At 42.6% G+C, this 144,179-nt stretch overlaps 1 protein-coding gene, 1 non-coding gene and 1 pseudogene across 4 annotated transcripts; 2 read left to right on the top strand and 1 right to left on the bottom strand.

Annotated features, from left to right (window-relative positions):
* Window positions 1-6,102: 6,102 nt before the first annotated feature.
* On the bottom strand, window positions 6,103-7,040 carry LOC142439856 (ADP/ATP translocase 2-like; annotated as a pseudogene).
* Window positions 7,041-38,138: 31,098 nt separating this feature from the next.
* LPGAT1 (lysophosphatidylglycerol acyltransferase 1) lies at window positions 38,139-130,029 on the top strand. 3 transcript variants are annotated; one of them, XM_075530093.1, is made up of 9 exons: window positions 38,139-38,305; window positions 38,528-38,677; window positions 39,459-39,720; window positions 91,221-91,339; window positions 96,297-96,392; window positions 99,734-100,007; window positions 103,384-103,510; window positions 122,137-122,246; window positions 125,956-130,029. In XM_075530093.1, the coding sequence occupies exons 2-9, from the start codon at window positions 38,576-38,578 to the stop codon at window positions 126,105-126,107; spliced, it is 1,242 nt and encodes a 413-aa protein (XP_075386208.1). In that variant the 5' UTR covers window positions 38,139-38,305; window positions 38,528-38,575; the 3' UTR covers window positions 126,108-130,029. The 3 variants fall into 3 exon arrangements, with proteins under 3 accessions (XP_075386208.1, XP_075386202.1, XP_075386211.1); XM_075530087.1 differs by having other exon boundaries at window positions 39,456-39,720; XM_075530096.1 differs by lacking the exon at window positions 38,528-38,677 and having other exon boundaries at window positions 39,456-39,720.
* Window positions 130,030-139,449: 9,420 nt separating this feature from the next.
* On the top strand, window positions 139,450-139,584 carry LOC142438364 (U8 small nucleolar RNA). Its single transcript, XR_012782749.1, has one exon. It is a non-coding gene; the product is annotated as a U8 small nucleolar RNA (small nucleolar RNA).
* Window positions 139,585-144,179: the final 4,595 nt, after the last annotated feature.

Here is a 144,179-nt window from a genome sequence, read left to right as displayed (position 1 = left end):
TCAAACATGAGAGCCATTGTGAGGCTGGTGCAGGACCGGGCTGCACTGTGTTCTGCTGTTCGCAGGGTCACTGTGAGTTGGAATGGACTTGACAGCACCTAACAGCAACAACAAAGTAAAGGAGTGATTATCGAATTTTCTCATGTTCCCAAATATTAAGAACCATATTTTTGTGTGTGCTGAATAAAAAAAATACAAATGTAATACAGAAGAGGTTAGGTTAAAGAAAAAAACATTGTCTTGAATTTGAATGGACTTATCAGTTGGAACTCATGAAGCATTGATGCCTAGAAAGAACGATCCATCCAGGATCGATGAGCACTTGGATCAGAGTCTGGAAACACCGTTTCCTAGTCAAAAACACCAGGTGTTTGGGAGAAAGGCTGATTTCAAGACTAAGTTGTGCAAATATATAATCATACTACTTACTGCATTTATTTCCATTTCCTTTTTTAAATATTGCTTAATGTTATTCATATAACATATAGAAACACACAATAACCTGTGTGGAAGGAAGAGGATAATGAGTGGGACAGAGGGGGAAATCACAGGGATTCATTTTTCTTTTCCAGATTTCCTAAAGAACCTATTGTGGAGGGGGAGCAGGGAGAGAGGGGGGAAAAGAGGACCTGATGCAAAGGGCTTAAGTGGAGAGCAAATGCTTTGAAAATGATGAGGGCAAAGAATGTACAGATGTGCTTTACACAATTGATGTATGTATGGATTCTGATGAGTTGTTTGAGTCCCTAATAAAATAAAAATAAATGGAGAAAAAAAAGAATCTATTGTGAAACTTCTGGTGTCCTCAAGAGACTCGGGATAAAAGCTCTGAGTTCACTGGTTATTTTGCAAGGTAATGTTTACATTTGACCTTAAACTGCACTTTCAATTTTGAAAGCCCTTAATTCTGGCATTCAGAAATGTATCAGTTTCATTTATTTACCCCTTCTGACTGCTGCAGCTTTATAGATGATAACATAGACAGCACTCTGAAGCACAAAATATACCAAAAGAGTATAGTTAGAATTAACCAGAGCAAGGGGTTAAGTCCTGGTTCTGTCACTTGCTATTTGTTGGATGCTAAACACCTCATTTAATTCCATTTCCTTGTTTGTGAAATGTTTGTAACAAAAACTCTCCTGCCTGAACTCTGGGTGGTAGTCCTAGTAACTGGTATGATTGGAGAAACTCCAATAGAGTTACAGTGGCGGAGACCCACATGGGCAACCCTACCGTATCCTTTAGGGTCGCTGTGAGCCAAGGCAGTGAGTGTGACTTTTGGAAATGGTATAAAGCTGACATCCAATTATTGCTACTTTCTTTCAGATTTAAACCACATTCTTTCTTACTCTCGGAGAATATATATATAATAATATATATATATAATCAGTTTATTGGGTGCTCATACGACTCTTATCGCAATCCATATATACATCCATTGTATCAAGCACATTTCTACATTTGTTGTCCTCATCATTCTCAAAACATTTGTTTTCTACTTGAGCCCTTGGTATCAACTCCTCATTTTTCCCTCCCTGCTCCCCCCTCCCTTATGAACCCTTGATAATTTATAAATTATTATTATTTTGTCATATCTTACACTGTCCCATGGCTCCCTCCACTCATTTTCTGTTTTTGGTTCCCCCAGGGAGGATGTAGATCCTTGTAACCGGTTCCCCCTTTCTACCCCACCCTCTCTTCACTCTCCCTCACACCACTGGTCCTGAAGGGATCATCTGTCCTGGATTTCCTGTGCTTCCAGTTCGTATGTGTACCAGTGCACATGCTCTGGTCTAGCCAGATTTGTACGGTAAAAATGAGATCATGATAATGGGGAGAGGGGAGCATTTAGGAACTAAGGAATGTTGTATGTTTCATCATTCACATACTGCATCCTGACTGGCTTGTCTTGCACAAAACCCTTCTGTAAGGGGATGTCCATTTGCCCACAGATGGGCTTTGGGTCTCCTCTCTCACCTCACCCTCATTCACAATGATTTGATTTTTGTTCTTTGATGCCTGATCCCTGATCCCCTCGACACCTCGTGATCACACAGGCTGGTGTGCTTCTTCCATGTGGGCTTTGTTGCTTCTGAGCAAGATGGCCGCTTGTTTACGTTCAAGTCTTTAAGACCCTAGACACTATATCTTTTGATAGCCGGGCCCCATCAGATTTCTTCACATTTGCTTATGCACCCGTTTTGTCTTCAGCGATTGTGTCGGGAAAGTGAGCATCATGGAATGCCAGTTTAATAGAACAAAGTATTCTTGCATTGAGGGAGTTTGAGTGGAGGCCCAATGTCCATCTGCTACCTTTATACTAAACCTATGAATATAAATCTATTTCCCCATTCTCATATAAATATATCTACATATGTACATGCCTTTATTTAGACCTCTATAAATGCCCTTTTGCCTCCTAGTTCTTTCCTCTATATCCTTTTACTTTCCTCTTATCCCACTATCATGTTCAACCTTCATTTGGGTTTCAGTAATTCCTCTCAGTTACATTGTCCTTGATCAAGCCCTACCAGGCCTGCTATACCCTCCTCACCACCGATTTGGATCCTTGTCCCTGGGTATGTTAACACCACTTCCTCTCCCCTACCTCCCCCCGCTCCCATGTCCCACCGGAACCATCGGTCCCGTTGTTTTCTCCTCCAGATTGTTCATCCAGCCTATCTTATTTAGACAGACCTGGGGAGAAAATAACATGCACAAAAACAAGACAGAGCAAAACAAAGCAAAAAAAAAGAAAACAACAACAACAACAAAAAAAAAACCCAAATAACAATGACCAAAAAAAGCAACAACAAAAAAAGAAAAGCCTGTAGTTAGTTCAAGAACTATTTGCTGGCCTTTTGGAGTGTTTTCCTCTTGAGTCTGATGGGGTGCCATGCCGTGGTCCCAAAGTCTATTTTTGGTATTCTCTGGGGACTTCATTGCTCTGCTCCCCTTGTTGTCCTGTTGCATGCTCTGCTCCCCTTGTTACATTGCTCTGCTCCTCTTCTGTTCTGTTGCATTGCTCTGCTCCCCTTGTTGTTCTGTTGCATTGCTCTGCTCCCCTTGTTGTTCTGTTGCATGCTCTGCTCCTCTTCTGTTCTGTTGCATTGCTCTGCTCCCCTTGTTCTGTTGCATTGCTCTGCTCCCCTTGTTGTTCTGTTGCATGCTCTTAGTGTTTTGCCTTGGTGTGGTAGGGTCAGCTCAGGTGCAATTCCCACACTGTTTCTCCAGTGTTGTTCCCTATAGGGATATGGGTCAGTGAGGAATGTTGTGTCTCACAGTGGGGCCGGCCATATGGTCTTCTCTATGGATTGGCTGCTCTGAGCTGGAATATCGTCCTCAAGGATTGGTGGGCCAGGATGTGCTCCACTCTCTCTTCCTCCCCCTCATTTTTTCTCATGTGCTCTGATCAGACATGTCCCTCTCCCTGAGCTGCAGCTTCATTGCTGTCCGCTGAAATAAATTCTTCTGGGGAGAGGGGCAGGTTTCCAAGTAGTTAGAATTGAGGCCAGCTCCTCAGATCTCTCCACTGGTTCCCTACTCCATTCCGGTATGTTGCATTCACAACTTGGAGCACCGGGTTGAAGTCTGGTCTGTCTTTCCCTGTGGAGATATAAATAATAACACCCCCCCCCCTGCCCCAGACAAGTTAGTGCCCTGCTTCCCCACTGGAGAAATATTTTGGAGTGAATGCATGATTGTCACGGGAATTATATAGTAAACATGAAGTCAGTATACTGAGACCCAAAAATGAGAGCTAATAAAGTAAGACATCCACTAAAGTTTAAATAAGTGTAATTTAGAAGTAACATGAAAAGAAGTGACTACTTTTAAGCACACCACTGAAGAAAAAGCTAACACATCAATTTAAAATGTATAATGCAACCAATTAATGAAATTAACTCTGCTCATCTCAAACTGCAACCCAAACCATGAATGTGTCCAGTTATATCATATGTTATATAACACAGATTATTCTTATTAACCACAAAAGAGCTATCTAAAATTATGATGAATAAAATGAATGATTAAACACATAAAAATGGGCATGTGTTGTGGTTTTGACTGTAACAATAGTGACGGTTAATATGTGACCATCCTCCGAAATCCCTAAGGCAATAAATGAATAAGCCCATTGACAAACCAACAACCAGAATAATAAAATAATAAAAGACATGTTTTCTTATGTTGTTTTAATACTTTAGGTTCTGAGTTAGAACAGAAAGTGGCTAGTCAAGTATTTCTCCAAGTGTGGCTCATGTCATCAGTAAGAGGCAAGTGGACAACACCTGTCTTTGGATGGGATTCCCAGAAAAGGCCACATCAGTTAGATAGGATTCTAGCTGTAAACGCACAGCCCAAATGTACTCACAAGGAACCATCAGCCAAACCCATGAAGAGGGATGTTCTGTAAAAGAATTGGGTTGTATTCTTTACCCCCTCCCTGGGGTACGGACAACAGAAAAGTGAGTGAAGGGAGATGTCGGACAGTGTAAGATATGACAAAATAATAATTTATAAATTATCAAAGGCTCATGAAGGAGGGGGCAGCAGGGGGAGGGAGGGGGAAAAGGAGGAGCCGATGCCAGGGGCTTAAGTGGAGAGCAAATGTTTTGAGAATGATGAGGGCAATGAATGAACAACTGTCCTTTACACAATTGATGTATGGATGGATTGTGATAAGAGTTGTATGAGCCCCTAATAAAATGATTAAAATAAAATGTCATGTCATGGGAAATAAAGACAGGCTAAGTAAAGACAGTTCTAGATTAAAGGAGACTAAAGAGATATCACACTAAATATTCTATGTGTAATCTTGGACAGGGTAATGAAGGAGGGGGAAATGCTACAAAAAGGTGTTTAAGACAATGATAAATTTGGAATATTGATTGAATCTTAGAAAAAAAGTGTGATATCAGTGTTGTTTCCCGAATTTGGTAACCAAATAATGGTTATTTTAAGAGAAAATCCTTATATCCCTCATGGTGTCATGAGCTACTAAGATCAGGGCTTTGAACCCACTTCAGGAGAACATTGAGGCTACTTGCTTCTGTAAAGATGGAAAAGTCGAGGAAACCTGAAGGGGCAGTTCACTCTGTCCTGTGGGGTTGCCAGGAGTCAAAACTTACTCAATGGCAATGAGTTTGGTTTTGGGTTTTAGAAGAGAAATACACACTAAAATCGTGAGGAGTAAAGAGGAATGATGTATATAACTCACTCCTAAAGGGCTGGGAAGGGCGCAGAATGACAGGGAAAGCAAATGTGATAAAATATTGATGAATCTTGGTAAGAGTTGATGAGAGTTCTTTATAAAATTTTTTCTCCTTCTCTGTAATATTTAAAATTAGTTCATAATTAAAGGCAAATTTTCAAAAGTGCCCGCGGACCTCAATCAGAACATTGAAGTACTTGCTCAAGTCAAAGATTCATGACCAGAAATTCATGGATGTAAGGCTAGGAATTCTCATTTGAAAATCTTTGAAGATGATTCTTAGCAAGTCTTATTCTAAAGTTTGAAAATCCCTGGGGTGAAGTTCAATTGAAATTTATTTATAGACTCAGTGTCTTTGGCCATTGTTGCTGTTAGGCATCATGGAGTTGACTCCGACTCAGAGTGGAGCACTGCCCAGTCCAGCACCATCTCATGATCATTGCTATGTTTGAACCATTGGTACACCCACTGGGTCAGTCCGTCTCATTGAGGGCCTTCCTCTCTTTTGCTGACCCTCTACTCCACCAAACATGATGTCCTTCTCCAGAGCCTGCTCCCTCCTGATTACCCTGTCCATAGGACGTAAGACAAGTCTCGCCATCTTCTCTTCTCTTTTTTTTTTCTCCCTGTGTTTCAGATACTTTTTATTTCTTCAAATTTGTTTATTTATTAGGAGTGACTGAAATAAAAAATAGAATTGAGTCCCATCATCATCATCGTGGAAATGGCTTTAAGAGAAAGCTGGTCAGATGAATATTATTGCTTCCCATTTTCAACCAGTAGGCAGTTGCCATTAACCTAGACAGCCAACCGTCTGCCAAGAATGCTTGAGATATGTTATATAATACAACCTGCCCATTCACGGGGGAAACCCACCAGGAAATAACTTATGTGTACTTCTTGATTTCATCGTATAAGACCAGCACAAAGGTACCACCCATGCCTCTGAGCACATTGGACCAGGCGCCCTTGAAGAACGCTTTGCTCCCTTCATCCCAAGTGATCTTCCTCCAGCAGTCCAGCGTGCCGGTGTCCATGATTTCAGTCCTTTGCGCCCCGACTGCATCCTCATTCGGCTACAAACGGTGTCAAATGGGTAGGAAGTCAACCCAGCTACGGCTGTGACGGACTGTGCAAATCATCCAGCTGACGAAGATGTGGGTGTTCTTGGGATCCGGAAGCATTCCCTTTGCGGTGTCATAGATGCCGAAGTAGGCAGCCCGGTAGATGATAATTCCCTGCACAGACACGTTGAAGCCCTGGTACAGGCCCCTAATCCCATCAGACTTGGTGATTTTAACCAAGCAGTCACCGAGGCCTTTGCTAGACGGGTACGGGCAAAATCAAGAGGGTACACAAAGCACAAAGATGTGGTCCCCGCGGCACCGCCCGATGCCAGGTTCCCTGCTAAGTAGCGCCAGAACTGGGTCCTCTTGTCCACACCACCCAGGAAGATCTGCTCGTTTTTATCTTTGAAGGCAAAGTTGAGAGCCTGGGTGGGGAAGTATCGGATGACATTGGCCAGGTTACCACGCCAGAAAGACAGGACTCCCTGCTCCTTGGGGATACGAACCACACAATCGATGATGCCCTTGTACTGCTTATCTGCGGTGATTTGCTTGCTGGCGTGCTGCACCTGCAGCAGCAGCTTGACCCGTTCGATGGGCGCTACCGCCGTCTTGGAGATGGCCGCGACCACTCCACCTGCCAAGAAGTCCTTGGCGAAGGACACAGCGGCATCTGTTATGTTGGAAGAGAAAGAGGCGACAGGCGACCGCTTAGATGGAACCGGAACCGTCTCTGACTCCGGGGCTCTGGGCGCCATCTCCTCTTTTAAGGAGCTTCTGGCTGTAATTCTAAAACATGTGTTCACTCTTCTGTCGGTCTGTGGACTACTCAATGTTCTGGGGTTTGTTTTGTTTTTTGCCAAAGGCTCTCCGAACCGACTCATGGGGACACACATAATGTATTACTGCAGCCCTAGTCTTTTGTGTCCATCTTTTCGCCTTTTCTTATTGGTGTGCGGGATTTTACATTTGCCTTTCTGTGCATGCTTTCCCAGTCTGGATTTCTGGGGGAGGGTCGGACGCTGTTGCCTGCAGGGTGGGAGGATTTCAATTTCCAAAGCCTTTTTGAGTCTCAGTGGTCTGCTCTGTGTCCTGGCCAGCTAGATAGCTGGATGTGGCCGGTAAACCCTATTGGCTTCTGCAGGACTCTGGCTCTGGTGACTGGCCCCACACTGACTTTCGGCTAGACCGCAAGCTGTGGCTGCCATTTTCCCAACCACATGACTGTCCGTTCCCTGGCAGCATGGCGCCACTGGGTGTCCGCCATTTTGGCTGTGGGGCAACGGAGCACGTGACCCTGGCCAAGATGGTGCCCACCCTTCCAGGCATGCGGAGGGGCCAGGCCTAGGTAGCTGGTTGCTTAGGCGCCGGAGCTAGCCCTGCCTAGTCCCAGGAGCCAAATGTTTCCCTTTTCCCCTCCATTGCCTTTAGCTTTCTCCTGGTTTTTCAAACAAGCTGCATCAGTGTTCTCTCAGTGTGGTTTGTTCCTTGCTACCAACTGGTTTTCTGTTGCCCAGGCCTAGGCCAAAGGCGTTGGGAAGCCTAGCTGAGTAACTGTCAACTTTTGCCTTTCAGTGATGCTGTTTCCGGAACTTTTTGGGACAGTTCTTAATACAGCTCTGCCGCCACAATGTTCCAGCCAGAAATTCCAATTTCCCTAAAGATTCCCCCAGCTGCCAGATAGACGTCCCTTCACTTCAGAGATTTGAGAGTCTGCTTCTGCCAGCAGGTATCTTTGAAGGCCATGGGGCCATACCAAGCAGTGACCCTCCTAGCTTGTGGTCTAGAAAATGATAGGATAATGGTAGGATAAGGTGACCAGACATCCTGCTTTTGGCGGGACAGTCCCAATTTTTGGAAATAATGCACAACAATCTAGGGAACAGGGGGAGAACGGGAAGGGAATATATGGCTTACAGCTGCCATGTGGTTATTTCGCCAGGATATGAGTTTTATATTATTTTGTTAATTTTATAATGTTAAATATTAATAATAACAAATAATTGTTGAGAACTGATTATAGAGAACCGCTTATGAAAGTTCGCATTGTTGACCAGTTGTTAGAATTCGACCACCATTGTTTGGACTTAATGAACAATGGCATTTTTTTGGCATTGGTAATGACGAAAACATTTTGTAACTGTCTCTCAGACAATACACATTGTACTGCCTGCTAGTGCTAGTTAAATAAGTGATGTCAACAAATCAGCTATTCAGATAAATTAGGTAATTTATTTATTTCATAAATACATAAATTTTCTTGAATTTAGCAAACAGTACTCATTTATTTATGTTTTAGAGTGGCAGCAAAAAGTCTAGTGCCGGCCTTGAAAGTGACACTTATGACTTACGTTATGGCAAATTCGGAGAAAAATAATACAAGTTAGTATTGTTATTATTTAGAAATAAATATAGGATTAAAATTAAAATAATTTTTATAATATAGTTAATTTAATTTATAAACTAACAATAAAATATGTTCATGTAATTATGTACCTACTTGCTGTGTTTTTAAGCAACATGTATATAATTTATAATATAATTAAAAAAAATTTTTTAGATTTTTAACATAATGAGTAAGAAAAGAGGATGCAAATTCAAAGATGATATAAGAAGTGAATTTCCTTTTATTAAAAAAAACAAAAGTGGTTACATGGTAAAATATGAGAAATGTAATGGCAAATTTTCTATTTTGCATGGCGGGAAGAATAATATTTCAAAGCACTTGGAGACACCGAAACATAAAATATATTTAAATATTACTTCATCTTCCTCCAAAATACAGGAATTTTTTTGGAAAACAACTTATAGAGATGAAAAAGGAAATTAGCATTAGCAGAAGGATTTATGTCTTTTCAAATTATTAATCATTATTATTATTCCTTCAGATCTATGGACCGTACATCACAAGTTGTCAAGAAGTTATTCAACAAGAAATTTGCCTGTGCTAGAACAAAATCCGAGGCAATTGTGTGTAATGTGCTTTCCCCATATGCATTTTCAGAATTAAACAAAAATCTAGAAAAAAGTAATTTTATATCCATATATTCTGATCCATCTAATCATAAGGATATAAAGTTATTTCCAACCATTATTAGTATTTTTTATTTGGAAACTGGAATAAAAATTAGAATTTTAGATTTTGTTTCTGTGCCCGGCGAAACTTCTGAAGTAATTTTCAGTTCCATTATTATTTTGGAAAAGAACAATTTAAAACATTAAATGATTGCATATTGTGCAGACAACACGAACACAAATTTTGGAGGAAAAGCAAGAAGTGTTACAAATAATATTTTTTATAAATTAAACAAAAACCTTAATCAAAACATTATTGGTGTTGGTTGTGCAGTTCACATAATACATAACGCCATTCAAACAGCTGCTGATTTGTTGCCCATAGATGTGGAAAATATTGTTATTAAAATATATTCTTATTTCTATATATACACTGTGCATGTTGAAATGCTTAAAGAATTTTGTGAAACGGTGGAAGTCAAATATCACAAAATACTTGGATACAGTAAAACGCGCTGGCTAGCTCTTTTGGCAGCTGTTCAAAGAATTTTGAAAATATGTGATCCTTTTTATTACAGGATAAATGTCCTAGAATTTTAGATGAGTTTTTTGGAAAAAGAATCTTCAAAAATGTGGCTAGAGTTTGTACACAATCAAGCAGCTCTTTTTCAAAATGCTATAAAACGTATTGAAGGTGACAAAATTTTGATAATCAAAGTATCAAATGAAGTTAATAATTTAAAATTTCAGTGTCAAGAGCAGCTAGAAAATAATTTTCTTCCATTAACTATCCGTAATAGTATAAGCCAGCCAGAAGAACAAGGTGCAATAAATCGTGCAGATATCATGAATCACGTTAAAAAGTTCAATAGTAACTGCATAGATTATTTAGAAGAGTGGATGGTACATTACAATGATATTGAACATTTTCATTGGGTTACATTAAAACAAGAACTTAATTGGAATGATGTGCAAAAATCATTTGATCATATTACTCAAAATTTCCCATATAGTAATATTTCCAAAAATGATCTTTTTTTAACTTTTTATTAGGGGCTCATACAACTCTTATCACAACCATACATATACATACATCAATTGTATAAAGCACATCTGTACATTCTTTGTCCTAATCATTTTCAAAGCATTTGCTCTCCACTTAAGCCCTTTGCATCAGGTCCTCTTTTTTTCCCCTCCCTCCCAACTCCCCCCTCCCTCATGAGCTCTTGATAATTTATAGATTATTATTTTGTCATATCTTGTCCTATCCGGTGTCTCCCTTCACCCCCTTCTCTGTTGTCCATCCCCCAGGGAGGAGGTCACATGTGGATCCTTGTAATCGGTTCCCCCTTTCCAACCCACTCACCCTCTTCTCTCCCAGTATCACTACTCACACCCCTGGTCCTGAAGGTATCATCCACCCTGGATTCCCTGTGTCTCCAGCTCCTATATGCACCAGTGTACAACCTCTGCTCTATCCAGTCCTGCAAGGTAGAATTCGGATCATGGAAGTTGTGGGGAGGAAGCATCTAGGATCTGGGGGAAAGCTGTATTCTTCATCGGTATTACATCGCACCCTGACTGACTCATCTCCTCCCCTAGACCCCTCTGCAAGGGGATCTCCAGTGGCCAACAAATGGGCTTTGGGTCTCCACTCTGCACTTCCCCCTTCATTCACTATGGTATTTTTTTTTTTTGGATGATGCCTTATACCTGATCCAAAAATGATATTTTTAATGAGGTATAATTATTAAAAAATATATTGATAAGGAAAAGGTTAAATCTTGGGCATCAGCAAAAATCACAATAGAGAACAAATGGTTAGAAATATTTCATCATTTTGAAACAAACCATGTTCCATACAATAATGCACTAAAAATTGTGGAATATGTGCTGTCCTTACCAGGAACTAATGCTGCGATTGAAAGCGTTTTTTCTACGGTAAATAAAGTGTGGACATCAGAAAAATCACAATGAAGTATAGAGACTTTGAAAGCCATTTTATGTGTGAAATATAATTTAACAAATTCTTGTGAAAAAATTCATGACCTTTTGAACAACGACAGCAATCTACTAAAAAAAATTTAGTCCTGCAACTGTGCTGCGGACTGTGGCTTGTGTTCCATTTACTGTAGGACCTGAAGCTGCTCCTACTCTCTATAAACTCACTGGGATCACAAACGAGGCTTCGGCGTGAATTCTTTCTCACGCAGAGCCCAGGACCGAGGTACTTCTCTCCCCGAGAGATCTAACAGAGCCAAGCAAAAGCAAATCCTTGACAACTTCAACATTTTCTGTTTATTCAGATATTGTGTTTGGGTCCAATTGTGAGGATTTTTTTGTTTTCTTTGTGTTGAGGTATAATCTGTACCAAAAACTGTAGTCTTTGAACTTGATCAGTAAGTGCTTCCAGTTGTCTTCTCTTTCACAAGGTTGTGTCATTTGCATATCACAGGTTGTGAATGAGTCTACCTCCAATACCAATGCCACATTCTTCTTCCTTCTCATCTCTGAGGATACATTGGAAAGCACTGCTACAAAATCATAGAGACCTTTATTAAACACAAATATCAAAATGTGAAGCTACAGTCTCTTGCTTACCTGCCATCAAAGTCTCGACACTTCTGAAGGTACTGTTTCTATATCTTTAACGCTTCCTCAAGAAGCCCGGACTATCAAAATGGCAGTGTGGGCATCCCCAGGGACTCAGCTGATGTTCCCTTAAATGTTCTTTGAGTTTGGGGAACAAGAAGAAGGCAGAAGGCACAAGATCTGGGCTACAGGATACTTGGGGTAAGGTGACCCAAGAAAATCCTTACAGAGCAGTGCTTGCTACCATGAAAGGAAGAGCAGAGGCATTGTCATAATGGGGAGGAAAAACAATTCCTCAGGGCAACTTCCTGGCTTTTTCTCACCAATGCAGTTGTGAATTTTCTTAAAGCTTCTTCTTGATAAGCTCTCATAATTACCCTTGTCCTGGTCCACAATATCCCTTAGGAATCCTGAAATGTGCCACTATAACCTTCTGTGCTGGCCTCTATACCTTGAATTGAACTTGCCCAACATATCCTTTCACAAGACTTTTTAAGGCTTGAAGTTAAACATACATCCATCTAGCAGATAAGCAACAAGCCCACATGGAAGAAGCATACCAGCCTGTGCGATCATGAGGGGTTGGTGGGATCAGGTAACATGCATCAGAAGACTCAAAACAAACAAACAAAATATTGTTGAGAACAAGGGGGGTTGGAGCAAAGACCCAAACCCTTCTGTAGACAATGGGATATCCCTTCACAGAAGGTTCACAAGGAAGGGATGAGTCAACCAGGGCACAATATAGCACCAAAGAAACCCAGAATATTCCTCTGGTTCCTTGAGGCTTCCTCACCCCGCCCCCCACTATCATGACCCTATCCTGCCTTTTAGTTTTGGCTACACTGGAGCATGTACACTGGTACAGATAAGAGCTCATGACACACGGAATCCAGGTCAGATAAACCCCTCAGGAACAGAAATGGGAGTAGCGATTCCAGGATGGTAGAGGGAAGGTGGGGAGAAGAGGAGAAGGAGGAGGAACAGATCACAATGATCAACATATAGCTCCCCCACTACCCCTATATAACAGAAACCATAGGGGAAGGGAGACAGCAGTCGGTGTAAGATATGAAAATAATTATAATTTATCAAGGGTCACAAGGGTGGAAGGGAGATAAAAAAGAGGAGCTAATACCAGGGGCTCAAATAGAAAGTAAATGTTTGGGAAATAATGAAGGCAACATGAACAAATATGCTTGATATAATTGATGTACGGATGGTTATAACAGCTGTAAGAGCCCCCAATAAAATGATCCTTTAAAGTAAAAAGAAGACCGTTCTAACGGTACCCTTCGCAGACCCAGACAGGTGTACTCTGAGGGGAATAAAGTCATCCTGATCGCAAAGCCGTGTTTCAGCATGTTTCGTTTGAAATCACCAGTGCAGGTATGAGCTGGCATCTGAGGAGCAAGGCTTTTGGACGTCTTATTCCAGTTCCACAGATGATGTTCTCAGCACTCATTTTGAATCCATCTGACTAAAGGAAACAACCTGATGTGTCGCTTCCTTTATTTTAAACTTTAACAGTAGCATATTCCCATGCGAACAACTGCTTCTTAATCTATGCACAGGTTTCATATGAGCACAATGAAGTGCTGTGGGATTCCCATTGTTTGTCATGTTACTCATATTTTGTTATGATGCATGCAAACAAGTGTCTTTGCAGAGTCAATAAAGCACAGGCATATGGATTTCTGGTATCCTCTGTTTTAGGCTTTGATCCACTTGAAGTCAGGAGGGATATTCCTCATTCCATGGTCTCTTCTGAATCTGGCTTGAATTTCTCATGATTGCTGACCGTGACCGTGCACTCCTGGAGCCGTTTGTCAATCACCTTCAGTATAGTTGTACTTGTATGTGATAGTAATGATAGTGTTTGATAGTTTCCACATTCTGTTTGATCACCTGTCTTTGTTATGGGAGGAGACATGGCTCTCTTCCAGTAGTCTGGCTGGCCAAGTAATTGCCTTCCGAAGTTCTTGGCATAGATGAATGAGTTGTTCTAGAGCAGTGGTTCTCAACCTTCCTAATGCTTTAATACACTTCCTCATGTGTGGTGACATCTCAACCACAAAATTATTTTCATTGCTACTTCATCACTGTAATTTTGCTACTGTTATGGATCGTAATGTGCATATCTGATATGCAGGATGTGCTAGGTGACCCCTGTGAACGGGTCGTTTGACCCCCCAAAGGGGTCCTGACCCACAGGTTGAGAACTGCTGTTCTAGAGTGATCCTCATTTGTTGAAACATCTCAGTTGGTATTCTGTCAATTCCTGGAGCCTTGTTTTTTGCCAATGCTTTTGGTGTAGTGTGGACTTCTTCCTTCAGTTAAATGTTTCTTTTCATTTTTCTAAAAGTTTTATTAGGTTTTAGGGGAAAGTTTACATAGCAAATCAGTGTTCCAATCAAGAGTTCACACGCACATTGTTCCATAACGTTGGCTGCAACGCCCTTCACAGGGCAACCCTCTCCCTACTTCCTACCGGCTTCCCTGTTTCTGTCATCTGGTTTCTTCGTCCTTCCCTGGTTTTAAACAAATGTGCGCCTTCTTCTATTGTTCACCCTCAAGACCCGTCCTCCAGGAGTGATTTCAGTCTCAAGTTAAACATTTGTCCCAAAGCCCTGGCCGCGTGGGTTCTTTTGGTTTCTTTCAAACAAGTCAGGTATATATTTTTCTTCTTCCTACTTGAAATATGTTTTACATTTTCTACCCATTCTAACTGGGAGCTTTCTTGTGACTTGGGGCAGAGTGATAGCCAGGCATCGTCCCAGGTTAGAAGAGGCTGGGGACACATGGGAACCATCAATTCGTAGTCATATGCTGAATGATATGGCTCCTGAAATGGCTTGATGTTGATCCATTCTTTTTGGCACAGCGACTGTGTATCCCTTCCACCTTTTCCTGATGCCTCCTGTGTCATTCCAAATGTTGCTCATCCAAGCCATGCCCACTGCCATCACGTCAATTCTGACTCATAATGACCCTAGGGGGCACAGCAGGACTGCTGCTTAGGATTTCCACGGCTGTAAATATTTACAAGCATAGGTAGCGTCATCTTTCTCCAAAGGAGCAGCTGGTGGATTTGATCCACTGACCTTACCATTAGCAGTCCAACACTTACCCAACAGTAATTTGAAGCTTGTTTTTTTTTTCCTTCTTCTTCTTCTTCTTCAGTTCTTTCCACTTGAGAAATGTTTCCTTGTGTCTGAGATTTTTATCATTCCTCTTTCCTCTGGATGTGGGTACTCAGAGACACATGCAAACCAGGAGCCCACTGGTGTAAGGGACTGCACGAGCATCCGTTTGTTGACCTGACCAACAAGATGGTGCTGGCCCACCACGCCCAACTGCTCTCAGCAGGAATGGAATAGAACGGGAGGAAAGTGTGGGACGATTCAAAAGCACAAAGGAGACCAGCTTTATGGTCAGAGAGAGATTGATGGAACCTACAAAGGATATGGCCCTTGGTGACTTGTCAGGTTTCCAAATGAACTTACTTCAGTGGCTCAGTTTTCAAACAAACTATAGACAGGTCTACAAGAGGAAGAACAGTGCTATTGAAGTATATACATCTTAAAATAGTGAAGCATTTGAGATCAAAGGTGTAGCATTTACCCAAGGACAAAGTTCACAAGAGCTAGGGAAGAAAGAGGAATGGAAGCAGGAAACCCAGGGAGGAAGTGGCATTGCATCGAGGGGTCACAATGAAAGAGAGGAAACAAAATGAGTATGAACGGTGAATGTAAAACTGATCATCTGCTCTGTAAACCTATATCTAATTCACAAGGAAAAGGGTTTGTTTCTTTTAAAGAATATAATCAATGTCATAAATTATCCATGTAGAAATGGTTTTGAAAAACTCAGTTACAGTACTTTCATGGGCTAATGCATTTTCTCAGTTTAATCAATTGAATGCCTTGAATACTACTACTCTCATACTCTTATGTGAACAACATTCAAATGATAGGTTTTCTGTGAACTGTACAACCCCCTGAAGCATTAGTTTCCTACGTTTGTTATATGCAAAAGAGATACAGTAGCTAAAGTCTACCATGTGCTTCTCATGTGGCCAGGACTGTATATATTTTATGCAATTCTGACAATAATTTCTATCATTATACTCCTTATACATGAAACATAGGAGCAGAGAGAGGTTAAATAAATTGCTAGGGTCACATAGTTATTAAAGACAGAGCCAGAACTTGAACTCAAGGTCAGGCTAATTCTAGGGCTACACTCTGGCTTTTATGCCGTTGAGCCTTGCTGAGAAGCCACATGTCAAGATGGTAGGCGCTGGATGTCATAAAACGTACACATTGTTTATCTTTCATAGTCAGCTCTTGATTGTATACTAAGGAAGAACACAGTGGTGCCGATAATGCAATGAGCATTAGGATAAGGCACGGAATTCTCCTGCTATTTCTCCATACTGGTGTGATGCCCTTCACCCTGTGACTGAGATGAAACCAAGGAGGTGGCTTGGCTACGAAGAGGTAGGCATTGCCCAAGAATACAGCTGGTCCTGCCACTTCTGGCACAGGGCCCTGGCACACCTGTAAGGCCCGCTCCTCTGCAGAGAAGAAGAGTCTTCAGAAGGGTTATGAGAAAGAGCCACAGCTAGTGCTCGAATGAAACTTGGCAGTGCACAGAGAGCGTGTTTGGCCTTAGCTCACTGCACTCAACGACCACCCTGTGAAGAGAGTACGGCAGGACTCAGCATCAACTGAAGCCTCACTGCTGCTATGGGTTGAACTGGATTGGCATTTCCAATGCCGGAGGCTGAGCTCTTTCCACTAGATTATGCTGCCGCCCTGAGTATAAGGGAGTCCTGGAATCACAGTCCCACGGTTTATGTCCACTAACACAGGCAAGCCTCGAGGAGAAAACGCAAGGGTGGTTTTTAGCTGTAGCCATGTGACATGCAACGTGTACGCAGTCAGCACAGGCATTCTTCGGTACTGCACTTTGGGATAATGCATTTTCCCACAAATGGACGGTACGTGGCAACCTTATGTTGAGTGAGTCTATTTCTTCCAACCGCCTGTGGTCAGGCAGAGTCGGTGTCATTTTTGCATTGTGTAATTCTCACAATATTTCAGATGTATTCATAATGATATTTCACACTTAATTGCATAAACATAACTTTTACAGGCACTTGGAAACAAAAAAATGTATGTGACTTATTTTATTGCTATATTCACTTTAGTGTGGTGGCTGGGAACCAAGCCCACAATATCTCCCAAGTCTGTCTGTAATAAATTTTATTATTGGAGGGGGGAGGGGGGAGGGAGGGGAAAAATGAGGAGCTGATGCCAGGGGCTTCCGTGGAGAGCAAATGTTTTGAGAATGATGAGGGTAACAAATGTACAAATGTGCTTTATACAATTGATGTATGTATGGATTGTGATATGAGTTGTATGAACCCCCAATAAAATGATTAAAATTTTATTATTAAGAGATCAATTTTTTCTAATAACTTTTAAAAGGGGAAACTTTCAATTAGAAGCACACCACTCTCTTGAAGGGAAGAGTCCCTGGGTAGGCAAACCATTAAGAGCTCAACGGCCAGCTCCAAAGTCAATGCTTCGAATCCACCCAGAGTTGCTTGAAGACCTGATTACACAAGGTCGCAGCCCTGCAAGCCCTCCTGAGTGTTCTACTCTGCACACACAGGGTCACCATGAGTTGGACTTGACTCCACAAGCCACAATTGTCAGGGGACCAAAGCAGCACCCCTCCACAGTGCAGTGGTCAGCCTCCTTCAAAACCTTTAGGTCAGTGTGGTGTGGTGACATGACACACATGTTTGGAAATGCACAGCTGTGCTAGGACGTGGTAGCATCGTGGGTTATTTGCTGGGCTGCTAACCGCAAGGCCAGCAGTTCCCCACACTGCCACCTGCTCCTTGGGGGATGATGGGGCTTTCTACTTTTGTGAACAGTTACAGCCTTGAGAAAACCCACAGGGGCAATTCTTCCTGCCCTATAGGGTCCCTCTGAGTCGGCATTGACTCGATGGCAGGGAGTTTGGTTTTGAATGGCAGCATGACACGGTGAATGTAATTAATGTTGTTGAATCGTACATGCCAAAGCAGCTAGAATGGCAAACTTTATATATATATACATATAGATATGTATATATATATATCCACAATACAATTTAAAATTAACCTCTGGGTCACAGAAGAAATGATTATGAAGATTAAAAAGCCCTTAAGGACTCCACTAATAGTGTTAGAACTCATAATGGAGTTTGGCAAGCCAGCAAGATACCGCATTTACATCGGAAGCATCAGTTACATTATATGTTTACAATGAACAACCTGAAAATGAAATTAAGAGCCCAATACTAGCTACCCCATACAAAAATGTAGGTGCTCATGCCAAATCTTAGAAGATAGGTATAAATCATCAGAATATTAGCTATGGCATAAAAAGCACAAACAGCAAAAAAATTACAAAATTGAACGTGACCAAATGAATCATTTTTATGCTTCAAAGACTATTATTAAGAAACTAAAAAGACAACACACAGAATGGGAGAAAATATTCGTAAATCCTGTATCAGATAAGGTACATGGAATATGTAAAGGACTCTTATAAACCAACAAGAAAAAGACAACTCAATTTAAAAATGAGAAAAGGATCCACACAGACATGCCTCTAAAAAGGATGACCAAAGGTCCACTCAACCCATGAAAACCTAGTTGACATCTTCAGTCATCAGGGAAATGCAAATCGAAACCACAATGAGATATCACTTTACACCCACCAAGTTGTCTATAATAAAAAGAGATATCTCCCCACAGAAAACAAACTCACTGTCACTGAGTCAATGACAGGGGAAACTTACCCCCGTGAGTTTCACAGACTGTAGCTCCTTACAGGAGTTGGTGGACAATAGTAAAAGTTGGCAAGATGATGGGAAGATGGGAACTGAAAACCAACCTTGCCGTGGCTGAGTCAATTCTGACTCCTAGGCACCGTATCTGAGAGAGTCAAACTGCCCGGGAGGGTTCCCAAGGCTGTAATCTTTATGGAAACAAACTGTCCAGCTGAGTGCTTAACCACTGCACCACCAAGGCTGCAACCAAAACCCAGACTTACCGCCATGAGTCAATTCTGATTCATAAGCAAGGATGCAAAATGATGCAGCAGAAAAAGACCCTGACGGGTTTTCAGAAGGTAAAACAGTCACCACGTGGCCCAGCAATTCCACTCCTTCTGAAACTTGTGTACACACGAAGCCTTGCACAGGAATGCTTATTGCAGTGTTTATTCATAATAGCTAAAATATGACAATAACTCAAACATTCATCACCCGATGAAAAATTAAATGCGCTATGTCGACTCAGTATTATTAGATAATAAAAAGAAATTAAGTATCGATGCGTGCTGCCACTCGTATAAATCTTTTAAAATGTGCCAGGCGAAAAAGTCAATGACAAAAGACTCATTGTGGTATGACTCCACTTTGAGGAAAGGTTAAAATGGGTAAATCTAGATCAAAAGAAAGCCGGTGAGCGGTTTTCTGTGGTTGCAGGGATTCGCTCACTGATAACGGGTATGGAGTGTCTTCCTCTGGTCTCTTTTTCCCTTCAAGTTTTGCTTACTTGGTTTTAATTGTATATTTTTCTTTTTTCAGTTTGGGTATGGAGTTTCTTGGTGTGACAGACATGCTCTAACATTGGTTTTGGTGATCGTTAAAAGAGGGCACCCCCAAACCAGAAAGGAGCTCTGCTGGGCAGAGCATTCCGAGTAGGCATTGTTCCCGCTCAGAAAGAAGCAGCTCACTCGGAGTTGGGGCTCCCAGTGCATTGCCTGGGATGAGTCTCTTCGGGCACAGTGAGTTTTTTCGTAAAAGCAGTTTTACTCAAAGCTCATTTTTTGTACTGGCCAATTTAAGAGAACAGCATGTGGTGTGAAATTTTGTTTCTGGCTCAATGGGAAAAAAGCATTAGAAACTGCTGGGATATTGAACACAGCCTACAAGGATAGCCGTATGGGAAAAAACTCAAGTGTACAAGTGATTTTCTCATTTCCCAAAAGGTGAAATGTTGATGGATGACAAACCTTGTTCTGGACATCTGTCAACTTCCCGAATGGACAAAAATGTCCACTCAGTGCATTTGGATTTGTTCCACCAGGTTAGACTGTTAATCAAGCTTTCTATTTAGAGGTTTTGCAAAATTGTGTAATGGTGTACAACAAAAAAGGCCTGATTTATGGCAGATAGGGGATTGGTTTCCCCCCTCAACAAAGCACCTACTAATATAGCCATCTCAGTGTGGCAGTTTGGGGCAAAAAACAGCATGTCTCTCTTGCCCCACACACCTAACTCACTTGAACTCACTCCGTGCAGCTTCTTTTTGCTTTCTTGAATGAAGAGGGACATGAAAGGGCAGTGATTTGATGACTTAGAAGAGGTGAAGAAAAAAATTAGGGAGGTGCTGTCAGCCATCCAAACAGATGATTTTGAAAACTGTTTCCAAAAATGGAATCGCAGATTTGACAGATGTATTAAGTGTAATGGAGAATACTTTGAAGGTGCTAAGGTTGTTTTGTTTAAAAAAAAATCAAATACATAGCTTTGAGGAAAAATATCTGGGGTTTTTTTTGGGGGGCGTGGGTTACCCCCTCGTACACAATTCTATAGTAAATATACTAAAAAAACCATTGACTATTTTAAACACGTGAACTATATGGTATATAAATTATATCTAAATGAAGTTGCTATTAATGAGCCCCGGTGGCAGTGATTCAGTGCTTGGAGAGAAAGTTGAGGCAGTCAACTTCCTCAGAGATTCATAGTCTTGGAACTCCTGTGGAGCTCTTTTACTGTGCTCAGTGGTGTGTGACTCAGAATGACTCCACAGCAATGGGCTTGGTTTGGTTAAACTAGTATTTTTTTTAAAAAGCCTGTGACTATGTGTCCTTTCCGCTCAGAAATCACAATTGTGCAATAGGTGCTTTTCACTACTTAGAAATGTCGTGGCTTTTGCACAGTAATCAAAACAAAGAAATTCCTGGTAACCTTTTTGCTTATTGTATCTTATCCATTGCTGTTGAGCTGACTCATCGTGATGGGGGCAAAGTTCAGGGTAATCCTGAGAGGGGGTTGCTGATTGATGGACGTTGCATAATCCTCCAAATCTGCTTTCTTGGAGCCCAGAGAGGATGGGACCGCCTCTCCTCTTTTATCACTGAATCAATTTGCATCAAGGATGGAGGCAGGCAGAGCAGGCAAAGCACAGAGAGGACCATAGGGCGGGCCCCACCACAAGACAAGATGTTCCCTCACTGACCCATAGCTCTACGGGGGCAGCACTGGAGACACTGTGAGGAAAGTCTGCCCCACGCACAGTGGGGTGAAACACGAAGGGAGTGCAGCAGGGCAGCAAGGGGAGCAAAGTAACAAAGTCCTGAGGAATCCTGAAAATGGACTTCTGACACGGGGGATAGGGCCTGACACCTTACCAGACCGAATTGGAAAGCACTCATAAGGTCAGCAGACAGACCCAGAACACCTTTTGTTCCTCTTTCCTCTCTATGTTTATCTATATAAAATAGGCAGCACAAACAATCTCTCAGAGAAAACAATGGGATGGGGGGGCAGGGTGGCATCGAAGAGGAGAGAGCATGGAGGGTGAGTGGGGAGCCAACAGACTCAGGGATAAGGGAATAGAGATCTAAAATTGATGGCAAGGAGAGAGTATAATGCCTGGTGGGATTTGCTCAAGTGCAATGTATCCAAGAGGAATTACTGATAATGGAGTGGCGGGTGAGCATGCCAGTGGGACAGGAGGAAGGTGAAAGGAAGTAAGTGGAAAGAAGTAGGAAGCAAAAGCTATTTATAGAGGTATAGCTATAGGCATGTATATATTTAAATATATTAATTTATAATGAAAGAGATAGAGGCCAATGAACATGTATTTATATGTTAAAGTATTAAGATAGCAGATGAACTCTGGGCCTCTACTCAAGGCCTCCCTAAACACAAGAACACTTTTTTCCTAATAACCTGGCATTCTTCGATACTCACCATCTCAATCACTGAAGACAAAATAGGTGCATAAGCAAATGTGGTGAAGAAAGTGGATGGTGCCAAGCAATCAAAAGATGTAGCGTCTGGGGTCCTAAAGGCTTGAAGTTAAAAAAGCAGCCATCTAGCAGGGAAGCAACAAAGGCCACATGGAAGAAGCACACTAAGCCATGTGATCACGAGGTGTTGACAGGATCAGGTATCAGAAGATCCCAAACAAACAACCACTTCGATGCAAATGAGGTCAGTTGGAGTGGAGACCCAAAGCCCATCTGTAGACAATTGGACATCCCCCTACAGAAGGGTTACAAGGAAATGACAATTCAACCAGGGTGCAGTACAGCACCAACAAAACACACATTATTCCTCTAGTTCCTGAATGCTTCCTCTCCACCACTACCATGACCCAGTTCTACCTAACAAATCCTGCAAGACTGGAGGACACACATTGGTACAGATAAGAGCTCTCGACACATGGAATTCAGGACAGATTCAGAACTGTCCCTAACAGAAATATAGGTGAAGGGAGACAATGGACAGTGTAAGACACAAACTAACAATAATAATATATAATTGATTAAGGATTCATAAGGGTGGGGAAGAGAGGGGAAAAAAAGAGGAGCTGATACCAAGGGCTCAAGTAAAAAGAAAATGTTTTGGGAATGTTGATGGCAACATATATACAAGTGTGCTTAATACAATTGAAAATGGATTGTTATAAGATTTGTGAGAGCCCTCCAGTAAAATAATTTTTTTTAAAAAGGATGGAGGCAGGGCTTATGGCTACATTTAAAAGATAAGAAAAATGCACCATACACACATTTGACTCCCAAGTCAGCCAACTCTTAAGATTCTTCAGAATCATTTGATTAATATTGCTTTAAGTGTTTTTCTAAAATAATTAACTTATTTTCATTCACAAATCACTACATGCTATTGCATAAAATAAAACTTGATAATACAAATAATAATAATGCTTGTTGTTTCTCAAAACAAACATTTGTGTGCTTTATGGATGCTAAAAAAAGGACAAAGAAGTTCATATAGATTTAGTGGAGACTTTAGATTAACTACAAATGGAGAGGAACAAAGTAAGATGTATTAAGTGTAAATTTTGAGTCCGTAAGATCATGATTAATAAACAAAACAAAACATATTTGCTCATGACCCTGACTTCTTATTTGTAAAGCCATGGATTGAATTTATGAAGGAAAAAAAGGGCCACAATGAAAAGATTAGATATACCGGGCTTCTTAAAGCGTTTCTACTCGACACCCTTCCCCCCAAGAAATTTGCAACACATGAAAGTGTTGCCGGAAGCACCTACGATTTATCATGTGTTTTATTTTGAATTCTTATTGGTTGTTGCATGTTCAGAAACCTTTTTCTATTGCCAAATTTTTCCTGACCCCCACATTCAGTTATGCAGCCTCATATGGGGTCACGACCGACAGGCTAAGCAGGTTTGATATACATATTGTTTAGGTGTCCCTGGGGAGCACCAACAGTGGCATTCCAGACTCCTTACTGACCCACAGGTGGGCAACTGGAACCCACCCTGAGGCAGCTCAGAGGAAAGGCCTGGCAATCTGCTTCTGAAAGGTCACAGCCATGCAAACCCCATGGAGGGCAGACTCATCGCCAATGGTAGGGTATCTCGAAAACAATGGGAAAACGATCATGGAAACACAATGGCAATCATAAGTAAACGGTGTTCTTATCGATCTTGCGCATGTGAGTTTAGAACAACTGACAGAATCAAATGATTATGCGGCAATACCGTGAGAGATGCAGCTCTAACATTAATAAGCTCTAGACCCGTCGTAGCTCATGGATGCTGTGGGAACACGTCCAAGTAGGAGGAAACAGTTTCAGAGCACATCCAGGTGAAAGCTCTGGGTGGGGATGCCAGCCAGCCCATTTGGGGTTCAGTCCAGTTACTAGGCTGTAAAGGAGGTGGTTTTCCACTGGAACACACTGCTGTGGGGTTGTTTGAATGACCCTTGCCTAAAGGCAGTGAGTTAAAGAGCCCATACCAGATGGTTTATACTTTGGTGAAGGTTGGGTCAACCGAAATGCTTCAGGGCTCAAAAGAATATACTTAGGTGTGTCAGATGTGTGACTTGAAGCAGAGATCTCACTTTTATTCTTTAGTTAATCCATGAAGTCTTGGAATTAGCATTTCTAGTCTCTCATCGTGTCCTGCCAATTTGACCTCCCAAATTTCTCTCAAGGAGCCTGGTGGCACAGTAGATTGATCATTTGGGCTGCTAACCCCAAAGTCAGCAGTTCAAACCCACCAGTTGCTCCTCAGGAGAAAGATGAGACTATTTGCTCCCCAAAGGCTTTTGTCTTAGAAATTCTGACATAGTTCTACTCTGTCCTATGGGGTTGTTTTGATTAAGATCCGACACACACTAACCATGAGTTTGAGCTTTTGAAGTTCCTCTCAAATCCAACCTCTTCAATTCCACTGCCCTTATTCAAATCCATGCTGCCATCTTCTCTGGATATTACTATACAGTCCTATAATCGAACTGGTTTTTATCAATGTCATGCCCCTACAGTTAGTGTTTTCACTAATGCAACGAGTAATCTTTAGAAAAATCATATCACATCATCTAACTACTAAGGGGAGACCACACTTCTTGGTTTTCTGGGCACTGTCCCAGTTTTGGAGTCTGTGAGTAGCACAAACAGTTAAGCACTCGGCTACTCACATTAGCAACTGGAGTCTATACAGAGGTACTTCGAAGAAAGGCCTGGCACGCACTTCTGAAAAATCAGTCATTGAAAATCCTAGGGAGCACATTCTACTCTGATCTACAGGATCTCCATGAGTCAGAAATGACTTAATGGCAACTGGCTTTTTGGTGGTCTCTGTTTTATCCCTGGCAGCCCATATCTCTCACTCACAGGAAATCAGATGGTTGGTTACTCTGCTCCTGCTCAGACTTACCAGATGTTTCCAATCAACCTTGGAATAAAATCCCTTGCCTAGATGGCAGTGAGCATACTGGTGCACAAGGCTCCGCACGGCCTCTTGCCTACTTCTCCAGCTCTTACCATGTTAGGCTCCCCTTGGCCTCACCGCACCAGATGCACTATCTAAATTATGAGACGTCATCATGCTTCTTTCCACCACAGGGCCTTCCTTTTCCATGTCCCTGTTTGGAATGTACTTTCCGCTTCCCTTCTCTTAGTTAATGCAGCATCATTCTCCATATCTCAGCTTAATCCTACTTCACGAAAGCTAGGTCTGATACACACAATGAAAACATTCTGTTCCTTTCTATAAGAACAGCATGGAGGCTGTGTCTGACCTCCTCTGACTTCACAGGAGGGGCAGGAAGCAAATGCAACATTGGCCCAAGGCAGATTCTCAGGCAAAGATCAGACATGCCTTCACTTGCAACTTATTTACCCTAGTCTGACACCAACCAACCTTCCTACAGCGCTCTATACCTCTCTGCTGGGTTTGACAAGCTATCGCAATGGCCACACAAAATTCACAAACAGTACAGTCAGGAGGTTTCTTAGGGAAGTTAACAGATTGTAATTCAAGATAAGAAATACTCAGGACACAGCAGTTCTCCAGGTAGGAAGGAGGTCATACCCCTAGTCATGCCTCTCTCCTGTCCTTGACGCCTCAGTCACATGGCCTCTTGGCCTCGGCCTAGTTTGGGCAATGTTACAAAACTCCTATAGCACTGCCGATAAATCTCCAAAGAACACGCTACTCTGCACAATGTGCTCAGCTGTAGCTCTGCAAGTAGGCAACCCAGATTAAGCAATGGGAGGCAACACACTTTGGCAACGAGCTTCCTGCTTGCAGGCACTTGGCTTTACTTGCTTCAGGAAGCCTAGCTCTTTGCTCTTGGTGCTGCTGCTTGTGCCATGGCTGCTTTTTCACCACGTTTCTCCCCTCCCTCCCTGTCTCTGGTATTATAGCTCTGTCTCCTGAAGAGGCTCAGCACACAGACATCTTGGAGTCCAGAGGATGCGCTTCACTGCTGGCTCTTCTTTCTTGATGGCTGTGAGAACCCCTTTTCCAATCTCTGAGATGGATCATTTCAAGCCCAGTAGGATGGCAAAACTGGTCAGTCCTCATGTAAGAGTTTCATATACCCTATTTGCATAACCCCACCCAACATCCGGTGGGAGTTATGAGGACTATAGCTTGAAGAGCTCTATCAGTACATTTTCCTTTATAGTACTTACCCAAGTTGCTATTATATAGTTACTAATTAGTACTTCATTGTCTGAGCCCCATACCAGGCTGCCACCACTATAGATATGTGTTTTTACGACTGTATGTTTAACTCCTGTAATATGTCAAGGTTCAATAAATATCTAATTCAGTTCCACTGAAACCATTGACCATGTTTGAAATGTTTGAAGTCATTCCCTGTTTCTAGTCTATGTGTGTTTCAAACTTTGCTGGTCTCTACTGCCATGCTAGTCTAGACGTGAAGGCCTTCTGAATTTCCAGTCACTACCATGCTATTGCATCTAATTAAGAGGGTACATTTTTGGGTGGTGTACTATGCACCTGCACTATGCTAGACATCTTGTATATACCTATTTGTCACTTATTGACAAGGATCAGGTTGTTATTAACAAAATGAACATCATCTCCCAAATGGACCGTAACCATAAGCAAAGAGGCAAGATTGACAACATATCACAACATGGAGGATAATCAGGTCATAAAATTAAGAACAACCACACAATACTGAGAATCATGGATTAGTCAAGTTGGCACATATTTTAGGGAATACAATTCAATCTGCAACAGTGTGCTGCACATACCTTCATATAGATGATAAGGCTCATAGGGGGCACGGTCATGGTTACCTCCCAGACAAAATCACCTTATAAGATTGGATTACTGGGATTGAAGTCTAAGACCATAGTCTGTCAATTGGTACAACATAATGTATAAAACTATGTTCAGTATCGTAGGGTGGTAGCTTGCATCTGGCATCTTAAAAGCTTCTTTGCGGCTACCTGAGATACAACTATTGGTCCCTACTCATCTGGAGCAAAAGAGAAAGAAACCAAACACTCAAAGAGGAATCTAATCTACACAGCTAATTGCCTACAAGAGCCACTATGCTCCAGCCTCAACTACCTAGAGACCAGACTAGATGGTGCCCAGCTACCACTGTGAACCATTCTGACTAGGAACACAATAGATGTCCCAGATAGATTGGGAGGAAATTGTAGAACAAATCTCTAATCATTAAAAAAAACACACACAAAAAAACACAGGCCTGATTTACTGGAGTAGCAGAAAGGTGGGGAAACCTTGACACAGTCAACCTTTAGGTATCCTTTAAACTTTGAACTGAACCTCCTGGAGCTCACCTTTCCTTCATGAAATAAAGATGATCACTCATGGACCCCGTATTCCTTACAAAACACCCACTGTATGAAGCCAAGTGGTCAACAGTTACCCTAAAGCATAGATGAAAATGCCCATGGGGTGTGAGTGGGGAGCAGAGAAACCAGATTAATGGAGGCAGGCGGGACAACTAGGATGGAAATACGGAGAATGTTTTCACAATTAGAAAAATGTAACCCATGTTACTGAACAATGTGTGTAGAAGTTGTTAAATGGTAACCTAATTTTCTGGGTAAACTTTCAACAAAGCTCAATAAAATATTTATCAAGACAAAACAATAACTTCAATATATAGGATAGCCTTATTTATTTACTCTTATTTACTTATTCAGACCAGTGGTTTGTTCAGGGTGTTTGTCAATGCAAGTTGGTTTACACATGAGACTTCTATCATCTCTCTCCTATGCAACTATAGACCTCCAACAAATTTTATTGAGTACACGTTACTAGTCCTCATGGGAGGGGGCTTGCTCCAGGATACACAGTTCTAGCTCTCATTTTGCTTCCATTTTGAAAAGATGTGAGGTTGTCTGGTGCACCACAGGTCACTACTTCTCAGACTTCCAAGAGCACACACATCACCTGGAGGTCTTGTTAAAATGACATCCCTAATTCAGGAGGTGCGGGATGGGGCCTGAGAGTCTGCATTTCTAATAAATCCCAGAAGACATGGATGTTAGCAGAGCTCGCTGAAAAGAACCAGGTGATAGAAAGCCTCTGATTATTGATGCCAGATCATCTGAAGATCTTTTCTAAAGCTAAAGATCCCTGGGTCCCATTGAGTCAAGAATCTCTAAGGTGTGGCCCAAGAATCTGCATTTTACTTAGCTCTCAAAGGGATTTGTATACATTCTAACATCTGATACCAGGCCACTCTTATGATTAGGTCCATTTAAGAAACATTAAAATAGAGTAGGTAGGTTATAGAACGATGTCATTCAATTCAGTATGACATGGAGTTATTGAAACCTCATATAAGAACTTAAGCTTCAACGAGAATGATTCTAAAGTTTAAAAAAATCCATCTACAAAGCGTCAGTATCACTCTTTTGCCCGTGGTTCATTTAAACCAAGAGATTATCTCCAGGTGAGTATAGAATAAGATAGCAAGGGATGAGGTATTCTTCTCGACAATTTCTATTTATCATTTAGGTTATATTTCAGGAGGGTGTTTTTAAGTTTTCATTTCCCCCTAGAAATCTCTATATTATTCTTCTTAGTGAGAGGTTGAGATGGTTACGTAATCTGTCTATTTGTTTAGAGGTGGAGCCTAGCCTATCAAGCAGGTCATAGCCAGTGCAGCCTCTGTGTGGTCATGCCCTTCTCCTGATGATTCCAGGAACTCGTTTTCCTCCCTGGTGGCGGGACACACATTCTCTGCTTGCCTTTCTGTTGACAAGCCACATGGAACTACACTGATGGAGCCAGAGCCCTGGAGCTAGAGGAGCCACATGGAGACCCCTGCCAGTGCTAAGATGCTTCCACCACCACTGGATCCACTAGACTTCCCACCCACTGACCTGTGATCTTCCTGCATTTGGTGTCATCGTATGTGTTGCATGAGTCTGAAGAAGAATTTATGGACTAGTATCAGACATATGGGATAATATTAAACTTATGAACTTGATCTGGACTGGGCTAGGATGTTTTTTTCCATATAAAATTGCTCTTGTATATAAAGCTCTTTCTTATACATGTATATGAGTCTCCCTGGAATTGATCCTCTTGTTAACCTGGACTAACACAAAGGGGTGAAGAGACAAGCCCTGTCAGCCTTGGGTCACAGAGAAAGGGGCTCTTCCTATGGGGGCTGCTGGTGGCAGTGCTTGCAAGGGGAAGCTGGTCCAGGACCCACCAGCCCAAACCAGGATTTCTGTGTGGGTGGTCAGTAGCTGATTCTGAATCATTTATACTTTCTGTCCAGTTTATACCTGGATAGCAAAGTTTAAGAAAAACAAGGGATTTAAATGTATGCTTCCTAAAATGTTTCTTGAAGGCATTTCAAGAGGAAAACTATTTGTAAAGAAATTCCCTTTCCTAATCCTTCATCTTACTTCTTCTTGTAGTTCCTGCCTATTATCTCAGGGAGTGGCTGTTAGCATATCGAAAGGTGTGTGTGTGTGTGTGTGTGTGTGTGTGTAAGCTCTGTCCCTTGCAAAGCTCTCCAGAGGTGCCACAGAAACGTGGGTGAAGGGAGACAGAGTGTAAAATATGAAAATAAAAATCACTTATAAATTATCAAGTATTCACAAAGGTTTAAACTAGAGGGTGGAGGAGGGAGGAAGAAAAAGAGAAGCTGATACCAAGGGTTCAAGTAGAAAGAAAATTTTTTTGAAATGATGATGGGAACATATGTACAAATGTGCTTGATATAATTGATGTATGGGTTGTTATAAGAGCTATGAGTTCTCAATACAATGATTTATTAAAAGTTGAAAATATGTATATTCTAAAAGAAAAAAAATTAGCAGCTTCAGTCAACAGGTGGAGTCCCCACCAAATGGCAAATTATCTCTGAACACACAGTTGGAGGAGAAGCAGAGTAAAGAGTTCGGCTGCAACCACGTCTGATTCAAGTGGAGGAGAACACAGAAAAAGCGAGCTGCACGCAGACAGCTTGGAGAAGAGAGGGAAATTTAATCCAGGTAAGGACAGGTAATATGCTTCAGAGGAAACACTAACCACCACTATCAGCCCTGAATGGCTTGTTGACTAACCTCTGATGTATCAGATCATCAGAGAGTAGGTACAGCAGAGGAGGGCCAGAGGAGCTGGACCTCTGTAACCTGGCTAAGAGATTGCTTGGGACCCAGCAATTAGAGACCATATAGGGTCAGCCGCCAGGGCTGAGGAGTGTCCAGTGGACTTTCAGCAATCAAACTTGGAAAGTCCGGGGAAGACTGGGACAGTTGCTCACCTTAAGACCGTGCCACCTTCATTCTAATGGGGTTTCAGGAGTAGGGATTGACTTGAACGGCAATTCACAACTATGATGAACAAACAAGCCACACAACATGTCTGCTCTTCATTTCCCCCCATTCATAACTGGAATGAACCATTCATCCCTTTTCTAGGGTGGGATGAGGGATTCCTCTCTGGCCAGCTATCAGTAGAGTCTACCATCCCGACACCAGAACAAAGATGTTGGAGTGGTTTCTGTGGAGTCTGTGGGAAACCCAGAAGCACAGGATGTATGTGAGATGAAAGGGGGCTCATTGTCAGAGTGTTAAAGAAAGCTTGACTTAGGAGATTTCAACTTGAAAACCCCGGGAGCACAATTCTACTCTGCAATACACGAGACTGCCCTGAAGGACGCTTGGTGGCTCCTGGTTTCAGGTTTGGTTCCTGGAGACAACGGTAAGGGCAGCCTGAAAGCAGCCAGTCAAGGTACGATGCTTCCTGTAAGAAATTAAAACAAAACCAACAATAACAGCAGCAACAAAAACACACCAAACTCACTGCTACTGTGTTGATTCCTACTCAAAGTGACCCTAGAAATCAGGAAGAAATTAGTGCTGGAAAATTTTGTGGACAGAGTCTAGGGACACTGCCATACTGGAATTCAGATAACTGTGAGGCAAGTAGCTTAGGCCAGAAACTAAGAGAAACCAAGGTCTTGCTAAGATGCATGCTGGCGGTACTGTTGGATACACAGTGGATGACAAGGTTGATGGTTCAAACTCAGCAGCTGAATGAAACAATTTGATTAATACATTATGTTTCAATTCCATTTTTCCATGAGCCTTTTGAAGCCCTCTTGTCATTTCGTACTGCTGAACTTCAGTTCGTTAGGCAGTTCACTGTGGACTATCCTCTTTTAATGGCTTCATATGCATGTGAAAGACAATGAATATGGAAGACCCCAGGAGAATGGGTGCTTCTGAATTACGGTGTGGCTGAAGAATGTTGGAAGTACCATGGACTGTCAGAATGAACCAGTCTGCTTTAGACAAGGTACAAGTAGAATGCTGCCGAGCAGTGAGCCTGGTGAAACTTGGTCCAGTCTACTTTAGATGCTACCAGGAAAGACCTATCGCTAGAAAAAGACATCATACTTAAAAAAAAAAAAAAGACATCATACTCCATAAACTAGAGGGTCAGCGAAAACAAGAGGTGCTCAGCAAAATGGATGGACACAGTAGCTGCAGTAATGGGCTCAAACGTGGGAGCGATGGTGAGGATGGCAGAGGACTGGGTAGGGTTTTGTCTTCGCTGGGAGTTGGAACGGAATGGACATCACCTAAACAACAACCACATACATGGCCACCAACACGCAGGAGATGTGCAAAACGTGAGAGAATAACGCCAAAATTGTGTGGTTTTTCTATCATTGCAGTAATTATTCGGAGAAGGGACTCTGAGACATCTGGTTGCTAAAGGATCATCAGAAAGAAGGTTGGCATTCCAGTGGCGGGGTGGGCAGTGGGGGAGACTGCCAAGGTGATGGTACGGGATGTGTGCCCTTAGAAGCAGAGGAGGATAGACAGGAAGTAACAGAGACTGAGGCTGAGTAAGATGCTCCCCACCTTTCATTCCATAATGCTCATTGAAAATGGTCATGATAGACTGGGGTGAATGGGGGCACTCAACCTGCTGCCCAGCAGCAGTAGGCCCTGCCACCTGAGTGAGTCAAGGTATAAGGGTGTGTATGGCCCATTGACTGGTCACCTGTGAAATATCAAGTGAGGAATCAGGCTCAGCAGTTCCTGAAATTAACCAGCAATAACATGCCATTCTTTAAGTGCTAATGTGAGGCAAAGGCTTGAGAATTTAAATTTGAACTTGTCTTATTCATAGGTGTATGATATGACTGCATATGTTTTGTGCCCAGAAGAACACGACACCTGAAACCATATCAATCGACATGCAGTAAAGTTTTTGGGGTGGTTAGAATTTCCTTCATAAAATGGTACTACCTTAGGAAAAAGAAGAGTTTTGAGCCCCAGGCACCTTAACATGGTGTCACTTACCACACAAGGTCAGGAAGAAAGTTCTGGCTTAAGGTGTTGTCTGTTGGGGTTCGTAGGGCTCTTGGAAAACCAGAGATCATTATAACCTTGGGAATGGGGGGAGGAAATAAGTGGAACAGAAGAGAAACACAGAAAATGGCAGAATTGCTTACTTCATAATATTATTTATGCCAACCCTATTAATAAAGAGTTTTTGAAATTATGTTTGTCTGCTGAAGATAACGGGTGCATAAGCAAATATGGTGAAAGCTGATGGTGTCCAGCTATCAAAAGATATAGCGTCTGGGGTCTTAAAGGCTTGAAGATAAACAAGTGGCCATCTAGCTCAGAAGCAACAAAGCCCGCATGGAAGAAGCACACCAGCCTGCATGATCACAAGGTGCCGAAAGGATCAGTTATGGATCAAAGAACAAAAAATCTTATCATCGTGTGCTCATCTCCCTGATACGATCACTGAAGACAAATGGGTGCATAAGAAAATGTGGCGAAGAAAGCTGATGGTGCCCAGCTATCAAAAGATAAAGGCTTGAGGGTAAACAAGTGGCCATCTTGCTCAGAAGCAACAAAGCCCACATGGGAGAAGCACACGAGCCTGTGCGATCACAAGGTGTCGAAGGGATCAGGTATCAGGCATCATCAGAACAAAAAATCATGTCATTGTGAATGAGGGGGAGTACAGTGAATGAGGGGGAGTACAGAGTGAAGACCCAAAGCCCACCTGTAGGCAATTGGACATCCCCTCACAGAAGGGTCGTGGGAAGGAGATGAGCCAGTCAGGGTTCAGGGTAGCAATGATGAAACATACTTTTCTCTAGTTCCTAAATGCTTCCTCCACACCATCATGATCCCAATTCTACCTTACAAATCTGGCTAGACCAGAGGATGTACACTGGTACAGATAGGAATTAGAAACACAGGGAATCCAGGGCGGATGATCCCTTCAGGACCAGTGGTGGGAGTGGTGATACCAGGAGGGTGGACAGAGGATGGAGTGGAAAGGGGGACTGACTATAAGGATCTACATATAAAAGGATCTACATATAACCTCCTCCCTGGGAGACAGACAACAGAAAAATGGGTAAAGGGAGACATTGGGGAATTCAAGATATGACAAAACAATAATTTATAAATTATCAAGAGTTCAAGAAGGAGGGGGGGCGCCAGGAGGGGGGTGGAAATGAGGAGCTGGCATGCACAAATGTGCTTTACACAACTGATGTATGTATGGATTGTGATGAGTTGGTTGTGCCCATAACAAAATGATTAAAAAAAAAAAGATCCAGCTAGTCTTTGATGATTCAGCCCGTTTCAATTTTAATGTTATAAATCCTAGTACATTGTATATAAATGATGAGCTATGAATATAGATGAAAGAATCCATAAATATATTTACATATATATTTAAAATAAAAATCATTGCTATCAAGTTGATTCCAACTTATAAACACATACACACACACACGATCTTTATATTTTAATCCTGTTCTCCCATGAACTTTCTTTTTTTGTTTGAAGCCAGAGCTGACAAGAGTCCGAATGCATGTCTCTTTGGGGGTACTAACTTCTAGGCTGTGACTGTTTCCTAGTGATGTGGGGCCCTGTGCCAAGTCATTGCTCATTGACAAAACTGCTGAGAGGGTTTCCCCCTGGAGAGGAAGTAGTTCATGGGAGCGCTCTTGTTCTGCACAGGTAGGTGAGATGTTTTTATAATTGCCACTAGGTAAGAGAGAAGACCCAGGGGGGTTCTCCTACCCCAGGGAGCCCCTCCCTGGTTATAACTTAATTTGTTATGTGCCCTTCGACCAGATGGGTGGAATTAAGCCTTCTAAGGTATTTGTGGTTAGATTAGATTGTTTCTAAATATCTGGAGACTTAAGGAAATGTGAGAAATCATTTTTCTCTTTCAAAGCATCATCCTCTCAAAGCTTTTGAAACTAAGCCCACAGGCCTTTGGCTACACCAGGGAGTTCTGATTGTTTTCCTTTCTCCTCTACTGTGATGTCTGTGAACGCTCTGAAATTCTTTTTGGTTTTTTTTGAAGAACATTTTATTGGGGGGGCTCTTATAACAATCTATACATCAATTATATCAAGCATATTTGTTCATATGCTGAAATTCTTGATGTAATTTTTGGGTTTCTATATACATGGTCTGGAGTAGGAAGGTATCAAAGACCATTCCAGGTTCCTGGGAATTCTGCTCCCCTTGAAGAACTGGCCATGCCAGCCTTCCTGTTACAGTTACTAAAGTATTTGTATATCTGTGAAGATAAGCTACAGAAAACACTCAGGTGGTTGCCAAAGTGAAATGAAAGTGCTAGAAAAGTGTTCATACAGGCAAAGGAGAGTGTTATGTATAAGGTAAAGGGATGTTAAAATGTGTATCTAAGGTAAATTCTGAAGATACCAGAAATAAATATAAGCATTATCTGAAAATTTTCCAGGAAGAAATCTGTTCAAACACAGTTTTGGGGTTTAAAAAAAAACGATTGTGTTTGCTGAATTGTCTGGGAAATGAACGTGCTGCTGTGGTTAAGAAAGCTAAGATAATAACAATCCTTCTCCGCACTGGCCGTCAGAGCAGGGCACGTCTGCTCCTGGACACAGTCATCCCATTGGCTGAGCTTTAAGAAAATCTACTGGGTTCAGAGCCAGTCAAGAGGAGAGCCGAAACGACCAAGGAGATTTAAAAACAGAAGAATGAAAACAGTCATGATCAAATGAGTGAATATCATGCAGGGTCTTGAAAGGTGAAAGGGATGTTCAGATCTAGGATACCTCTAGATCAGGGGTTCTTTTAAAAATTTGATAATCATTTTATTGGGGGGCCCTTACAGATCTTATACCAGTCCATAATTCAATTGTATTAAGCACACTTGTACATGTTGCCATCAATATTTCCAAAACATTTTTCTACTTGAACCCTTGGTTTCAGCTCCTCTTCTCCCAAAGCCTTGTGAATCCTTGATCAATTATATATTATTATTTCGTGTCTCGCACTGTCCTTTGTCTCCCTTCAACCACATTTGTTATTCGTCCCCCTGTGATGGGTTCTCCCTTTCTCTCCCTTCCCCCCTAACCACATTATATTCCCATTCCCACTACTGTTCCTATGGGTTTTATCTGTCCTGAATTCCATGTGTCAAGAGCTCTTACATAGTTCAGAGGTTCTTAAAGCAAGTGTGATCTACTCCCTGTATAAAAATCTCATGATACTTGTTTTAAAAGGAGGTACGTAGCCAGGTGCTCCTCAACCTAGAGTACTAAAATCTTCTGGATTGAAGCGCAACAATCTGTCATTTTGGTAGACATCTCAAAGGATGTTTTGTACACTAATATTTGAGATATTAAGACTTCTGAACCTTCTGGGTCTGGCTGGCTGGCACCAATTATATCAAACATTGGTGTGTCTTGGGCTGGCAGATGTTCTGTGGCTCTGGAGCCAGATGTACATATGAAGATAGGCTGTCTCTACGTGTCAACTAGCATTTACCCAGTATGGGGGGAGCACTGAATGCTTCCTAGGATAGAGCCCTTGAGGGAGTTTACGCTTCCTTCTCAGAGTACCTCCCCATATCTTAATAAGGACAGACTTCTAATACTCTATAGCACATATGCATATTATTTATTTCTCTCATACAATTTATTGAAAGATCTGCTGGCCTAGGAACCTAAATTCTCTGAGGGAGTATAGTATATCTGCATTGGCATATGTATTTGCATATACAACTTTACCATATGAGAGGGCTTCAAAGAGTTTGTAGAAAAATGGAATAAAATTTTCCAAAAACTTTTAAAAATCATTTTACTGGGGGCTCTTACAGCTCTTATCACAATCCATACATATATCCATTGTGTCAAACACATTTGTACATTGTTGCCATCGTCATTTTCAATACATTTTCTTTCTAGTGGGGCCCTTGGTATCAACTCATTTCCCCCACTTTCCTACCCCCTCCTACCCTCAATAATTTATAACTGATTTTTTTTCATGTCTTACACTGACTGTCTCCTTTCATCCATTTTTCTGTTGCGTCCCCCTGGCAGGGGGTTATATGTTGATCACTGTGATGGCTCCCCCACCTTCCCCTTCCCCTCCTGGTATCGATACTCTTCACTATTGGTCCTGAGGGGTTTATCTGTCCTGGATTTCCTGTGTTGTGAGCTCTTATCTGTATCAGTGCACATGCTCTGGTCTAGCCGGATTTGTAAGGTAGAACTGAGGTCATGATAGTGAGGGGGAGGAGGAAGCATTAAAGAACTAGAGGAAAGTTGTATGTTTCTTCAGTGCTATGCTGCACTCTGACTGGCTCATCTCTTCCTCGTTCCACAAACTTGGTGAAGCCTCCCTCAACAAAAATTAAACATCTATAGAAAGCGCTCTGATTAAAAAGTGCCTTTTTGTGCCCTGCACACTTGAAATATATGATCACTGAGATATACAAATAGCAAATATTAAAATGACCTAAAAGCAAGTAGACAGGAATCTAACAAATACTTCCAGCCAGACTCTGAGCTTCTATTTATTACTGTACTGCCAGAGGAAATGGGAATAGAAACTGGTTTTTTTTTTTCACATGGAATGAGATGAGTTTTTTTACCTGTAGCCCTGTGGACCAAAGAGGAAATAAGAGTTTAAAAAGAAGGTGTTGAGGGCCCAAAGCGAACACGAAACCACAAACCCCACTGCTATCCAGGCCGTTCGAACTCCTTGGGACTCTGAGTGACCCTGTAAAACCAAGGACGTCCTTTTGGGGCTCTGAGGCTGTAAATCTTAACAGGAGCAGCAAGTCCCACTTTTTCCTTAGCCGGGGGCTGATGGGTTCTGGCTGACCTTGCGGTTAGGAGCTTAACACTTAGCCCACTAGGCCACCAGGGCGCTCTAAAAGCAAACAGTGATGAATTTCTCAAGGTAGGCACAGCAGAGGGCATGCTAAACCTAGGCAGGTCACTAGAAGCATTAGGAGAATGGCATCCTCCCAGGCCTCCAATGTGCAAATGTGAATAAGAGGAAAACACAACGTTCGTACCTTAGCGTTTCCCCTGAGATTTGGACAGGCCATTTGGGCGTGTTCAGGTGTGCAGAGTCAGTGGACAGCACTGCTTTCCTCCGAGATCCCACCTCTGAAACAAGTACAGATCCCAGGATCGAGGCCTACTGCCGCTGGTTTGCGTTTTTTGCTCTTAGTGCAAAAAAAGGTTAGTCAAGATGGAAAAGGCACTTATTTCAGTCTTTGTATCTGGGAAGAGGCTTTTCATGCCCACTGGATATGCCCCCCACCCCAACACACCAAGCACCTGCCCCTACCCGCAGCTGCCCATGGGTGGGTGTGGTTAGGGAAATGCATGGGGAATTGAAGTCTGAACATTCCAGGTGTCTCCCTGGCACATGAATCCTGGGCTTACAATAAATTGATTTTGAGCACGAGCCCTTACGTCTCTGGGGAGGCTTCAAAGAAGAGCCCGCAGGATGACCCGGTTTCATTAGCGAAAACTCCAAACCAAACCAGATGCAGCCTTCCGGGGAGACGGCCTGCAGGCTGAGCCCACGGCTCCGTTCGTCGCCCGAACAATGAAGAGCAACCGTTTGGGCGGAAAGCGCTCTCGGCGTGGCCCCCAGCGCGGCCCGCACCCCCAGACCCAGACCTCTCCGGCGGCCCTCTCGGAGCGTAGGGCTTAGGGCGCCTCCGTCGACGCGCCCGGCAGCCCCGCGGCCTTGACCCCGCGGCCTCGCAGCGTCGCGGGCGGGCGGCGGCGGCGGCCGCGCCCTCGTTAGAGGGCGCTCTGGGGGCGGCTCCGTCGCAGTCGCAGCGCCCGCCGCTTCCTTCCCGCCGCCGCCCGCCAACCCCGGCGACCGCGGCCGGGCCCCGGGGACCTCGCCTGGGCGCCGCCGGGGACGGAGCGCGGGCCGGGCCCTGCTGCCGCCTCCTCCCGCCGGCCATGTGTCCTTCCGGCCGCCCGGGCTCCCGCAGCCCGCGCCGGGGCCCCAGGTAACGCCCGGCCCGGCGGTGCAGGCCCGGGGCGCCGGCGCGGCCCGCGCTCGCGGGCAGGGAGCGGTGCCGTCGCGCGGCGGCGGCGGCGGCGGCCTGAGGGGCGAGGGCGCGGGAGGCCGGGTGGAGGCGGAGGCGGGGGCGTGGGGCGTCCGCCCGCCTCCGCGGGGCCCGCCCCGGTGACAGGTCCGGCCTCTGAAGCCTCGCCGTTTCTGTCCGCAGGCAGCCGCGAGCGGACTAGGGCGCCCGCACGCCGCTCGCGCCGCGTCCATGACCGCGACCCCTCGGCCGGGGACCCCCGCCGCCGCCCCCCGCCGCTGGCCCCCGGCCCCTCTCGCCCCGGCGCCGCGCCGCCGCCCGCCGTCCGCCGAGGTGAGCCGGGCGCGCGGGCCGCCACGACCCCCTCCGCCTCGGCGCGAACCGCTGCGGCGCCCCCGGCGCTCCCGCCGCGCGCCCCCGCCCTCCCCGCCGGCCACCCGGGCCTGGCCTTCGCCCCGGGCCGGCGCGCCGCTCCCCTCCCCTCCCCTCCCCCTGCGCCCGTCCTTCCTCTTTCCCCCGCTCACGTCCGGTGCCCGCGCGTGCAGGCCCCTCTCCCCCCGCCTCGGGAAGAAGACAAAAACCCCGGCCGCCAGCCTGCCGTTCCGGCGAGCCCTCTGCTCGCAGCCCGGGCCCGCGGGAGGGAATGAATCAGTGTGCAGGCGCCGGGGCGGAGGAGCCCGCCCCAGCCCACCCCGGCCCCGCGCCAGTCCGGGCTCCCCGGTCCTCCCGGTGAAGCGCCCCCGGGGGCCTGCCGCCGCCGGGGCCGCTCGCCTCCGCGAAGCCCACCCCGAAGACGGCAGGGAGGCGCGGAGCGGGGCCGGGCCCCGAGGAGGTGGTGGGAATTGTATGCTCATCTGCTAAATATATTATGACATACCCGGTGCCTCGGTGCCCCGCTCCCGTGACCTTGTGCGGCTCCTCCTGCCCGGCGCTCAGTCCCCCCCCCCCCGCCCCCCGCGGGGAGTCTCCCTGGAGATCCCGGGCAGTACTCCGCCGAAGCGCAGACCCTCTGTTCTTTCCTTTATCTCTGTGCCCGGGGCAGGGTGGGGGGGCGCGACTTAGAGGGGGTGAGGCTGCTTTCCATTGTCAGTGAATGTCCCTTTCGCCCCAGAAGGACCAGACGGACTCCGATGTGAGCATGGCTGTGACTTTGGAAGACGCGCCGTGGTTGGGCTGGATCCTGGTGAAAGCTTTGATGAGATTTGCCTTCATGGTCGCCAACAACGTGTTTGCCCTTCCATCCTACGTCTTCTACGTGATTCTACTTCAGCCTCTTCGCGTGCTGGACAGTAAGCTGTTCTGGTATATTGAAGGAATCATGTATAAGTGGCTTATAGGAATCGTGGCTTCTTGGGGATGGTATGCTGGCTATACAGGTAAGCATCCTGGGAGCACTTCTGCTTGATGCCTGGGTCAAAATGTACAATGTTATGCTAAAGCAGGAGCCATGATTAAATGCATTTGCACCTTGCATTGCAGAAGCATGATGCTCTTTTGTTATTGGGGAGGTGGGGAAAGAACAGGAAATGATTCGACTGAGTTATGCTCCCCAGCTCCCCTTCATTAGGAGGCATGATGGGTTCTGAGAGGAATTCCGTGAATATCTTAGTCAAGTCCATTAATAATGTATTTTGAACGTGATTGACATTTGTTTATCGAAACCGTCCTGCAAAAGCGAACCTAGAGAAACTGGTATTAAATACCTAGAACTTGAGGACTTAGCAAAACGAAGAGGAATATGTTTAGCCTATAAATATGAGAAATTGAAAACAAACTGAGCCATAGTTGGGCTAAGATCTTTTAATAAGTGTTTTCACTTAATCTGTGGTGTGACATTGACACTATGCATCAAACCCAGACTGCCGCCTTTTCTGTTATGTTGGTTTCTTCGCTGAAATGTTATCCTCAATCTGTCTTAGGATATGAAATATGAAAAACTAAGTATCAGTTTTATGCTCATATCTTTGGAGGGCACTTAAGTGTATTTCTGCTCTTTTAAGTTGGCTTTTGGTAAATACGAGTCGTAGTGTTTGGATGGGGAGTTTTGTACAAGTCATGGAGAAGTGTTTATTTTCGGTCTTTTAAACATATGTGCTTCTCGAACTTGTACCTTTGCTGTTAAAACTCTATATTTTGCATTAGATTTACTTGACTTTCTCCCTCGGGCCACTGAGAATTAGAATAATAGGGAAAAAAATTGAGGTTTCTATCACTTCTCACTTTAATACGGTGAAATTTTGTCACACAATTGTCTAACTGGTGGGTTCTTCAGAGAGCATGCCGCAGTTACTGCGGTTAGCAGGACCGGTGAAGTTCATGGCTTAGAAGAGGAGGCAGGCAGGCATTCACTCTCTGAATTGAATAGCAGGGCAGCTCCCCATTCAGAATACTCCTTTACTCCCTACCCAGGCCAGTATCTGCACATTTTACACGCACACACGCCTGCCTGGTAGCACACAGCTTCCACGGAGGCTGCCAGACGGCTGCTATGAATGTCAGGTGCTCTTGGTTGCTCCAGAGGAAGCCTGTTAACCTTCCCCGCCGCCTGCCTTTCCTCATTCTACTCGAGCTGAAGCCCCTGAGAGGATACATGCATTTCTTCCTTGTGTGTCTTGTCAGAATCCCAGTGCTGGTCAGATGCATTAGGGGAGCGTCTATTCCTTTTTTCAGGCTGTGGTGGTAGTGACAGCGGAGGAGGAAACGAAGTGCGGGTCTCAGACTGAATTCTTACCTGAACCGCACAGCTGTCTTAGAATTGCTCTGCTTGATATTTGCCTTTAAAAAAATATATTAAAAAATATATATATTTCTTCAGATTCACTGAATGTGCCCTGTAGCCCTAGCGGCTATAGGTTTTGTACAGTATATTTAAGTTGGCTTGTTTTAAACCAGCTCATAGAATTTATATGGATAGCTCTAGAAATGCATGCTACTTTAACGCAATGAAGTTACCAAAATGTTTCTGCGGATGTGCGTGGTGCAGCCTCATCTAAGTGCTAGCATGAGGGGAAGGTGAAGAATAGGAATTTGGCATTGACCTTGATTGACATCCTAAGGAATTCAACGGTTGGTGCGCCTTGAGGCTCAAGTGGTTGCAGTATATTCCAAAGCATATTTGTTTTCAGGATGTCTCTTCCTTCTTGACTACAGGGTTGTGCAGTTTCTTCTGCCACCTGCTTGAAAGTGAGCTTGGCATGGTCTGCATATCTGAGTCTTTCTGAAGCATCTGCTCTTCTTCAGGCTACTGCATTTTGACAGTTGGATCTTCTTGTCTCGTTTAAGTATCGCTGAATCCTCACTTATTGAATACCTAACTATCTTAACATTTTGCATTCATGACAGTAGTTAAAAAAAGTACTTTCCAGCTATTTCACACATTAATGACACATATCTGGCAGGAGCGATTATCACAATCCCTGATGGGGTCTGTTACCAGCAGACCCTGTGTACGTGCAGAAAGCTTATGTTGCATAGGATTTTGACGCTGGGGTGGGTACGGGCTCGTTTGGCTGAGCAAGCTGGGAACCAGGAGAGGGTCTCTAGAGACAGGATGTTCCCCAGTAGGTACTGGCTGATTCTAGGGGGTTGGGGCAGCAGCAGCCACTGTCTTGTCCTGGCCAAGGAGGAAGTGAGACCCAATGATATGGCCCCAGCTCCTAATCCTGAAGGGTCTTAGGGTTGCTAGCTCTGAGGTGGGGTACTCAGCTGACTGTTACCTGCAGCAGCCCCTAATGCTTCCCTGAAGCCCTTTCCTGGGCAGGCACAGGTGTGGGTGGGACAAACTACTTGAGTGGGAGTGGGGTCAGTGGGTGAGTGGCCAGTGGAAACTGCAGTTTAAGGTTGAGGCCAGAGATCAGGGCAGACCATGTCCTCAGAAAAAACTCTTGATTATCATTTCTCGTGGGGACATAGGGACTGAATGAAGGGGACAGGCTGGCTATTAAGAGCTGGGGGATTCTTGTTCAAGGTGGTGGCGGTGGCCAGGACCCAGCAGGCAAAGTCCACCATCTGCCCCACAGAACCCCGGCTCTCCTGACTATGGACAGGGAGCCCTCACCCCTGAAAAAGCCACCCAAGGGCATTTGGGGGTCATTGAGGTGATTAGCTGAACCATCCTTTGGTAGCATTGAAGGGAGGGCAAGAGAGGTTGGGATCTGGGAAAAGGGGCAGGGTAGCACTTGGGCCACCCTACCTCTGGAAGACTGGGTAAGCCTAGCCTGCTGACAGTGGTGAGGACCCGGCTCTCCTGAGGGGAAGGCAGTGTGGCAGGTGGAGGTGAGGGGTTGAGGGCATGGGTTATCTTCCGTTTCACACAAGGCCGGTTTTCACATAGCGACCTTGTCTTTGGAATCTAACCATGATAAGTGAGAAGTGGGTGTAGAATTTTAGTGTATATGCTTTAAATGATTTTCTCCTAGAGCAGTGGTTCTCAGTCTTCCTAACGCCGCGACTCTTTCATACAGTTCCTCATGTTGTGGTGACCCCCCAACCATAAAATTATTTTCATTGCTACTTCATCACTGTAATTTTGCTACTGTTATGAATTGGGTGACCCCTGTGAAAGCGTCGTTCGACCCCAAAAGGGGCCTTGATCCACAGGTTGAAAACCGCTGTCCTTCCTAGAGGGATGCTTAATTCTAGTGTGTCTGGGCATGGTCTGGGCATCCTCGAACACAGTCTAAGAGATCAAATACTGGAATGCATTTTATTGGAAGCCACAGCTGTTTGGAAAGAAGCTGGTCAGTGAATAGAAATATCCATAAAGAATCCAAGAGTTATATTAGCCTTGTATTGATTTCATGTCTTATCTCTGCCTTTTGTGTCAGGAGGAGGATGGGCCAGTTTTGTTTGGTTCTTCCCATTCTTCTCTAGGCCTAAGTTTCACAGGTGGAAATGTGAACATTGCCAAAGGAATTCTGCTCAGTGGACTTGGAATGTTTATGTTTTAAAGTAGGAATTGCCAAACTTTTGTTGAAAATGCACTTCTGACCAACCCTTATTAGCCTTAGATATTAAGTAGTCAGCTGCATATGAAATATTAGTGTTGAATGTCAGTTTTTCAAATTGTGACTTTGAGTCTAAGACAAGTCAGCTGCTCCACTTTGCTGCTGAGGATTAACCTACACCGCCTCATGTAGTAGCCCCTCGCTATTTCAATTTCAATCGATTAAGATTAAATAGAAATAAAAATTCAATTTATTATTTGCCTAAGCCACATATTAAGTGCTCTGTGACTAGTGTCTATTGGATTAGCTCAGATGTAGAACATTACCAGCCCAGCAGAAAGTTCTGTTGGACCAAACTCCCTGCCATCGAGTCGATGCGGGCCCATAGTGACCTATAGGCCAGGGTAGAACTGCCCCTCTGCGTTTTCCGAGACTAACTCTTTAAGGGAGTAGGAAGCCCTATCTTTATTGCACAGAGCCCACCCATATTAAGAATAGATTTCTCCCTTATGGGGAAAATGTAGTGTATTTTATATAAAGAACATCTTCTTCTAGTTCCTGAAAGAACTCTGAGGGCATTGGGGTTTGCTCGTCTCCCTCCCTGGTTATGAAGTAGGGATGATTGTTGCCCTCACACTGCGGGAAGTGCTGTACAGACACCTCAGGTGGAGGAAAAGCTTTGTACTTCCTTTGCCCGATATTTCAAAGGGAAACTGAAAGACAGCTCAAGTAATGATCCATTGCTATGTGTTTCATTTACATCTTGAGATAAATCCCTTTCTCCTATGAAATGAAGAACTGCAAATTTCAGAGATTTTTGTTAAAAAATAAAATGGGTTTCTTTAAATTTTTTTTCTTTTAAATTATTTTATTGGGGGCTCATACAACTCTTATCACAGTCCGTCCATCCATCCATCCATCCATCCATCCATCCATCCATCCATCCATCCATCCATCCATCCATTGTGTCAAGCACATTTGTACATTTGTTGCCATCATCATCCTTAAGACATTTGCTTTCTACTTGAGCCCTTGGTATCAGCAACTCATTTTTCCTCTCCCTCTCCACCCCCTCCCTCATGAACACTTTATAATTTATAAATTATTATTATTTTGTCATGTCTTATACTGTCTAACATCTCCCTTTACTCACTTTTCTGTTGTCCGTCCCCCAGGGAGGGGATTATATGTAGATCCTTGTAATTGGTTCCCCCTTTCTACCCCATTTTCCCTCCACCTTCACGGTATCCCACTCTCACCACTGGTCCTGAGGGGTTCATCTGTCCTGGATTCCCTGTGTTTCCAGTTCCTTTCTGTACCAGTGTACATCCTCTGGTCTAGCCAGATTTGTAAGGTAGAATTGGGATCATGATAGTGGGGTGGGGGTGGGGGAAGCATTTAAGGACTAGAGGAAAGTTGTATGTTTCATCGTTGCTACACTGCACCCTGACTGGCTCGTCTCCTCCCCACGACCTTTCAGTAAGGGGATGTCCAGTTGCCTACATATGAGCTTTGGGTCCCCACTCTGCACTCTCCCTTATTCACAGTGATATGATTTTTTTGTTCTTTGATGCCTGATACCTCATCCCTTCAACACCTCGTGATCACACAGACTGGTGTGCTTCTTCCATGTGGGCTTTGTTGCTTCTCAGCTAGTGGCTGCTTGTTTACCTTCAAGCCTTTAAGACTCCAGATGCTATATCTTTTGATAGCCAGGCACCATCAGCTTTCTTCGCCACATTTGCTTATGCACCCATTTGTATTCAGTGATCGTTTTGGGAAGGTGAGCATCATGGAATGCCAGTTTAATAGAACAAAATATTCTTGTATTGAGGGAGTACTTGAGTGGAGGCCCAAAGTCCATCTGCTTACCTTAATACTAAATCTATACATATATGCACATAGATCTATGTCCCTACTGTTATATATAGATTTACATATGTACATGCCTGTATTTAGGCCTCTATAAATGCCCTTTGCCTCCTACTTCTTTCCTCTATTTCCTTTTACTTTCCTCTTGCCCCACTATCATGTTCAGCCTTTCATTTGGATTACAGTAATTCCTCTCAGTTGCATTGCCCTTTATCATGCCCTACCAGGCCTCTTATATCATCCTTGCCACTGATTTTGGATCACTTGTTGTTCCCTTGTCCCTGGGTTTGTTAACACCACTTCCTTTCCCCCCACCTCCCCTTCATCCATGTTTCCCCAGAACTGTTGGTCCCATTGTTTTCTCCTCCCACCTGTCTTATCTAGATAGACATGCAGAGATAATATACACAAAAACAAGACAGCAAAACAAAGCAACAAAGTAAAACAACAACAAAAAACAAGGACAAAAAAAGAAAATCCTGTAAATAGTTCAAGGTCTGTTTGTTAATTTTTAGGAGTGTTTTCCAGTGGAGTCTGGTGGGGTGCCACACTCTGTCCCCACAGTCTATTTTTGGTATGATCTGTTCCCCTTGCTGCCCTGTTGCACGCCCTTAGTGTTTTGCCTTGGTGTGGTGGGGTCAGATCGGGTGCAGTTCCCACACTGTCACCAGTGTTGTCCCCTGTAGGACTATGGGTCATTGAGGGATGTTGTGTCTCATAATGGGGCCGGCCATGTGGTCCTCTGTGCATTGGCTGCTCTGAACGGGATTATCGTCCTTAAGGCCTGGTGGGCCAGATGTGCTCCATTCTCTTCCTCCCCCTTCATTTGCTCCCGTGTGCTTTTCATTCACATCTTTTAGTCATTATTTTCTTCCATCTAAATACAGTTAATTAAAATCTCAGTACACACAGTAGCTTAAAAATACCCATTGTCAGTGGAAGCTCCAGATGATTGATCTATTTAGAACCAGGGTCTTGTGGACCGTAGTCTGCTTGGAAGGAGGCTGGGTATGAAGGGACTTGGCACCCGCTCTTTTGCTTAGCAAACCCTATAGGACAGGCTAGAACTGTATGTTTGGGTTTAGTTTCCGAGACTGTAACTGTTTATGGGAGTAGAAATCTGGTCTGTGTCCCTGGAAGCAGCTGGTGGGGGTTTCAAACTGCTCAGCTGACCGTTAGCAGCCCAGCCATCTGTTTGAAGTGCTTCATTCATTTCATCTTTAACAACAATCTTATCCGTTGTTGTTGGTGGTGGTGTTGTTAACTTTTGGGTCATTGCCTGTTTGGAAACCTTTTCACGGCCATTGATTGTTATGTTTGGTCCTGTTGTTGCAGCCATCCTTTACAGCTCTTCTTCTTTCCCCATGACCTTCTACTTTATCAGCGTGATGTCCTTTTGCAGGGACTGAGCCCATCTGATAACATGTTAAAAGAAAGTGAGGCAAAGTCTTTCCAAGCTCACTTCCAAGGAGCATTCTGGCTGTACTTCTTCCAAGACAGGTTTATTCGTGCATCTGGCAGTTCATGGTACATTCATTATTCTTGTACAACATCATGATTGAAATACACTGATTCTTCAATCTCCTGTATTCATTGTACATGTTTCACGTGCATATAAGGTGATAGAAAAGACCATAACTTGGATCGGGTGCACAGTAATCCTCAAAGTGACCTCTTTGCTTTTTAACACTTTAAAGAAGTCTTGTGCAGCAGAGTTGCCCAAGGCAATCTGCTGTTCCATATAGATATCTCTATCTATCTATCTATCTATCTATCTATCTATCTATCTATCTATCTATCTATATCTCGCGGCTTCCATACCTGGGGAGAAAGGAGAAAATGGGGCTTTCTGCTCTTGTAAAGAGTTACAGCCTGGAAAACCCACAGGGGCAGTTCTGTAGGCAGTCCCTGTGCTGTGGGGTCACTCTGCGTCGGCATGGACTCGATGGCAAGGAGGCTTCCATAACTGTATCCCCACTTCCCTTGTGTTGATTGATGTTGAAACTGAAGCACTGAGATTTGACAGTTTGTTTCCCTTAACCCTTACCCGAAGTGATGTTGCCACAAGTTTATTTTTGCATATAAAGAGCCAATTTTTGTTACCCATTTGCCCTTCTGTTCCTGGCCATGACAGTGCTCTCTGAAGCTCCAACTCTTTAACCCCTGAAAGCAATTCTGGAGTGCTGGATTTCCACAGGAATCTGGGGGATGGGGCTGGGGGTGGGGAGACCATGTTGCTTCTGTTGAAATACTTGTAGTATGCTGTATTTCTGATAAAATCTCACTCCGTAAGTCTGCTCTTATTAGAGGAAAACTCAGCAAGTAGGATTTTGGTTTTTGAGTGCTCGACAGTAGATTCTTCTCCGAGTGAGGAATTACTGTTAGGTGGACAACTGCTATTGCCATAAACCTGTGGGAGATTTCAGTACAATGCTCTGATCTATTTATGTGGAAAGCATACCACTCACTAAAGGTAAACTTTACTAAGTTCTTTACACTCAGTAGCCTAGCAGTACTGCAAACTGGATGTCTGATTGTATTTGGAAAAGATTGTGTGACTTAGTTTTAAATAGTTACTTTTAAGTATATAAGATGTTTTTGTGTATGCATGCATATGTACATGTTTTATTATGAAAGCACAGGCAAATTTTATAGTTCTTGTAATAGGTACTCTGGAGCAAGGTGACACTTTCTCATCCTGGAAAGATTTATGGTCTTGAGCTCTACTCTGTCCTACAAGGTAGCTATGAGTCCACTTAGACTTGATGGCAGTGAGTTTAGGCTCCTTGGTAGTAGTTATGGTATTAGGCTCTGGGTAAAAATAATTGTTACCTTCTTTTTAATGACATTTGTCTGATTTGTTTGGTGGTGGCACAGTGGTTAAGTGCTCGAGTGGTAACTGAAGGGCCTGTACTTCAAGCCCACCAACCCCTCCATAAGGAGTAAACTGTGGCCGTGGGAGCCCCCTGGGGGCAGTTCCACTCTGCCCTACAGGGTTGCTGTGAGTCTGACATAACAGAACAGCAGTGGGCAGCAGGTTGGGCTTATCTACCCATCTATTTAGTTAAACAAATATTTAATTACTCTGATTTGAGTATGTATTCAGTATATAGCATGGAGTTCAGTTTTGCTTTATGAGTCCATTTAAAAATGTTCTGATAAAGTTGAATTAACTCATATTTGCTGATATATCAAAAAAGCTTGTGGAAAATTAAATTATCTTTTAATTCTATTTTTCCACTAACTTTCACTTAACTGTCATATTGTATCTTATGTTTTCTGTGTGCTTTTAATTGTTATTGTTGTTTTTCTATTTACCAGATTTTAATTTTGTTATATTAATAGTCTTAGTTCTCTATTGACAGATAGCTATTAGTTCCATTTTATGAACAATGCTCACATCTCTTTGAATCCCCTACCTTTCTCTTCTCTTTTTTCCATCATCCAGTTTTGGTCAATAATATATATTCACAGTAGTGTTTATACAAACACATCCACTACTTGGTTTCTGAGCTTTTTGGCTGTCTAGTTGACTTCTAGCTGCTACATCCAGGTAATCAGTAAGCTTATTACGCCTCCCACTTTCTTCCAATTTTTGTTACTTGCATTCATATGATATCATGTCTTGCAATACATTATGTTCTGGTTTATCACCCTTACCTCCATCTGTTTGAGTCTTAATGCTTCAGTTAAATATGTAAATATGCAGTGATCTCCCAAATAACTTCTGTGGAAGTTTCCCCAAGTCAATCTTTGGCTGCATGAAGCTCATCGTCTAGTAGTTTCTCAAGAAGAGCTATAAGAACAGTATGTGAATGTTCCCTTTACAACATCTTCAGAACTTCTTTTTGTTGCCTTGTACTTGAAAGACAGCTTAGCAGGTCATAAAGTCCTTAGCTCATATTTTCTCACCTGGAGCATGTTATCTGTCGGGATTGTGCCAATGTCTTCTTGCTTTAATGTTGCTGTGGAGTTTCAGCTTTCAAAATCGTTTTTTCTACTGTTACTATTTCTTTTTTGCCTTTCTGTTCATAGGATTCTTTATCTGACATATATTAAATTTATTGGAATATGTCACTATTGACTTATTTTTCCCTGGCATATTGTGTGCCCTTTTGATATGTAGATTCAAATATTCTTTCATTTTAGTAAAGTTTTCTTTAATTGTGTCTTTTTATTTTGTTTCATTGTTTTGGTTTTCTTTATTGAGGATTCTATTTGCATGTGTGTTGGATCTAATTTTCTACGTCTTTCATGTATACTACTTTGCCTTTACTTTTGTTCTCCACCATAGTTACTTTTTATTTACCTAAACTGTTTTATTGTGAATTGGGGAAAAGGTTACTAAGCAGATCATCAGGGTTTTTTTTTTAATTAAAAAAATCATTTTATTGAGGGCTCATACAACTCTTTTTTTACATTTTATCAGGGGCTCATACAACTCTTATCACAATCCATACATATACACACATCAATTGTATAAAGCACATCCATCCGTACATTCTTTGCCCTAATCATTTTCAAAGCATTTGCTCTCCACTTAAAACCCTTTGCATCTGGTCCTCTTTTTTTTCCCCCCTCCCTCCCGGCTCCCCCAATCATCAGTTTTATATCCAACGATCCATACACTTTGTTTCATCTCCTTCCTTGCCCTCCCTTCAATGTGCCATCACTTACCCCACTTCTTCCTTGTACCTGCTGTCTGCACTCCTATGCCTTTCATAACCCTTCTGAATGTTGTCCTTGAATAAATGCTGCCCTATTGATCTTGTGTATACCCCATGAGTGTTATTGTTCATCCTGTATGCCTGGCTCCTGTTGGACTGAAAATTGAGCCATCACGGTGAGTTCATTTTCTAATCTGAAAGATCAGACTAAGAGCCATAGTCTGTCTCTGACCAAAAAGCCTAGTCTTCTGTATGATTTTGAGTTTTGTTCTACATTTTTCTCTTAAACTGCCAAGGGTCTCCTAATGTGATCCCTTTAAAAAACGTTGGTAATTGTAGCCAGGTACCATCTATGTTTTTCTGTTCCCAAGGTCAAAAGACTGATGTTTGCATGATCCTTTGGTCCATTGGACCAACAGTTTCCATGTGTCTTGATTTTCATCACTCTGCCTTTTGCCCCCAGGCAGGAAGAGAGCAATACCTAGTATAAGTCGACTCGAATATCCGCCTAGGCACCTAATTTTACCACAAAAATTGCATTAAAAATGTGCTGAAAAAACTCGGCTTATACTTAAGTAAATATGGGTAGTTACATCTTCGATAACTGCTCACAAACTTTTAAGACCCAGTCCCTACTTGTGTTAGTCAGGGTTGACAGAGAGAAACAAATCCAGAGATACTCGTATATGTAGAAAAAAGAGCTTTATATTAAAGTGTTACTGTATATCAAGAAAACATTCCAGCCCAGTGCAGATCAAGTCTTTAAGTCTGATATTAGCTCATAAGTCCGATACTAATCCATAAATCGCTCTTCAGACTCATGCAGCCACATGCAATAATGCATAATACAGGAAGATCACAGGTGGGTGGGTAAAAAGTCTTGTGGATCCAATGGTGGTGGGAGTACCACAGGGTTGGTGCAGGTCTCCATTGCATGCTTTGCTCAGGTCTCAGTGTGGCTCCACGTGGCTTGTCAACAGGAAAGTGAAGCAGAGAGAGAACACAGGATCTCTACCCTCTCCTAGATGCTGGTTCCGCTTCCCTAGTTGTTCCCCTGTCCATGACACCATTTGCTATTCTGTGATGCTCACATTCACCCCACCACCCACCTACATGATCGCTGAAGACAAAATGGGTGCATAAGCAGATGGGGTGAAGACAGAGGATGGTGCCCGGCTATTAAAAGATCTAGTGTCTGGGGTCTTAAAGGCTTGAAGTTGAACAAGCGGCCATCCAACAGTGAAGCAACAAGCCCACATGAAAGAAGCACACCAACTGATGCAATCATGAGGTGTCATTGAGACCGGGCAACGGGCATCAGAAGTTTCACAACAAACAGTAAACAAACAAAAATGCATTGTTGAGAATGGAGGGGGTTGGAGCGGACACCCAAAGCCCATCTATAGACAATGGAGCATCCCCCCACAGAGGGGTTGCGGGAAGGGAATGAGTCAATCATGGTGCAGTAGAGCACTAATGGGCCATGCAACATACCTTTGATCCCTGGAGGCCTTACCCCCTGCTATCAAGACCTCAGTGCTGCTTCCCAATCTAGACTAGATGGGAACATGTACATAGGTATAGGCAAGAGATAAAACACATGGAACCCAGGAACAGGAATGGGAATAGAGATATCAAAAGGGTAGGGGGAAGCGGAGAGAAGTGGGGAAGGAGGGGGCCACCGATTGCAATGAATGGCACATAACCACAAACCTCCATCCAGGGGGAAGAACAGCAGAAACCAGAGAGAAGGGAGACAGCGGTCGGTGTGAGATTCGAAAATAACTAACAATCTACAATTTATGAAGGGGCCACGAGGGTTTGGCAGATGTAGGTGGAGGAGAGGAGGAAGGGAAAAAAGAGGAGCTGATTCCAAGGACTCAATGGAAAGTAAATGTCTAGAAAAGAATGATAGAATATATATACACGAATATGTCGGACACAATTGATGTATGGTTTGTAACAAGAGTTGTAAGAGCCCCCAATAAAATGATTTAAAAAAAACAAAACAAGATTGAAGGTAAATGAAGATAATTTTATGGAACAAATCATAACCGGAGATGAATCTTGAATTAACCAGTATGATCCAAAGAACAAAGACCAATCACGTGACTGGCAAGGGGATACTTTGGTCCAGGTAAAATTCGCAGCAGAGAAGTTAGCTCATATAGTTATGAACTGTTTTTTGCGATTCCTAAGGGATAATCTTGATAGATAGATTTTCTTGAAGGCATAGGGCGATCATGAGAACTTATTATGAACAAAAAGGTTTAAGAAAATGGAAAACTGGCTTCTCCCATTGCCCTTCCTTAGGTCCCAGCACACTGGGCAGTGAACAGAGAGGCAGTGGCCAGGCAACCCAGCTCCATGAAGGCTCTCAGCCTGCTGCAGTCCCACACAAGGTAGGTCAACTTAGGGAAAGGGGCAGTGCAGAAGAAGGAGCCCGAGAGAAGATGGGCAATGTTGTCAGCTAACTCTGCTCCTGCAAAGGTGGATAGAAGCCCAAAGAACTGCAGGAAAGGATAAATCTTCAGACGAAAGAGTGCAAACAAAAAGGAAAAGAGGAGCAAAGGGAAGACAGGCTGAAGTGGCCAGCTAAAAAACTAAAGAGGATTTTCTTGCCAAAAATGGAGAAATGAAGAATGAGACGAATCCCACCTTTGATGAAGCAGAAGAGGAATGGTTTGTGCACCATTTCAGATCAGGGGGCCCTTTATCGCCCCTCTGTACAATCTAGAAGAATAGCTTTAGCAACTATTTTGTAAATCCAAGTTTGTGTGAATTCTAGAAACATTTTTAAAAGAAAGTAGAAGTCCCACTTCATCTCAGTTCTTAAGTCTAAATGCTTTTTTTAATAGGTGAAATAATTTGCGTGTTTTTATTTATTTATTTTTATGACAACCAGTAGTTGGATGTTGACTTGTGGGAGGCTGTGACCATCCTGGGTGTTGGGGCAGTTTTTTCTGTACCATAAGGCAAAACAATTTAGAGTCAGTCATGCGTGTGTATGACCTGACGTTTGTAGAAGACTTGTAGTTTAGTTTCCATAGAACTTTCCCGCATGGTGCTCTCCCTGTCAGAATGTGAGCATTCTCTAGCCTCTTTGGCTAGGATAGCCCAATTCACCTATAATTTTGCTGTATGCTGTGAAAAGTTGGAAAATTGGAGTCTAGCAAGTATGATATTAAATTGTGAATTAGTGGGGCTTAGGAGGTAGCTCGGAGTCCTGGTGATGGTGTGGGTGACATGCTGGGCTGCAAACCACAAAGGCACAGTCGGCAACCACCATCCAGCCGCTCCTCAGGAGAGAGCCGGTGCTTTCACCTCCCTGGAAGAGTTGCAGTCTTGGAACTCACGGGACCAGTTCTAACTGTCCTTTAGGGTCACTCTGAGTGGACTTGATGGCAGCAAGTGTGGTTTTGGTTTGTGGTGTAACTGCTTACTAGTAGTTGAAGTTACTGGTACTTATGTCCTCATATGGAAAAGTTGCTTCCAAATTTAAAGCAGGAAAGCCTGGAATTTAGATAAGAATTGGAACAACCTGGCTTTTAGATGTTTTTAATTTGTACATTAAGAATTGTGTACATCCCTCTATCCATAATAGAGGGACGAGAAGAAAGCAGTTACCAAGCAGGAATGCATTGGAGAGATGACTATAGGAGAGCAAAACAATAAACTTGACTTGAACAGTTAAAGCCTTGTCAGTTGATCTTCCCTTTTGATGCACGCTAGGCCTGATCTGATTTTCAACATTTTCTGTGTTTTTGTTTTCTCAATATTGGGGTTTATCTCAGATGTGTTTTGGCATTGGGGCAATCCTCTTGAATTTTGGGTAGTATGTTTTTCTGGTTTTCGGTACATGAAACCTAGGAGAGATGAACCGGTAGAGACAGCAAGTAGAATAAGGTATCCTTGAGTACACGAAGGAAGAGAATGTTTTGAAACTGATGTGGTAGCAAAAAATACTGCTTGATGTGACTGAACTGTGGAATGAGGTGAAGTCTGTATTAGCTCCCAATGAAATGATTAAAAAAAATAATTGTATACAAATTGTTCATAATGGCTCTGTACTGATCCTCAAAACAATAAATAAAATACTAATTATGAAATAAAAAGTAAAATCAAAAACTGCATTGATGCGAGACCACCACCAGGAACACTGTGCCGAGCATTTTTTTCCTCTACCAGTGCACCTGCGCCTTCTCCCAGGGTAGCGAGGGCTGTCCACTAAGAGGCTTACTGAGAAACCTTACCCCACTCACCTTACAGCTCTACTCTTACCCCATCAGGTGACTTTTTGTTCCCGAACTCAAAGAACACTTAAAAAGAACACATCCCTTGAGGTTGCCCAAATTGTCATTGTGACATGACAGAAATAGACGATTGCAGAATTCTTCAGGGGAAGATCAGCAAGAGGGAAACAACATCTTGACCTAGAAGTGTGCTGACCTAGATACAGGATATGTCGAAAAACAATAGCTTCACACTATTTTTGTTGTTATTGTTTCATAAAAGACGCCTTTGCTTCTGTAGCACTACTTTAATTCTTCTATGTCTGTCAACTCTGTGCCAATTTCCTTTTTATTCCTTATAATTGAAGGGATTCCACTTTTCATTTTCCCGTAGTCACCTGTAAGACTTGCAGGTGGAGTCAGGGTCACTACGTAGACGTCTGCCCTAGAGATTTTTTTTTTATGTATGTCACCAAAATGTCTTTCTCAGGTTTGTCACAGGTGTTCTGAGAGGCCCTTTGTGGCCAATTCTGGAATTTCCTGGTCCCTCTATTGTGGTTTCAGTCCGACTCCTTAAGGAAGTATATCTCTGTTGTTGCTTCCTGGGCTCTGGTGGTGCTGTGAGTTAAGTGTCGGGCTGCTAACCTCAAGGTCAGTGGTTCAGGCCCACCAACTGTTCTACTAGAGAAAGAGGAGGCTGTCTGCTTCTGTGACCACTTACAGTCTTGGGAACCCTCCGTAGGGTTGCTGTGACTCAGAATTGGCTCGGTGGCAGTAGGCTTGATTGGGTTTGGTTCTGAGACCTGCCATTGCTGGGCCTGTCGTCATCTACCACAACTTCCGACTCTCTCTGCTCCTTACCACCAACAGACTCGTTTGATTTCGGTTGTTCTCCTATGTTTTGGAGTTCTGAGATAATTCTTTTTCTCACAGGTTTGCTAGAAAGATGTTTTGTGTTCAGTAGTAACAACAAAATGTTTTAAAACTTTTTTTTTTGTTTTGTGTTTTTTCCCTCCCATTCCCTTGGTTGCTTTTTGTTTTCCAGAGTAGTCATCTTTGTAATTCTGCCATGTTCATACTAGAAAATACAACACTCAGTCAACAAGAGGTTTATTAATCTCCATTGAAATTCAGAAGGCCTGTCTCCATTCTTCTGTACCCCAGGTGGAAACCAATGGCATCATCGTACTAACTTTTTGGGGGTCCAAAAGGAAGATGTCGCCTCCAAACAATGTTTGTATTTTTTTCACCTGGTTCCCAGACCATCTCGGTTCTTGAATTATCAGACCAAACCAAAGTCATTGCTCCCCAGTCAATTCGGACTCACAGTGAGCCTGTAGGTAGAACTGCCCCTGTGGGTTTCTGAGGCTGTACCCTTTATGGAGCAGAAAGCCCTGTCTTTGGCCAGAGGAGTGACTGGTGGTTCAGCTGCAGTCCTTGTCGTGAGCAGCACTGTGGTGCCAGGGCTCTTGTCTGGAATTATGGTGAACAGTGAAGACATGCACTCCACTCCCACTTAGCCACGGTCAGAAACGCCACCAAAAGGAGTGGAAGATGTGAGATGCCAATAAAGGAGTATGTCTGAGATGGGACGGTGTTGCTGCGTCTGGTCAGTTGACCTGAACACTTAAGGATCAGGACCCCCAAACATTGATAAACACTGTCCCAAACTGGATTTCTGTGATTCTTATTCTGCAGCTAAAATCGGGGCTTACTGATTATTTAGCCTTTGTTTTATTATTAGTATTATTTTTTTAGCCTATGTTTCAAGAGTTTCTCTCCAGAATTTGCAAAGTGCATTGGCTATATTCAGGAGCTGATTAATTTTAGCTGGCCTCCATCCTACTGTATTTACTTTTACAAAAAGTTAGTTGCCAATATTTCAAAATCCATGAGATTTCACAAAACACGGGGAGAAAAGCAACAAGATTTCCAATTTCTTGAGAAACTGCAGATCCGGGCTTAGACTTGTATGTTCTGGTACACCAGAGAGCATGCCTCCTTTGTCTTTGGGCCTGCTTTACCCTTTTGTATTACCTGCCTATACACCATAGCCTTCTGAATGATGTTCATTAAAAAACAAAATTCGAATTGAAATTACTAGTCCTTCAAATGTATTCTATTTGTACCCAGTAATAGCCCAGTGCTTTGGAGTCAATTCTGCCTTATAGCAACCTTGTAGGACGGAGTAGAACTGTCCCCAGTTTCTAAGGTTGCCACATTTTCCTTCCATGATCTCTGGCTTGTTCAAACAGAGAACCTTTTGGTTAACAGCCAATTGCTCAACCACTGCACCATCAGGAAGATACTCCTTTACATGCTTTAAAGGCAAACCTACTGCCACTTAGTCAATTCTGCCTCATAGCAACCTTGCAGGACCGAGTAACCCTGCCCTGCGGGTTATAAAGCTGAAATCTTTACGGAAGCAGAAGGCACATATTCCTATTTGTAAGTAACTGGCTAGTGGGCTTCAACAGCAGACTTTTCACTTAGCAGCTTAGTTCTTAGTTTTTATAAACTAATGAACTCTACCTTTAAGACCTGAAAGGTAGCTAGAGACCTCAGCTGCTGATTACATGACGCAGAGGTGTGTGATAGAGACTGAAAATGGAAGTGCCGCTATTAAGCACTGTGGTCAGAGTTGTTTGGGTTTCTTGGGCCTTTTACTAACCTGGTGAAATGTTTCTTGCTGCGTATGTACTTATGAGTGCATCAGTAGGAATCAGATATTCTACTAACATAGTACAACAGAGAGATTCTAAATGGTTAGTAAACTATAATATAAAAATATAGAATATTTCTCTTTGCTATTTCATATTTTTAGACTACGAAAGACAAAGTAAGGCTAATTGATTGCTGCTGTATCTTACTTTAAATTATCATATGGATCATTAAAAATAAAGTCTTATAAAAAACACATATATATTTTAGTCATGAGGCTACACTTTTACCATTAAAGTATATCTGATTAATTTTACTAGCAAAACATCATTTCCAAGCCTTTAAGTTCATTAAGCCATAAAAAAATTAGGAATCATGTCTATGTTAGTCATATTTTATATGTGGTATTAATTAAATATTTATACTATTTGATGCTGGAAGGTAAAATATCTGGTGAATTGAAATACACGAAGGTGTTTTTGAACAATCAAAAGACTAAAGTATGTTCATTGTAGCTTTGGAATTAAGTTCATATATATTTTAAATTGAAGTATAATTCACATACCATAATAAGATGCACCATATTAACATGTACAAGGATGTAGAACTATCACCACTATCAAATTCCAGAACATTCCATCCTACAAAAAGAAAGAAGGGATCACTGAGAGTCACCCTCCCCTGAGTCCTTGGCAACCAATTATGTATGTTCTGTCTCTAAAGATCTCTGTTTTGTACATTTCCTATCAGTGGAACCACTCAAGATGTGACGTTGTGTCAGACCTCTTTGACCCAGCACAGTGTTTGCAAGTTTCATTCATGCTGTACGTAGCAGCACGTCATTCTTTTTCATGGCTGCCCATTGTCTGGCTAGACCATTTCACTTACCCCTTCATTAGCTGAGAGGTATTTGGATTTCCGCTTTGGGGATTTTAGGAATGATGTGGCTCTGAACAGGCACATACATATTTTTGTGTGGAGAGATTTTAATTGCTCCTTGGTATACAACTAGGAGTGGAATTTCTGGATCATCTGTGTTTAACATTTTGAGGAACTGCCAAATTCCTTTCCATAGAAGCTGCACCGTTTTTACATTCCTACCAGCAATACATTAAAGGGTTTCAGTTTCTCCATATTCCCACCAAGATCTGTTATTCCTCCCCACCCCACCCTTTAAAACGCATTCACCAGCAGCGGTGGGTTAAGTAAAATATTAACTAATTAAAATTTATGCTTCTGAATTCTGAAATGCTTACAAACATTTTATCTTTAAATGTCTCGTAGTTAATTCAGTCACTGTTCTAATAGTAAATGTTTGCGTGTCTGTTTTGTGTCAGACATTGTGTTGGTGGCTGGGTGTGCAGTGGCAAGCACAATGAGGTGGGCCTTATTCGCAGGAGGCTTACATTGTTAGTCTGAGAGTCAAGACATGGAACAAGTCACATAGCCATGTGATTACAATGGTGAAAATTGTTCTCAGGAACAAGTGTAAGGGTTATTGTTGTTGGCAACCGTTGAGTCACTGCTGAGTCCTGGCGACCTTATTTAAAGCAGAATGAGACATTGCCAGGGCCTGTGCAATCTCCATGCTCTTAGATATGTTTGAGTTCATTGTTGAGGGTATTGTGCCAGTCCACTATCACTGAGGATTTTCCTCCTTTCGGGTTGCCATCTGTTTTAACAAGTGTAAGCCTCTCCCTAACAATGGTTCTTTCCTGATGACATGTCTAAAGTAAGCAAGTTGAAGTGTCTCGATCTTGTCTTCTAGGGAGCCGTGTTAGTCTGGGTATTTTAAAGAAACAAGTCCACAGAAATTCATGTATAAGAGAGTTTTAAATAAAGGGTAAGTGCACATCAAGGAAACATCCCAACCCAGTGCTGCCCAAGCCCACACGTCCAACATTAACCTATATGTCTGACACCAATCCACAGTGTCCTCCTCCCTCCCACAAAACAGACACTATGATGCTGACTGCAGGAGGAAAGCCGAGTCAGTGAGCATATAAGCATCTCAGTGCTGGCAGGTGTCTCCACACGGCTGCTCCAGCACCCAGGGCTGCATCGGGGTAGGTCCATGTGGCTTCTCCTCAGGAATGTTTTGCAGGAAGTGAGCCTTGCCAGCTGGAGCAGGAACTAACTGGCTAAGGCAGCTGCACCCTGGTCCAACCATCACAAAGCAAGAGACCCGAGAACTCGAAAGGCGAGGCTCACTGAGCCATTTATCCCTCCGCCCTTCAATTAACCCCACAGGTGTTTATTGGCCAGGTTGACACAATAAACTAACTCAGGAGCATTCTGATTGTGCTTCTCTAAGTATGTAACAGAAGCCTTAATCTGGAGACCAGAAATATCCTGGAAGAATGGCCTTCTTGAGAAAGGAATATTGAGCCTGAACTGAGGAGTAAATGGGATTGGCCAAGTGAAGTCAGGGGAGGAGCAACATACACAAGGCAGAAAACAGTTTGAGGGTCAAAGAGAAGGCCGGATTGGCTACATCATGGAGTGAATAAGAGGCAAAGGCCCAATCCTTTGAGATCTTATAGTGTACATTACAGATAAATTGATCCTAAGAAGAAACAGCATATTAATTTTTGAAGTAAAGGAATGATGCGATCAGATTCACATTTGTAATGTTACACTCTGGACTGTTTTGTGGAACTAGATTAGAAAAAAGGTAAGAGAGTGTGGCGAGGCAGACCCTCGGAGAGTCTCAACCATATTGAGTTGAAGATGACGGTTGATTGTTGGGGGTGATGGCAGTGGAGATAGACTCGATAGACTGTACAGGTTGGAGAGTTACTCAGGAGGTAAATTGTCTGGATTCACTGAGGGCTTGCAGTAGAGGGGAAGCTGAGAGGACTGCCTGTGACTTTTCTATGTGAGCAGCTGGGTGAATGGGGGAAGCCAGTGAACAGGAGCACCACTGAGAGGAAAGATAAAACTGTAGAGCATGTGAAAAATCCAAGTGGAGCTGTGAAATTGATGTATGGTTAGAGACACAGTCATTCCCTCAGAAGGAAGCCTGAACTTGGAAGAGCTGAACTTGGAAATTATCAAAGCTCTTTAAAGCCATGGAGGGTGACTGTGGTCACCTGGGGAGACAGAGTGAGAAGACAGGTTGGTCCAGCCTCAATCCCTGAGGGAAGGGCAACTTTTTTAGGTTGGGGCAAGGAAGATGGAGGAGACTCATCAGGAGTAGCTGGAGAAGGCGAAGGAAAGCCTGCCCACAGGAAGAGGGTGGTGTGACAGTCAGTAGTGATGCTTCAAGGCGGGGACCTGCTGAATGCTACTGCGTGTTGGAGCACTGTTGAGAGCCCAGTTCTCTTTTCTACCTGTTGGGTGGGAAAGGAAATGAGATTGGAATGGATTTGGGTTTCTTCTTCTTCATATAGTTTTTTAAATTATCTGCTCAGCACACAGATTGAATAAGTACAGTGGAGGATGCAGTCCTGATGCATACCTTTCCTGATTGCAAACCACGCAGTCAGCATTCCCTTGTTCTGTTGGAATGATTGCCTCTTGGCTCAGTTCCACATGGGCGTGATTAAGTGTCTGGAATTCCTATTCTTTGCAATGTGTCCCATTTTGCTATGATTCCCATGATCAAATGCGTTTGCATTGTCAATGAGTATAGGTTAACATCTTTCTTGTCGTTTTTGCTTTCATCTAAGATCCATCTGACGTCAGCAATGATAACCCTTGTTCTATGTTTTCTTCTGAATCCATGCAGGTGATACTTAATTGCCTTGTACTACTATCTCCTCTGATCCTTTAACTCTAAAATAGAACCAATACCTGTTGTGTATCCCGTATAGGGCACTCTAGTGGTGTAGTGGTTACTTGTTGGGCTGTAATCTGTATGGTTGGCAGTTCGAAACCACCCGCAGCTCCCTGGGAAAAAGACTGGGCTTTCTTCTCCTGTAAACCATTATGGTCTCAGAAACCCACAGGGGGTTGCTATGAGTTAGTAGAGACTATATGGCAGTGAGTTTGATTTTTGGTTGGAATTCTGTATAGGACTGTTGTAGAAATTGAGAGACTTCACAATAAAAAGGTTACTAATATATAGTACAATTAATTATTTTCTCATTTGATTATGTTCTTCAGGCTTTCTGTTGTTTCCCCAGATTTGAAAGTTCGGGGATGTGGCCAAACCTCAAACCATAGGCTTCATTATCACTTCATTATTACTAATGAAGACCTCCCAGGCAATCGGCTATATGAGTGCTCACTCTGCTCTCAGCTTGCAGGCTCTCCCACCATTGTCGAACTCTGGGAGCAGCACAGTTTTGAGATGGAATTATTGTCCCTCACAACAATTTAAAGATTATTTGAGAGTCATAAATATATTTTTACAGACCAAGGAAATCACCACGACCTGAATAATAGCCTTTAAAATTTTTATAAATGAACCTGTGTACTTTAATTTTCATTTTCAGTTTTACTTCCCAGCCACATGTACGTGCTGAAAAAGCTGCATGTGGCTCCAGCCGCAGTGGGCTAGAGCAGCTCCATGTCCGATTTCAGATTGCCATGGGCTTGCTGGGTGCCCTGGGGCATGCTGGACAGACTCCCCTTCTCCCCTGCTCTCAGCCCCTCGTTCATAGCTAAAGCTAGCAGCCCTTCTCCTTTATCAGCTTCACCAAGCCTCGCTTTCTCATTCACCTTTGCTCTTACCTTTCAGGATATAAAGATATTAATGACCATCATCTTAAAACCAAGCCAGAAAACAAACTTAACAACCTATTGCCCCTCATCCCCACAGTCCTTCATCCCTCTCCTCTCCCACATGGTGCCAGTTGCTTTTATCTGCTGGCTTTCTGGTGATTTTAAAACGTCCAGAATTCTGATGCTCTCACTGCCTGACCACACAGGCCAGGGGTGTCACAAACGGTTTGCACTCAAATGCTAAGGGTCAGTGATTTGAACCTACTCCAAGGCACCTCGGAAGGAACACACCTGGTGATCTGCTTCCATAATGAAAACCTTGTGGAGGTTCAGCTGAGCCCGAGTCAGCGTGTTTCCCTGTGGAGTCATTGACGCCTTTCCTTCCCTCTTCCTGTTACAAAGTAGAAATGCCCCTCTTGGTTGTTCAGGAATCTTGCTCCACTGTTGGTCTCCTCTTTCTTTCTTTCCTTTGTTCTTTCTTTTTTTTAATCATTTTATTGGGGGATCATACAGCTCTTATCACAATCCATACATCCATCCATTGTGTCACGCACACTTGTACATATGTTGCCATCATCATTCTGAAAACATTTTCTTTCTACTTGAGCCCTTGATATCAGGTCATTCCCCCTCCTTCCCCCACCTTCTCTCCCTCACGAACCCTTGATGATTTATGTATATATTTTTGTATCATATGCTGACTGATGTTTCCCTTCACCCACTTTTCTGTTGTCCTGTCCCCCTGAGAGGGGGTTACATGTAGATCATTGTGATCAGTTTCCCCTTTCTTCCCCCACCTTCCCCGTATCCATCCTTCTGGTATTGCTACTCTTGTTATTGGTCCTGAGGGGGTTATCTGTCCTGGATTCCCTGTGTTTCCAGCTCTTATTTGTACCAGTGTACATCCTCTGGTCTAGCCAGATCTGTAAGGTATAATTGGGATCATGATAGTGGGTGGCAGGAAGCATTAAAGAACTAGAGGAAAGTTGTGTGTTATATCGGTGCTATGCTGCACTGCCTGACTGACTCGCCTCCTCCCTGAGACCCTTCTGTAAGGGGATGTCCAGTTGCCTACAGATGGGCTTTTGGTCCCCACTCCACACTCCCCCTTATTCACAATGATGTGATTTTTTGTTTTGATGATGCTTGATACCTGATCCCATCAACACCTCGTGATCACGCAGGCTGGTGTGCTTTCACCATTTGGGTTTTGTTGCTTGTGAGCTAGATGGCTGCTTGTTTATCTTAACGCCTTTAAGACCTCAGATGCTATATCTTTTGATAGCCGGGCACCATCAACTTTCTTCACCACATTTGCTTATGTACCCATTTTTCTTCAGTGATTGTGTTGGGAATGTGAGCATCACAGAATGCTGGATTATTAGAACAAAGTATTCTTATGTTTGAGGGAGTACTTGAGTAGAGACCCAATGTCCACCTGCTACCTTAATACTAAACCTATAAATATATGGACATAGATCTATATCCCTACTGTTATATATAAGTAATTTACCTATATGCATGCCTGTATTTAGACCTCTATAAATGTCCATTCCTCCTAGTCCTTTCCTCAATTTCCTTTCTTTCCTCTTGTCCCACTATCATGTTCGATCTTCATTTGGGTTTCAATAATTCCTCTTGACTACATTGCCCTTGATCAAGCTCCACCAGGCATCCTATGGCCTCCTTGCCATCGATTTTAGATCTCTTACTCCCTTGTCCCTGGGTTGGTTGACACCTCCCTTTCCCCTGCCCCCCTCTACTGTGTCTCCCCTGGAACCGTTGGTCCCGTTGTTTTCTCCCCTGGATTGTTTATCCTGCTTGTGTGGATCTCCTCTTTCTTAAACTTCAGTAAAAACACTTAATGATTGGAGGATATGGTGACCTGGACGTGGACTCCATGACATCAGAAGAGACGGGAGTTACGTGCAACTGTCCTCTTCAATGGGGCATGGTCATCTTTATGAAGTGCTCCCAGGAACTGTCACAGGAAGTCCACTTCTCTGTCTTTTGCTACTTACCTATCCCCTGGGCTACATTCTAGGGTCTGATGTTCAAAAGTATCTGCTCCCCTAAGAGTACTTCAGATGAAACCCATTTCTGTCCTTCACGTGTCTCGCCCCTTGTGTCTTTGTTCTCTCTTCCTGGCATCTTTCCCTTCTTTTCCTAGAGCTGAGGGACACATTTTCATGTGTACTGTATCATTCTCCAGGTTGCCTTTATTCCCAGTAAGTGAGCTAGTCTTCTTGAGGCCAGGGGTTATAGCACAGCAGTGGAAAAAGTCAGTGTCAGGTTTGTGGGAAAAGAAATGAGTTCTTAAGAAACGAAGACCCTGATAGTTCAGCCCGATGCTAACGAGCTAGACACGAGAGCTGAACATGTCACCAGGCTGCCGACACCCTGCCAGAGTCATGCCCACTCCAGAGCTCACGTCGGCCGTTGGGATCAGTAGGCAAAGCTGGTGCCCTATTTAAAACCTTCCCTGTGTTTCTGATTTTCCTTTCTCTCTCACCCACTCGCATCCCTCAGCTTCTCCCTTTTCTTTCTGCGAAGCTGACATAGTTGAATTGCTTAAGTGCTTCAGGATGAAATTCCAGTGGGCCCTTCCCTGGGTCTCTGAAGTCGCTGACAGCAGATGAATGGATGAATAAATCAGAAACGCTCGAGGGTGGGGGTGGGGGGACAGCGAGCAGAAGGTGATGTAAATTAATTATACTTACCATCTGCATGTTTTTCTTTGCAACTAATTCAATTAGACAAGGAGCAAGCGTAGAGTTCTGGTTCTCATGTCTGATTTAAAATATCTGAATTGAGAGCTTTGTATTCAGATATCTTTCATGCCTTTTCTAGTTCTAAATGTTTAAAAAATTAGAAACCCCTACCGTGTGTACTAGTCTTCATTTGAAAGCTGTTTTCAGTAGCAAGGCAGAAAAGCACTCACATTACATGCTGGCAGTTTGGTGTAATCTTTCCCCTTTAGAAGAAGCTAAAATTTCCCTTCTTCCTGGTACTCATGTTAGGAACGCTAGGTCGATACTTGGGAATACTAGATATTAGGGAATTTCATTATTGAATTAAATTTTCCTCGATGGAACCATTAGGGATCTTTGATTGAAGTCCTGATCTCTGGGTTTAGTTTAGTGTTCTGTGGTTGACAACCGTACAGGTGAAGGTGGGAAGTTGTTGCAAGGTTTCGAGAAGAAGAGCCTCTGTGGGGCAGTTCAGGATTTTGCAGACTTTTCTTGGGACACACTACAGAGGAAACTTAAGCTATCAAGTGTTAGCCACTCAGCTCGCAGTGGTTAACAAATTCAATTCGATTGAAGCTGGCTTGAGGCCCAGGTTGTTAGAGTCAATGTGAGAAAAGGAGCATTTAAAAATCGAGTCTGAAGCATTCGGCCCCACTTAGTAATACTTTCCATTCTTATATACCATTGGAGGAAAAATTACTCAAATCATATAAGTAATAAAGGTAGAATATTTTATTAGAATATATAGATATGAAAATTTAGTGAAAACAGAACAATATAAGGGGTGGGGGACAGAAGCAAATTGCCTTTAGTTGTTTTCCCATGCTTCCATAACCTCATTTGGGACCTGTCCTTCAAGACCTTTATATGTGTTTGATATTTTAAAGCCAATTTATGTTTTTCTGTTCGAAAATATTGAGGCAGATTAGGAAAGAGGCTGGATTCACTCACCCTGCTTTTTCAAGTTCAGATGACTTTGAGGAACTTCCCCAAGCCGGCACGTGTGGGCTCAACATAGCCCGCACCCGGTTAACATGTTAACATGTGCTGTATTATGAGAGCCTGCGTCATTTTCAGTTTTCACTTGGCCCTGCATGCTTCCAGCATCATGTGTTTTAGTTCCACACCTTTGCTCTGCAGCACTCACCCCATTTGACCAGCTCAATTGGGCCAGGCCAGACACCAAGCCTCATGTTGGACCCAAGAACAAGCACTTCGGCACCCAGACTCCAACCTGAGGAGCTAGTGCCCTGGTGTATGGCACTATCCCATAATAAGTGATGACAGCCTATCCTGAAGCCTTTACCTCAGACCCCAGTTTTGAATAACTGTTGTGTGCGCAACCAGTTACCATCCCCCACCTATGTGAACCCAGTTCCTGGAATTTCCCCCTCTGTTCATGAATGAACATAATGTCCTTCCCACCTAAAAGCACTTAAAAGCCTCCTTTTCCCTTGTCTGGTGAGACCGTGGACTCAGTTGTCTTAGGGTGCCCTTCACAGCTCCCCTTGCAAGATACTTTTCTCTCTAATCTTTCTGCTTTTGAGGTCAGCGTGGCCCCCTCCTTTCCTTTAACTGGGCAAGGGGAAGAATGCAAACCTGTTAGGCACTCTTACAATCCAAGACTTACTTTTTCACTTTTAAAAGATTAGCAGAGAATAAAATTGGCCTCTTTTGAGGGTATCTATTTCTTTGAATTTTAACATATATATAGATTTGTGTAAGCACCACCACAATCAAGGTAAAAAGAGTCCCATGCCTCAAAACATTTCCTTGTACTGTTTCTTGATATTTGGATAATCTTTCTCAGCCCTTGGCACTGTCATTCTGTCCTTGATATGGCATATAATATCATGTTAAATTATATGTTTACATCATATATGAGGATATCAATTAAATGGAGTCTTTCAGTAGATAATTTTTTTACTGTGGTAAAATACGAGGGTACCCACCAAAAACCAGAAAAAACTCCACTGGGTGGAACTTTTGTAGTATGCATTTTTCCCCACTAGGCAAGCATTGAGCAACTTGCTCTGAGTAGTGCACCCAGTGATGTTGCCTGGGAAGGTTCTCTCTGGTCACAGTTAATTTTTTCGTAAAAACAGTTTCACTCGACCTACATTTGTGTGTGTGTGTGTGTGTGTGTGTGTGTGTGTGTGTGTGTGTGTGTGATGGCTTGAGAACAGCATGTGGCTGTGAAATTTTGTTTCCTGCTCAGGAAAAATGCCACAGAAACTGTTGTGATGTTGAACACAGCATACAAGAACAGTGCTATGGGGAAAACATGTACAAGTGGTTTTCTCATTTCCAAAAAGGTGAAATGTCGATTGATGACAAACCCCATTCTGGACAATTGTCAACTTTCCAAACAGACAAAAGTGTGGACTTGTAGTGCAGTTGGAGTTTGTTCCACCATGTCAGACTTTCTATTAATCAAGCTTTCTATTTAGAGGTTCTGAAAAGCTATTGTAACAGTGTGTGACAAAAAAGGCCTGAATTGTGGCGGATGGTTTTGCCACCACGGCAATGGTTTTGCCACCACGGCAAAACTGGTTTTGCCACCACGGCAATGCGCCTGCTCACGCAGCCATCTCAGTGCACCAGTTTTTGGCAAAAACCAGTATGCATCTCTTGCCCTGTGCACCTTACTCACCTGACCTCACTCCGTGCAACTTCTTTTTGTTTCTGTGAATGAAGAGGGACATGAAAGGACAGAGATTTGACCACATAGAAGAGGTAAAGGAAAAAATGAGGGAGGTGTTATTAGCCAGACAAACAGATGAGTTTGAAAAAAATGTTTCCAAGAATGGAATCACAGAATTGACAAATGTATGAAATGTTATATACTTTGAAGGCGAGAAGTTTGGTTGTTTTGTAAAAAAAAGTAAATGCATAGTTTTTTGGGGGGAACTCCATTTTGGGGGGTACCGCCTTGTATATGTAACATCAAATGTTCCATTACCCTTTGTTGCATATACAGCTCAATGACATTAACAGTATGGCTCAGTCATCTTTTTTATCACCCCAAACTGAACTTCAGTACCCACCAAGCAACAGCTCTTCATTCCTGCCCTGCTCCCAGCCCTTGGTAACCAATCATCTACATTAGTCTCATACCCTTGCTTATTCTAGATATTTGATATCAGTGGGCTCATATGACCTTTTGCAGTTGACTTAGTTTACTCAGCAATAATGTTTTCAAATTCATCCATGTTGTAGCATGTATTAGAACTCCTTTATGACTGAATAATATTTCATGTACGACTAGGCCATATTTTATTTGTCCATTGTAGATACTGTGGATACTTGAGTTGCTTTTAGCTTCTGGAATTAATGTCACCATCAACATTGAACCATTGTTTGAGGTTTTATGGTGTATACCTCTGAGTAGAATTGCTTACTTATATGGTACTTCTGTTTAACATTTTGCAGAACCTCCAAAACTATCTTTCATAGAAACTGTACTGTTTTATATCATCGCCAGTAAAGGAGAAGAATGCCAGTGTCTCCACATTCTCCTGTTTTCTGTGTTTGTTTGTTTATAATAGTCACTCTAGTGAGCGTGAAGTAGTCTTTCACGTGTGGCTTGAATTTGGATTCCAAAACCAAACTCACTTCCTGTGTTAGGGTTGACTAGAGAAATAAATTAATAGACACTCCTATGTGTATAAAAAAGAACTTTATATAAAAGAGCAATTTTATATTGAGGAATCATCCCACCCAGTCCAGATCAAATTCATAAGTCTGATATTAGCCCATATGTCCAATACTAATCCATAAATTCCTCTTTAGACTCACGCAGCACATTACAATGATGCCGAATACAGGAAGATCACAGGCCAGTGGGTAGAAGGGCTTGTGGATCCAGTGGAGGTGGAAGCATCTTAATGCTGGCACAGGTCTCCATGTTTCCCCTACAGTTCTCTGAGTGTCTCAACAACAGGAAAGGGAAGGGAGAGAGAGTGTGTCCCACCTCTGGGGAGGAAGACAGAGTTCCCAGAATCCTCAGGAGAAGGTCATGCCCACATAGAGGCATTATTGACTATAACCTGATTGATAGGCTAGACTCTACCCCTTCGCTCAAGTTGACAGGAGATTATGTAACCGACACACTGCCAACAAGTTGATTGCGATCATGACCAACCCTATAGGTCAGGGTAGAACTGCCCCTGTGGGTTTCCAAGACTGTAACTCTTTATAGGAGTGGAACACCTCGGTGCTTTTGAGCTACTGATCTTGAAGTTAGCAGCCCAGTGCGGCTCCCCAAGATGAGAGCCTGAATCCCGAGGCATAGCTGCCTCACCTGTGTCCCATCTGTGGCCTAGTGCTGCAACAGTGTGTGTTCGGAGTCTTTGAAACCACTGGGGAGGTGGGGGGGGGGGGAGGAATAAACACAGGGAGAGTTGCTTTCCCTCAAAAAACAAAAGGAAAACATTATGGTATCAATGATGTATATGGCTGAATGTTATTCGAACAAAGCTCATGGATGGGTGCTTCAAAAACTTGGTAGAAAAAATGCCATTGCCATTTAATGTCATTTCTGAACACCCTTTTCCCAGCACCCTTGCTGATAGGTCATGTCATCTACAAATAGAGTTGGTTTTATAAATCATTTTACTGGGGGCTCATACAACTCAACACAATCCATACATCCATCCATTGTGTCCAGCACATTTGTACATTTGTTGGCATCATCATTCTCAAAACATTTGCTTTCTACTTGAACCCTGGGTATCAACTCCTCATTTTTTACCTTCCCTCCCTCATGAACCCTTGACAGTTTATAAGTTTTTATTATTTTTCATGTCTTACACTGACTGATGTCTCCCTTCACCCACTTTTCTGCTGTCCGTCAGTCACCCTGGGAGGGCTTCTATGTAGATCATTGTGATCTGTTCCCCTTTTCTCCCCCAACCTTCCCCTTACCCTCCTGGTATCGCTACTCATTATTGGCCATGAGAGGTTTATCTCTACAAATAGATTTTTTTCTTTCTGATTTGCATACCTTTTGTTCCTTTTTTTTTTTTTTTTTACAAATTGCTCCGATTAGAATGTCCAGTACACTAGAGTGACACTGATAGAAGCAAGCATCTGTCACTTTTGAGCCATGGTGTTGCTTTGGGGTTATCATAAAGGATCTTTATCATGTTAAGGTTTATCCCTCCTATTCCTGATATGCTGGGTGTTTTTATCATCAAAAGGTGTTTGACCTTTTTTTCAAATGCCTTTTTTTGGCTGCATCAATTGGGAAGATCATGTGATCCCCCCCTCCTTCACGCAATTAATTTGAGCTGATCTATTGAACCAATCACCCTTGCTATTTAGGGAGAAATCCCACCTATTAATGGCATACAATTGTATTAATATGGTGTTAGATTCAGTTTGCTAGTATTTTTGCATCCACATTAATAAGAGATTCTGGTATATTGGTTCTCTAGTATTCCTGTGGGTTTTTTCCCCTTTTTTATGCTATCTATTGATCTTTTCAGAGAAACAACTTTTGATTTGATCAATTCTCTATTATTTTTCTATTCTCTATTTTATCTCCATTGCAATATTTATTATTTTCACTCTTCTAGTAGTTTTAGGTATAGTTTTTCTTTTTTCTAATCCCTTGAGTGTAAAATTAGGCTGTGGGTTGTGATCTTTTAAAAAATATATAGGCATTTATTTCTGTAAATTTACCTTTGACCCCTTCCTTCTCTGCAACCTAACATTTCATGTAGTACTTTTCTTTTAATTATCACGAAGTATCTTCCAATATCTATTGTGGTTTATTCTTTGAGCCATAGTGTGTTTAATAATGTGCTGTGATGTCCATGTATTTGTGAATTTTCCAGTTTTATTAAATTGACTTTTAGTTTTGGTTCCATTTTTATCAGAAAAGATGCTTGGTTTGATTCCAGTTTTTAAAAAAATGTTATGACTTGTTTTGTGACCTAACATATTGTCTAGTCCTTGAGAATGAACTATTTACCTTGGAGAATAGTGTGTCTTCTGTTCTTCTGTAATGTGGTATTTCTATGAGTGTTAGCTCTAGATTCTTTATTGTGTGAAGTTCTCTAATTCCTTATGATTTTTTGAAATCATTTTATTAAGGGCTCATACAACTCTTACCAAAATCCATACATAGATCAATTGTGTGAAGCACATTTGTCCATTCATTACCCTCATCATTCTCAAAACATTTGCTCTCCACTTAAGCCCCTGGCATCAGCTCCTGATTTTCCCCCCTCCCTCATGAACCCTTTATAATTTATAAATTATTATTTTGTCATAGCTTATACTATCCGACATCTCCCTTTATCCACTTTTCTGTTGTCCATCCCCCAGGGAGGAGGTCACATGTAGATCCTTGTAAATGGTTCCCCCTTTCTACTCCACTCTCCCTCCACTCTCCCGGTATCACCACTCAGCACTGGTCCTGAAGGGATCATCCATCCTGGATTCCCTGTGTGTCCAGTTCCTATCTGTACCAGTGTACATCCTCTGGTCTAGCTAGATTTGTAAGATAGAATTGGAATCATGATAGTGGGGAAGGAGGAAGCATTTAGAAACTAGAGGAAAGTTGTACTTTTCATCATTGCTATAGTGCACCCTGACTGGCTCATTTCCTCCCCGTGACCCTTCTGAAAGGGGATGTCCAGTTGCCTACAGATGGGCTTCTGGTCTACACTCCACACTCCCCCTTATTCACAATGATATAACTTTTTGTTCTGATGATGCCTGATACCTGATCCCTTCGGCACCTCGTGATCACACAGGTTGGTGAGCTTCTTCCATGTGGGCTTTGTTGCTTCTTAGCTAGATGGCCGCTTGTTTAACTTCAAGCCTGTAAGACCCCAGATGCTGTATCTTTTTATAACCGGGCACCATCAGCTTTCTTCACCACATTTGCTTATGCACCTACTTTGTCTTCATCTATTTTGTCAGGAAGGTAAGCATCATGGAATGCCAGTGTAATAGAACAAAGTGTTCTTGCAAAGTGTTCATACTTGAGTAGAGGCCCAAATGTCCATCTGCTACCTTAATACTAAACCTATAAATATATGTATATAGATCTATTTCCCCATCATTATGTATAAATATATTTACATATGAACATGTCTGTATTTAGACCTGTATAAATGCTCATTGCTTCCTAGCTCTTTCCTCTTATTTCCTTTTATTTTCCTCTTGTCCCAGTATCATGTTCAATCTTGATTTGGGTTTTAATAATTCCTCTCGATTACATTGCACTTGATAAAACTCCATCAGGCATCCTATGCCCTCCTTGCCATTGATTTTTGATCACTTGTTGTTCCCTTGGTCCTGAGTTTGTTAACATCTGCTTACTTTCCCCTGCCTTCCTCTCTTCCATGACCCTCACCTCCCCCCAACCTTGGTCCCATTGTTTTCTCTTCCAGATTGTTTATCCCACCTATCTTATCTAGATAACAGGGAGAGATAATATGCACAAAAATAAGAGAGCAAAACAAAGCAAAAAAGGAAAGAAAAGAACAAAAAGAAAAGCCTATAAATTAAAGCCTGTTTGTTGACCTTTAAGAGTATTTTCCAAGTGAGTCTGATGGGGTGCCGCGCCCTGGCCCCAAAGTCTATTTTTGGTAATCCCTGTGGACTTTGTTGCTCTACACTTCATGTTCTGTTGCACACCCTTAGTGGTTCACTGTGGTGTGGTGGGGTCAATCCTGAACTGTGTCTCCAGTGTTGCCCCATAGCACTATGTTCAGTGAGGGTCATCCTGTCCTTATTGATCTTCTATCTAGATGTTTTGGAGGAGGGGGTGGAAGTCTGTGTGGGCGGGGGATGCAGGATGTGAATTAACACAGAGCAGAGGGGAGAGAGGAGCGCAGCCACAGACGCATCCTTACCAGTTCAACTGTCTGTGTAAGTGAATCACGGGTGCTTCTGCGTATTGGAGCAGTCCATGTCATAGGAGGACTCTGATTGGTTAGATGTGAGTAAACAAACATTCAAAGCCCTGCAGTATCAGCGGGACTTTGAATGAACAGTGGAGAAAAATGGTAATCACCATGAGATAACAGGCTCTTGTCCTGTTATCAGCACTTTTTTTGTGCTGAAAAACTCAGCTTATACATGAGTACATACGGTGTGTGTGTGTGTGTGTGTGTGTGTGTGTGTGTGTATACACATATATAATATCTGCCCCTCATCAAAGCTATGTACTTAAATTTTTTAAATAAAACAATCTTATTACCTTCAAAGTCCTCTGAATTACACTTAATACATTTGTCAAATTTCTGATTCCATTCTTGGAACATTTTTCAAACTCCTCTGTATGACTGACAGCACCTTCCTCATTTTTTTCTTCACCTCTGTTATGTCCTTTCATGTCCTTCTTTGTTTGTGGAAACAAGAAGGGGTTCAGGCAAAACTGCTCTTATGAACAAATTCACCATGACCAGGGAGAACCTTCCCAGGCAACACACCACTGGGTGCACTAACTCAGAATGAGTTCCTCTATGCTACCCTGGCAGGAAAAATGCGTACTACAAAAGCTCCATCCAGTGGAGAGTTTTTTCCATTTGTTGGGGGGTCCCCCGTCATATATACTAGTTTTGCATTAATACCAACACTTGGGATTACAGTATTTTTTTATTTTATTTATTCTAATCCATGGGTAGTTGTAGCTCATCCTGGCTTTAATTAACATCTCCCTAATGATCCGTTGCTTCCTAAGAGGTAGTTCTGCTCTGCCCTGTTGTGGCCCTTTGACAGAATTGGCTCAGTAGCAGTGGACTTTGGGAATAGCCTAGGAAAGAGTTGTTGGTGTTTGGGGTTAGAGTAATAGTAATAGTAACCCAGGACAAACTGATGGCCATAGCATATGTTTTGGCGATAGAATCTACAGACACAGAGGGGGGTTATATAGAAAACATTAAGAAAAGGAAGAAATAGAAAATGGTTCTAAGACTTAGTTTTGGATTGAGTGGGCTACTGTTACTTCAGTGATATGGAGAAGACTTGGAAAAAGAGCTTGTTCTTTGTTGAGTGTATTAAATATGAGATGCCAGCATCTGGGGCCAAAAGACAATGTTGACTTACTTCTTGTGTCCCTATCACCTCTTTTATACCAGGCACCTGAAAGAAAATTTTGTCCTCAGATATAATCTGGTTTATTTATGGCAGGGTAGTGGAAGAGCCAGTCAGCTAAAAGGTTAAAGATATAAGGAAGTTTTTTTACCCTGTGATGATTACAAGGAACAAGTACGTGAATGATTTGTGTCAGCCACTGTGCTGAGTACTTATGTATTGCTTCATATAATTTTCACAAGGAACCAAAGGGAAGTGGTGTTGTTATTATTGTTGGTAAATACCATTGAGTCATTTCCACCTCTTAGTGATTCCACATACCACAGAACAAAACACTGCCCAGGGCACCCTCACAATCGTTGATCTGTTTGCTTATTACAGCAGCCACTGGATCAACCCCTCTTGTTGAGGGTCTCCCTCTTTTTCACTACCCCTCTACTTTCTCAGCACGATGTCTTTTTCAGGAACTGGCCCCTCCTAATAAGATGTCCAAAGTACGTGAGATGAAGTCTCGCCATCCTCACTTCTAAGAAATAGGCACCACTCCGCTCTCCACTTTAGAAATTGAAGTACAGAGATGTTAACTAATCTTTCCAAACTCACGGCTGATAGGTGGTGGATTCATGATTTCAAAATCAGGTCTTAACTAGGAGAGGGAGGCTGGACGTGATTGACAGCAAATCATATTTTCTCACTAAAGAGAATAACATTTGACCGAGAGCCAAGGGGACATAATACCTGTCCTCTTTTTACCTTATAGGAACCCCTGTGGTGTGATTAAGCATTGGGCTGCAATTTGTAAGTTTGGCAGTTCTAAACTACCAGCCTTTCTGAGGGAGAAAGGTGAGGCTTTCAACTCCCACAAAGAGTTATACAGTACCGGAGAGCCACAGGGACAGTCGTTATGAGTTGCTATCAAGTCGATGGCAGTGAGGGTTTTTTTTTTTTTTTTTTTTTAATTTTATGGCTGAGTAGACAGTGAGGCCCCACTGATGGGACGTGAAGGGTGGCAGACTTCTGCCTTGCTCAGCAGTCAGTGTGCTAAGTAGATTTCATTAGGAAGAGATTTTTCCCTGTGGAGACCAGGGAAAAGGATTGCCCAGCTCCACTCCTAATTGAATCACAGGAAGCCAGGACACCTGGAACAGGCTGGGGAAAGAGATGAGTAGGTTTTCCCAAGTTTTCTGAAAAGAATATATATTACTTTTGAAACTAAGGTAGGAAGGAGTTCTGTCATGGTACAGCTTAGCCTGAAACACTGAAGAGCACAGATCACTGATCCTTCAAGTAGTAGCCATTCAGTGGGTGTGTCACTGAGCCCACCTGCATTTTCTCTGCTCACTGATTGTGGAACTGGACCTTGGAAACACTTCCCTTTGACAGCTGTCTCACTGGAAGGACGCTGCAAGGCCATAGCAGCAGGCGAGGCCGCCAGCTTAAATTGGCCTGCTTTCTCTGCCTGCGTGTCTGCAAGCTGCTCAGCCTGTGGGATGCTTCGTGGTGCTCACCGTGGTGATCCCAAAAGACAGCCGTGGCCTGTTCTTGCCCACAAGGTCCTCCATCCCATGGCTTCTACAAACAGACCATCCTTACCTGTGTCCACACACTCTCGCAATTTTTCCCTCCCAGGCTGGTTCCTGTGACAGCCCTGCCCCCTCGCTAATTCCAATGAAGTCTGAATGGTAGCCTTAGGGGTTGGGACTCTGGGTTTGCACTCTTCTTCGTGCGCTGCGCCGTATGTGTTATTTTTGTTTCTTTCACATCACTCTCCTCCCTTTTTAGTAGTTAACCAGTAAACAGTTTCTTTAAAAATTCTCTCTGTGTTCAAAATGGTGTGGTTTCTGCCTCCTGATTGGACCCCGACTGATAGAATAGAAAACATCAGTAGCATGAAGTAGGCACTACGGTGAATTAGATTTTAGCTTACAGAGGAATCCGTGACAGGGACACATATAGGTATGTGTTGCTTAGTGTCCACAGTTATGTCCTGTGCAGTAAGTTGTTATGTGATGTGGATGTTGTTCACATCCCTGTTTCCACGGAGCCTGGGTTTCCCAGATGCACAGGTCCAGGGGCTGTGCACATGGCCCAAGTAGATCTTGCTGCAGACACCAGGTGAACACTTGGCTGGCTCCTGTCAGCTGTCACCACCTTCTCTGCTAAGTCAGCTCCAAGGGAGGCTAACTCACCCTTGAGAACCTGCCTGGGATGGACATATACAGCAAGGGGACCTAGAGGCTTGATCCAGGAGGGGGTAACAGGGAACAGAACTTTTCACTGTGCCTGTGGGATCTCACTGGGAACAACGCAGGGATTGTCCCTGCTGAGTCATGGGAGCCCAGGGAGATAGGGTTGGGCGTTTGTATGTACCGTTAAGCTTCCATTACTGCAGACTAGGCAGCTTCTGAGCAGAATGCAGCAGCCAGGCAGATGTGGGACTTCTTCCTCATTCTGGCATACTACATTCAGACACTAGGGTGCCCTGACCCACGTATTATGTATGTGGTTGAATGTTGTCCAAATGGACGTTGAGCAACTCATCCCTGTAACCATGAAAGTACTATAACCACACTAGCACACATGGGATGCTGTATTATTCTTCTAGCTGTATTGTTTCTCTAGGTGACATCATTCAGGCCTGATGGCTTAGTGGGTACATATATTGGGTTGCTAACTTCAATGTCAGCCAGCAGTTGGCAACTACCAACTGCTCCTTGGGAGAAATATAAAGCTTTCTATTCCTGCAAACATTTAATATTCTCGGAAACCCACAGGAGCCGTTTGCCCTGTTCTCTAAGTTCTCTGTAGGTCAGAATGACTTGATGGCAGTGAGTGTTTTTTGATGGTGCAGTGGGTTTAGTGTTGGGCTGCTTACCAAAAGGTCAGAGGGTCAAACCCATTTGCCACTCCTTGGGAGAAAGACGAGGTGGTTTGTAGCTTTGGAAGCCAGATGGAGCAGTCTACTCAGTCCTACAAGGTCCCTAGGAGTTGGAATTCACTCAGTGCCAGTGGTTTTGTTTTTTATACGCCATTAACTAAATTTATATTTTCAGCCCTAGTCTCTTCAGAAATTCAGACTCACACAAGGGGGCTTCAAAATTTTTGTGGTTGAGTTTTTTTTAATCTTTTAAATTCATTTTCCCATGAAAATTTTGAAGTCTCTTCATATATGTACCAGCTTTCTTGAATGGCCACTTGGATATCTCATGAGTACCTGAGAGTTAGTATACTTTCCTTTTTCACCTTTGCGAAGGGCACCATCATTCACCTAATCAGCTCAACTAGGCCACCGTCTATTCATCCTCTCTGAACGCCATAGATGCCAGCTTCAAACCACATCTCCTGCCCAGCTGCGTCTCTCCCTCTTTACTACTGCTCTGTCTGCCAGCACTCTCACCTGGACATTACAGTGACCTCTGAACTAGACTGCTTGCTTCCATTTTCAACACTGAGACAGTGCTGTTTTTTCATTAGATCTTTATTGCTTTTTAAAGACTTGAGAATATTTCATCTTTTCTGAACACACATCCCCGCCCCCTTTGATTGTGAGCCCTGGTGGGATAATGGCGTACATCCCAGCTCAGCTGCTAATCATTAATTGATGCCTTTCACACATTCTCACAGCACAACGCTCAACATTTGTGTCTTTCTCCTTGTGTGTGGCATGGAGACACTGTAGGATTTATGGAGACTCAGAGGGAGAAAGATGAGGCTGTCTGCTCCTGTACAGATTTGAAAGTGCTGGAGACCCTGTGTGAGGTACTGTGGGTCAGAACCCACTCCATGGCAGTGGGTTTGGTATTTTTGGTTTGGGAACTAAGAAAATCATGTGAGTTATTTTTATTATTTATTACTAATTCTGGAGCCCTCGTGGTGTAGTAAGTTAAGTATCAGTCTGTTAACTGCCGGGTTACAGGTGTTTGCCGTTTTAAGGAAAAAGATAGGGCTGTCTCAAGATGGGGTGTTCTGCTCCTGTAAAGAGTTACAGTCTTGGAAATTCATAGGGGCAGTTCTAGTCTGCATTAGAGGCTCCTAAAGGCAGTGTGGGATTTTTTTTTGGGGGGGGGTTGTCTACTCCTGTAAAGATTCATAGTCTCAGGAAGCCTGAGAAGCAGTTCTGCTCTGCTCTCTGTAGGGTCACTTGAGTAGGAATCCACTCAGCAGCAGTGGGCTGGCTATTACTGATTCCTGGCACAAGTACACATTCCATATGCTACCTACACATTCCATGATGCAGTTCTTAGCTACCATGGCATTCATTCCTCACAGTTGTTTTCCTGGTGAGTTGTTAAGATAATTATATAGCTATTTAATAATAGATGTGACTGTCATTATTTTAATTAAGCAACCCCTCCAAAAGCTACCGCTTGAGCCTAAGTTATGGAAGCCTTAAACTTTTGTACTGTTAAATCCCATCTCCTCCCTCCACCACCACCACCCTTACCCCCTGGGTAAGAAGCCCATGATGCCCTTAGCATGTTCATGCTTGCTTTACAAAATTAAAGAAAACTTCCTGTCTAGTAGAGCTCATTTAGGAATATACATCAGATTCACACGACTTTTTCCACATGTCCGGCTCCAAATTCCAGAAATTTGAATTGAGTGGGTGAAGGGAGGGTAGGAGATGACACCAAGTCTCTCTTTTCTCATGGCCTTCCTTCCCTTCGTCGCGGACTCCCTCCCTTTTCCTCTAGTTAATCACCCTTTGCTCACTGCTGTCTGCCCTAGTCTCTCGTCCATTAATCAGCGCCTTAGCCACTTTCTCACGGCACCCTTAATTACGGTCCTAACTCCCTTTCTATCTCACCCCATTTCCTCTGCTAACCCCTAACCTTGGGTGAGTCCATGCTAGTCTGCCTCTAACCTGAGCTTCTGAATGCCACAGTTCTGTGTGAGGTTCTCTCGGGTCTTATTTTAGATCCCTACTCTTTGCTATTCATATTAGAAGAATTGGTGCATTTAAATTATGGTGTTGGCCTTCAGGTTAGACTGGAGCATGTACACTGGTACAGGTAAGAACTCACGCCACATGGAATGCAGGTCAGATAAACCCCTCAGGAGCAGAAATGGCAGTAGCGATACCAAGAGGGGAGGGGAAAGTGGGGGGAGGAGGGAGGAAAGGAAGAACTGATGGCAGTAATGGACGCTCACACCGTTAGGGGGAGAACGACAGAAACGGGGAAGGGAGACAGCAGTCCATGTAAGATATGAAAATAATAATTTATCAAGGGGTCACGAGGGTGGGAGGGGTAGTGAGGGAAGAAAGAGGAGCTGATACCAAGGGCTCAAATAGAGAGTAAATGTTTAGAAAATAATAACGATGGCAGTATATATACAAATGTGCTTGCTATAATTGATGTATGAGAGCCCCCAGTAAAATGATCTTCAAAAGAAAAAGAAACACGCTCATAAAAAGAAGTCGATACTAATAACTTAGGTGTCGGCAAAGAATCTTGACAGTACCATGGATGCCAGGAGAACAAACAGATCTGTCTTGGAAGAAGCCAGACTACTCCGTAGACGAGAGGATAGTGAGACTTCACCAAACAAACTGTGGACATGGAATCAGGAGAGACCAGTCCCTGAAAAGGGCATCGTGGTTGGCAGAGTAGTGGGTCAGTGAGAAAAATGAAGATCCTTGACGACATGGGTTGGCACAGTAGCTGCAACAATAGCCTCCGACCTAACAGTGATGTTGAGGCTGGTGCAGGCCTGGGTAGTGTTTCCTTCTGTTAGACCTAGTGTCCAGCCTAACCATAACCATAACACCTTTCCTACTGGAGTGGCTAAGCAACCAATTGCCAACCCAAAGGCTGGTGGTTCAGATCCTCGGGCTGTTTGGCTGGAGAAGGATGTGGCAGTCTGCTTTCATAAAAACGCCGTCCTCGAAACCTCGTGGAGCAGTTCTACCCTGTTCTGTAGTGTCACTACTAGTTACCCTTGACTGGACAGCAACAGATACATCAGATTAGAGACAAGCTGGCCTTCTGGGGCACGGTAAACATGTGGCTTTTTCAGTTAATAGTGAGGCTAAAAGTGAAGTCATTGTTGTAATGTCAGTGGTACAATCAGTTATATCTCTTTCATTTTCACAACATGTTTTACTACTATTAATGGCATTACGAATGTTTGATAAGTGAGAAAACTGAGGCACTGAATGTCAAAACACTCTATGATATCCACTTGCACACTTACATTGTTTTTAACTCTGCAAGGCAAGCTGTTCTACTCTGTTAGTGTAACGGCTTCAGGAGCCCTGTGGAGTGGTTAGGTGCTTGGCTGCTAACTTGTCCTTGATTGAATTGTGTTCCCTCAAAATATATGTGTGCTTGGCTGGGCCGTGGCTCTTAGTGGTTTATCAGTTACGTTGTTGGTGTTGTTGGATGCCAGGGAGTCGTTTCTGACCCATAGTGCCTGCCACCTCTGGGGTCCTGTGCCATCCTCGCAGTTACTCTTGCTCAGTCCTTCTCAAGGGTATCCAAATGGAAAAAGCCCCACTAGGTGTGCATTAAGCAACTCATTCTGAGTCAGTGCACCCAGCGGCATTGCCTGGGAACGTTCTCTCTGGTCACTCTGGATTTTTTTGTAAATGCAGCTTCATTCGAACCTCGTTTTTGGTGATGGCCAATTTAAGAGAACAGCCTGTGGCTGTGAAATTTTGTTTTCTGCTCAGGAAAAATGCCACAGAAACTGTTGTGATGTTGAACACAGCTTATAAGGACAGCACTATGGGACAAACTCAAGTGTACGAGTGGGTTTTTTCATTTCAAAAAGATGAAATGTCGATTGATGACAAACCTTGTTCTGGACATCCATCAACTTCCCGAAGGGATGGAAATGTCAACTCAAAGTGCATTTGGAGATCGCTCTACCAGGTCAGACTGCTCATCAAGTTTTCTATTTAAAAGTTCTGAAAAGATATCGTAACAGTGTGTGATAAAAAAGGCCTGATTTGTGGCAGATGAAGGACTGGTTTTGTTACCTAGACAATACACCTGCTCTTGCAGCCATCTCAGAGCACCAGTTTTTGCCTCAAAACAGCACACCTCTCTTGCCCCACACACCTTACCACCTGACCTCCCACTGTGTGACTTCTTTTTGTTTCTGTGAATGAAGAGGGCCATGAAAGGACAGAGTCAACAAAGAAGAGGTGAAGGACAAAATGAGGGAGGTGCTGTCAGCCATCCAAACAGATGAGTTTGAAAAATGTTTCCAAGAATGGAATTTCAGATTTGACAAATGTATGAAGTGTAATGGAGAGTACTTCGGAGGTGATAAGGCTGTTTTGTAAAAAACATTTTTTGAATAGCTAGCTTGAGGTGAGGATTCTGGCTTTGGGGGGGTACCCCCTCGTATTATGTTCCACACAAGTGAAATACGTTGGCACAGTCAGTGTAGCACAGTAAACATCTTTGAGGTATTCACTGCTTTCGGCCGTGATCTATCTGACAGCACATCTGAAGGTAGCTGGAACATCTGGCAGCTCCCTGTCAATGTACTGCTGCAATTGATATTGAATGAACTTCAGCAAAATTTTACCTGCATGTGATATCAGTGATATTGTTGTGTGATTTGTGTATCATGTTGGGTCAGATTTCTTTGGAATGGGTATAAATATGGATCTCTTCCAGTTAATTGGCAAAGTAACTATCTTCTAAATTTCTTGACATACATCAAGAGACAGGCTTCATCAGCCTATTGAAACATTACCGTGGGTAGTCCATCAATTCAGGAAGCCCTGTTTTTGGCTAAAGCTTACAGTGTACCTTGGACTTCTTCAGTATGATTGGTTCTTGTTTATATACTGCCACTTGAATTGGTAGAATGTTGATGGATTATTTGGGGTACAGTAAATCGGTGTATTCTTCCCATCTTCTTTTGATTAATTACGCAATGGCACAATTTGGAAGTTAATTAATGACATCACCTCTCATGAGGTGATCTAAAATAATCAGCCAGTTGTAAGGAAATTACTTACTTACAACGCCCTTAGCTCACAACGCTGATCTGATTTTAGGGTGGGCCCTTCACGGTGGCCTCATTTTCTGTTACTGCTGTTAGGTGAGAAAGAGGGGTCTCAGTGCCACAAATAAAGAGCCAGAAGTAAAATGCATCTTTAAACCCAGAGGCCCTGTGCTGAAAACCTTCCAGACCCAGGGAAAGATTGATGCCAAGCCACATAGAGATCCCCAAGGGACATCAGGCTAAGGAACTTGCCCTCAGATCTGACACAGTGGGAAAGCCTTCTCCCTGAATTCAGGGAGCTGACACCCGGAATTCAGATTTCTAGCCACTTACACTGAGAGAATAAAGTTCTGTTTATTCAAATACTTACGGCATTTCTGTTACAGCAGCACTAGATAGTGAAGTCAGAAACTAAATGGTTGGTGGTTAAAAACTGCTAGCTGTTTATTCCACTGGAGAAGAGTCCCGGACATTTTATAAAACACTCCCTTGTCCTGGGCCATCCTCACAATGATTCTTATATCTGAGCCCATTGTTGGAGCCAGTAGGTCAATCCATCTTGTTGAAGGTCTTCAGTTCTTCACTTTACCGCTCTTTTACCAAGCATGATGTCTTTCTCCAGAGTCTGGTCTCTTCTGACTTATCCAAAGTAGATGAGATGAACAAAGTCTCGCCATCCTTGCATCTAAGGAGCGTTCTTGCTGTACTTCTTCCAAGACAGACCTGTTTGTTCTTTTGGCAGTCCATGGTACTTTAAATATTCTTCACCAGCACCATTATTAAAATGAACTGATTCTTGGGGGAGGGTAGAAAAATGTTCTTGATACCAGGGACTCAAGTAGAAAGAAAATGTTTCGAAAATGATGATGGCAACATATATACAAATGTGCTTGACACAATGGATGATGTATAGATTGTTATAAGAGCTGTAAGAGTCCCCAATAAAATGATTTTTAAAATCATAATAAAAATAATTTGAATGTCAAAAATATTACTGCCTAGAGAATCCTATAGGCCAATTCTACTCTGTCATTTTAAAAAATATGTTTTTGTTAAATATGTCCGTGTTTGCTTAGTGATCATCTTTTAGGATCTTTATGAATTGGAGTCAGCTTAACAGCACACAGTCACAGCAATAGCAGTGACTTTCGCATCACTCTGTTTAAGGAACTTTTATAACAGGTTGTTTTTGTTTTTATCTTATTTTTAAGATAAGAATTGTCCTAATAAATATCAATCCATAAGTATATTTATAGATATGTTTAAGTATGGTGCATTTTTGTTAAATATGTTCGTATTTGCTTAGTGATTATCTTTTGGCTTTGATTTATAGTCATAATTTTAAGAATCCATTTTCAACTAGGAATTTTTCTTCTAGTTTTTCTTCAGTTGTCCTTCATTCCCTTTGGGGCTAGTGTACCTGACCCAATTCTTTTTTGAGACTTCATTTCACAGAACAGTGTGTTAAAATAGTTGTGTTTTTCTAATTAAGTGCAATGTAGGAACTGGCAGATAGCCATAGGTCATCTTCTTTAATGTGCTAATAATCCTATTCTTTGGTTAATGTATTGGTTCAATTATTTTACTTCCTGGTCCTGGAGTACCTGAATGTGATAAAAAAAAAAAAAACATAGGCACTTCACATAGAAAATAAAATAGCTTTCTCTAGAAATATTTTTCATCTTGATTTTTCAGTTCTTTAGATTGCTACTAGTGATCTGTAACATGTTCTGAAAAACTCGTACACATTGAAAATTTATTATTGAATAAATTTAGATGATTACAAAAATCTAATATAGCTTTATTGCTCTCAGGATAACTGCATAATAGGTTTATCCAGGTACCTTTACTTCCTGATTTAATGTGTCATATAAATTGTGCTAGAGTGATATTTAGTTAGAAAATAAAATTTTGAAATGAAAAGAAAAGAAAATTTTGACCAAGTTCTGATTGAGAGATAATACATGTTCAGGATTACTTCTCAATGGTTTGTACCTTGAATATTTAGAAATGGGCATTTGGAACTTAATGCCCTTCTATGTATAAGGAGACTTCAAAAAGCTTGTGCAAAAAAGTGATATTTAAAGATAAAAATGAAAATATATAAACTTTATTTCTCAGCATACTTGCCATGAGGGTCAGAGTGCTTTCGTGAACAGTGATAGCAACCATTTTGTCTATTCTTAAAGAAGTAAGGGTTCTGGAATGTAACCAGGTGAATGCAATTATGTTATATTTCGTTTTTTATTTTCTTAACTAAAGAAAAATGGATGCCTTTTGAAGATTTTTTTAATATTTGTAAGCATAAATCAGAAGGAACCAAATCAGGACTGTAAGGCGGAGGATTTTAGATCGAAGCTCTCGCACAATCAACCTTATTTGGTGAGAAAAGTGAACAGGAAAGTCACCAGAGTGCAGAAGGACTCTGGCGAAGCATTCTCAGATGTTTTCCTGCAAAAGTTTTGAGCATGTTTCTCAAAACACTCCAACTAAGCAGATGCGGCCGTCCTTTTGCTGTCCAGGCCCCCGGCTACTCCAGAATACTGTTGCCGAGACCCTCACTCTAGCCTGCCTTTGCGCGGACTGCTCCGCCGCCACTGCTTGGTATCCATTACTTGGTGCTCTGTCTCCAGGGTCAGACTGGTAAAGCCAAGTTTCTTCTGTTAAAATTCTTTTTTAAACTTTTCATTGAAAGCTTTGGTTATGTCTGCACCTGTCCTGGGTGCACCAGCTTTGGCCCCCATTGAGCAGGAAGTTTGCTTCACTTTCATTTAGAATTGTGTAAGCTGAAGCCTTGCAGTGCGGGCTGTTGCTTCTGCTGTTAACTGCAGGTCCCCTTCCATTAGGGCACAGACAAGATTGTTTCTTCCGTAAATGGATGTGTATGATCTGCCACTGTGGACTTCAGCTTCAGCACCATCCTGTTCCATCAGAGAACAAGTTAGCCATTTGTAAACTGCTGCTTTCTTTGGAGCATTGTTCCCATAAGCTTTTGTAAAGCATTAGTAATTTCACCATTCTTCCACCCGAGCTTCACCATGAATTTGATGTTTGTTCCTGGAGCTCTGGTGGCATAGTCAGTTACAAGTTGGGCTGCTAATTGCAAGGTTAGTAGTTTGAACCCATCAGGCACATGTTGGGGAAAGGTGAGGTTTTTCTGCTCCTATAAAGATTTGCAGCTCAGAAAACCCCAAAAGGCAGTGCTACTCCATTCTCTAGAGCTGCTAAGAGTCAGAACCAACTCACTGGACAGTGAGTGAGTGATACTACTCTGCTACGGGCTCTCTTCATACTAAAGTCTCATTCTTCTTAGTGCTACTAACGAGATCATGTTTAGACATGATATAATCAGTTAGAATGAGTTTATTTTGTTGCAGAAATTGAAATCTATGCATAGTATTTTCATAATACACATTTTCCATGAATTCTTAAAGACCCTTCTTATAGTAAAAGGTACAATACTTAAAGTAAAATGTCCTGGGTGTTTGTAAAACACAGTGCTTTTGTGCTTTTCCTATGTGACAAGAAGTAGAATAAAATAGGAGGATAGACTAGAAAGGGGAGAAAAAAAATAAAGTTGAAGGTGTAGGAATTCAATTTATATTTTGATCATTTAAACCAATCTCACTATATTTATTTACCTTATAGAAAAACAGATGTGCTTTCATTTGCAATTATGTTCGTCTATATGCTTTCCCAATGCATAGGTCTACTAGTGTTCTCAATTCATGTCATCGAGGGTGGCATGAAAGGAATATTTGGTTTTGAGACATCTTTATTGGGTGGAGACAAAAGATTTTCCACATTAACTCTTATTAGCCCAGTATTTGTAGAAACACGATAGACATTCTGGAGAGAATCTTAACTGCAATCAATTTCTGACCTATTTTAAGATGCCAAATACCTGACACTGATCTACTGAGTGAAGAATAATTTGGTAAATGAATGGTGTGTGTGGGGGTGTGTCTGTGTGATTCTATTGAATGGTTGCCAACAGGAAGGAATATGATATGAGGGGGGTTTATTTAGTAAATAAACCATTGCATAGATAGAGCTTTATTTAGCTAGCCTGCAAGGTTTTAGTTGTCTTCATCTTTGCTGTTAAAACATTGTTGCATTGACTAGCATAATGATTGCATCATTTGGTGCATAAATGAATACAAGGTGGTACCAACAAAAACCTGGACGTGTGCCGCGCGGAGCGGAGCTTTCTTAGTATGCGTTCCCCCTCCCCCCCACCCCCTCTGCTAGGCGAACTCAAGAAACTTGTTCTCAGTTAGTGCACCTAGTGGCGTTGCCTGGGAATGTTCTTTCTGGTCATTGAATTTTTTTTTTCATAAAAGCAGTTTCGTTAGAACCTCTTTTTGTGTGTGTGTGTGATGGTTGATTTAAGAGAACAGCATATTGCTGTGAAATTTTGTTTCCTGCTTGGGAAAACTGCCACAGAAACTGTTGAGATGTTGGACACAGCTTACAAGGACAGCACTATGGGAAAAACTCAAGTGTACAAGTGGTCTTCTCATTTCCAAAAAGGTGAAATGTCGATTGATGACAAACCTCATTTCTAGACATCTGCCAACTTCCCGAACAGACAAAAATGTTAACTCATAGTGCATTTGAAGTTTGTCCCACCAGGTCAGACTGTTAATCAAGTTTGTTATTTAGAGGTTCTGAAAAGATAGCATTAACAGTGTGTGACAAGAAAGGCCTGATTTGTGGCAGATGGCTATGCCACCACAACAATGCACCTGCTCACACAGTCATCTCAGTGTCCCAGTTTGGGGCAAAAAAACAAAACAGGGAGGTACTGTCAGTCATCCAAACGGATGAGTTTGAAAAAAGTTCTAAGAATGGAATCGCAGATTTGACAAAGTATTAATTAAGTATAATTGTAATGGAAAGTACTTTGAAAGTGATAAGGTTGGTCTGTAAGAAAAAGTACATACTAGCTTTGGGGTGGGGAGGAATTCTGGTTTTGAGGGGTACCCCCTTGTCTGTCTATAAGATGAATTCCTACAAGTAGAATGGGTGGGTTAAAGTGTCGCACATTCCTTTATTTCTGACATCTGTTTCCAAATTGACTTTCAAACACATTGTTCCGATTTCTATTCCCTGCAGCAATGGGTGATACCTTGGGTGTATGGATGTGTTTCAGTAGAGTTATTTGTCAGCCCAACAAAGTTGGGAACATGAGCAAAAGGCAAGACCACTCTGAAGGCAAGTTGCTGTTTTCTTCCAAGAGGCGCACTCTCAGCGCTCTGCCTCTGTCCTGGCTGCCTCATGCTGCCACAATAAACCGCACAGATGCTCCAAGTTTGAATTCAGGGGCCAGTCTCTAGGCTTTCTCTCTTTGTCATCTCTGGTGGAAGGTCCTTGTCTCGTGGTTCCTTGGGAACCTCCTTGTAATTTGGCATTCATCTCCCCCATCTCTGCGCGTTTAATCTCATCCTTTTATAGCTCCAAACCGCTTGACTCAAAGCACACCCTCCACTGATACTGTCTCATTAACCTAACAAAGAAACTTCATTCCTGAATAGGATATTAAACACGGTATAAAGTTTACATCACATATTTAAGGGGACATTATTCAATCTGTAGCAACTTCCAAGCAAACAATCTCCTGGCATCACATTAGAGTTTCCTGTTGCGTGTTGCATTCATTTAAAGTAATAAAGTGCTTTCCCCCATTTGTTGTCAACTATTGGAGTTTAGTATTTGTACACGCATGATAGACTGATTTGAATACTTCTCTGTGAAAATGGGTACCACAGCTTAAAACATGCCTAAATCAGCTGAACATTTCTTAATTCCGACACTGAAGATCCTTAAAATGCCTTGCTTATATGGGTTTTGGTAACAAGAAAAATTGGTAAAAGCCTTTTCTAAAATGAAGTGTTAGGAGGAGCCCCACTATGTTGGGTGACTCTAGGGAATGAGAAGGGAAAGGGGGCAGTAGGTGGACTCCAAGGTCATCCAGAACTGCTCCACACAAGTGGCTGAACTTTTTTGTTTAGCAGTAAGTAGCTGAGGATGGGGGAATACAGAGCATTGTTTTAGGCTACAAAAGATACCTCATCCCAAATATCATTTAAGAAGAACATGTATTAAGTCTTAAAAGAGACAAACACAACCCAGAGATACAGACATATCATCTGGAGGAGGGGGAACACCAACACGAGATGGAAATGGTGTCCAAGGGTCCACAATTGAGAATTGAGATAAATAGAGCAGAGGTGGGCTGGGGTGAAGAAACTGCCACAAAGTCATGATTGGTAGTAGATTACAGGTGCAGGAGCCAGACCATGACTGGGATACATGCATTGTTAGATAGAAGGACTTCCAAGATTGGGTCAAGGCCTTCCTACCAAGGCAGTCAGGGCATACCTGATGGGGCATGAACTCATGGCAATGGGACCCCTGTGCCATACCCAGTATGGTGACCTCCCTCAAGGACAGAGACTGCCCCTCCCTGGGCTGGCCAGAGGGGTGGAGGCAATCTACCTTCCAAAGCATTCTGCCTGAGGGCAAGATTATCTCCAGCCTTGGTTAAAGACTAGAAAGCATTATGTGGAGGCATAATTTTATATGGAGGGCTTTGCAAATGGATTTTGAGCTTGTATTGCCATGATTACCCTTTTGAAAACTGGGTGCTCAGAATTTAAGCTCTAAAGTAACCCTGATTTATGTATAATCTGCCTTTGATTTATAATTAAATTCAGATATCTGAGGGTAGAATCTTGATGTTTGAGGACTTATGCTTAGTTTTGTCTGTGAAGTAAAATTTTTCCATAAGAACGAGGGAAATACATGGAGTTATCAGTGATTTCCTTAGAGTGCTCATACATGTTTTGGTGCAGTGACTTCATTTGTGTCCGTTTCAGGATTTTTAAATTTTTTTTTTACTGTTACTGTTTTCTTTCTTTTTTTTTTTAAACAATTTATTGGGGCTGATACAATTCTCCTCACAGTTCATACATATACATACATCAGTTGTATAAAGCACATCTGTACAGTCTTTGCCCTAATCATTTTTTTCTCCTCTTTTCTTTTTTTACATTTTAATAGGGACTCATACAACTCTTACCACCATCCATACATATACATACATCAATTGTATAAAGCACATCCATACATTCCCTGCCCCAATCATTCTCAAGGCATTTGCTCTCCACTTAAGCCCCTTGCATCAGGTCCTCTTTTTTTTTTCCCCTCCCTCCCCGTTTCAGGTTTTATTGACTATCTTGATTAGTTTTCCAGCATAAAAAAATGGAGCATGCTTACATAATTTGGCAACGTTTGAATACTTTATTATAAAGTAGAATTTTAGTGATTGTATTAATAGTTGGAAGAGCCTATTGCTAACCACAAGGTCAGTCGTTCAAATCCACTAGGTGCTTCTCAGGAGGAAGACTTGTCTTTCTACTCCCATAAAGAGTGGCAGTCTCAGAAACTCATAGAGGCCATTCTACCCTGTCTTATAGGGTCGCTGTGAGTCAGAATGGACCCAGCAGTAGTGAGTCTGGTGTTTGGTTTATTAAGTAGTTGGGTTTGTTCTTCTAATTTTATTTTCCATGTATAAACTTAACATAATTCTTCTCCCTTTATCTGAAAGATCTTAATATAAACTGTTTTATGATTTTCATTGTTCATTTTATAATATATCTTTCTGGATTAGCATAGAATTAAAAGACAATCTATTTGAAAGATAACAGAAATTTTCCAGACTTTTTGAAGCCACTTCATATATTTTCTTTAAAAAAATCATTTTATTAGGGGTTCATACAACTCTTATCACAATCCATACATACATCAATTGTGTAAAGCACATTTGTACATTCGTTACCCTCATCACTCAAAACATTTGCTCTCCACTTAAGCCCCTGGCATCAGCTACTCCTTTTCCCTCCCTCCCTCCCTGCTCCCCCTCCCTCACGAACCCTTGATAATTTATAAATTGTTATTTTGTCATATCTTACACTGTCTGACGTCTCCCTTCACCCACTTTTCTGTTGTCCATCCTCTAAGGAGGAGGTTATATGTAGATCCTTGTAATGGGTTCCCCCTCTCTACCCAACCTTCTCTCCACCCTCCCAGTATCACCACTCTAAGCACTGGTCCTGAAGGGATCATCTGCCCTGGATTCCCTGTGTTTCCAGTTCCTATCTGTACCAGTGTGCATCCTCTGGTCTAGCCAGATTTGCAAGGTAGAATTAGGATCATGATAGTGGGGTGGGGGAGAAGCATTTAGGAACTAGAGGAAAGTTGTATTTTTCATCGTCGCTACGTCTGACTGGCTCATCTCCTCCCCCTCGACTCTTCCTTAAGGGAAGGGATGTCCAGTTGCCTACAGATGGGCTCTGGGTCTCTACTCCGCACTCCCCTCATTCACAATGATATGATTTTTTTGTTCTTTGATGCCTGACACCTCATCCCTTCGACACCTCGTGATTGCACAGGCTGGTGTGTTCCTTCCATGTGGGCTTTGTTGCTTCTTAGCTAGATGGCTGCTTGTTTCCCGTCAAGCCTTTAAGACTTCAGACTCTGTATCTTTTGATAGCCAGGCACCATCAGCTTTCTTCACCATGTTTGCTTATGCACCCACTTGATCTTCAGTGATCGTGTCAGGAAGGTGAGCTTCATGGAATGCCAATTTAATAGAACAAAGTATTCTTGCATTGAGGGAGTAATTGAGTGGAGGCCCAATGTCCATCTGCTACCTTAATACTAAATCTATACATATATGCACATAGATCTATTTTCCCATCCTCATATATAAATATCTTTACATACGTACATGCCTTTATCTAGACCTCTATAAATGCCCTATGCCTCCCTGCTGTTTCCTCTATATCCTTTTACTTTCCTCTTGTCCCACTATCATGCTCAGCCTTCATTTGGCTTACAGTAGTTCCTCTCAGTTACATTACCCTTGATCATGCCCTACCAGGCCTCCTATACCCTCCCCACCACCGATTTGGACCACTTGTTGTTCCCTTGTCCCTGGGTATGTTAGCACCACTTCCTTTCCTCGCACCTCCCCCTCTCCCATGTCTCCCTGGAACTGTCAGTCCCATTGTTTTCTCTTCCAGATTGCTCATCCAGCCTATCTTATTTAGACAGACCTGCGGAGATAATAACATGCACGAAAACAGAGAAAAACCAAGCAACAACAACAAAAAGCCAATGACAAAAAAAAAGAAAGAAAGAAAAGCTTGTAGTTAGTTCATAGACTGTTGGCCTTTAGGAGTGTTTTCCAGTGGAGTCTGATGGGGTGCCAAGCCCTGGCCCCAAAGTCTACTTTTGGTATTCCCTGGGGACTTCATTGCTCTGTTCTCCTTGCTGTTCTGTTGCACACCCTTTGTGTTTTGCCTTGGTGTGATGGGATCAGATCAGGCAAAATTCCCACACTGGGTCTCCATTGTTGTCCCCTGTAGGGCTATGGATCAGTGAGGGATGTCGTGTCTCATAGCGGAGCCGGCCATATGGTCTTCTCTGTGGACTGGTTGCTCTGAGCTGAAGTCTTATTGTCAAGGCTTGGTGGGCAAGGATGTGCTCCACTCTCTCTTCCTCCCCCTTCATTTGTTCCTGTGTGCTCTGATCAGACATTTCTCTCTCCTGGAGCTGCAGCTTCAGTGCTGTCCTCTGAAATACATTCTTCTCGGGGGACTTGATATATTTTCTATCCATCTTTTTGATAGATTTATACTACTATATTTTACCATCCTTTTCTTAACTGGAGACCATTTAAATGATAGTAAACTTCCTTTATACATGTACCGTTGCTTATTGGACTCAAATTTCTGTAGGAATCATCATACCTCAATTTCTAGGTCAAAAGTATGATGCTTTACATTTTAATGAATATTTGGAGGCTAGATAAATGATCTTTTAATATTCAGATATCTATAGGAAATAAACATAGATTCAGTCTCTCCAAAGTCTAAATTAGATGATGTATCATCACTAATCTGTATGCCATCTCCCCCCTCCCCCTAAAGTTAGGTTTCTAGTAATAGAAGAATCTTTAAAACGACAACTTGGAACCTTTTCTGTTCTTACAGTGATGGAATGGGGGGAAGACATTAAAGCGATTTCAAAGGATGAGGCAGTAATGCTGGTGAATCATCAAGCAACAGGAGATGTGTGCACTCTGATGATGTGTTTACAAGACAAAGGCCTGGTAAGCCACCCTGGGGCCACAGGTGCAGCAGAGAGGGGAGGAATGGTACCTACTTGGTTCCTTTGCCTTTTTGTCCCCTCTTTAAAAAGTGGTCACATCAAATATCTTAGTATTCTTTGGATCATATGCTTAAGTTTTAATATGTATCACTTTCTGAGAAATTTAGACCTTAAAGAAAAATAACTCAGTTGAAAGCCAAGTCAATGTAATTCAGATTGGGGCTGTCTTGAAGTACACTGGGAGATCTCCAGTTTCAGACAGAACACACAATAAGTGCTGCTTAGTTAGTGAATGACGTGATCTTGGGAGTCTCCAGCCAGAAGGAAAGAAGGTAACCATGTTTTCAGATTTTATTTTGTAAAGTAAATGAAAAGGGGAGACTTGAGGCTCAAGCTAGCCAGTGTTTTTCAGATTGAACTGTTGATTTGACATTGCTTATATTGATAACTTAAATAAATGTATAAAGTGAGTGGATTTGAAATGAATTTCAGTCTTTGGCATTATTATCTTACGAAAGTTACACAGGTTATCTTCATAGACAGCAAAACAATAGGAATAGTATGAAATGAATGGAATTAGTATTAGTAAAGACACACCAATAGCGCTTTACTAAGTGCTTAATCATGGTCCATGAATGTAAGAAGTATGAGGCACCAGCATTTTCTAAGGAGCAGATCATGCTTTTGGCAAAGTGAGAGAGATTCATGGTAGAGTGAGCTTAACATGGCTTGATCCCCACAGAAAGCCTTGTGAATAGGATCTTGTTAGAGTGGAGCTGCAAGGACTTCTTCCTCAATGAACCAATCCTTGCAAAATCACAAGAGGTAGGACTAAGCCTATGCATTGTGTTTAGGCCTTAGAAACCTCAGGAAAGGTCAGATGGGGCCACTTGGCTTATTGAGGGGAAGTCCTAGTGGCAAGTGGGTTAACTTGGATTGCAGAGCTTGGCAGTTAGAACCCAGCAAGCTCTCCGCACGGAAAGGTGAGGCAGTCTGCTTTCCCAGTGGTCCACAACCTTGGAAACCCGATGGAGCGGCTCTGTTTCGGCCTGGGGGTCAGTAGGAGTTGGGATTGACTCAGCAGCTTTGTGATTGAACAGTCTTTTTTTCTTATCTCAACAGCAGGCATGATTTTGCTGGAACATAGAATAAACTCATTCCTTTTTTATGCTCAGAATCTTGATTGTAAGGATTGTCACTATGTAGATATAGTTGCATTTAAATGAGTATTTTTCTAATATAATGTTTAAAAAATTTTAAAAACCAGTTTGTTTCTCTTGTTCAGGAGGAACCCCAGTTAGCCAACACTTTTATTATTGACAGAATTTCATTGATATTGATTATTCTGGAGCTTACACAATGGTTATCAGTAAAAGTATTCCTCACTGTAGCCTTAACTTCATTTGGGAATAGATGTTAGCTGTACTACCTAGAATGTTAGGTTATTTGAAATGTACTAATCACATGGACAAAAGAAAGACTGGTCTGTTTGTTTGCTTTTCTAAAATGATTTGAGCTACTAGATTCATTTTTCTGTCCAGAAAAAAAATGTTTTTATTTTCAGATTGATGTGGCTTTATTTATTTATTTATTTATTTATTTTTGAGGTTTCAGCAATCTATCTTTATTCCAAAAGCAATTGGGACACCATACAATTTTTTAAAATACATTAATTTTTTTTACTCTTGAAGCTTTTTTGTGCGTTATAGAAAACTGAAGCAAAGCGCTAAAAGCAAAGAACACAAAAGGCATCCAGAATAATTTTGATGATTTGATAGTTACAGTTTGTCATGTCTTTCTATAGCCAATGCATGTGTATAAATAAATGTAAAGCACACAATTGTAAATGGCTGAGGTCATCATACAGCATGGATTCGTGTTTTGTTTCGTTTTTTTCACATAGCATGAATATTTACCAATTCAGAGTCCAAAAGTTATGAATATTTTGACAAGCAAGAATACAATATGCAGACTCAATCAGAAAAATCAACAAGAAAAATCCTTTAGAGGGGAGAAAAAAATTCATTAAAGACAAAAATGATAACGCCTGTAAATAAGGATGCGAGCAGTTACAATTTAAATACTATATTCTCTTAATGCTTAATTTTAAATGAAACATAAAGCAAGAAGACACTAGGTGTAATGCTGATCAGAGGATTATGAGAGTGAAAACTGTTAAAATACTACCAAGGTGTTTCATAGTATAGCCAAGACACACACACACACACACACCAAAGGTTATCATCAAAGTGAAGTTACGGACACACTTGCATGCGCTCTTCCCCTTGCATGTCCTGCTGCCCGTCTGCCACCAACATAACCAATCTTGATGTTTCCTGCTCAAAGGTGGATTAGTAATTCCATGTCCAAGATGCTTTTCTAAATTACAACAAAAAGATATGTACTCACTACTGTTAGTTTTTATCATACTCTGTCACCTCAAGACATCTAAAAAGCTCAGATGCTGTAAAATAATGTAAGAATTTTTTAGAAGGCTCTGATGTTTCTGAATGATGTAGAAGAATTTACTGCCTTCTATCATAAAGACGTAACAGAGAAATACAGTAGCCGTGCATTGTAATCTCTTATCCCCACCCCCCATTAAGGACGGGACAATATTAAGTGATAGTTAGAAGTTGTTGTTTTTAGGTGTGGTCTCATCGGTTCCAACTCTTAACAACCAGATGTGCGACAGACCAATCCACCACGAGTCCTATGCTGTCCTCGCAGTTGTTCTGTTTGAGCCCGTTGTTGCAGTGTCAATTCATCCTAGTGAGGGTCTTCCTCTTTTTCACTACCCCTCGACTTACCAAACACGATGTGCCTCTCCAGGGACTGCTTCTCCAAAGTACATGAGAAGTCACCATCCTGTGTGTAAGGAGCATTCAGCTTGTACTTCGAGAGCAGATGTGTTTGTTCTCTTGTCAGACCCTGGTACTTTTCGGTGTTCTCCACCAGCACCGTAATTCACATATGTCCTGTCTTTGGTTTTCCTTATTCAATGTCCAACTTCTACACGTTTGTTTGTTTATAATATACTACGTAATGCTGGATTTGAGGCCAGTTAAAAAGTTTGAAAAATAATAATAGTTAAGTGGTACTGTGATGTGATGTAACACAGCTTATGAATTCTGGCTGGCGTTTGGTGGAGCCCTCTGCCATTGCATGGAGTGTCCTGGCCATTGCTGGGTGTGTGACAGCCGCAGCTGCGATCCACATACCCAGTGAAGAACCTTGGCCTTACTCACCACAGTTTCAGAAGCACATAGTGGAGACTCTAGATGTCCAAAGGTCTGGATAATGAATGATTGCATGGACCAGCAATTATCTTTTAGAAACACCTTCTGGAAATATGCCAAAATATTTTTTGAAATATTTGGCTACATTCTGAGAGACAGGCGGCCTATCAGAGACAAAGTTGATTACTATTTGCTGATACCCATTCTTTGAAGACTATGAAATAAATTATTGACATGCTGGATCCTTTTATGGCAAGTTGAGTAAATCAAGGAATATTGCATGTTTTTATGCAATTCATGATACATTTTTGGCAACCGAAGGTGAAATTAAGAATTTTTTCCCTGTCAGAACTTCATTAGACGTTTAATAAACATGTGGTATCATTACTACACATTCCTTTAAGATAAATTGGAGAGGGACATTTGTACAAATAAGTTTCCGACATGAGAATTACCCACAAGATAGTTTTGCTCTGACAGCCTTGTTTTAGATGATTCTTCTAATTAAGGAGGTCAGTCCTCCATCAATGTATCGCAATGTATCTTAAAGTTAAACATCAGCCAAGTGATTTGCGTGTCGGCACTTGGAGCAGAGTCCACTCAGTGGCAGCTGAAATGTGTGAAGATCTGCGGTGTGGTGGTATAGGTTGACATCCACTTGCTTTTTGTACTTTTTGCAAATTCCCTTAAGTTCAAATCTCAGTTTATTTCAACAAAGTGATCACAAAGCAAAACGATTGAAAAATGAAAGGGTGGGGGTTATTTCCTCCTGTGTAGACGGACTGGTAAATCAGTTCTTCACCAAGTACTTATTGCTTATACAAAGGAGATTTGAAAAGTTCATAGAAAAATGCTGCTACCTTACTTCTGTTTTCCCGTGCGTTTTTTGGTATAAGTTCCGTTCTAATTCTTAGAGGTGATGCTTGTATTCATTGTTGCTATGGGAGCTCTAGTAGAGCTCTATTGCATTCTCGATTGAAGTTATAACTTTCTCTTTACTTGAGGCTCAGAACAAGGAATGCTATTTCCTCAGCAGGGAAGAACAATTAACCAATCCATTAATTAGACCCCAATTTACATTTACTTTTCATTCTGAAGTTTGCTAGAAATAACATTGCCTGCTCTTATTATGGGTATTAACACTGGGAATGGATTAGTATATTTGCATTTAAGAATTGAGACTCTAAATAGTTTATGCTGGCAAAGGGTATGACCTTGAATAAACAAACCAATATGCTGAATAATGTAATAGGATTTATAGACAATTTATGGATTGAACAGTTGAATATTTATTTTAGATATTATCCTAGGCATTGAGGTTAAATATTACATTGTAAAGAAAAAGTTTTAGTAGTTATTAAAGTAAACATATGGCCCTCATTTGATCATTTTAAACTATTTAATTGTATTTTTCCAAAATCGTTTTAGAAATTATGTAAGAATTACCCGATAGTTTGTTCTAATTTTTCAGGTAGATTTCCTCTAATAAATGTATTCATAGAAATTTGAGGGGGCTTCAAAAGTTCATGGGAAAAAAATCTGTTACCTTTTTAATTCTATTTTTCATAAACTTTTGGATGAACCTTTGTAATATTAGGTTTAATATTTAGATTAATATTATGTTTGGGTGATTATATTTATAACATAGAACCCTGGCTAAACTGTAGTCAGGTTTCTTCCAACCAACATTTAATTATTTCTTTCTCTTAACTATTTTAGGTGGTTGCTCAAATGATGTGGTTGATGGATCATATTTTTAAGTATACAAACTTTGGAATTGTTTCTTTAATTCATGGAGACTTCTTTATAAGACAGGTAAGTAATTAACTTTGGGGGGGGTCGTGGTAATAGCCTTATCAAACACCGTTGATTCTAACAAGACCAAATATAATAGGAAGAGCCAGTTCTAGTGTCTCGTGTTCCTTTGGCCCTTGGCTCCCCTAAAGCATTTACTTCTGTCTGAATTTGAGTACGCATAGATCACAGAAGACTTACAAATACCCTCTGGCCCTACCTAAAGAATACAGTTGCAAGCACTTAACTGGTGGCTTAGTAGTTACTCTGGGGGCTGTTAACTGCAAGGCCATCAGTTCTAAACCATCAGCCGCTCTGCAGGAGAAACAGGGGCTTTCTACTCTGTAAAGAGTTATAGCCTTGGATATGCACAGGGGCAGTTCAGCCTGTCTTATACAGTCCTTATGAGCCAACACCAAGCCTGTGGCAGTGAGTTGTCACATATCCTAGTTAACCCAATTCTTAGTTTATTTTCCAAATGATTATTATAGGTGATGCTCTCCACTCTTGGGCCTCTGTGAAGAGTAAATTAAGTAATATATCCCTAAAGAACTTAGAACTATCTCCTGCCTCCGTCATCATTTGTGTCTTGATTATCGCCAACATCATCATCTGTATTATCACTATTAATTGTACTTGTTAGTCATTTTTATATGATTCAGAAGGCATCTAAATGAGCAAGCTTCCCTTGAGATTCTATATGCCAGTGGAGAGAATATTATATTAAGTATGATACTCATGACTTTTCAATGTATGATAGTGCCACATTTATTTGGTGTTTATATATTTAGCTACTTCAATTTATTACTTGTACTTTGTCTGGCATATAATAAGTACTTAAGGAGTAACTGGTGAATAAAATTAAGCCTCTTGTAATAACTATATATTCAGAAAAAGTTCTGAACTCTGTGGACATGCTTCCATAAAGTACACATACATCACATTTACATGTAGAACATAGTAATTTTTTCACCTGTCCTATAGCTATGTTGTTTCCTTTGGAAATCATCTTGGTTGTGCCCAGAGACGTCTTCTGACAGATGAATGGCAGTGGTAGTAGAAGGTAGCACTGGAACCTCAGGAAGACGTGCCAGTGGGAATTGGCCACAAGGTCAAACCAAAATAGGCAGTAGTCAAACCTACTCTTCCAGCAGCCTGGTCTCCGATCTCAGAGCAGCACTGCTGAGGAAGACCACAGACCAGCCCCTGGAAAGCCCACAAAGATTCAGCTTAGGAAAGCCTCTGAGGCAGTTCCACTCTGCCCTAGACGCTCCAAATTACACAGTAACGGCAGTTGTCCAGGGTAACCCAACCAAACCCACTGCCATTGACCTGTTTCTGACTCATGTCTGGTTTCCGAGTCTGTGGGTTGTCAATGGGAAAACTAACTTAACCCTGAACATCACTGGAGTCAGAAAATATTGACTTTATACCGTACTGCAGTGAAACCTGTGAGCATCAGAACTCAATGGGGCGGACTTGTTTTTCCAGGTCTGCAAAGGTTTCTGCCTTTGACAGAGTGCAGGCTTACTACTTCTTCATTGCTCTCTGTAAGTGAAAAATATGTGCGTTTTCCTTTTCTGACAGGTTTCTGCCTTACACAGGCTCCAGCTTCCGCAGGTATCACTGTGTAGCAATTGACCCTAATGGTGATCGTTAGGCAACAAAGAGAGGCTAAGTTTTACTAACTTATCAGTGTGCTTCGAGGGGGTAAAGGAGCCCTGGCTTGCTGTGGGGGAATGATAAGGCTGGCTGCGCCCATAGAGACTGCATTTCAGAACCTTGTGAAGCAGTTTGGCTCTGCCCCGTGGGATTATCATGAGTCTCAACCAACTCACCAGCCATACAGTTTTTGTTTGAGGAAGGTACATGTAAAAAATTATGTATCCCAAAACAGTTGTTAATTACGGTGTACATTTTTGTATGCTGAAGGACTACATTTGAAAATATCTGAGAGAGTTATAAATTCATTTCTAAAGAGTAGCATTTCCCCCCTGATAGCTTAATAATAAAAATCTATACTAATAGAAGGAAGTGGAGGAAAAAAGATCTCTGGGGACATTTTTTGCTCTTGCGAGACCATTTTGACATATTTCTAAGAAGAGTAAAAATATTTTACAAATTGTCTTGGCAACATAATAGCGAATTTAATCAGAATTGGTTCTGTATAGTAAACCAGTTAAGAAAATGCCTAACTTGTTTTATATTTGGCATATATGTGATCTAAAGACTGAAAGCATGCTAATTATTTGGAAGAGCTTCTGCAATTGTGTTGGCTGGAAAAAGATTAACAAATTGATCGTCCTGAAAGGAAGAACATGTGAAAATATAGTTGTGAGTTCTTCCTACAAATTTTTCTGGATCATCTTAACAGTTTCCAAGTGACATTCTCTCTTCTGTGCCTCACAAAGGAGATCTTAGTCCATCACTGTATTGTGTTATCACTACCTCATTGTTCGTCCTGAATGTGGCCAGTTTATGCCAATATGTCCTAATCACATCGCTGTGGGGGTGCAGTGGTTATGTATTGGGCTGCAATCCACATGGTCTCCTCAGGGGAAAGATGGGACTCTCTACGCCTGTAGATAGTTAGTCTCTGAAGCTCACAAGGGCCATTCTGTCCTATCCTTCAGGGTCTCTGGCAATGAGTTCGGTTTTGGTTTTTTGGGACTACTGGAATAGTCTCCTAACTTTAAATAAGGTTTTGAGATTTTGTTGTCAAAACTCTTACCATGACTTCAAACTTGCAATCATGCAGAAGGCTCTTCTCTGCCTCCCTTTCCAATTCCGTCTCCTATCACTGTCTTCCTCACTGTAGGGTTCAGCTACACTGTCCTCAGACTGTGCTGACCTGATGCTCACCTTAGCTGGCAGGCTTGTGCTCTCACAAGCAGGGACACTTCCCCTCGGTCTTCACAGGCCTGTTCCCTGACATAATTGGCTAGCTCCTCAGACGTCTCCACCACAGACCATCCCCTGACCCTTCTTGGCCCCCTCTAGCCTCTTACCCTTTTCTTCCCAATGTTTTTGGTACTCCTGATTCACTGCCTTTGTCCTACAGTAGAAGCTCTGAAGAGAGCTCTTATTGTTTCCCATATGCGGATAGTCAGTCAACAGTTACTGGGTTGATGAATGCATGAACTTTCAGCAGCAATCAGAGCAATTTGTTTTTCCTTCAGAAAAAAGAGAGGCTTATGTAAATGCTAATAACATCTCTATTTTGACTATTGTGTTCAAAAAAGGAATCAGGTGAGAAAAAATATTCTGCAATTAGTTTTTAATTGAGAAGCTGTTTATTGTATCTCGTTCTGGCATTTTAACTTGACATATCTATGCTTATTATATGTGTGTGTGCCTTCTAGGGGAAATCTCACCGTGAGCACCAGCTGCAGCTTCTCCAGAAGCACCTAGAAACCAGCTACAGGAGCAGAGATCGGAAGTGGATCGTCTTGTTTCCAGAAGGGGGCTTCCTCAGGAAGAGGAGAGAGACGAGTCAGGCATTCGCCAAGAAAAATAACTTGCCATATCTTACACACGTCACCCTGCCCAGGATTGGGGCCACGAAAATTATTTTGAGTACACTTGTAGCACGGCAGGAAAATGGAATCCCAGCAGGAGGGGACGCTAAGCAACCAGGTATGCTGGGCTTTAGCATCATTTTGTTCCCTCGTGGAACTGAAAAGCCTTCCTGGAGTTTTCAAGATGGCATGTTGGTGACTTTTTAAATTTATAGTTTTTTTGTAAAGTAGAAATATACTCAAGGAAAATATCTTTATGAATAATATTTGTATTTGCTAAAATAATCTATGCTTACAGTAAGTAATTGGCAGAATGCAGAAGTATATAAAGTGAAGCATGCCTTTCCCTTCACCTGCCTCCTCATATACTTCTGACCATTCTCATCGCTGCAGGAAACATACCTGTAAATCTGTCTGTGTATGTGTGGAACTATTTCTGTAATATAAATCCCCAAATAGAATTGCTACATTAAAAGACAGAGGCATGGACATGGCTGATACACTTTTTAGGGTAGACATAATCATGATGTTCTTTTTCACTTAGTTTCTAATTTTTAAGGAATGTTTTTGTTTGTGTTAATATAGTGAATCAATGCAGTGCAGTTTGGTTCAGTGTATTAAATACCTTAAGATTGATAAATGTCTCATTATTCCACTATTAGCAATACTTATCAAGGAAAGTAACCTAAAAAACAAAATAAAAAGTGTATGACAGCGTTATTTATAGCAAAAAAAATTAGAAATCACCTGAATGGCCAGTGAAGAGAATAAATATTGAAAATCAGTAGAGTACAGCCATTAAAATGATGGCTATGGAGAGCTTTTCTTGGCTCGGAACATTGCTTGTGGTATGCTGTGGGTGAGTGTCAGGCCAGGGCTGTGGTTGAGCTCTGGGTTGCTCACCACACAAGCAGTCGTTTAAACCCAGCAGCTGCTCTGTGTGGGAAAGATGCTGCAGGCTGCGTCTCTGAAGATCACAGCCTTGAAACTTTGGGGGAATGCTGCTCTTTCCAATGAGGCAAAACGGACTAAAGACAAGAGGTTGTAAGGATGTCAGTGAGGTGGGGAGAAAGCAGTATGCGCGCAAACATATCAGCAACAGGCAATGAGTGAACGGCAAGCTTGGTCACTGTGCTTGCTTCTTGGGGGTAATTTATCTTTATTGCTTACACTTTTCTGAATTTTCTCAGTGTTAAAAAACAAAGTGTACAGCTTTTATGACCAGGAAAAAAATAAAGCACATTCAAGAAAGCAAGAATCTGTGAAACATAACCTTGGATGTTGTAGAGGAAATATTATATGAACAGTTTGAGGCAGTTTTAAACAAGTTTCTATAAGACACCACTATGCTATCATTTAGTGGTCATTGGTAAATTAAACCTCGGAAAGAAAGTCTCTCACCCTGTTTCCTTAGTAATATTTAGCTATTTTGTCTAATAGCCTTTAGGGGAGAAAATGAAAATGTTCCACCCTCAGAAATATGTGTTTTTAAAGGGCAGGAAGGATGGGCCATAGAAAGAAAGCCTTTGAGATTTCACTATGATTCTCTCTCTCTGCCTTTTTTCACCTTCCAAGGAGCTGCTTGGCAGTCAGCTCTCTTAATCTTTCATCATCTATTAAAAAGCCAAATTGAAAGAGTCTTTTAATAGAAAATGAAAGTTCAGAATAGCTTCGCAATGTCAGTCAAGCCAAAGCTGGAAGGCAGAGGTCTTCCGGATGGAATCTGTTGGTGTCATGAAGTGCTGTGTTTTACATAGTGCACCCAGCCAGTGCCTGGTGGAGTCCTAACTCGCAGACATAGGGGCAATGGTCACACCCACTTACTGTACACCAATAAAGGCACATGGTGGTTCCCCTCTGGGGAAATGTCTTTGTGTAATCAAAGCAAAGCCATTTGTTGCTCAACAGCGTATTCTAGCAGCCTAGGAAAGCCCTAAGAAATGGTAGAGAAACAGGAATTTAGTTTACCTCTCTGACTGCCTGCTCCTCCACAGTTTGGTATGTGTTTGCATTTCGTTTTCTCTAGTGCTTATGTTCACTTTGTCGTGTTTCATTCCATGTGTTAGACACATGCTGAAGTTAAGCTGCGTCTGTCTAAAGGGATTAGTTGTTGTGTATTAGGTTACATAACAATTTGAACTGAACTCCAGAGATTTTTCCCTCGTCTTTTAATAAAAAAGTTCCAACACTAAACTAGAAAAATCCAACATAAAAAATTAATGCTCAATAAATTTGGAAATTAAGATTAATAAAAGTTGATTTTCAAACATACATAAAACTTGTAAATATTGTGCCGTGATCAGCTATATTTTACAATTAAGTGTTTTCTTTTACCACATTTGCTTATCACATCTTTCTCCATTTTTTACCCATTGTCTAGTACCTGTTGGATATATTGGGGGTGGGGGAGGGGACTGTTTGTTTTGATACACCTTAAAATAAGTTAGAGCCTTCAGTATATTTTATCCCAAGTATTTCAGCATGCTTACCTGGCTATTTTTAAAAATGTGTTTCTTTCTATAAACTGTTCCTTTAACAATATTTTTATTGTTACTGTGTTTTTTAACTTCTTTTATATATTTTTTCCCTTTTAGGATGTTGTTATAAAATTTTCAAACCTACAAGTCAATTTTTCATTATTTGGCATACTAAAGTAATATGCCATTGATTTCTAATGCATACTTGGGCATATTGCTTAAAAGTGAGTTTTCTTTAAACCTATCTCTCAGATACATTACACAAAGAATCAATGATTACAATTTAAAGTCTGCCTGTCAGCATTCTCTGAGTATTCCCCTCTCAGATTTTGCTCCACATTTTGCTCCATGTGGGGAAGTAAAAACAGTATTCAAACGATTAAAGTAAATAGAACTTCCTGGTGGTTCCCTCTCCCCAACAGTACTTACCTGTTGTGCAGGGAGATTAAATTCTTTATTTGCTTATAACTCTTATGAAAATTGGGGGAGTGTTTGTTTTATTATAAACAAGAACAACCACTAACAATTTTATATATAAATAAAATTACTCCTTTTGTTGCCTTATTCTAGAATTTTTTTATTTCCCAATATTATAAATCTTGGTCTTTGTATTAATAAGTTATAATTAGTGAGTAGACTTATTTTGTTTTGAAGGCTGTTTCCCATTTTAGCTTCTGAGTTTTTCATAAGTCGGTTTTTTATGAGAGATAAAATACAAATTCAATTTTAATAGTGCATAATTGTGTTGTGATTGTAGTGACTCCTTGAATAATGCCTGTCCAGTAAATCAAAGAGCTGTTATCAGCTAGAGTTACCCATTCGATCATCAAGTAGGAAATGCGTAATTTCATCATGTATGTATCATATGGATCAGCAACACCAAAGTTCATCCTTTTTTTTTACAGCAGAAAGAATATTAATATGTTTTGCACTGCTCAAGTAACCTATGCCATGGTATTTACTACAAATGATATAAAAATCAACCCAGTTTGAAGTCACTTTTTTCTTTGTTCTTAGACAGCAAACCCAAAGGCCTCCAGTGGGTGATAGATGCTACTATTGCTTATCCCAAAGCGGAACCCTTAGATATTCAAACCTGGATCCTTGGCTACAGGAAACCAACAGTCACACATGTACATTACAGGTAGGAAATTATGCAAGTCCTCAGTACGTAACTTAAATATAGGCCTACCACAGGAAGATATGCATGTTTTGACATTTAATTTTTACTTAGTGGAAATAATTGGTTCAGAAGTAACTCTGATGTTGAACTTTTTAATATGAAATTTCATATCAAGTTGTTCTTTTTACTGAGTGTTAAAGGCCCCTGAAAATGACAAACAAGATGGTGCTTGGCTATCAGAAGGAGCATATCTTAAAGGCATGTTTTCAAACAAGCCGCTATCTAAGTGAGGCATCCACTAAGTCTACTGGAAGAAACATATCAGCCTGTCTAGTCCAAGAATTGTAAATAATGTAATCCAAATCTAAAGGAAACAAGCCAAAAAATCCAACAACAATGACTAGACAAAGTAATAGAAAAATCTTAATAAAAAAGAAAGCAGAAAATATTGAAAGCTGAAACAACTTTAAAAAGAGCCAAAAGGGAGATGCAATGATAGAGTATTACATTGCAACTTTCATAGATCTGCAATAATCAAATTTACAGCGCACCCTGTCTGATAGCAAGGTTGTTCACATCCCTCCACTACTGGAGGGGATTCACCAGAGGCTTAATCCATGTGCGGACACTACAAATGGATTTGGAGCTTCCGCTGTCATCCAGAGCAGCAGTTCTCAACCTGTGGGTCGTGACCCCTTTGGGAGTTGAATGACCCTTTCCACAGGGGTCGCCTAATACATTCTGCGTATCAGATATGTACATTATGATTCATAACAGTAACAAAATTACAGTGATGAAGTAGCAATGAAAATAATTTTATGGTTGGGGATCACCACAATATGAGGAACTATCTTAAAGGGTAGCGGCATTAGGAAAGTTGAGAACCACTGATCCAGAGCCTTCTGCAAACCAGGTGGGGAGCATTTAAGCTCTAATACCACTCCCTCCTTTGGATTTGGATTTATTATATACAATCCTTGGATCACACAGACTGGTATACTTCTTCCTTGTGAATTTAGTTGATGCCTCACTTAGATGGCTGCTTGTTTGAAGACAAGCCTTAGAGACCCCAGGTACTATTCCTTCTAATAGCCAAACAACATCTTGTTTTTTCACTACACTTTGCTATAGCACCGATATCTTCATTGACCTCTTCATGAGGGTGAGTATTAAGTAGGATCATGTCATAAAAACTAAAGGTTCTTAGATTGGGGCTAGAATTAAGTGCAAAATCATAGAGTCAGAAAGAATTCCATTATGTTCAACATTTAAAAGACCCCACTTAAAATGTTTCACAATTTTAATTTCTCTATTTTGAAAGAAGTAATAGTAGAAGGTTATGTTGTTATGAAGGTTATATTATTATCAGTAGTTAGTTAGTAGAACATTAGGTGATGATGTTGTTGTTAGGTGTGATGAACTTTTTTCTGCTCATAATGACCCTATATATAGTAGAATAAAACACTGCTCTCTCCTGAGTCATCCTTGAAGACTGCTATGTTTGATCCCATTGCTGTAACCACTGTGTCAGTACATCTCCTTCAGGGTCTTCCTCCATTGTTACTGACTCTACCAAGCATGATGTCCTTCTCCAGGGACCAATCCCTCCTGATAATATGTTCAAAGTATGTGAGACAAAATCTCAACCCTCCTCACTTCTAAGGACATAATGTAACTGATGAATGCAGAGCTCTGAGCCCAGGAAGGCAATTTCCCTAAGGAGGAACTGTCCTTCATGCTGTGTGTCTAATAGACAGTGTCTAACTGCCCCTCATATCAAATGCTTAAGCAGCACTTGCTCTTTATTTAAATAGGAAAAGGGTGTCTAGATTACCAGAAAGTGCAGCAGGATGTTCTAGACAAGATTCTAGATTTCTGCACCAACTCTTAGGAAACAGCACACAAATGCAGTTGTGCATTTTATGAGTGCCAAAATGAACTAACTTTTCTTCTGGGAACAGTATTTTTCTACACTCTTAATTCACATCTTACTCCTTAGGGTAGGTTGAGTTTTGAGATTGATAGAAGAGATGTAGCCCACATACACACATTAGTATATGTTGTGAAATATTTTCCTAAAATACCACATAAATGAAAGCAAATTTCTAAGACTGGATCCTATCTTACACATGCATGATGTTGCTGCTTTCAAAAGCTGAACTTTTCAGGCAGACACTTTGGAACTTAATCCTTAGAAATCTTGTGGCAAATGGTGAGAAGTGCCCAGGCCACATTTCTAGTGAAACTTGGTACATACATATCCGCCCGCCGCCCCCAGGCTGCTGTTCCTGGCTTCTGTGAATGAATTGTAAGCACCAAGTAACTTGCTGGTGAAGAACAACAAAGCACCTTGCCGATATGAAGTGCTACCATTGAGAGAGATGATTGTTGTTGGGAGGTGCCATTGACTCATTTTCAACTTAGAGTGACTCCTTGTAACAGACTAAGACTGCCTCATGGGGTTGTCTAGACTGTAATATTGGAGATTGCTAAATCTTTCTCCAATAGATCCACCGCGTGGGTTTGAACTGACAACCTGTCTATTAGTAGGTAAGTACTCACCAGTGATGCTGTCAGGGTTCCTTTCAAGATCTGTAATCAAGACAGAAAGTAGGTGTGGATTTTCAACCAGTCCAGTGTGGGTCTAAGCCAATTATTACTCTAAGAGAAAGATGTTCTTTCTTATTGCATCCTTCCCAGTATTATATCTTGTTTGTCAGAAACATTTTTGTTAGTATGCATGTCAGTACATGATTGATTTTTACAAAAAGTAAAGCTTGATTTAAAGTGGCAGCTATGAAGAAAGCACTTATGGGGAAGAACTTCCTCTTCTTCAGCAGTCAAACTGGAAGATGTCATATCCCTGTTAAATGAGTGATGGGCACAGTGCACCGCTGTTGAAAGTAGTTAATTGGAAAATTAAACATGATCAGATGTTAATTACAGGGATAGAATGTTAAAAGTAACCCTTGTCCTTAATATAAATGTCTGCATCACTACAAATTAGGTAGGACATGTACAAGCAGAAGTAGCTTGTTGTGTTTTCATTTTGATAAATCTCCAAAAAAAGCCGTAGTGCAATGGCGATGACAGCAATGGCAGTGACATAGACAGACTGCCAAAAGCAGGCATTGTACCTATGTCTGATCTGCCTGCCATTTTGGTTCCTTTAGAGAAACCCTTCCTTTGGGGACATTTAGCAAGTATTTATTTTCAATTTGAAGGAGAAATTAATTCAGAAAATGAACATTTGATTAATATTTTTGTAGCGCATATATTCATTTGCAGGAGAGGGAAAAATGTCAACGTTTACTTCATGTTATATTTATAAATAAAAAGAAATAAAACATTTCTAGTGAGATTGAAATTGCTGTTTCCCTTCCCAGTTCCATACTCTTTTTCTACTACCTACAAAGCATGGCCATCATAAATTTGTGTATCCCCCTATTCCTGTTTTTATGCTTGTACTACACATGCACCCGAATAATATCAATTTGGATGCCTTACATTTGTCCATAACCGCTGTGTGATCATAAGGATCCTCATGGTTCCATGAGTAGCATGTTGAGCCGTAAGCCACAGGTCAGGAGAGAGATGAGGCCGTCTGCTCCTGTAGAGTCATGGTGAGCAGAGTGCTCTATCCTGCGGTCTCAATGAGTTAGAATCAGCTCAGTTTGGTTTGGCAATATTATTTTACAATATATATTTCCCCACACTATTAATTCCTGTGAATCTTTTTTATTTTTACGTTTATGGTTTTATTTCATTCATTCTAACTATTGATGCTTTTTAACTTTTGTATTCCATCATATTGACTGTATGATATCATTTATCAATTTTTCTGTTGTTGGGTACTTATTTTCTTGGGCGTTTTGCTAACATAAAAATATTGTACTTAAGCATTCAGTAAGAGTTTAAATTTAAGACCCCAGACACTATCTCTTTTGATAGCCAGGCACCATCAGCTTTCCTTACCAAATTTGCTTATGAACCCATTTGTCTTCAGCGATCCTATCATGGAGGTGTGCAGTCAATGATATGATTTTTTTGTTCTTTGATGCCTGATAACTGATTCCTTCGGGACCACTTGTCACACAGGCTGGTGTGTTCTTCCATGTGGACTTTGTTGCTTCTGAGCTAGATAGCCGCTTGTTTATCTTCAAGCCTTTAAGACCCCAATCACTATCTCTTTTGATAGCCGGGCACCATCAGCTTTCTTCACCACATTTACTTGTTCACCCACTTTGGCTCCAGCAGTTGTGTTGGGAGAGTGAGCATCATAGAGTTCCAATTTAATAAAAGAAAGTATTCATGCATTGAGGGAGTGTTTGAGTAGAGGCCCAAGGTCCTTCCACCACTGTAATACTTAACCTATAAATGACAAATGGGTGCATAAGCAAATTTGGTGAAGAAAGCTGATGGTGCCCGGCTATCAAAAGAGATAGTGTCTGGGGTCTTAAAGGCTTGAAGGTGAACAAGCGGCCATCTAGCGCAGAAGCAACAAAGCCCACATGGAAGAAGCACACCGGCCAGTGCGATCACGAGGTGCCAAAGGGACCAGGTATAAGGCATCATGCAAAAAAAAAAAAAGATATATGTGTGTATGTGTATATATATGTGTGTGTGTGTGTATGTGTGTATATATATATGTATATATATATATATACACACACACACACACCATATTGAATGAAGGGTGGGGGAAGTGCAGAGTGGAGACCCAAGGCCCAAGTGTCGGCCAATGGAGATCCCCTCATTGAGGGGTTTAGGAGAGGAGATGGGTTAATTAGGGTGCGAGGTAGTACCGATGAAGAACACAGCTTTCCCCCAGATCCTGGATGCTTCCTCCCCCCAACTACCATGATCTGAATTCTATCTTGCAGGGCTGGATAGGGCAGAGGTTGCACAATGGTACATATGAGGACTGAAGGCACAGGGAATCCAGGGTGGATGATACCTTCAGGACCAAGGGTGTGAGGGATGATGCTGGGAGAGTGGAGGGTGAGTGGGTTGGAAAGGGGGAACTGATTACAAGGATCCACATGTGACCTCCTCCCTGGGAGAGGGACGGCAGAGAAGTGGGGGAAGGGAGACTCTGGATCGAGCAAGATATGACAAAATAACGATGTATAAATTACCAAGGGCACATGAGGGAGGGGGGAGCGGGGAGGGAGGGGGGAAAAAAAAGAGGACCTGATGCAAAGGGCTTAAGTGGAGAGCAAATGCCTTGAGAATGATTGGGGCAGGGAATGTATGGATGTGCTTTATACAATTGATGTATGTATATGTATGGATGGTGATAAGAGATGTATGAGTCCCTAATAAAATGTAAAAAAAAGAAAAGAGGAGAAAAAAAAGAAAATGATTAGGGCAAAAAAAAAAGAGTTTAAAATAAGGTATTATGTGCTCAGAATTGCCAGATCATAGGGTATTTGCATTCTTCCCTTTACTAGGTATTATTGAAATAGTCACTCAGGGTAGTTGTATCAGATTATAATCCTATTATGAATTTATAAGAGATCACCTTTTTCTGTACCTTTATCAGATACATCTTTGGTTTTGGATTCAAAATGGCAAGTTGTTTGAAATGGGATGGCATAATTTAGGGTCCAGATTTTATATTTATTTTGAAAAAGTATGAGACTCCGGTAACCTAGTTTTTGAATACACTAATATGAAGTATAAAGGGTGATTATAGCATCTTTATCCAAAAATTCAGGCAATCACTGTCAAAAGTCTTAGTGATATGTTCACTTCTGTCTGCCTTCCCTGTCTTGATGTTAAGTGCTGCCTGAGGGCAGATGCTTTGCCGTGTTTGCAGTTACATGTCACGAATAATACCTGGCCCGTAGAACTCCATGCTTACTGAATATCTGAGTGCTGAGGTCCGTGCTGTCTCACCGTGTTCAACACAAGAGCCACCAGCCACGTGTGGAGCTTAAAATGGAGCACTTACATTGTGGCTAATCAAATTTGGGATGTTTTGTCAGTGAATAATATATACTGAATTTCAAAGGCAAATATAAAAGAACATAAAATACCTAATTAATCCTTCTTTTAATTGATGGCATCTTGAAATTTTATGTTTGAGATTGAATGTGCATAAACGTTTAAGCCTATTTAATATTTCATAGTGTGAATATTGTAGATATTACACTTGTTTTTAAAAATATATGTAAGTATGAAAAATATTTGCGTCCGGGGGGGACGTTTTCTTTCAGAGCAGTTAGTAGCTACAACTAGGCACGATCTAGTTCTTCTGTTCTCAGGGTCATGGAGACTGATATTCATGTGGTCTGTTAGCCCATTCAACTAATTGTTACCATAATCTACTATTATCTTCACTCTGCTTTCCTCCAGACAGAGAGATCAATAGTTGTACCATAGATTGCAGTCGCTACCTCCCAAAGTACATTTGTAGAACATTGTCTACAACATTCTGTTTGCCAGTTGACTTTGCCATAGCCTGTAACTGTAGTCCTGAGCCTCCAGGCCTTAAGGTGCTTGGGTATGGCTAAGCAGTTTTGTAACTTTGTTCCTTTATCCTCCAGCTTTTTTTTTACTTTCTTGGTGCCAGTCGACATGCCAAGCATGTACTATCTGTTTCCGCCCCAAAGACTCTCCCTTGAATACTGCATGGTTATTCCTTCATGTCTTTGCTCAAATGTCACCTTTTCATGCTACCTTCAAAGTTCCTCTCTTATCCAATATATATGATGGTTAGTGTGAAATTTCCTATATCTTTTTTGCATTTGATCATTTTAAAGGTTCTAGTTGAAGCCTATACCCTAGAGATAAAATATTGTCATTTATTCAAAATCAGATTCATGGCTATTGAGTCCATTCCAACTCCTGTCGACCCTATAGGACAAGGTAAAACTGCCCCTGGGGGTTCCAAGACTGGAATTCTTCACACGTGTAGAAAGCCTTATCGTTCTCCCATGGTGTGGCTGGTGGTTTCGAACTGCAGACCTTGCAGTTAGCAGCCCATTGCTTAACCACTGATTAGACTCCTCTGACACTTATTAGAACCAGAAGTATACAGTTGGACAGTGCAAAATATGACAAAATAATAATTTATAAATTATCAAGGGTTATGAGGGAGGGGGGAGTGGGAAGGGAAGAGAAAAAGTGAGGAGCTGATGCTGGGCTTAAGTGGAGAACAAATGTTTTGAGAGTGATGAGGCCAATGAATGTACACATGTGCTTTACACAATTGATATATGTATGGATTGTGTTGAGTTGTATGAGCCCCCAATAAAATGATTTTTAAAAAAAGAACCAGAAGTATATTCTGGGGGCCACATAAGAAGCCAGAAATCATTTGTATTTCATAAACTTAGATCCACATTTCCTTATATCTCTGAAATCAGGTTGCATATAAAAGTAAATATAAGAAAACATTGGTCATAATTTAATTGGTTATGTGCTTAAGGACTAATGATATATGCTTAGGGGTTTACCACCTTCAGCTCCAGCCCCAAAATTACTAATGTGGACATGAGAGTTCGTAAGATTGCCTCTGAGGATTCTGAAGCTACAATGGCTTGTTTGTTTGTTTTCTAAGCAGAAAGAGTCAATGTATCCTATCCCGTGTTTTTCTTATGCTAGCCCTTATCTTTATCATTATTTATAATTATTGCTCATTTTACCACACTGCTGCTGTCTAGTAACTCTCTTTTCCCTGCCTTCTCGATTTAGCATCTTTCTTTTTTTTTTTAAACATTTTATTAGGGGCTCATACAACTCTTATCACAATCCATACATATACACACATCAATTGTATAAAGCACATCTGTACATTCTTTTCCCTAATCATTTTCTTTTTTTACATTTTATTAGGGGCTCATACAACTCTTATTCTTTATTTTTTTTATTGCTTACGTCTATTGCTTTCCCTGGAACGGGCTGGACTTGTTAGCCTTCAGTCACAATTCAAAGCTGCCAGTTGGAAAACAGAAAACTGCACATTAAGTTTCATCTGCAGGGTTTTAGTTCTGCTTGACTGTCTTTTATTAATGTTCAGCACGTACAGGCTCTTTTGTTCCTCCATACCAGAAGGACTTCTCCCCCCCATTCCTTTTTAAAAAATAATAAAATTTCTTATATGATGCTGGAAGCATCAAATTAAAGGTCTCAACTGAGGTTTGATGATATTGTGGCTTGAATTTTATCTTTCATTAATAAAGGTTTAAAAGGGGTAAATCATTTTCAAGTTAAAATCCTCATCTTCCAGTCAGAATACATGCCTAATTTTATAAAACATTATGCATGAAGAAAATTTATTGCTAACATAGTATAAAAAGACAAGATCATAACATAAATGTAACTATTGTGATATTTTCAGTCTATGCATTGAATTTAATATGGAGAACTTTATAATCTGATGAGTCACTGGAGTGTTGCCTTTGGAGATGTGTGTGTGTGTGTGTGTGTGTGTGTGTGTGTGTGTGTGTGTGTGTTTTAAAGCTTTTCCAGTAGTTTCACGAGACGCTCTCCCTGCTGAGCCAGTAGGTCTGAGCATCTTGCCTCAGGACCATGCTCCAAGCAAAGATGCTGGTAACTGAATGCTGGGAGATAGTCAACTCTGCTAAATTTGACTATCTGTTTCATGAACCATTTGTGGTTAACAAGGAGGTTCTAGATGCTGCACTTATTCTTAGCACACCAACCCTGGGAGTGTCCTGAATTGTGCCCACAATGCTGATGGCTATCCCCAGCACTCACTTCACCTGGAAAATTACTTTCAATATAATTCAACAAAACTTTGGACTTCCTCTAAGGAGCAGGCACCGATCTACACACTGGGTTTTCAAAGATGCATTTGGCACAGTCCAGTAGGAGAAACAGATGGAAAATGAAATACAAGCTTATATGTGCACAAACATACAGAACAAAGGACAGAGTTGACGTTAAGAAGGAGTTATTTCCCCACCACACCGAGGCAAAACACTAAGCGCATGCAACGGAACAGCAAGGGGAGCAGAGCAAGGATATCCCAAGGGTGTGTCAAAAATAGACTTTGGGGCCAGGGCGTGACACCCCATCAGACTGACTGGAAAACACTCCTAAAAGTCAACAAACAGACCTTGAACTATTTACAGGCTTTTCTTTTTGTTGTTGTTTTATTTTCTTTTGTCGATTTGTCTTGCTGTCTTGATTTTTTTTCCATGTGTGTGTGTGTGTGTGTGTGTGTGTGTGCATATTATTATCTATGCGGGTCTATCTAGATAAGATAGGCTGGATAAACAATCTGGAGGAGAAAACAACGGGACCAATGGCTCCAGGGGGACATAGGAGAGGAGGAAGTAGGGGAAAGAAAGTGGTGTTAACCAACCCAGGGACAAGGGGGCAACAAGTAATCCAAAATAAGTGGCAAGGAGGGTGTAAGAGGCCTAGTAGGGATTGATCAAGGGCAATGTAACCGAGAGGAATTACTGAAACCCAAATGAAGGCTGAGCATGATAGTGGGATGAGAGGAAAGTAAAAAGAAATAGATTACAGAACTAGGACGCAAAGGGCATTTATAGAGGTCTAAATACAGGCATGTACATATGTAAATATATGACGATGGGGAAATAAATCTATATGCATATATTTATAGGTTTAGTATTAAGGTAGCAGATAGACAATTGGGCCTCCACTCAAGTACTCCCTCAATGCAAGAACATTTTGTTCTATTAAACTGGCATTCCATGATGCTCACTTTCCCGACATAATCACTGAAGACAAATGGGTGCATGGGTACATAAGCAAACATGGTGAAGAAAGCTGATGGTGCCCAGCTATTAAAAGATATAGCAGGACTCATGAGGACCTGATGCCAGGGGCTTAAGTAGAGAGCAAATTTTTTGAGAATGATGAGGCCAATGAATGTACAGATGTGCTGTATACAATTGATGTATGTATGGATTGTGATAAGAGTTGTATGAGCCCCTAATAAAATGATTTTTAAAAAGAGACTATTACCCATTCTATACTGTGCTTCAAGACAAAATTTCATTTATTTGTCATTAGAAATATTGTTTTTGTGATGAATAAAAAAATGACATAGCATCTGGGGTCTTAAAGGCTTGAAGGTAAACAAGCGGCCATCAAGCTCAGAAGCAACAAAGCCCACACAGAAGTACATCAGCCTATGTGATCACGAGGTGCCGAAGAGATCAGGTATCAGTCATCAAAGTACAAAAAATGATATTGTGAATGAGGGGAAGTGCAGATTGGGGACATCCCCTTTCATAAGGGTCGCAGGGAGGAGATGAGCCAGTCAGAGTGCAGTATAGCAACGATGAAACATACAACTTTCCTCTAGTTCCCAAATGCTTCCTCCTCCCTTCCCCTACTATCATGATCCCAATTCTACTTTACAAATCTGGCTAGACCAGAGGATGTACACTGGTACAGATAGGAACTGGAAACACAGGGAATCCAGGAGAGATGATCCCTTCAGGACCAGTGCTTAGAGTGGTGATACTGGGAGGGTGGAGAGAAGGTTGGGTAGAGAGGGGGAACTGATTACAAGGATCATCTATATATAACCTCCTCCCTAGTAGATGGACAACAGAAAAGTAGGTGAAGGGAGATGTCAGACAGTGTAAGATATGACAAAATAATGATAACTTATAAATTATTGAGGGTTCATGAGGGGGGCGCGAGGAGGGAGGAGAAAAATGAGGAGCTGATACCAAGGGTTCAAGTTGAAAGCAAATGTTTTGAGAATGATGGCAATGAATGTACAGATGTGCTTGACACAATGAATAGATGTATGAATTGTGGTAAGAGTTGTACAAGACCCCAATGAAATGATTTTTTAAAGTTGTTTGTGAAAGCAATGGGTGGCAGGGTTTGTATCTGGGGAGCAGGCGTTCCCAGGCAGAAAGAACAGGGCAGCTGTACTTTTCTTGGTGTGCTGTGTAGTGGTCTACATGCATGTTGCTTCAGAAACTCTCAACAAGTTCTTTAAACAACTCGGGCAATATTCTGGTTTCGGTGATTCCTGTACTTTCTTTTTCCTTTGCTAGACTGTTAGCTTTTCAAAAGCAGGAATTGCTGCATTATTTCCATCTCCAGCGCTTAGCTCCTTACATGTAGTTAGCATAATTAGATGGAAGGTTTGGCCCTGAGCTTTGTTGGCTCGTGTTTTGGCATGGTGGCATAAAAATTCAAATGTTTTAACTTGTATGTATGGGACCTCTGGCCACTCACCATTATTTTACATTCTTTTGTGAAAATGCCATTTTATCTTAATCTGCAGTGCTCTACAGATTGGTTGGTTCTTTGGGTTTGGTCGAATACTCTGTATTTCAGAACAAATTTTAATCTATTTATTTATTTAAATCTCACAGGAATTTCTCTTTTTGATTCCCAGAGGACTGGTATTCAATGTATTTGACACTTTGCCATATTAGGGGATTAGTTGCTTTAATATCTTAAGCCCATGGTGACCAAACAATCAAAGTAATAGAAATGATTGCACTTGGGAGAGCACTTGGTCCGCCATCTGGCTGTTTCTGTTGGCAAGAGAATGTCCATTCTAGTCGCGCAAGGTCAGTCCTCTGTCAAAACCAAGTCTCATTCCCATTAAAGAGACAGACACTTCACCAACCTCATATCATTCTTTTAAGAATTCCATTAGTAAACCCAAACTTCCTGTTTTTAACTCAGCATTATCTTTTTAAAGTTCATTGTCCCCCACCCCCAGCCTTATAACCATGTTTTAAATACTATATCAAAATTATCTTTAGCTCTCTGGGTCTTGATAACTTATGCTGAGGCTAATTAGACCTAGTTGGGTACTTAAGTAGTCAAATGTATCTTATATAGTAAACTACAAATAGCAAATATCATCTGAGGTGGTTCAACACGTTTGATTCCTCTTAATAAAGTGCTCTCTGTGCTGGCCACTGAAGCATGTCCTCATTAGACCAGAGGAGGCCTTGTGGGAGCTATGTGTGTATTAGATCTAAAAGAATGACAGGTAGCATTTCGATAAATAGACATGGAAGGATAGGTGGGTGGACACGTTGAATAGTTGTAACTATACAAATAACTGTATATAGGCAGACACCTTGAAAGGTGGGGGGGGGGAACCAGATATCTCGGGAGCACCAAGTAGTCTGTAATGTGGAGTCCATAAAGGAAAATTGTGGGAAATAAAGCTGAAAAGTTAGAGTTAGATGTTAGTGTCTCTTAGAAGTTAAGCTAAAATATATGCATCTCTAAGTAACTGAAAACTCAATGAAAACAAAATTAGACTTTATCATTAAGCAAACGTATTGGCTCCCATAACTAGATATCCTACCTGGTAGGCTTAGTCTAGTAACAAGCTCTCTTTCTTTCCGTTCTACTGAGAGAGATAATGGTTTCATCCTCATCCAGAGTGTGGGGGCCCACATGCAAGACAGACAAGAAGCGTAAGATACCTGTTAGATGTGATTTTGTTATGTTTAGGTGATGTCTCTAAAATCCTTTCTCTAAAGCCCCTGTAAAAATTCCACAGGAATCTCCTTGCACCTAACTGGATTGTGGGCCCACTCCAAAAACCCAATACCTGTGACTTTGAGAGTGGTATGCGGTGACAGGCACTAGCATGCATTCTTGATGGGAAGGGTGCCAGAATGACCTCAATTGGTATAATGATAACACATTTGTTTGGGATGTGTTTATTTATTTCTTAAGGAAAAGCTAGAGAAAGCTCTTCCTTAATGAGATGGTTCCAAAGAGTGACTGTGTGCATAAGCCTTTTAATGTCACCCATGCAACAATAGTTTGTTTTTAGAGTTCAAAAAGTAATGCAAACATTTTTCCAGAACCATTTATTCTTAGACCTGAGCCCATTGATATAGCCATTGTGTTAATCCATCTGGACAGCTTAACAGAGTTTTGCTCATCATTGTGCTAGAAGGGACTAGTTTACAAAACGGCACTGACATGCAAAACTGTCGAGATCAGTATGAGTTGAAATCAACTCAGTGGCACCTAACAAAAACTGGAGCATCCCTTCCTAAAACTATAAACCCAGTCAGTCATATTGCCATTCACTTAGAAATTAAAGTCTGATTTTTAACAGAAAAAAAAAAATCACCTCTCTAGTATCTGGATGAAGTTAATTGTTATTATTGTTAGATGCCATTGAGCTGGCTCCAACCCATAATGACCCTATACACAACAGAATGAAACACAGCACGGTCCTGCGCCATCCTCACAATTGTTCCTATGCTCGAGACCATTGATGTCTGTGTCAATCCATTTAGTTTAGGCTCTTCCACTTTTTTGCCACCCCTCCACTCTACCAAGTATGATGTCCTTCTCCAGAGACTGGTCTCCCATGACAATATATCCAAAGTATGTAAGACAGAGACCGTCCTTGCCTCCAAGGAGCACTCTAGCTTTACTTGTTCCAATAAAGATCAGTTTGTCCTTTTAGCAGTCCATGGTACTTTGAATATTCTTCTCCAGCACCACAATTCAAATGCATCAATTCTTCTATGGTCTTTCTTATTCAGTTTCCAACTTTCACAGGCATCTGATGCAGTGGAGAATGCCATGGCTTAAGTTAGGCACAACTTAGTCCTCGAAGTAACCTCCTTGCTCTTCACTGCTCTAAAGATGTCTTGTGCAGCAGATTTGCCTAATGCAATACGTCTTTTGCTGCTTTTGTGAGCATCAGTTGTGGATCCAACCAAGACAAAATCCTTGACAACTTCAACCCTTTATTTATCATGATTTATCGACCCAGTTGTGAGGATGTTGGTCTCCTTACATTGAGTTGTAATCTATACTGAAGGCTATAATCCTTGATCTTCATCAGCAGTGTGTCAAATCCTCACCTTCAGCAAGCAAGGCTGTGTCTTGTGCATACTGCAGGTTGTTAATAAGCCATCCAACACTCCTCACATAGTTTAGCTCCTCTGGTGATTTGCCTAGCAAGTGGATTGAACAAGTGTGGTGAGAGGACACAACCCTCATTCACACCTTTCCTGATTTTAAACCGTGCAGTATTCTCTTGTTCTGTTCACACCACTGCCTCTGATCCATGTACACGTCTCATTCATCATGAGCACAATGACGTTTTCCAGAATTCCCATTCTTCTCAAGGCTGTCCACAGTTTATTGTGGTCCACACAGTCAGTAAAACACAAGTACACATATTTCTGGTATTTTCTGTTTTCAGCCAAAATCTGGTATCTGTAAAATAGCCATTGTTCCTGTCCTCTTCTGAATCTGGCCTGAGCTCTGACTGCTCCCTGTCAGTGTACTGCTGCTGCTGTTGGATGGTCGTCAGGAAATGCTGTGGTGTCAGTGATATCGCGCTCTAGTTTGAGCATTCCGTTGGGTCACCTTTCTTTGGAATGGGCACAACTACGGACCTCTTCCAGTCAGTTGGCCAGGTAGCTGGCTTCCTAGTTTCCTGGCATAGACGAGGGAGTGCCTCCTGTGCTTCTGCAGCTTGCTGGTATTCCACCCAGTATCAGGATTAAGTTAGTTTTCCTAAATTCCAAATATTCAAGTACATTTAATTTGGGAGGAAAGAGAAAGAAATGACTATGGCCCTGGGCTTTTGGGCCAAGAACCGGTGAATCGGCCTTCTGACAACATGCCAACCCTGCCTCCACGGAGCATTCTGGCTGTACTTCTTTTGTTTGTTGTTTTGGCAATAGGCCTATACAATGAACATGAACATCAGGGATGAATGCACTCCTTAAACAACCAACCATATGAGAGCGAAAGAGCAGCATTTGCCAAGGTACCAAGCTCCGAAGGAGGGGACAGGGGAAAGGACGGATAGGAACAGGAAACAGGGAGGAAGTGGGAAGAGGAAGAGTGTTGTTACATTGTGGGGACTGCAATCAAGATCACAAAGCATGTACAAATTGTTGAATGAAAAACCAGTTTGCCCTCAACTTTCCCTTAAATCCCATGAATAGTTACCCCCAAATAAGAAAGAATGTATCCAGTTTTGTGACTGGATAAGAGTCCTGCACCTCTAGGCTCCTGCATTGTGGCTGAACATTTGCTTTAAAATGGTCTGGCTCTATTCTGCTTGGAGTCTGTCCTGCATATGCAGTGTTGAGGGCTCATCAGAGACCTGGCTACATGCAGAATGTATGGTTCCGCTCAGAGCCATTTATAGCTCTTACTCTTTCTTGTCAGAGAGCCTTCCCTCTCATACTTAGGTGGTAGCCTGTATCTCTGGCCTCTGAATGCTCGACCAGTGGCACTACACACTGCTGGAGGTGCCCCGGCGTCCCTCCACGGCAGTCACTGGGAAGCATTCTCGGGTGCAAAGTTGCCCAGAGGAAACACTCCCTCAGGGCTAGCCCCCTTCCCAGGCTTCCACTCTGCCTGTTTTCAGTCACTCTCCAGGGCTTCCACTAACGACTTTCTGTGTTCTGTCCAGAATTTATCATTGCTACCCGTGAGCTACTCTGCCACTCCGAGAAGCAAAACTCCTCTTGTTTTATTGTAATGGATACTAAAAACCTCAGGGAGCATTAACAACTAACTAACAGGGTCAGAGGTGAGAGAATGGGCTTGGCCTCTAAGGGTCCCCTGGTTGGCATCCCTGCCTTCTACTCTTCAAGCCGTGTTGCGTTGTCTCAAAGCAACCAGGAACCTCAGGAACAAAGCTCTTGGCGGCACTTCGTCACAGGGTGTTTATCTATATGGTTTAGGGCTAGTTTTATTAGTGAGAATTCATATTGATGTGGAGATACGAGAGAACTGTATTCTTAAATGGAACACATAGATCATTAGTAGTTCCCCAACTGTAAAATTATTTTCATTGGTATTTCATAACTGTAATTCTGCTACTATTATGAATCGTAATATAAATATCTGATATGCCGGATGTATTTTCTTCTTACAAATTGAACATAATTAGACATAATTAAAACAGTGATTAATCACAAAACAGTATATACCGGATTTATATATTATGATTTATGTGTTTTCCGGTTGTCTTAGGTGACCCTTGTGAAAGGGTCGTTTGACCCCCCAAAGGGGTCCTTGATTCACAGGTTGAGAACCGCTGACATAGATGGATCACCCAGAATGTGTCCAAAAGTTGCCATGTCCCAGTGAAACACACTGCTAGACCCCTACGGCAGACGTTCTGACCATGTGCGTCTCCAGTTTAAAAGCCTTTCTGTGAGAGGCTACCCATAAATTGCTGAGGGGAATGTGAATTGGTATCTCCTTTCTGAACACAGTTCACAATGCACTTTCAGAATTGACCTCGAAATTTCACTTCTGGAAATTCATTCTATAGGAACATACATCATATGTAGGAACATTCATACAATGCTCTTCATTGCCACATTGTTTTTAATTAACACAACACGATAAGCAGTGTCCACCAATAGGAATTTAATGTTAGCTTTTGACTCTTGGTAGCAACTGTTCAGCCTGTTGCTTTTGTGTGATTGGCTTGAGGCTGGCTTCCCCATGGTCTCAGTGACACAGGAAGGACACAGCCCCGTAACAACTGCATACAGAGCCCAGAGCACGGGGCAGCACAGTACTGTTGGCCATGCTGCGGGCATTCCACAATCACCACCACTACCGCTGGCGTTCCTAAGTGCGTACCACATACCACGCACTATTGTCGCACTGTACCTGTGCGGCAGCCCTGTAAATAACATTTGCTCCCCTTCACAGGCAAGGGAACTAAGTCAAACTGAGATTAAAGGATTTCCCCCAACATCACACAGCTGGCAAGTGGTGGAGCCAGAATTGAACCCCTAACAGGATTCTAGACACTGGGTTCCCCACCACGTGCCACAGCACCTTTGGGACTGGTTTAAACAGTGCTGGACAGCGCACCCCCTTCGCGAGGCGCCCCTGAGGCCAGCATGCAGAGGGCAGAGGGGAAGTGTGCCTGGAAACGAGAGGGTCTGCTTTCACCAGGGAAGGGGTTTTGAAAGACCTGACATACCAGCCTGTGGGATGCTCTCCTGTATGTTGGCCATTCCCACTGTTTGAGTTTTTAATTTACAGCATCTTCTAAGGGCATCTTCCCTTCATCAGTCCACACAGAGTGGGGACAATTTCCGTTCGTTCTGGTGACAGAGGTTATAGTAGCAAACTTGAACCTTGCATCTTACTTAGGGCCTTCTCTCTCACTGAAACAGTTGATAAACCAAAACACTTCTGTACTCCTTCCTGCTTTAGAGTCATGTACTAGTGTGTTTACGAGGGTAAGAGAATTACTAAGAATGAGAAAGTCTGTTCAGTGTAAATAACCGTGTGTGGCGTACTTTGCTTTTTATTTCTTTCAGTATTTTTGAAGGCAGTTTTCATCAAAACTGTGTTGAGCTCTTGAAGTGCTGTCAGGTTTTCATTTTACACTTCCTTCTTCTTTCCTCTCTTTTCTTCCTTTTCCAACTAACACTTTAATGCGGGTGTTCATCAACCACCCTCAGTCTGATCGTCAAATCTTTAAAAAGATGAAAGAAAGGAATTGTTGATAATGTGACTAATTAATACCGTCCCTTCTGATTTCTGTTGTTGTATGTAAATGACCCTGCTACCCGAGCAATGACACGCCCTTGGAGGTCCCTAGAGACAGAAAGCATATTGGTCCCCAGGGCTGGGAGAGGAGTAACTGCAGCAGCCAATCAGGGTTTCTTTTGGGAAGTGGGAAAGCTTTGGAACTAGATAGAGGTGGTAGTTGTAGAACACTGACATTGTACTAAGTGCCATGGAATTGTTTGCTTTATAGAGGCTCATTTTATATCATATGACTTTCTCCTCAATCTTTTTTTAACGCCTCCGAAGGAGTCTTGAATGTAGTGGTTTTGGTCCTTTCAAATTTGTTTCTCTTTATTTGATCTGGACAGTGTGTGATTTGGGTAAATTACAGACACTGGTGAGGATTTTTGTGATGGTATGTAAGCATTAGAATAGTTTCTAAATACTTGCTAAGTGAAAGTAGTTGACTTGCGTCTTACCTACATGTAAAATAGGAAAACAAGCCTCTTTGGAGTAAATCCTGGCCTGCTCGGACCTTCCAAACATAACAGGAAACCTCCTGAGACGAAATGGGGGAAACTCATTTCTACTTTTAGTGATTCCCTCCTACAACCCAGTTAATTCATGGGAACATGCTTTGTTTTAAGGTGTACGCCTGCAGGGATGGGGAAGGAGTGGGGGAGAGCAGGGGACAGACACTGGCAGTAAGCACTTGGGATATTGGGTTCCAAACTTGAAGCCCCTACAGGGCAGGGTAGAACTGCCCCTGTGGGTTTCTGAGACTGTCACTCTTTACCAAAGTAGAAAGCCGCCTCTTTCCCCCCAGGAGCTGCTGGTGGTTTCTAACTGCTGGCTTAGAGATTAACAACTCAGTGTGTAACCATTGACCACCAGGTAGGGAGGTAGGGTGGGGAGTGGTATTGGATGAAGTTATAAATAATGTAACAGACCCCTCAGAGCCAACCTGATTTGTAACCCAGAACCTCTAAAAGGTAGTGCCTGTGGAAATGAGGATGCAGGTGCCAGACTTGTTTGAGAAGAACTCTGATTGTCCAAGTAACCACGACCGCTCAGCGTCCTGCCGGTTTTCAATGATCAGAGTTAGGTTGTGGTTCTTAATGCTGACTTCTGAAGTAAAGTTGTTTTTTGTCCTTTTTTCCCCTGCTTTTGAATAGGATCTTTCCAATTAAAGATGTACCCCTGGAGACTGAGGACGACCTTGCCAATTGGCTCTATCAACGGTTCATTGAAAAAGAAGACCTCTTATCACATTTTTATAAAACAGGTACACAATATCCTATTTTATGTATACATATATATCTCTGAAGTTACTGGTAGTTCTAAGATATACTTTAGGACAGATAATCTTCCTTTTAATTCATGTGAAACCCCTTTGGGTTTCCAACAACCCTTTCACAGGGGTCGCCCGATTCATAACAGTAGCAAAATGACAGTGATGAAGTAGCCACGAAAATCATTTTATGGTTGGGGAGTCACCACAACATGAGAAACTGTATTAAAGGGTTGCGGCATTGGGAAGGTTGAAAAACACTGGTCTAAAGGAATCAGAGTAGTTCTTTATTTAAGTATCTAGCTTAGAATTTTTGTAAAGACATTTACATTAAAGCTAGTGGACAAGGTTCAAATGAAGAGTGTAAGAGTTAGACAAATGGATCTAATTCAACAGCATACATAAGAACGTAGACTACAGTGATACATGTGCAGTTATTTAGGGTGTCTTATGACATTTAACATACATGCCTTGGCATTGCAATGATTTTAAATAACACTAGTCTAGCTAAGGAGCCCTTGTGGCATGGTGGGTTATGCATGCACTGGGCTGCTAACTGCAAGGTCAGTAGTTTGAAACCAGCAGCTGCTATGTGGCAGGAAAAAAAGGGGGACTTTATACTCCCGTAAAGAGTTACGGTCTCAGAAATCCACAGAGGGCAGGACCACTGTGAATCTAGAAGGACCCAGTGGCCATGAGTAAAATTGTAGTTATTTGAGATCATTTCAAACTGCATGGTTATATGCTTATTTTTTCTTCACATGTAGGGTAAAGTCCACTTTTTATGTCTTTAGGGACACAACTTTATACTTTCTTCTCTGGAAGGAACAAATGTCAATTTGCACTCAGATTTCTTCTGTTCCTGGAATTCTTTGTGATCTGTGAAAATGGCAATGCCCCAAGGAAGCCGAGCCGAGAAAGAGGCAAGAGGGAGGAAGGAAGGCAGTTAGGAATGGAGGATGTTAACAGGCAGGGTGTCAGGCCTGGAGGAGGGAGGGTTTTCCCAATTTGCTCAGTTGTGTCGGCCTGCTTTCCAGGCGTCCTGGTGGCATATAGGCTAGGTTGGCAGTTCCAGCCCCTGACCGCTCTGGGAGAAAGCGAAGGCTGCCTGCTCCTGTAACAATTTACAGCCTCAAACCCCGGGGGCAGTTCTGCTCTCTCCAGGAGGGTCGCTGTGAGTTGGAATCGACTCGATGACAATGAATTTCCTTCTTGGTTTGGAGACTCCTTCCTAGAAAAGAAAGCTGCCCCACTGAAGGCCAGCTATGGGACCTAGATGAACAGAAAGCCCCGTTTTCTCCACGCCTAGCCTGGGTGGGAACAGAATGGACAGTGGTGATAAATCACACTTCCAAAAGGCTAATGTAGAGAAAAGGCTGCTATGTCAATGACAGGTTTTATACATGTTTTCATGTTTTATTTCTACTTTTTTGTTGTTGATGAAAATCCACATGGTAAAATATACACCACAACTCAAATGGAATGTATTACGGGCAGCTGTTCCCTCCACCTTTTCCAGGTTATTTCACCAACATTAATGTAAATTGCATATCTGTTACATTAATGGAATTTAATGTTTGTGTCTTTACATTTGGGATTTGTTTCACTTGACCCTGAAAGGAATTCCTACTTTCCTGGCCTTTGATTCGGGCAGTGGATTAATGAACATAACAATGACAGGCGTTGGCCACTGTGTTGTTGAGGCCACAGGGAGACTGCAGAAATAAAATGCCCCTCTGCTCTGTGAGTCCTACTCCCAATTCTCTTCCCCAGCTGGATAGGGGGCATGGGAATGCAGAAGGCATGGGAATGAAGTAGTCCTGTGTCCTGGCCAACGAGTCTCTCTCCCTTTCCAGTCTCTCTTGCCTTATGATTTATGGTGGCCTTAATTACAGCAACTATAATGGAAGCCTCTTCTTAAGAATGCTATTTGCATAATAAGGATCCCTGGTGGCAAAATGGGTAAGTGCTTTGCTGCGAACCAAAAGGTCTGTGGTTCAAAGCATCCAGCCACTCACTGCCTGGGAGAACGGCCATTGAATCCATCTGCTAGCGACCCTGTAGGACAGTGGCCATTTGAAGAGGAGGGAACTGCCCCTTTGGGTTTCTGTGAAAAGACAGCCTCCTCTTCCTTTTGAGGAGAGCTGTTGGAGACAGACAAACTGCTAACCTTGCAGTTAGCAGCCTAACGAATGACCATCAGGCTCCTCCATAAACCTTGGTGCGCCTGTGGGGCCCTTCTCCGCTGTCCTAGAGGGTCCTTATGAGCGGGACTCCGGGAACAGCACTGCGTTTCTCTGCATCCTAGACCATGAAAGTGCTCTCTGTAAATGGCTTGCTTGTGAGAAGCAAATCCCCTCCCCTACACTAGAGGATTATCTGCAAGGACAAAGACTGTTTTGCACTGCTGAACAGTGTTATCAAGATGACCTGCAGTAACAGCGCTTTGAAGTGGGTTCACTTTCCAGAGAAGAATCTATAGAGGCATCTATTTACTTTGTGTTTCTCCTCTGTATTGTTAAAATGGTTCATAAAACATCTTGTCTTTTGGAAATGTCAGTGATTGACAACCACATTTTGTGACTCTAACATTTCATTTGTATGCTGTTTCTCAAAGTCTGTAAGGCCTGTTTGGCCTCTCCTGTGTCCTGGCCCCTCTGGAAGTCTCTCTCTAGGGGAACAGGTGGCCTAGCTACTCCAGAGGGAGAGGCTGACAAGACAGGCTGTAGAAAGAAATGCAGGCTCATTGCACATCATGGAAAGGGCCATGGAGCAAGTAGATGTGGAGATGGAGAGGGGCCCCAGAAGGGTCTGGGAGCGGTAGGTACATTTTCTCATATCAGAAGAATGCAGATGGAGGAGCAGCTTCCAGGCTGGGAGAATGAAGGCTCAGGCTTACAGCAGCGGTTCCCAACCTTCCTAATGCTGCGACCCTTTAATACGATTCCTCATGTTGTGGTGACCACCACCCCCCAACATAAAATTAGTTTTGTTGCCACTTTATCACTGTAATTTTGCTACTGTTATGAATCAGGCAACCCCTGTGAAAGGGTCGTTTGACACCCCCCACCCCCCAAAAGGGGTCGTGACCCACAGGTTGAGAACCACTGGCTTACAGGCAAGGAAGCGCTTGGCCCTTTGAAGAAAACTCATTGCCCTCAAGTTGATGGCAACTCAGTGACCCTATAGGACAGGGTAGAACTGCCCCCTTGTGAGTTATTGAGACTATAGCTCTATAGGAGTAGGACGCCTCATGGAGCAGCTGGCGGCTTCGAACTACAGATCCTGGGGATCAAAGTCCAACGCATAACCACTAATGCTACCAGTGATCCCTTGGCCCTAGGAAGAGTGTTCTTCAAATAAGAGTCCTGGTGGGGTCGTTGACTGTGCATTGGTGGACTGCAACCACAGGGCAAGCTGTTTGAACCTGGCAGCTGCTCTGCAGGAGAAAGACAGAGCTTTCTACTCCCAGAGAGATTTACAGCCCCGGAACCCAAGGGGCTATTCTGTAGGATCACTCAGAGTCAGAATCTACTCGATAGTAGTGGGTGGGTCAAGAGCAAGCCCTTTGTTTTAAAATACTGTGTCTTAAGTTCTTGTGAAACGGATATTTAACTTTTCTTGCAGGATACTCTCCTTCCCCATCCCCACCCCCACCCCCACACAGAGTACAACGGATTAATATTTCTGTTTTGTCTTTTAGGAGCTTTTCCACCTCTCAAGGGCCATAAGGAAGCTGTTTCCAAGGACATGACCCTCAGCAATATGAGGCTATTTCTCTCACACTCTTTTGCATTTTTGTCAGGCTACATGTGGTATAATGTCATTCAATATTTTTACCATTGCCTGTTTTAGAAATTGACTTGCCAAGGTCACCATAGGAGTTCAGACTTTCATAAATGTACGTTATTTTTCATGTGCAAATCAGATTATATATATATAAGCAGAGGAAATGAATGGATGGATTAATATTTATCCCCCTTTGGGATATTTTAAACTCGACTAAAGTGAGCATCAGTACTCTAATGCCCTGCTAATCTATTTTAAGAACTTTCCATGTTTTAAGAAGATGTACTCTACCACACGTTTAAGCAAACATCACAGATAGAGAAAAGGACACCATAAAACCATCCGAGAACACTGAGAGGAATTCTGTTGCCACCAGATAGACCTGAGAATTTCATTTAAGCCCAGAAAGTTTGATCTGTTGCTCGTAGCAAGTAGTTTCTCTTGCAGCAGTGCTCCAGGCCTCAGTCCCCCAGCTCCCGCCGCCCTTGTGAAGTCCTGTCTCCCTGCCATGACAGGCCACCAATGCTGATCCTCAAGCATCTTCCACCAGGGGCGGCGGGGACATGTTCCAGGACTGGGCCGCGTTCCTTGAAGCCCTGCCCAGGCTAGCTCCGTCCAGCACCATGTTTCCACGTGCTAGTGCTGTCCCCCAGACGCAGGGCCACGAGATTCCTCTTGTTGTGTAGAAGTCAGATTGTCTTTTCCAAAATGCACTTTTATAAGACGTGAATATCGTGACCATCCGTACATAGCTTAGCCTGGAAATGAGTGCGTACATCGTCGGGATTCCTGGGAGGCTCTTTGGTCCCTTGCGCGTCCCTGCGTGCTGGCCTGCCGGCTGCACGCCGCCCTGCCTGGGCGCCTGCCCTTGCTGACGCGGGAGTGTCAGCCTCGGCTCGGAGGCGTTGGCTTTTGTTTTTGGTTTGTTCTCCACTGTGGCACAGTAGCACCAAGTGCACTTGGAGAAAGTTGAAACAAATTAATGCCAATACCTGAAGGGTCACTTCGCTGGGACACAGGCTAGTTTATTTGCGGGGTGGGCAGCTGGGGCCAGACAGTGACTTAAAATGGCCACCAGTTGTCGCCTGGCAGCCTGGACCTGTGGGGACAGTGCTCTGCGGGTCCAGCATCGCCCTGGAGGAGCTGCCACCAGCCAGAAGATGGACCAGCCCAACACCGAGAGCTTCTCAAGAGGATCAAGTTGGCTAATATTTCTAGAAAATAGGACTGTTCTGTATCTGTCACTGTGTTGATGTGATTTACCTCATGGGCGAACCAGACTCTTCTCATGAAGCAGTGGCATTTCATCAGCCCCTAGCCCCCGGCCCAGTGCCGAGGTCGAGTAGGCTCCTCATGTGGGATTCGGAGTCTCTTAAGATCCCAGTGTGGCAGTGGTGGTTTCCTAGGAGATGACCATTGTAGTCAGTCCCTGCTGTCTCGAAACACACAAGTAACGACGATAAAATAAAAACAAAGGCTGATGTTTTCCACTTTTGAATAAGCCAAAAACAAACTGAGAAGATGGGACTTTTCCCTGTTGTGTGGGAAAGGTAAAGCAACACCAAATAAAAGCCCCCAGCAGCTGTCTGTGACGATAACGCAGTGCGCATGTGAAAGCGAACGGTGCGTTCACCAGAATACCTCACACTGAATAGGGTACTGCTGCCGGTACAATGCAGGCGACAGTGTCCATGTGTTGCTTTGGTCATGTCGGTTGTTGGTGCCATTAGGGGTGGGGAGGGGCGGGGATCTAAGTATTGCATTGTGTGCCCAACAGAGGGACAGTTGTACACAGGAAACTCACTTGTGCGGGCTGGCTGAGAGTGATAAGAAGCCTAATAGAAACCTAAAAGACGCTTCTGTTTGTGAGTCGGCAAGCACTACTAACTTGTAAATAAATGGAAATGGCTCATTTGAGAGATTGGTTAGCTGCCGGAGACCAGTTGCTTGCTGTCAAGTACAGCATGTAGTGCCCTCCCTCCGAAATGTCCTCGTCACTGCTAAGGCAAGCCAGAAGGTGAGTGGCCAGTTCTGCTCTCAGAAAACCAAAACACACATGTACATAAACGTGGGTTAAGCCGCCATTTCCATCCCTGCTCCAAAGGCACACGATATCAATGAACCACTGTCTGTACTAAGCAAGTGTTCTGTAGGATGCTTTACTTTTCAAGCGCAGTGTCATTCCCACTGTCTCTAGGGTGACAAATACCAATAGGCGTGTGACTTGATTTTTTAGTGGACCTGTGAGTTGTAAATAGACGTGTATTTGATCCAGTGCTTTCACCAACACATGCGCTCTCTGCTACTTGCAAAAGTGTGCCTGAGCCCGTTGGTTCTGGTTTCCTTCTCAGTACCTGGAGCTGGGCTTGCACTAGGGACAGAGTCGCGTTCTTCCACGGCAGTCTGAGGAAACAGCAATCGGCCACTGTACGGAACGGAATAAAAATTCCCAGTGCGTGCCTTCTCTGTGAAGTGACATGGAAGGAGGTTTAAAGGAAGAGACAGTTCATCAAAGGGGGAAGGAATCCAACTGTGCCGGGCCTGCCCGCGTGGTTTGTGGACTCAGCACTTCCCGGCCGGCCGGGCCGCTCAGCCTTACCCCAGGAGAGGCCTGTGAACCCAGGGCCTCAGCTTGGCTCCAGGAGGTCCAGTGACTACAGAAGGGACAGCCCAGCAGTTTGCCCTGGACTTCGTTGGTGTTAAATAGGCTCCTCTTGTGAAGAGGCCCATACACTAATGAAAGTAAAGAAAATTAGAGTGGAAAACACAGTTTGGGGAGGGCACCTACTTGAAAATCTAAGCCATAGATTTAACAAGATAGCTACAAGCTCAGATGTCACAGTATGACGGTGTTTTCAACATTACAAACAACCCTTCATTTCCATAGTAAAGGTACTAGGATTAGAGTAAAGAATTCAGTAATTATAAGGAAACCAAAAATACCATTTTATTTATGTCTTTGAATTTCTGCTCTCAAAAAAACATTTTTTCTCTAGGGCTACTTGTTTTTTTCCGTGTTTTGCTTTGTTTGTTTGTTTTGTAATGATATGCGTTGCATTTTCATTTCTCTTGCCTATGTATTTATGACTGTGAATGAGTCGGAAATGTGAAATGACTAGGAGAGGAAAAGACAGGTATGTGGAAGAGGAGCCCCAGTGAAAGCCTGAATCATCCCCAGGCTAGACAGAGTGATGGCACTGAAATTGCTCTCAAGCTGTCAAGTGAAAAGGAAATCGTCAGTCACCAAACGTAAGCCTCAGAACGGCATTCCGGAACACCACCGTCATGTGGCCTGACTTGATGCTCTTCAGTTGTTGCTCACGTCACTCCTTGTGGATCTGTAACGTTTTTTGACAATCATTTTCTAACCGGTTCTTCTGAACTAGTTGGACATGGGCAGAATCACGGGAAGTTGTCCTCAGTCATAGGTGGTCTTAGTGGAATCAGAATTCCTTTTTATTTTAGAAAATATTTTATTTGCACAGCAAAATAGGAGTTCATTTTCTTCTTTTTTTCTTTCAAAATAAATTACACAGGACTTCACTGAGAGCTATACCATGAGTGTGTCCAGGTCTGGTTCACAAAGGGCGGGTAGAAATGGCTTGTCTTACCACATGGCTCTTCTTACCTTACCACGTCGTGTTGGGAATCGCAGTCAAAAGCAGCACGGGGAGCAGTTGCCCCCGTTTAATTTGGGAGGGCCTGGAGACAAATCTCTTGCTGGGTACCAAACCACCTCAGGGGTGCCAGTCGAGATCACCAAGGGGCTGGGTGTGTGCTGGAGAGCGGTCATGGCTGGTGCTTGATTCTAATCACTGCGCCCTGATCCCTGGCCATTAGGAACTGGGGCCTGCCCACTAACTGAGGATGCTGAACCATTGGGGGTTGGTGACTGTAGCCACTTCAAAGATCAAATAGGAGTTTTCTGCAAAATTCCCACTGGAGGGTTTTTACATGTGCTATTTTAACACCCCACCCACCCCCCACATCTCATTGTTAATGTGTAGAACTGTTGAACACATGACTGGTACATAGTTCTTCACGTGTTAGGAGTCGTGTATTTCACAGCTGCTTCTCCGGTTGGGTGATGACCCAGTTACACATTGAACTGCCATTGTTTGTGTGGAGTGCTTTCCTTTTCTTTGCGGTTATGACAAAGTTGTATTTATTTGATACAAGCGGCTTTCCTTACGCTGTCGCTTTGACCGCCGCGCGCCGCCCTTTCCTTCTCGGGGTCTCTGCATGCTGCAGCGAATGAGGAGCATTAGGAATGTGAAGGCTGCAGCAGCTGTCAGGGGTTTTTGTAAAGGGCTGGTCAAACGGGGCTCTGGTTAATGAGTGCATCGGGAATTCTCTCGGTAACCAGATCACCTCCTCAGAAATTTAAATGTAAACACCAAAAGAAGCATTTTCTCAACAAAAATGAATAGCTGGTTCTATTTTGTTTTTCTTTTTAAACCTAGAAAAAAATAAAGTTGATTTTGTTTTGTTTTTCAAGTAAAGTGCTTTTCATTATGGACAGTGGGCTGGGCTTTTGTGTTTGCCTGGAGGTGTTTTGACGCTAACATCTACCTGTGGGGGGAGGGTGCACTTAGAACACGCTGAGGACAAGTTGGAACACCAAGTGGGAAAAGGCCCTCTTCCTGCTTCGGTTTGAAAGTATTCTCCCGTTCCCCACAGCCTCCATTCTCTCGGCCCCGTGGTGTGCTGGTGTTTAAAATCCACCCTCCCTGAAAAAGGTGAATACTTAGGTTTTGCTGATATCGAGGATATATATCATACATATAAAATAGGCAGCCCTGTCTTATAAATTCCAACCAGTTGCTTAATTCTCAGATGCTTTATTTATTTTAGCTGAACTTATACACCATAAGCAACCTCTGTTTGCAAACTGACCATGATCCAAAAAGTGGGATTATATTCTGGTCCGCTTATTTCCCAATACATTTATTGTCATTCAATTTGGCAGGTGATCTGCTCTTACATCGTTTCTCACCTTTGTACAATTAATACTCATTAAATGAGTAATTTTAGGTTTCTGTAGTTCAGTATTTAACAGTTGTGCAACAACTGGCTGGCAAAACTCTAAAATACACACCTGCTCTTGGCAGTCCATGGTAGCGGTATGCTGCATATACCTGCACCCTCTCTGGTTTCGACTTTTGTTTTTAACTGTTAATGTTATGTAGTCGGTTCCAAAGTAGTGCAAATGATTTGTTATCAACTGCCAAACCAGTTGGAGGTCCCCCTCCACCACCCACCCTTCAGAGCTGCCATGGGGTGGAGGCCCCCCCTCCCCACTTCAGAGCTGTCATGGGGGGAAGGGCTTTGGTGATCTTTCTTCAAGACTGCAGTCAAGAAGGCCCGTCCAGTGGAGAAATTCTACTCTAAACATGTGACATTGCCATGACCAGGAATCCACTCCACAGATAGCTGACGAATGTTGGAGAAATGTGTCGTCATGGATCTTCCTCATTGCTCTCAGCAAAGCCCCTGCCCCTGGCAGGGGTGTTAAAGGTGGGGAAAGAGTTAACATTGGTCCTCTACAGCATGCTTCCGATGCGAAAGACTTCTCAGTGTGTGGCCAGCTTGTGGAATTCTCAAGTTGGTTTTCCGCTATCTCGGAGCTATGAAAACCGTGATCCGGGTAATCCCCCCGCTTTTCAGAAGTTTGTCACTCTGCTTATAAAAGACCCACATGAGGACCTGTTTGGTTTGTTGGGGTTTTCCTTTTAAAATTACTTCTACTGGCACACACTGCATGTATCATACAAGTTCATCTTTCAGTCATCGCCACAGTCACTTGCAGAACATTTCCTTCTCGTCCGTCGGTCAGGACCCGTTTTTGTTCACCAAAAGAAACCCTAAGAATTTTAGCTTGGGCGAAAGCAAAAAGGAGCCAGCGTCCAGCACTGGTTTTGCAGCGAGCCTTCAGTGCCCCATTAGCACCCCGAGCGGGGTCGCCACAACTGTCCACCCCATCCCCACCCCGAGGGAATTGCACAGCCCTGCACCGTGGACACAGCCTTAGTGCGAGCTGGGGTTGCTCCTGTCACTTGGTATTACGATGGCAGATTACCAATGTTCCCCTTAGAAATGAGCCGCAATTGCTTTTATTGATGCTTACCAACGGTGTCTACTTGCCAGTGGCAAGGACGCCTTGTGTAGGGTTCCCTAAGCTTTGGTTTCTGATTTAATTGTACAAACCATCCTTGTTTAGGTAGTCATGGACTGTGTCTGAGCCTAAGGGAACATTTTTATGCTCATTAAAGCATTTGACACAATTTGCCAAATAAGTTTAATAGTCTTTTAACTCTTGGTCTGCCGGCATTTAGGCTGCTGTTTTCATGAGACCACTTTTCACTCTCTTGAAGTCTGGAAGCCGAGTCAAATCGGGAGGGGAGGCCTGAAAGGCCATTGGAAGCACTTGGAGATCTGTCACTGACCTCCCCTGGTCCTCCCTCACCAGGTTGAGGAAGCTGCAGGATGCCATTGTTCTTAATTCCCACGTAATATGAAAATGCCGTTTTAAAAGTGTTTCTTCTTGCTGAGGGGGAAAATTTTTCAAAGGTGGGGAAATTTCTTCTACAGCTTTAAGAAAAAGTCAACTGTACTGGCAAGTGTGACCATGACATGCAGACTTGATCAATAAATGTTTACCTCTCAGGAGCTAGATTGCCTTAGTCTCAACTCAGAGGACTGGGACACGGAAACTGAAATGTCAGTTCAGACCACATGTGAACGCATTACACGTGGAATGGGGCAGGAAGATTGGCTACAAAGTTTATTCTTGCTTTGTCCCCTAGTAAGATGGTTTTTGCATCTCCTTGGAATACTGACGACGTCGACATCGAAGGTGTGCCATTCACTCTGGAAATGGTGTGTGAAGTTCACACTGTTAGGTAATGTCATCGAGGGAGACTATGGTCCCTCTTTATCTTCATACCTTTGTTTCATAGTTCACAGTTCCCTGAGAGCAATCTCACCTTCAGCTCTTTACCAGTTGATCCTGAATCTGGACCTGCTAAAGGGCAGATGAGAGAGAGAGGTATCTAGTTAGGGAAAGAGAGCCTGGCAGCATAGTAGTTACCATTTGGCTGCTAACCTCAAGGTTAGCAGTTCAAAACCACCAGCCACTCCTGGGAGAAAGACTAAGTTTTCTACTCTTCTAAAAAGACTTAAGTTTTGGAAACCCACAGAAGCAGGTCTACCCTGTTGTTTAGGCTCGCATGAACTCAATGTGCTTGAGTTTGAGTTGAGAGACAAAGAGATCAGATGATGGAGGGATGGCAGAGTACTAGGTAAAGGAACCCAAGACTGTTAGAAGGGGCCACTTAAGGCAATGGGTCTGCAAATGGGGACTCACATCCCTGGATACATGAAGATTTTTGAAGGAGTGTTCCAATGTATGCTAGTCTTAAATCAATTCACTTTAGAGTGGATCCCACGTCCCATTTCAATTAAAGGCTCACTTTACCAAGAGCAGCAGCACACAAGACAATTCCTCACAAAACCAACACACAAACAGCAACACCAAAGCAAGGAGCTAACACAGGAAGAACAAAGAAACCCAAACACAAGTAACAGCTCACTGTACAGAAGAGACAGTCCTAGCTCTCAGCAGTTGGGTGTCTCCCTCCAGATGCCATACAAAGGGGGTATTCATAATATTGGTGACCCAGGCACCTACAGCCCACATGAGGGCATTTTCTTCCCCCGATAGGTGGTGTTCTTTTCTACAAGGACCAAGATTGGCATTAGGAACGGGACAGTTAAAGCCTTTATTTGATGTGCTTTATTCTGATAGATTTAGCATGGGACCAGGAAAACATTGGCAACTCCGGGCTTCCCAAAGCAGAAGCTACCAAGACATCTTATGGCTTCAACCCAGAACAGCTAGTTGATGGCTGTGTTCTGTTGGTGGAAGTAAGTTCCGGGGCCAGTTCAAGTGCAGTGGGAGAGAAGGTGTGAATACTAGCAAGCACGGCTTGTTGGGAGCGTTGAGAGACTAGCTATCAAGGGGTGCTTGAGGGTTGGCAGGCCCCACCTGCTTGCCTAGAGAGCACTGCAAGTGTCCAGAGCTGTCGCACATTGGGAAGTTTGCCATCACTTCCCTAAGATGGTAAGGCTTTGTTTCTAACTGCTTCGGGAAGGACTGGGTATGGTGTTCCATCACTCATGTCAGCCACAATGGACACCTAGCTAAGGGGGGTTGAGAGTAATCTGTACATCTCAGAGCCAAGGAAATCACCTTGTTTGGGGAGGGGGTGTGTGTGAGACAGATTTTATCCTGGCATACATGTGAGGCATTACTTGTGGCATCTAAGGTCAAATGGCTAGTGGAAGAATTGGAAGTCACTAGCATCAAGACTCAACGAGATGGGTGGAAAGGCTGTGAGGTGGGCACATGCGTTTGGTACGTAGGCTCACTGAGCCAGCGCAGACTCCCTGGACCCAACCACAGAAACCAAGTCTTGACTTGCATTCAAAGGCTTTTCATGAAACAATGAAGGGCATCTGTTGGGGCTACTATTTTTAATAAACAAGTTAAACCTCAAGAACATTTGCTTATTATGGCCTGAGAGATCTAAAGACTTCCAGAGCTATTTTTCTTAGATTTTACAAGTAAATAATAGTCACCACACACACACACACACACACACACACAAAACCAAACCTAGTTTAATAAATTCCCCTCAGCTATCACAGAAATAAAGTCCATGGCTTTTATCTTTGTAGAAGTGAAATGTATTTTGTTTTTATTTTCACCTTAAATGCTAGAAGAATGCTTTCATTTCTGACTGAATCGATCGAGATTTCAATCTGATAATAGCACTTTTAATTTCTGAATTCCAGGTGTGACACTGGCAATGGATAATACGGTCTGTGCCATGGTTGCCTCGTGCCCAAATGGCCTTTTGTTATGTCAGCTATTGGTTCAAAGCCATTGTCCACGTAGCCAGAGGGCAGCAGCATCCAAAACTTGGCTCCTGAGCTGGAATCCCAGTTCTGACCTTGGTCAAGTTTCTCACTTCCACATTGATGGGTTACACACGAAACTTAAACTCGGAGCCTCCCCCCCCACACACACAGGTCAAGTGGGCTAATGGACTTGAGCCCCAGGAACGCCACCTGTTCCTCTTCCCCCACGATGGTCTTTAACACAGGATGAAAGGTACTCCCACACCTAACTGTGCCGAAGGCCCTGTTGGGTGTGAAAACCAAGTCAAATCACTGTCACCGAAGCTAGGTTCCCACGAGCCCTGTGTCCTTTGGGTCTCCTAAGGCAGACTGAAATGCAATCTTCATTGTCAAGCCCCTGACCTCTGCCCACCCCACTCTCTAATCAGACTGCATCTCATAGAGAGGCTTGTTAAAGGCTCCCGACCACAAGGAAGAGCTGGAGGTCAGCGAGCCAATTAGAAAGTTGAGACGAGCAGAAAGAGGACATGGGATCTGATAGATTGGCTTAATAGCAGCATATTTTTGCTACTGAGACATGATGTCACTTGTAGTGAAGGCCTGGGACGAATTCTCCAAGTGGAGGATGGGAGAGTTTCTAGGATCCAGCCCATGGTCCTCTATCATTTATATGCCCCTAAATACGAAAGTCGCCTGAACTGAAGGCGTCCTAAAGCTTCAGGGAAACAACGCAATTTTGAATTTGCTTTCTAGTCACAAGACTGAAGCTTCTGTCTTGGAAACTGACCCTTTCGTCTTTCAGTGCTTAAGCACCAGGTAATCAAGTCTTAGGAATTGGGCACCAGAGAGAAGTGGGCAGGTTGGAATCCAGTGTGACTTAGGTTTGTTGTGACAGTGTAGTGGGGGAAACTAAAGCAGAGCTGGGTCAGCAGGGGATTAGGTGTTTCAAAGACTCATTTGACCCAAGAGCCTTTGCCCAGCCTGTCCCCCCACAAGCTGTGTAGCCCAGGAGAGGGGACGACGGGAAAAGGAGATGATGGAGCAGCTATCCTGGAGGAGTTACAGAAACACTTCCACGCCACCATGGGTGGGAAGTGTGACATGGAAATGACTCATGGATCCAAGCCTGAGCATGACGCTATCCAGAGCCGGCCCAGCTGGCTCATGAAGAGGCCCTGGCTCTTAACCAAAAGGAATGCGTGAACAAAAAGCCAGAAAAGGTGAGGGAATAAAAGCACCGATGGGATTTACACGCCATTCTTCTAGGAAGCAGAGAGGTGGACCTGGAGACGACTGAAGACCAGCCTGCAGGATCCATTCTGCATTCTGAGTGGTGCGGGAGGCCGGGACCCGAGTTCTGCTGGCTCCCGAGGAAGAGAAGGAATGATGCGGTGGCGCAGAGCCTCAGAACAGTGACAAGGCAAGTCAGGAAAGCCAGCGCCACCGCGTTTGCTATCAGCTGGGGAGCAGGAGGATGAGGGCTAGGGAAGCAAGTGGGGAGGATGTCTCATTCTAGGGCTCCCCCGGCACACTCAGCCCTGGCATCCGAGTGGGGGTGTATGTGTGTGGGTTGCATACCACGGAGACCAGTTGTGCCCAGGCTGCGCCTCCCTTGATTCCAGTATTGTCTCTCAACCCTGCACCCTCCTTGAGCGACACAGTCCTGCCCTACACTGAGGGGGAGGGGAGAACCTAAATGCTCCTTAGTACTCCCTGGGCCTTGTTCTTTGGGGTGGGGTGGATTCGGGGCCACTTGGCCCTAGAAGTTTGGGTCTGTTGCCTTGACTGAGGTGGTTGTGTTTTTGTTTTGCTCACAAATTTCAGTGTTTGCTTTACTTCTCCATCTTTCCCCAGAAGTCTCCTCGTGCATTTAAAACAAGATTTCGTTTTTACAGAGCCTGCTTAGCTCATGTCATAATCATGATTTGTCTAAAGGACGCAGGGGTCTTCTGTTTAAAGGACAATACTGTTAACCTACCACCCAGGGGAGGGAATCAATTAGCATAAGGTTTTAGGAAGCTGTTTGGTTTCTTCTTTTGGCATCTGAAAGACTTCCTCATTGAGGGGAGATTTCAGTGACTGATAGAAAGAAGTGGGAGGCTGAGTTGGAAAGCAAGATTAGCTAAGCAGGACCTTACAGTCCCCTGGGTCCCTGGAGCAGAGAGGGTTGGCGAGGAGTATCCAACAACAAAAACTTCAACCTTTAATAACAAGGGACCGTATTTGAGCTCACAACTGTTCAGAATGGGGCAACCTCCAAACCTGAAGCAGAACAGAGCCCAATAATAGTAAACAGGTCAAAGATCTATATTGCAACAAGGCAGTTAATTGAGGTTTGCTGTTGTTGGGTTATAAGTGAGGCCATTATGACTAAGCCTAACCCGTGTGATAGGGTAGAACTGGCCCCATAGGGTGTCCTCGGCTGAGATCACCAGGCCTTTCTCCCGCAGAGCAGCTGGATGGGTTTGGACCACCAGCCTTCTGGTTAGCCAGCAGAGCACTTAACCCGTGTTCTGCCAGGGCTCCCTTAATTAAAGTTTAATGCTAATAGTAATAATCATGTGAAGGGTAAAGCACAGGCCGTCCTAAGTCCAAGCTGTTGGTCAGCTAGCACAATCAACCCGAGGGGTGTTCTTACGAGCAGGTTAACTCCTTAGGAATTTGAGGCAGTTTTTATCTCCCAGCAAGTGTGGCGAGTATACATTTTTATTTTTACCAAAATGACTGAAGATGATCCTTGGCAGAGGGTGGCCATGACACAGGCCCTTTCTTGTCACTAGAAGAATTCACAAAGGGACTGGGTGAGCCCGTGTCCCTGGTGCTGGGCCCTAAAGCTGGTCCTTCCCTCCAGGCCCGGACCTTGCCTTTGTCACAGGGACAGCGATCAAAGCTCCCACTGTGACCAGAATGCCCTTTGTGCTCAGAGCAGGGAAGGAACGATGAGCTCAGCTTGGCAGAGGCCAGGGTTCATTTATCTGTCAGCATGTGCCTAGGCCTCTCCCTGAGCCTCAAACCACCAGACAGCACCAGCTACATCACAGGAGAAATGGAGTCCCCTGTGTGTTACAGTTTGTGTTCAGTCACTAACTTAGAAAAACTGGGTGGATCCAGGCCACCAGCAGTACTCTGCTTCCATCATAGCCAAGGAAACCCTTTGGGACAGTTCTGCTCTATAACACAGCAGGTCACCATGGGCCGAAATCCACTCATCTGCTGTTTACTGCAGTGGAGAGAAAAGGGGGGCAGGGTAGGGCGGGGAGGAAGGGAACATGGAACAAAGGCCATTGTTCAGCAGCATCTTGACACATCACCAAAAGGACCACGGCCGTCAGCTGAAAACCCAATTCAGGAAAAAATGTCAGCACCTGGACAGCTGTGGAGACAATCCCTACAGCCTGCTGAGCCCACGGAAGCCTTCAGAGAGGACCTCAGTGCTGCCAGGAAGACCAGAGCCCACCGCTGCCCTCCCCAAGTGCCCTTGCTCAAGGGCTCTCCTGGGGTTGCGGCCTGGCTCCGACCCGAGCTTGACCTGGGCTCAGCAGACCTGCTTGGAGCTTCCGGCCAAGTCCTTCACTCCCTCCCTCAGGCCCGGATCCCAGGTCCTTCGTCCCTTGATCACACTCTCCAGAAGCAATGGGCTGGCACATGAAGGACTGTCCAGCCCGGAACCCCCGAAATTGGGAGTACAGGAGCAAGTCTATGGTTGTGATTCATTTGTGAGGTGGAAGCATCCCAACCTAGGAATTAGGAATCTAGGCTGATGTCCCTGACTCAGCATCTTTTCAGCCTCGAAGGTCTTTGATCTCCACATCTACACACAGATCAGCTCCACCATGCCGACCTAACAGGGTTTGTTGTGAGATCTAAAGAAGCAAAATAATATCTGAACTGGAAGCTTGGGACTAATGGCCTTATGTAGACATAGCGCACAGTAACCACTGTCAGCAGCAGTCGTGCCTGGCAGGGCCTCAGCCCACTTCCTGGGATCTCTTCCTGCAGCACACACCAGCGTTGTTCGGAATGTGTTGCTTGGTAAACAACTTTCCGTCTAGAATCAAAATTAAATACTAAGACAGGCCAATTATGAGCTATGTCGTGCATGGTGCAGCGAAGGGGCACCATGTGAGGTCAGAGCCGGGAAGCCTTTCTCCAGATCCAATGCTTTTTAAAAAAACTTATATTATTGGCCTATCAGTCACACAACATACAAATTAATTATTTAAATGTATTGAAAAGGAGTTGTGTAGTTATCACCAATTTTAGAACACTTTCTTCATTCTTGTACCCATTATTAGTTCCCTTACACACACGCGCGCGCACACACACACAAAACTCCCTTGCCATAATCCTAAGGAAATATTAATCTAGTTACTGTCTCTGTATATTTACCTACTTGGATTTCATATAAAGAAAATTGTACCCAAAAAAGGAAGGAGCAACAACAGTAAAACATAAAAGCCTCAATCCAAGAAAAAGAATAGAAACATCGTCAGTAAGGTTAATCCTTACCTGTTCCTCCTCTTGGAAAACAGAGAGAAAATGATGATCGGAGCTCTCATGATAGGTGATTAGCGTCTCCTTGGGAGCAGGACTCGCAACATCCTGTTTGCTCCTGTCTGATTAAAAAAACAAACAAACAAACAACTAAAACACATTAAAAGTCAGGTCAAAAGGAAAAACAAATGTTAAACTTTAACCTAATTGTATCTCCAGTCATTCACTTTCCAGTGCACTCTGAGGGCAAGACTATTCCTGTGACCAGTAGTCGAAGGGAGTTCAGTGGAGGCTTAAACTCTGCAAATGGACTTTGGGCTTTCTTCGTCATTCACAGCCTTCTGCAAATGGGGTGATCAGAATTTAAGCCCCCAAACAAGTCCCTCCTCTGGCCTTAGATTTTATAATTTACAATTCTTGGATCATATGGGCTGGTGTGTTTCTTCCATGTGAGTTTAGCTGACACCTCACTTAGAGGGTTGCTTGTTTTAAGACAAGCCTTTAAGGCCCCAGACACTATTCTTTCTGACAGCTGGGCACATCGAGATTCAACTCCTAGCAGTTCTGTGGCCTTGAGCAAATTAGGTACTTGATTTTCTAGAACCTCATGTGACTCAACTAACAAAAGGGGTTATGTGTACCCTTTGTCTCCTAGGTTCTTGGGCGGGTCAAGCTAAATGAAGACAAGTCTAAGTAAGGGTTGAGTAGGTGGTTAGGTGCTGTGTAAATGTAAGGACAACTGCTGAGCAAAATGAACTTGATTCCAAAGGACACACCCTCCCATTAGCCTGGAGTTGGCCTAGAGGCACAAACTAGACCCCAAAGTGTTTCTTTGAGAAAAAGTCAGTGCAAAAAGAGAGAAACTCGCCTTCTTACTAGGCAGAGGTCCCACTAGCTATTGCTATTATTGAGGTTGTGTCAAGATAGCGTTGGTCAGAAAAGGAAAGGGAAACGGCAAGAAGTCTTGGGAGGACTGGCAGGGACGAGAAGGAAGAAGCAAAGCTGAGCCTGACCTGGAGAGCATCTGAGGCAAACAGACAGGTTGAGGGAGGGTGAACGTGCAGGAGCCACAGAAGAGAGATCGGTGTGGAAGGTCTTTGATGTTTGCTGGCTCTCCCATCCTCCCTTACTGGCAGGACCTCCATCTTCCTCATGTGTCAAAAGGGCCTTCCCTCACCCATGAACCATGGATGAACTATGACTGCCTTAGAAGCTTATTCTCCTGGCCAGTGAGTGATATTAGCTGGCCAGTGTGACTAGTTCTGGCCAACCGAATCAGAGACAATCTACCTGAGGCTTCCGAGAAAGGTCTTTTTCCATGATAAAGAGAGATGAGGTGGGGCCTTCTCTCTCCATCAACAGTGCCTCCAATGCCTTACCCAATTAGTCCCACTTGACATTCACTACCTGAGCCAGATAATAGCTGGTTCCCTAACCAGCTCCCCCACCACCCACACCTTCCTGTCTCAGCTGTGTACATATGAGGCTAAGGAGTAGCTCTAGATGTCTAGTAACTGTGAGAAGTCAGGTGTGTGGAAAAGAAGCTAAGCCAGAGCCCTGAAACTGTTGCCTGCTGAATCAACAACAATCTTGGAATTCCTTCCAGACTTCTTGACACGTGAGATCAAGACTGTCCTAGTATCTCACATGTCCAGTATCCCACTGACAGGAGAACAATGCCTGCCAGGGAAGAGAACTTTGCAGTCTGTAAAGCATTTTTGTATTCCTTTAGCTGATTAGAGCCTCATAATAGACAAGATGGGGATCTTATCTCCTTTGTAAAATCAACGGAGGCCACAGAGGAGAAATTACCTCCAAAGAAGTCCTGGGGGTCTTTAGAGACCCTCAGTCAGGACTTCTTCTTCACTCAGAGACTGAGACTGAAGCAAAACAGAAGGAAAGGCAATGCCCGGCACCTGAAAGGGAAGGTCGGGCAGCTCCCTGTTCCACCTGCTACAAGAAATGTAGGTTGGTCAGTCTTTAGGGCAGTGGTTCTCAACCTTCCTAATGCCGTGACCCTTTCACACAGCTCCTCACATGGTGGTGACCGCCCCCCAACCATAAAATTATTTTCGTTGCTACTTCATAACTAATTCTGTTATGAATCAGGCTACCCCTGTGAAAGGGTCATTCAACCCCCAGAGGGGTCTTGACCCACAGGTTGAAAATTGCTGCTTTAAGTCAAAGAGCCAACACCTCACGAGTAGAATCCTGCCTTGAAAACTGATCGGCATGATTAGTGGGGAGCTGGGCAGATAGAGGAAGCTAGAGAGAAGGGCCCCAAGGACGACGTAAGAACTGGTTTCATTCTGAGTCCCACGGAAGCCATGAGAGCAGTGGATCTCAACCTTCCTCATGCCGCGACCCTGTAAAGCGGTTCCTCATGTTGTGGGAACTCCCAACCATAACATTATTTTCGTTGCTATTTCATAGCTGTAAGTTTACTACTGTCATGAATCGTAATGTAAATAGCTGATATGCATGATGCGTTTTCATTGTTACTGATTGAACATAATGAAAGCATAGTGATTAATCACAAAAACTATGTAATTATGGTATATATTTTGAAATATTTATTTCTAATTACAAATAAATGAAATTTTGTCTTGAAGCATGGTGTGGCATGGGTAACAGTCTTAATATGACAACAGTAAACTACAGTATGTGTAAAAAAGCCAACTTCAGTGTAAAGGTTGAGATAGCTTCTTTCTCACCAGATCAGAAATTCTCACAGCAGTCTTTGCAAGAGCACAATGAAGACCATCTTCCACAACAAATCTACTTCTGTATTTAGACTTGATAACCAACAAGCTGGAAAATCTTGTTTCACAAAGATATGTTGGAAATAGAAGAAGGCGCCAACACAGTCTCAGACAGAACGGTTTGACTGCAAACACCTGATCCAGAATTTGCTAAGTGGCATTGTAGAGAAATCAGTTCTCACTGCATCGCTGTTAATAAGTTCAAGGAACTCCTCTTGAGCTGTCTCAGGAACATCTTCAACTTTGACTGTGAATGGGCTCTGAAAATGGGTTGTCAGGTAGATTTGGAAAGTACGATGAAATTTCATCGGCAAGCATGTGCGCGTGTTCTTGCACAGAAATTATCGTAATCCTTTTGCCTGGTTCAGTGTCATGTGCCTCAGAGAAAGCAGATAAGGTAGGCAACATGTAAATTTTATTTTCATCCTTTTTTTTTTTTTTGCCAAAGCTGAAGCTTCACTTGGAATGATCTGATCTTTACAGACAAATTGAGGCATGTTGTATTTGGTCCTTGCAGTGATCAATTTAACTCATTCAAGATGGCAAAGACTTCAACCAAGTAAGCTATTTTCTGCAGTTCATGTTTATTGCTGCAAAGTGTTGCAATCTGAGGTCTTGCTTTCAGATGAAAAAACGTTTTGAGTTCATCACGAAGCTCAGAAACACGTTTTAAAACTTTTCCTCTTGACATCATCTCACTTGAGTATGAAAGAGCGGAGAATTATTCAGCACATCCAACTCGTTGCACAGTTGCGAAAATAATCGACTCAAGTGCTCACACCTTTACAAAATTGACAGAGCTTATGACACTTTGCATTCCTTCTTGTAACTCTTGTGGCAGTGCTATTTCTTCACTGCTATATTTTATATATAGCAATCTTCATTGCTAATATTTTCTGATGAATCACACTGAGTTCCGATGACTTTTGGTGACTCATTCAGTACCAAACGTTGAAATCCAGATCGACTGGAGCACCATCTGTGCAAACACCATAAACCTTTTCCCAAGAGATCTTATGCTCTTTCAGAAATGAACCGTGTCACATACATCACATGTAGTAGTTGTCATTTCAAGAGATTTGCACAAAAGAAACTCATCTTTAATGTCACTACCATTAACATACTTCATGTAAACCAGAAACTGAACAGTTTGCAGCGTCTATAGATTCATCAAGCTGGATGTGAAATATTGGAAGTGGAGCAGATTTAGTTTCCTGGATTACCTGATCAAGAATATCAGCAGACATGCCATATAGATAAGGTTGCTAGATAAGGAAATTGCATTCAATTTTGTAACAAATTTGTCTCTGATCATAACTCGAACAATGTCTTTGGATGCTGGCAACAGTAAATCCTCAGCAATGGTGTGAGGTTTCATAGCTCTGGTGATTCTGAGTGTCACCAAATATGAAGCTTCAACGGCTGCTACATTTTGTTTGTGGTGCATGTCACCAGTGTCAAGTCTGGCTTTCTTGAGTCCATCAGCTATGCTTCTAAAATAGTTGGTATCTTGCTGGCAAAGCTCGGATGCTTACTATCAAAATGGCGTTTTAAGTTTATTTGGCTTCATAGATTCGGCTGATAGAACTTCACAATAAATAACACATTGTGGGTTCTGAATTTTTGCTGTAATTATTGAGGTAAAACCATACTATAAAAATCCTCACTATATTTTCTTTTCTTAACATTCTTCTATACGTGATCCATTCTCATGGGCTGGTTTGCTAATGCAAATAATATATAGCAAGAGCTTTAATAATAAAAATACAATACATGGCATAGTTCAGTCAACACAGTTCATTAAAGTTTCCTATGATTTACCATTCTCTGTGTTTTTTTTACATACCTGTTACTATCACAGGGGGCAGTATTCACATCAACCACAGCTGAATATAAAAGGACGTATCAGCATCCAGATTAAGTTCCCATGGTACAGATATATATCTTTTGCAGTATTGAT

Source organism: Tenrec ecaudatus, chromosome 1 (assembly GCF_050624435.1).
Source record: "Tenrec ecaudatus isolate mTenEca1 chromosome 1, mTenEca1.hap1, whole genome shotgun sequence".
Taxonomy (NCBI): Eukaryota; Metazoa; Chordata; class Mammalia; order Afrosoricida; family Tenrecidae; genus Tenrec; species Tenrec ecaudatus.
This window is presented reverse-complemented; position numbering and strand designations above follow the sequence as displayed.

Bases quoted from the DNA above. Each gene is read 5' to 3' on its own strand.
- LPGAT1 (XM_075530087.1), top strand. From the start codon at position 38,576: ATGACCGCGACCCCTCGGCCGGGGACCCCCGCCGCCGCCCCCCGCCGC. The intron at 38,678-39,455 runs GTGAGCCGGGCG...CTTTCGCCCCAG, and splicing joins GCCGCCCGCCGTCCGCCGAG to AAGGACCAGACGGACTCCGA. The intron at 91,340-96,296 runs GTAAGCCACCCT...TAACTATTTTAG, and splicing joins GTTTACAAGACAAAGGCCTG to GTGGTTGCTCAAATGATGTG.